Below are 144179 nucleotides of genomic sequence, written 5' to 3' on the forward strand. Positions count from 1 at the left end.
CTAAGATGTTAGCAATAGAAACTGGACAAAAATACGTACTAAGATTTTGTGTTTCTGCAGTGTAACATTATGTTAATATTTTATGTATTTTATGTACATAGTTTTTTTCACATTACCTTTAAAACAACAAAGAGCAGTGTTCATTTGTAACACAGCATTACTTTAATATGGAATCACGTGTGATTGTGTGAATATTTGTGTGTTTTAAGCAGCCAATAGGAGGAGGAGGCTAAAGCTGGCTCCACTTCCCCTGAAGGGAGATGGCTCCACAGAGGGGTTTATAAACTCCTGCGCATGTTTAAACCTGATCCACAATCGATTGTTGTGTTTCCAGAGCTGCAGTGAGGAAACAGCTGGCCTACATGTGCAGGGAATCTGGCTTGCTGTGAAATGTGTCTGCTGTGTTAAACCTGCAAGTTGCTGCAGTTTATCTTCCTACTTAGAGAAAGACTTTAACAGAACTCGACTGACAGCTCATTGTAATCTCAACTCTTGGACAGCCTTGTAACTTATCGACAGCGATGTACAGCAGCGGCTATTCCCAGGTCAACAAGTTCAGTCCAGAGGCTCAAAAGAAGATGCAGTACCGCTCGAAGGGCAAGAGTTGTGGCTACTACATGCGCATCATCTTCTTCTTCTCATCTCTCATCCAGTCTCTCATCATAGTCAGCCTTGTGCTGTTTCTGATCTATGGGAACATGCATGTCTCTGCCTCTTCGAATCCTGACCAGGACCTGGAAAAGAGGTTCAGCCAAATCTCCATTGAAAACGTTGCCCTGCAGAACCAGAGGAAGAACCTCACCAACCTCCTGAATGCCACCCTCACTGAGAAGGCTAAGAACGACTACGACCTGGCACAACTGAAGAGCTTAGTCAACAGGTCCATCGAGATTTTCAAGTTCCAGACCATGGAGATGGTAAGAAAAATAGAGAACACATTGTTAACTCAAACATTTGGTGTAAAAATGCTTTAAAGAAAATAACAACAACAACAACAACAATAATAATAATAATAAGAAGAATTGTTTAAGAAAACTGAGCTTATGTAGTGTTTCTACAAAAACCTAAACATACAGCAGAAAGCAATGCATTCTGGGTTATATTCAGAGTAAGACGTTCTACATAAACAGTTTGCAGCAGTATTTCTCAAAAGCTTGTGGAGGAAAATTGTTGAGGAATCGACATTTTCATCTTATTATTTATTTGTCTTACAATAAATATAAAATACCACTCATGCCTTTTATCAGCCAGCAGTATTCTGAGGGCTTTGGGAGATTTTGGCAAAAATACCATTTTTCTTTCCTGCATCAGGTTCTTTGAATAATCTATAGTATTTCATAAAATCAAAATATCCATTAAGGACTTTAGGATGTAGTAAATGCAGTAAATGTCCAATCATTTGTTTTATTGTCTGTATATTATTCTTGGTTTTATTTCTGCCTGTTGTCATGGCCAGGGCTCGCTTGTGAGATTTCTGATCTCAGTGGGACTTCTTGGTTAAATAGTAATAATAATAATATTTCATGTATACTTTTAATGCATTTGGCACACATAGGAATTTTGGGCTGAGGTAGGAAGACTGTGGGGTTTCCCACATGCCACGTCCAGCCCCAGTTTAAATGATTCCTACGTTCTGCTGTGAGCTGATTCCACATGTAGATTGTTCCCCCGTTTGTCAGTGTGACTACTGTAGTTTACTGGTTGATTTATTTTTTTGTCAGCTCCACTGAAAGCTGTTTTTACAGTGTGTTTAAATATACACACTGAGGAAACACAAGGTGCTTAAAAATTAGGAACGCGTGGAGCTGCATCCATACATCTATGCACAAACAACAGCATAAAAGTTAAAAATATATACATACACACACACACACCACTCCACGCACACACTCGCACACGCCCTCCCCACATGCACACACACACAATATCAAAGAAACTGGATTGATGTATGAATTGAACTTGCATTTGACCTGCACCTGCACTCTTCATCTTATGTTCAAGGTGGGGTGGTCAGTTAGAATTACATACAACATAAGAACATCTTATGTTCTTTGGCTTATGTTGAAGACGTTCAACATAAGCACATCTTACAAGTTCAACACCTTATGTTGAGCAGAAGATGTTCTTGTGTTGAACATCTCATATAAATATGAGACACAACATAAGAGCTGATGTTAAATTGTTCACAAAATCAAGCTACATTTTGTTTGGTTGTGTTACAAGAGATATTTTTATAATTCACTCCGTAAAAAAATATAAAGGAATGAACTGTTGACATAAAAGTTTAGAATTATTGACTTTTTTTTCCTTTCAGTATAATTAATTCAGAAGTAATAATTTCACATTTATATAATTACAATAATAAACTTTTGCTGTGTAAAAAAAATTTGTTACAACACTTGGTTTGTGGTAAAAAGAAAAAAGTGTGTAATACTGTTGATCGTCTTTTTGCATTGTGTAACAAAAATAGATGATAAAAAAATTTGTTGAATTGATAAACATCAGACTGTTTCATCATGCAAAATAGATTTTGGATTTAAAATGCAATTATTCTGCTTTATTTTGGGGCTTTTGTTAGGGCGGGCTATTTTTGACCAGTAGGACACACAGAAGGGGAATAAACAGAATGTTAGGATCGCACAAGGGTTAAAGAAAAATGTTCAACTTTGACTGCAACATTTTGAAAAACGTGCTGCAAAATATTTTGGGCCACAACAATCTCAATAAAAAAAAAAAGAAAAAGAAAAAAACATCTCAACATCCTGGAGTGACTGATTATATTTCAATGACAATCCTTCACAGACTGAGAGACTAATGGCTTTTTTTCTTGCTGTTTAAACAGAAAAATTGCGAAATAGAGCTGATGAAATGCAGGATGACATACATGACAACCCACACTCTGGGTAAGTATAATACTTATTCAAACTCAAAATGTTTTACTCAAACCCAAGACATAAAAATACTTGTATGTATTTGAAAGAGTAGCTGCCTTTATTCACTGCTATTTTGTGTTTAAAGCTGTCCAGCCTCGTGGGGACTGTAACTGTGGGCTGCTGACTGAGCAAATGAAAATTAGACTTCAGTCTTTGGATTCCAACTTTACTACAACATCGAGGTCAATGACTCTGGAAAGGGAGCAGATTGCTAAAGAGAGGGACAACCAGCTCCTGGAAGCTATCCGTCTCAGGAGAGAAAAATCCATCCTGGAAAAAGAATTGGACCTCTTCAAGCAAAACTCTAAGAACGAGTTTTCCCAGATGCTGGCTCCTGTCTCCGACGTTTCTAAGGCTTTCCTGGTGAAGATCGAATCTCTGTTCCCTAAGCACATCGCGTTCCAGCTGACCTGCGCAAAACAGAAGGAGCACCTGGAGCAGATCCACACCAACTGCACCAGCCTGTCCCATGAGGTGGAGAACAAGCTGCAGCAATACCTGAACAAGGTCGGAGAGCAGGTGTCAGACATGCAGATCGAGAACACTCGCCTAAAGGCAGAGAACTGGAGGCTGTCTGAGGACTATCGCGAGGTCGTCCAAAATCGCACGAGCATTTTGGAGCAGCACAAACGCAGCAGAGCAGAACTTCAGCAGAAACACGATCAGGAGAAGGAGAGACTCCTGATGGACAAGATGAAGCTGACTAGCGATAATAATCTCCAGCTTCAGAGACTGAAGTACAACGACTTAGTTATTGATGATCTAAAAGGCAAATTAAATCAACTCAACATGTCATGCATGGCGAGGGTAAGAATCACCACTGAGGAGTGGTTTAGGTTCCTTCTGACTTGACACAAAATACTGTGTAGAACATAAATCATTTCAAAATATAATCTCTACAACGGATTATTTTATTGACTACATTCAAAACCCAGAGCAGAGATTGATGGAAATAATTACAAGGAACATTTACACAATGTCCCTTTAGCTATATTCTATCTTCATCCAATTGTCATGCAAATTCTGAGTAAACTTTTGAAATGTAAAAGAATAAAAACAGAAAGAAAGAAAGAAGATGCAAATTAAGCTTGTTTCCATCAGCTGGTTTGGAGTGAATCAATCAGGCTACGCAAAGTTATTTCATCAGATGTCGATGCTGCGCATGGCAGTAGTGAACAGGAAGTAAAGTTTGGAAACTATTCTAAACGAGCACAAAAAAAATCAAAGTCATCGTTCACAACTCCTCTTTCTGTTCGCTGATTGGCTTGTTAGAAATTCTACTGGAGGAATCCAAGACAATGTATGAAGACAGTGACCAGGCTAGCTGAGTTTCTTCATTGTAAAATTGTCTTTTGAGATTTACTAAAACAATGACAAAAACACGGTCAGATTCTGGACCTGCTACCAACCTCAGATCCCGCGCTTTGATTACTGGATGATGAGGAAGAGGAGAGAGATCTATGAGGAAGCCTCAGGTGAAACCGTCCAATCACCCATGGTAAAATTTGGCAAGACCAACAGGCCCAATTCTGGTCAGCGCCATGGATGCAGACACACGAGTGGATGGGTTCATTCACTACGCCAGAACTTATTCTGGCAATGTGTTTCCATCTCCACTTTAGAGCACAAACTCCTTTTTTCAGACAAGCCAGAAGCCACCTCAGACAAGCATGAAAATGTTTTAGCGAAATAGAGGAAGCTATTTCAAATTTTGCAATCTTTTTTATTGCAATATTTTTTTTTAAAAAGTTGATAAAATCATGGCTTCTGTAGGATTTTCAGACCAGTGAATGATCATAGACATGAAGCAGCTGAAAATGATCCAGCTGCTTCATGGTGCAGCTGCTGCTCCCCCCAGCAGCTATTCAGCTGCTAAATGTTGTGTAAAAACAGCTGAAGACTCCATGTTTGATTAACTGGTTGCCATTATTGTTGTTCCTGCATTGTTTTGCTGGGAACTCACATGTTCATTTGCTGCTGTCTTTTTATTTCAGAATACATTTGGTGGATACCTAGGAGGGGGCCTGGGCTCAATGCCGAGCATGAACCATTTCGGGACTGGCTTGTCAGACGGTGGTGGTTCCAGCTATTCCCCTTCCAGTTCTTCCAGTTTAGGTCAAAGTAGAACAGGAACAGTTGGGTCAAGTCCAAGCCAGAGTAGTGCTGGGTCAGGACTCAATAGGACTGGATCCACAGGAGCAGGTTCAGCAAGTTCAACCCTCTCATCCTATGGGTCAAGGTCAAGCCCCGGTAACACTGGGTCAACATTTAATCAGGCAGGACCAGTTGGAGCAAGCTCAATAAGTTCAATCCTCCAGCAACCCAGGTCAAATCCAAGCCTGAGCGTAGGTTCAGGAATTAATAGACCCTCAAGCCCGGGAACGTTTGGGTCAACTCTTGGCTCAAGCGGGACACAACCAGACAAACTAGCAGAGAGTGGGAAAAGCCTGTCATCCTTTGGGTCGTCAGTTGGGTCTTTGGGATCCAGACTAAACCAAGGTTCAGCTGGAACAGGTTTAAACAGTCCGGCTTCATGGGGGAAAAGCTCACCAGGCTACGGGTTGGCGTCGTCATCTGTGTCGAGTCGGACTGGCAGCTCAGCCAGTAAAACCAGTTCATCACCATCTTTGTCTTGGCTTGATTTTGGTCTTGGAAGCAGCAACTCAGGGCAAAGTAAGACAGGAAGTGTGCCAGGGAAACCATCTACTGGAAGTGGGAATGTTGGAACCGGGCCTGTGTTTGGTGGAGGAAGAACAAGCGGACAGACGGGTGGTTCAGGTAAGACCAACCCCCCCCAAAATGTTATGTTTTAGTTTTATCTCTTTATTTTGTGATCCATTTTCAGGACTATTTTATATGTAAACATGTTAGATGTTGGAACAGTTCCTCTGATGGTCTCCATGGCAACAGTCTTCAGAGTCACATTCTGGTTTTTAACCCAAACTTCTCGGGTTCTTAAACTGGGTGTAATCAAAAATTCATCCCATTTTTTTCTCAGTAGTTTTAAACCCGGCTCTGATTTCCAGAGATAGAATCTACATTTAAATAAGGATGAACTCCCCTCTTTCCATAACCCTACCTCATATCATTTAAGCCTAAATTATAAATAATGCCATTGGTCCCTTCAAAAGCGTTACTATTTGGAATGCACAGATGATTTACAACATGTCCTATTCACACTTTAACATCACAATGCTCATAACAACCTGGAGCGTTTATGTTTCATGATAATCACACCTCATTTTTCCTTCTGTGTTTGACCATTAGTCGTCACCAAGCACATCCAGGACCTGCAGCGCTTCATTGATCCTCCTGCCCCACAGTGAGTATCAGCATTCTGTCACAAAGGGGGCAAATTAAACTGAGTTTTGCTGCTGAGTTTTTCATTATTTATTTAAGGGCTTTTCAAGAATATTGTGAGTGTAAAAAAAAAAAAGAAAGGAAAAAAAAATCACAAATGAAATATACAGTGTATTCTTTAAATAAACATGAGATGGTACAGTGTAACCTACTTTTGTGAAGATGGACCAGGCATGTTAATATGAGAGCTTGACCCTCTTCCTCCTCACATTATCAACAACAACAACCACTAATTCATTTTTTCTCTGTGTTTTCCTTTCAGGGAGAAGCAAGATCTATCCAGAATGTTGGGTTAAACCAATGGAAGTACATGTGGAGATGAAGTAAATATTTAGATGAGAAAGGAAGGAATTTACAGGGATTACACAAGTTTTTCATTCTGAACTCATGTACAATGACTATCAAAATTTATTTAATATTTCCCACATTTTTAGTTATGTAATAATCACAAACCTCCATGTATTTTATATTTTGTTGGAACATCATGTGATAGAGCAACACAAAGTTGAGATTGTTTTGGAGTGGAAGGAAAATGATGCATGGTTTTTAATTTGTTCTCCAAATAAAAATCTGAAAACATGAATTAATTTAGCATTCATCCCCTTTGGAGCGATGAACCATCTTTCTCTGCCATTACAGGCGTACATGTCTTTTTGGGTTTATCACTGTCAGTTTCCTCACATCTTGTCACTGAAATTACTGGCAGTTCCTCTTATTAAAACAAATTCTGTATGGTTGAACATCTGGATACAGTAGACACCTTGGTTTAAATTATAGCAAATGAGCAAAGAATGCTTAATTTTTCTTTCTTTGCTTTTGGAGTTTAAGTGCGTGGGTGCAGTGGCAGACAAGTTAAACAAAAATATATAGTTGCTTTCTTTTCTTTTTTTCTTTTGTTTTTTTGCAGATTTTCAACATTATAATGAAAAGCCTTTAAGTAAAGGGATAAAACCCCGTCATTTCAACTAGTATCCAGTCAAAGTCCCGATTCGCTGTATAAGAAAACAGCAACAAGCAGTTACATCATATAACTGTTTGTCTGATATGATACAATATATAAGCCTTTATCCCATTCTACTAGTTAAGGCGCTATTGAAAGCAATTGATTTCAGTTTATTTAAGCTCATTCTAGTAAAGGGGGCAGAATGCATTGCACACCACATTTCTCAGATTTCTATTTGGAATTGATTTCATTTTGAAAGCCATGTAACATTTCCCTTTATTTCATAGTTATCGTCTAATTTTTGTAGATATCTCGCATAGAACTGTGTTGAAAACCTCAAGACATATGAACGCTTTTGCAAGGCACTGTGTTGAATATAAAGAAATAGAATGTACAATACATACAGTATTTCACCAGTTATGTCTTCATTATGCATCTACTGAAATTTATTTGAAAGCTGCTTAGCTCTTTTACTGTGAAAACTGCGCCACACATTATATTCAACATGTCATTCCCAGCATTTTGTTTTTGTTTTTGTAAATATATGGAAATAAATAAAATACACTTATAAAATTTGTTGGCAGGGATGTGCACCCAGAGCACCTGTGGACAAAAACTGAAATGCTTTGTTTTTTAACAGTGTGCTCTGAACAAAGAAGCATTTCTGGATTTAAAAGCCTCGCTCACCACTGGCCAACATTTTTGTACTTTTACTCGACAAAATGTCAGCTCTTTTCCTGTTGTTTCCAATTATATTGTTAAAGAAACAAAATCAATCAAGTGTTGAACATTATTAAACTTCTGCTTCAGACCTCATGTGGCTATTAGTTTGAAATACTTATACATACATCCTGTTTAGGTCGTGTCTTTAACAACAAACCGGTGGCTGCCCTTTCCCCACTTGAGCACCTGAGCCTCCAGATGTCTGTCTGTCAGAACAAAAGCATGCCTTTGTAAACAAAGCTATTTAAACTGTTACCCCACTCAGACCTGGAAATCACTGTTTGTCCCTTTTTGCGTCACCTATTGTGTAGCTAATTGTCTGCAAAGTGACTCCGTGGCCCCTGCTGCCACGGTTACGTTCAGCAAGGTTTAATCCTTCCATGGTGTTTATGTTTACCTGCCAACCTGTCAGAAGACAGAGGCAGACGGATGAGGGGAACCTTTGCTCGCAGTGTCACGTACGTGCAGGTTCCAAAAACAGCTCCACAGTTCTTCTCTGCCTAAAGAGCTGGTTCCTGTTGTCTAGATGGAGGCACTAAACGTCTCTCAGGTTATTCAGAAATGAAAGGCAGCTGGCGTTACTCATATTTTACTCAGTAGATATTTGATTGTCATGTTTTGTGTGGTCTTGACATGAAATATGAGGGAGTTTTATTTTTGCTTTTTTTTTAATTATGAGGACATTATTCTATCAACCCTAATTAAGGTCACTACACAAGCCCATAACCTTTATTTATATATATATATATATATATATATATATATATATATATATATATATATATATATATATATATATATATATATATAAGGAGGTAGATGAACAGATAAATACCTTGTTGGTTGCACCACAGCCCATTTCTATTGTTGTCCGTTCGTATGAGGACAGCTCTGCCCTGTCCAAAGGATATCCTTTGTTTAGCAGAAACAGTTTTTCCCACTTTTGGGATGTGCAGCTCGTTGGAGGAGTAGCTGTTAGGATAATAAAGGTCATCTGGGTGGATGCTTTGGGGAGTCATCTTATTAAAGACTCTCAGATAAAAGATGCATTCAGATAATTTCCACTGTCACCATGATGCTCACCTGAGTAAGCATATTTCCTGTCGGCTTATCTCAGGATCCCAGACAGCTCCTCACATGTCAGCATTCCTGTGGATGAACAGGAATGCAGCAAGGATTATGAGTAATTATTGTTTTAATCCAGCAGGGAACAATAATAAGTGAAAGAAGTACATAAATGCTAACTTATCAGTTTGAGTCAAATTTTTTGTTGTGTTTACAAACTAGTAATGATGCAACCTATGAATCAAGAAAAAATGAGGAAAACATTAGGGCTGAAACGATTCATCGGATTAATCATGAGTTAATCGAGTATTGAAATAATCGTCAAGGAATTCAGTAATCAATTCATTGTTAGCTGGAGTAAACAGAAAACAAAAAGGCCATTTGCTGAAAGAACAACCCACTGAGAGCAGGAATCAAACCTAAACTGTACAAAAATGTGTACCTTTTACTTTTAACATAAAAAACCCCTTTATGGGCGTGCCGTGGTGGCGTAGGGGTTTGCGCGACCCACATTTGGAGGCCCCAAGTCCTCAAGGCGGCTGTCTCGGGTTCGACTCCCGGACCCGGCAACTCCCGGACCCGGCAACATTTACCGCATGTGAAGACATCTCCTTCCACCTTTCCTGTCAGCCTACTTCATAAAAAAGGGACTCTAGAGCCCACAAAAAGACCCCCTGGAGGGGTTAAAAAAAAAAACCTTTATCAATAAGTTCTACTTAGAGCTCATTAAGAGGCGTAATTTAACTTCATCAAATTCTGTTAAAAAAAAAACAAAACAAAACATAATCTTCAATTCAGCAGCTCCTGCTGTCCAATTATGAATAGGTAAAACCAAAACTGATGACCAGATCAGCCCTACTGCTATCAAGTCATTCAGAAAGAGCTGAGCTGTTCACATGTTGATGCTGGAAGAATTTATTTATTAATTTTTTTTAAAAAAGGAGGATTTGTAGCTGCAGATGCATTCTTTGGTACAAATGACCACTAAAGAAAAGCATTCACTAAAGATATTTTTAGGCAACAAAATGTTTATTTTCTTATTTAAGAAAGGAATTGTATTTGCATTATTTCTGATATTGCAAAGTTGTTAAATGAAGAATCTGCAGAATATGCCGATTTTCTTTATTCAATTAAATTGATTAATTGTCGGTAAATTAATTGATTACTAAAAAAAATGTTAGTTGCAGCCCCTAGAAAACAACTTCTGAGTATGATTGGTTTTAGAGTATAGATAATGGCACCAAATGGCCTGAATCACAATTATTCAGTATTAGGAATTAATTTTTCTTTGTCTCACGGTTAGTGCGATCTCTTTATGGGGGTAACCAGCAGAGGTGGGGACTCGAGTCACATGACTTGGACTCGAGTCAGACTCGAATCGTTAAAATCACGACTTGAGACTTGACTTGAAAAAATGCTCAAAGACTCGGACTTGACTTTGACTTTCATGCCATTGACTTGGGACTTGACTCGACTTGAAGCTGTTTACTTGAAAAGACTTGATATTTTTTACTCAAAGTCTTAAAATTTAAAACACATTATTTATAAAGTGGCGTCATTAATTAATGTCACTCATTCCGTATCAATATGCGCAGACCGTCACTATGGTTTTCCTCTCTCCTTATGTATGTATGTGTACGTAGCTGCAGCACAACCAATCAAATTAACAGAATTTGGACGTTTAAAAAAACGCGGCAAAGCTACAGAGCTCAGGGAACGAAATACGAAATAACCGCTTGAATATGCTTCCGCGAGTAATTTCTTTTGGCTACGTAGGTTATGAACTTTCGACTAAAAACCGAACTGCAACTTGTAAAACATGCAAGAAGAGAATATCGGATGGAAATGCCACGACGTCCAACTTTGTCCGGCATTTGAAGCTTCACAAAGATCGGTAGGTGGCACTTTTCTTTTGCTGTAAACTAGTTGACTTTAGCTAACTTCGTGTTAGCATGTGTACTCCGGGTTAAATTGGTGATGATTTACCATAAATCCGGTCCTTCAAATGCCTCCACAAATAATGTGCACCGTGTTAGCTCAGGAAGCCGGTGGATAGTGAGCGGGGCTCCGGAACAGAAAGCAGATTCTGGACCTGAACACAGGGAACAGAGTCTCTCTGTCCCATCATGATGATGAGCCGGGTCTAGTATCATCTAAGGATGGTCGGTGTATTTGAAGACATCTACGTTGGGAAATTATATTGACAATATATTGTTTTGACAGGTCAGAGAAAAGAGGAAAAAACTGCTGTGATGGTTCTTTGTATTGTGCTGTGGAAATGTCAGCATTTTCGTCTTTTTTTTATTGAATATCAAGTTTAACAGAACTGGGCAATAAAGTGGTCCAATTTAAAAATGTTTTTTATACTTTGTGTTCAGCTACACATGTTCTATTATTTGAGATAAATACATATTTTAAAACGAACAAATGATCTATTATTTGAATTTTATGTATAATTGCAAATTATAAAAAAAATAAAAAATAAAAACGACTCGAAATGACTTGAAATTAAAGGTTCCTGACTTGAGACTTGACTCGACTTTTGCCTGTCTTTACTTGAGACTTGACTCGACTTTTGCCTGTCTTTACTTGAGACTTCACTCGACTTTTGCCTGTCTTTACTTGAGACTTGACTCGACTTTTGCCTGTCTTTACTTGAGACTTCACTCGGACTTGAGGACAAAGACTTGAAACTTACTTGAGACTTGCAACACAGTGACTTGGTCACACCTCTGGTAAACACACATAATATACTTGGAAAATAAGATAAAAATGAGGTGGCAGCCATTGTCCGTTAGAATGTTTCACCCAAACCGCACATTTCAATCGGAATAACGTCCGATAAACGGCCCAATTAGCATAAGCTAAAGTTAACGTTAACCACAACGTTTGAGTAGAAAACTTACCTTTTTATCGCTGATTCCCCAACGAGGCGTACATCTTTAAAAACTTTATCCAGCTGATCTGTCCGGGCTTCAGATCGGCGCTGAGACCTTAGCCAAGCCCTTCAAAACTGCTTCCACAGGACGTGTCTTGTCCGCCGTCAGTTAGCTGATTGTTGCTGTTACTCACCACGGCTGCTGGCGCCAGACTCTAACAATTTCGCCATCTAACAATTTAAAATGTAATCAAGATCAAGCGAGCTTTTGCCCTTCTGCTCCACAGGAGATTTCTGTCCTCCCTGAGCTCGCCTTAGGACACCTGCGTTACCGTTTGACAGGTGTACTGCCCCAGTCAAACTCGTTTTTTTTTTTTTATATATTATTGTTGTTGTTATAATTTATGTGTTTATTATTTGTTTATTGATTTATTAACTTATTTATTTGTTAACTTATTGGTATTTAATAACGCTGCACAAGACGACTGCATACCAGAAAGGTTGTGCCACCTCACCAGAACTAGGGCCTTGCTAACTAGGCGGGCTTTAAAAAAAAAAAATGGTCACGTCACGAAGCCAACATGGGGTCAACAAAAGAGATAAACAGAACAGTAACATTAGATTGTGTGTGGATTGGACTGTGTGTGGCTAGGTGTAGAAAAGTGAGCTGAACAAACTGTAGTTTGGAAATTGTGTTTGTATTCAGGTGGGGCATGAGGTGGTTAGCTCTACCACTAAATGGTACACTCTATGTTGCGCGGGTATGTTTTTTGAATATTTTCAGGATGCTAGTGGTACCCCTGATAGCTGCTACGCTGAACAGCTTGGCCGTTTCTTTAGTCCTGGATCTGGGGAGACCCATCTCCCTCAGTACATTGGAATTGCCCTCATGCCACTTGCCTCTGGCTCCCAGCGGGAAACCAAAAGTCTTGATGTTGGTCAGGCCGAACATGTTGCAAACCAAAGGCGCAAACTTTTCATACTTGTGGACCTTGGCCTCGGCTCTACGCCTCAGGGTTGAGGGATTCATTTCAAAGCAGATTGTCACGTCAATCACCAGGCCTCTGCCGTTCTTGAACATGATCATATCAGGCACTGCGGTTCCCAGGTGGGGACAGGTGATCCGCTTCTCCCGCTTGACCTCCCAGCCAAGGGTCCAACCGATGACAGCCAGTATGCGGCAGATGTTGTTGTGGTTGGCCATTCTGTTTTTCTTGAAGGTCTTGCATTGGCTCACGATGTGGACGATGCCCTCCCACCCATCGCCGCAGGCCCTGCAGTTAGTGCTGCCGCGTCTCCAACGGCTGAGCGTGGTCAGAGTGCCAACCTTGCTGGAGCGAAGTTGAAGGGCCAGAATATAGTCCGACTCGTGCAATCCCTTGTGGCTGCCCAGCCAGCAGTTACTGACCGGGTCTTTGGCAAAGGTGGCAAGGCCACGCCCCTGGCACCTCAGGCCACACCATCGCTCGTATTCTCGGTCCCTCCATTTTTTGCCAACCACGACGGGGCTGGTCTGGGCAAGCCTTTCGAGGAGACTTCCCTCGCCCTCCCCCCCGGTGGCAGCTACCCATCTTTTCTCAATCTCTAGCTTGGGGAGCAGTGAGGGGGCTAGAGCTCTGCTATTAACATCACCGGATTGGAACATCTTGCACCACCTTTTGACCTGGCTGATTGCAATGATCTTTTCCAGTTTGGGCAACCCCAGCCCGCCGTCCCTCTTAGCACTGTAAAAGAGTCCATCAGCGGTCGACTGACTAAGGTGGAGCCAAGCTTTGACTCTGTTCCGTATTGCCAGATCCGTTTTTCTCAGGCCCAAAATTCCCGCTAGGCTCATGTCGGCCCCGTATACCACTCTAGGGATACCGTAGGTCACGAGCATATTGACCCTTTGGGAGGGTTTGAGGGGGGCATTGCTGATCCTACGGAGTATGGGCGTGATCTCCTTCGCCGGGTCGGAAGGCAGGATCCCCCTCTTTGGGTTGACTAGGACCCCCAGGTATTTGTATGCCCGGGTCTCGTCAATCATTGGGACCGGGCCAGCGTGAATGGTCCACTCTGCGCAGTTGTTTACTGCCACGCTCTGCTTGGAGGCACTCAGGTAGAAGCCGCCACACTTCTTGATTTTTACCTCTAGGCCGGTGTGGTCCAGGAACTTCTCCAGGATTAAGAGGTTCCTCGCCATCCCTGTCCAAGACCCGCTGAGGAGGACCAGGTCGTCAGCGTAGGCGAGTGCTGTGATCCTCTGGCCCGAGAGGGAGAAGCCGGAGCCTCTCTGGTCCAGAAACGTGAGCAGTGGGTCCAGGCAGAGGTTGAAGAGCAAAGGGGACATTGGGTCCCCTTGCTTCACTCCGACCTTCAGTGTGATTGGTCGGGTGCGCCCCCCGCTGGTGAGAACCCTGGAGCAGGCGTATTTATACGAGTGGCTGACCAGGTCGCAGATGCCAGCGTCGACTTTCCTCAGTTCCAGCACCTCACGAATGTGCTGGTGTGAGACTGAGTCGAATGCGCGCGCCAGATCGATGAACACCACGGCGAGGGTCTCCTTGTGCCGGACCGCCCTCCGCACCACACCGTCGAGCAGCATCAGGTTGGTGCTGCAACCCTCACCCCTGGTGAAGCCCTTCTGCGATGAGTGGGCGGGGCAGGCTTCGCTTAGTCTGTCGCAAAGGATTTTGGACAGGAGCCTCAGGATGGTGGAGCTGAGAGAGATGGGCCTCCAGTTCTCCACTCTACTCAGCTCCAACGGGTCCGGGCTCTTTGGGACCAGGGTCGTCCGGCTTCTCTTGAGGAGCCTGGGGAGCTTACCATTATATAAGATGGCATTGAAGATATGTGCCAGCTTCACACCATCCTTGTCCCACATCAGAAGGTGGGGCTTCCTGATGCCGTCGGGACCGGGCACACTCTTACCCCTTGAACCTCTGATGGCCGCCAGCACTTCGCTGGGGGTAATGGCCATCAGTAAGGGCTCATTGTTGGCTTCAGGTAAGGTGCCAAACACGCCCAGCCCCTTGTACCTGTCCTCTTTCTCCCACAGCTCGCTGTAAGCTCTCTCAATTTTTTTAATATGGATGTTACACCGGGTGGCTTCCTTCCCGTCTATAATTAGGGATGCGGCAGCAGCCGTGTCCCTCTTGTACAGGCTCTGTATGGCCCTATAGTCGTCCCTCCGGTTTGCTTTGGTCGCATGGAGCCCACGGGGTTTCCAAGGTTTACGCCCCCGTATTTTGTTGGAGCTCCTCATCAGCTTCACGTGGAGCAGGGGTGGGCAATTATTTTTTCCATGGGGCCACATGAGAAACAGAAAATATTGTGGAGGGCCGGCCAAAAGGCTGATCTCAATTCTGCATAATATGAACTGTACTTCTTTGTAAAAAGCAGTAAATAGCATTGTTTTGACAAGCTGGTAAGAGTACATGTTATAATTAAGCAATGAAAACATGAGGTTGCCTTCCAAAAAATGTAATTTATTCAAGCGAATTTCACAAAACAATGGGAAAGGCAATTAATCCCTAAAACGGCATCATAAAAACACGCTAAACATGCAAATAAAAATAACCACAATATAATTAAAATCATGCACAACTCAACCATTTAAAACTTTTTACATTTTTAAGTTATTTTTTCTTGTTCAGTGAGAGAAATCTAGTCTCTGCTGGGCTTTAACGAGTGCATCAAAATCAGGTTGAATGTCTGAGGTGGAGATGCGAAGCACAGCTGACAGATGATCGTCAGTGAGAGATGATCTGTAACTGGATTTCATGAACTTCATCATTGAAAATGTTTGTTCACATATGTAGGTAGAGCCAAAGAGAACCAACATCTTCTGAGCATGTCTCTTCATGTTTGGAAAGTTCTCCTCCTTGAGAGAAGAGTAGAAATCCAGCAGAGATCCTGATTTAAAGAGCTCTGCCAGTACTGCATCAGACTGCAGGTCAATGAGTTCCAGCTGAACATCACTGGGTGCATTATCCACACTGCAGGTAAAGGGAGAGGAAATCATGTGCATTTCATCCTCGATTGTCCTGAGATCTTCAAATCTCCTTGAAAACTCACAATGCAATGCTCCTAACATGGATGAGTACCTGCGGAGGTGATCGGCTGATGGTGTGACTTCTTTCAGGGTTTGCATGTGAGTGAGATTGTTGTTCTCCAGTTGGCTTGAAAGAAACAACATCTTTTTCATGAAAGCCTTCACCAGGGTGTGCATTTCATGAACAAAAAGGCCCCTGCCTTGCAGTTTGGTATTCAGGTCATTCATCAGTGCGGTCACATCAACAGCAAATGCAAAATCTGCCATCCAGTCCTCATCTGAGAGCTCTGGGATGTCTTTGCCTTTCATCTCACAAAACTCTCGAATCTCTGTTTTCAGATCCCAAACTCTTTTTAGCACTTTGCCCAGGCTGAGCCATCTGACAGGTGTGTGGTAACTGATGTCACTATGCTCAGACGCATGGTCCTCCAAAAGTGCGACAAACTGTCTGTGATTCAATGCCCGTGCCCTGATGAAGTTTACTATGTTACTAACAACATTAATAACATGGTTCATTTTTAGCACCGACTTGCACAACACATGTTGGTGTATAATACAATGCAAAAATATTAATTCCTGATCTGCGTCGATTTCAGCCACTTTATCTTGCATACGTTTTAAAAGTCCCACATTTTTCCCTGTAAAATTTGGACAACCGTCCGTTGTGACACCTGCCAGTCTGTCCCATTTCAGTCCCAGTGTGTCCATGCACGCATTCACCTCCATGAAGAGATCGCTCCCTGTAGTTGTTCCTTTCATCGACCGCATTGCTGCCAGCTCCTCCGTAATCTTGAAGTCCGGCGTTATCCCGCGGACAAATACAAGTAACTGGGCTGTGTCACGGACATCACAGCTCTCATCCAAAGCCAAGGAGAAAAAGTCAAAATTTGCCACTTCACGTTGCAGCTGAAGCTCCAGATTGCACGATATGTCCTCGACCCTTCTCGTCACGGTTCGCCTGGAGAGCGGGACTTTCTCAAATTCTTCTTTTTTTCCAGGGCATATTAAAGCTGCAGAGTCCACCAAGCACTCTTTGATAAACTCCCCCTCCGAGAATGGCTTACTGGTTTTAGCGATTTTGTGAGCTATCACAAAGCTGGTCTTGGTTGCTGCATCCCTGGATGTGTGAAGCTTGGTAAAAAAGCCTTGCTGCTTTTGCAGTTTAGCTAGCAAAGCTTCCGATGTCCGCGCCCTTTCAGCATTAGTCACGTTCTTGTATTTCTCCCCGTGTTTTGTCTCGTAATGCCGACTCAAATTGTAGTCCTTAAACACGGCGATCTGCTCCCCGCAAACTAAACACACGGCTTTACCTCTCACTTCAGTAAATAAATACTTAGCAGTCCAATTTTTGATGAAAACCCTGCATTCGGCATCTACCTTTCTTTTTTTAGCATGAGCAGACATTTCTGAGGGCTAAAGTCCTCTTGTGACTTGCTAGTGACAACGATCAAATCACGCACATGCCTCAATATACGTTTTGCGTCATCATGTACGTAAATAAAAAACAACTTCAAAATAAAAGCAATGCAGCTTCAGTCCATGCATCAGGTAAAATAAGAAAATATGTTTATTTTGTAATTTCCAATTAACGTTACACGGGCCGGTCAGAGTCAATCAAAGGGCCGTATGCGGCCCGGGGGCCGTACAATGCCCAGGTTTGGTATAGATAATGGCACCAAATGGCCTGAATCACAATTATTCAGTATTAGGAATTAATTTTTCTTTGTCTCACGGTTAGTGCGATCTCTTTATGGGGGTAACCAGTGTGGGTTTCTGTAAGAGTAAATGATCTTCTGAATTATTTGGGGATGTTGTGCCCAAGGCACTGATGAAGAGTCGGGTCCATTGTGCAGCAGTCCGCCTGGCCGCCACCCTCCTCTTCCTTTGGCAGGATATTTAACGGATGGTTATGATTACGACCTCCTTCCTAATCTGGGGTTGAAGGACTGCTGCCTCTTATTCAGAGGCTCCCAATGTTCACATGTGATTTGGACTTCTAATTGCATTTCCTCTCTGCTGGGACTCTCACAATCCGGTCCAATAGATGAGGGTGGAAGATAGTGCTGGAGACCACTAAGGATGGACAAGCTGTGGATGGGCGGGGCTGAGAGTAACTGTGACCTTCAGCATGACCCCTATGGACGGCGCTGTTCTCAAAGAACAAATTAGCTGCTACAATAGACATCTGAATTTCATAGTTTCAGCTTCTTTTAGCCAAGATGTTGAAACCTCAACTAACATCATTAGGCCATCATAACAAACTACAGCAACCCTTCCAGATGTTAATGATACACCAACAGGAGTTATTCACTGGAGGTTATGCACAGAAAAATGTTCTGAATGTTCAACAAATCACAGCATCAGTATAATCAGATTAATCAGGTCCTTGGAATTAAATGCATCAATGATTCTTCGTAGGTGTGATCACTTCTATAAATGCAAACACTTGGACAGTTTGCTGGTTTGTGACAATGAGAAAGCACATCAGGAAAGATGTTAGGGAAGCAGCTTTTGAGTTGCTTATGAATTGTTAAAGCAACATTTTAGGTTTATCATTCAAAAATACAAATGATGAATTGGAGGCATGAACCTCGACTTCCAGATGGAGAAGTACGTCTACAAGAGGAAAAGCGACAGTATTTATATCATTAACCTTAACCATTAACCTGATACTTCCACTCTATTTTACAGAGTGGACGTATCAGCTGCTTCACCCTGAGTTCAAACTGTGAAATATGGACACAAATGTTTTCATTCCCCTTATGTAAAGGTCATGGGTTTGAATTACTGAATTATATATATATTGAAAAATGTTGAAATGATTGCCCTTGTCCTCAAATCTCACATTTTTGTTGAGCAGCCGCACAAACAAATGTTATTCAATAACGACCCTCGACTTTGTGAAGCTCCAGGCTTGATAAATCTACTCAAAACAAATGATTTTCTTCTAATGAACACGATGTGTGGAAACTTTATTATGTTTGGAGTCATTGGCTTCGAAAAACTCAAGTCAAAACTAAATAAAACAAAGATGTCACAGCAGTTCTAACTGGAGTCAGAAGAATCATCAAGCAGCACCACGGAGACCTGTTACAGAGTAAACCTGGCAGAGATCTGAAGACCCTGGAAAGAAAACTAGAGAAAAAAGTGTCAAAAGGCCACAGAACAACTGCCAAGATGCTAATGAATGAGTTAGCCAGGTGGGGAATTGGAGCTCTGCAGGAATGAACTGCAAGGCTGCAGAAAAACAAGAAAAACTTTCCAACCAGACAGGAGTGTGAGGAAAGAAACCATCCATCCTGGAGGCAAGCCCTTTGGTCCGATAAGATTAGCATGAAAACATTGCTGATGTTCAGAAGATGAAGAGAGAGGCTGATGTAACGTCAATAAAAATAAAATAATAAAAAACAGACTTTAGATACCTATTCACAAAGAATCTTCTATTTCACAGACTGTTCTAGAATCCATCCAAAACACAATGTTTATTTTATATAAAACATATATCATTTGTTGTTGGTTATAAAACCAACATTAAGCATTTGTTTGTGACCCAAAGTAAACCTATAATAATTTCATATGAAGTGAGTGTTAAAGAACATGCAAATTGTTTATTCAATAAAAAATCTTGAAACTAAGGAACAAGATAAATTTAAAAATTCTATTTGTTATATTTGTAGCTAGAAAGATATTGTTGCCAATTAACTGACAAAAGCTATTTATCTTAAGATCAAGTGATAGGAATAACACAAGGAAGTTTGATTTCCCAAGTAAAATTATGTATATTACTTTAAAACTAATGTGCATTTCAGAAGTAAATCAGTGTGGATAAGAAGTTGAAAAAATGCTCTTCTACAAATAAATTCAAAACACTTTAAAAGACAAAAATTATGAGGTTTTATATACCAGTGTAAACAATTAGAATGATGTTTGCAATTTATATTAAAAAGTAATGTTCTATACACAGCAATAAAACATATTTTATATTCGTGGAGAAAGTCGGTTTTGTGCAAGATTTTTTCTTCTTGTTCTCCAGAAGAAGAAAAATATATATTTTAAAAAATCCCACAAAATGATAATGTCCTGTTGGAAAATTATATCTACAGCAGTTTCCTGTACAGATAATAAAATATTATTTGTCAGAGGTCGAGGCTCACTCGCCAGGTTTTTGGTTTGGAACTATTTCAAATCATCTATTTAACTTTTCCTTCTGATGAGTCTATTGTATGATGTGTCCCTTCTCTGACTTTTATTGTTTTCTTTGTACTTGTTTGTCTTTTTAGGAAGAATTGAAACTTGTCACCCACTTTGACCTCAGACGCACACTATTGTTTGTGCTTTGATGTATGTCTTTTTCTGAATCAGGGATCAGGGTTTCCAGTGCAATCAGATTTATCCAGCACCATAGCTCTGAGTTGGTTCTCTTGACTGCTTTGACAGGTTGCAGTTGCCTCATATATGGTAATTTTATGGAGGTAATTTTGCTGATGTGACGAGCTGCTTGACTTTAGCAGGAATGAAACCAGTCTGCCTTAATAATGTGCTTGAGACGCCGCCAAGCTTTCCTGAAAGAATTAAGAAATAAACCACTTACCCCTGCCATCTAGTGGCCACAGCTGTATATTGCAATAACACGGACTTTTCTACAACATCATGGAAATAATGTGGGGAAATGTTTCATGGTAGTTTACTTTCACATTTTAGATGCATGTGACATGTATGGGTATGTAGGGCATCTTTAATATGTACATGTGCCTTTACATGACCAGTTCACAGGACGCTGTGCATGATTAAAGTGCATTAATAGTGTGAATATGATTATAATTACAGACATTCTGTGCTGTCTTTAAAGGATCAGATGTTGAAGAGGCTTATGACATAGTCAGCTATGACTATAATGTTCAGATACACTGTAAAAGAAAAAAAGTCTCTAATTTACAGTATTTATTTTATTTATTGACCATATTTATTTATACGGTCAAATCTGGCAACCACAGCTGCTGGTATTTTACCATAAACTAGAGATGTTTTTTTGTTTGTTTATTTGTTTTTTACAGTGTAACTAAAACATTATTTCATTATCATTTACATTTCTGTTGAGGTTTGCTAAAGTGAAATGAATTCCATTGTGTACAGATGAATGAAAACGCTTTCTGTTCACAATCAACAATTTTGCAGAGGTTTTACCTTAACTGAGTCCTCAAGCAGCCAATAACAAGAAATGGAGGCCATGGATCTGCCATAAGGCTGAACATTTCAACGCTTAGTTGATTATTTAGCCATGTTGAAGTTTACGTTGAAAATGGCACACACATGTTTTTTGTGTGTACACAACCTCTGAACATTTCTTAATCAATCAGAAATACATTAGGTTTTTGATGCTCTTTAAGATCCACCCCAGCTTTTAATCTGTCCTGCTCCCATCTTTATCTATTCCCAATATTCTTCCCTGCCACACTCTCCTCATTGTTCATTCTTCCATGTGATTCATGAACAGTCTGTTACTTTTTCCTCATTTCTGGTCAACCAATCATCATCTGTCAACCAATCCATGCACAATCTTTTATCTTTGATCTTCTAGTCTGAGATTTTTAACTGTTTGACTTTGGATTAGCATTCATTGTTTGTGAGTGTTTACTTTTGCTTGATTGTTTAGATGCGTGTTTATTGGTGTTTTATGTAGGTCCTAGAATTTTTTAAAGTCCAACCTGCAGCTGGGTCTAGAAATTGTCAATTGATTAGAGCACCAATAGATAGAGCAAATGTTTCTATGTTTAATGTGTTGCACTGTGTAATGCTGTGTCACTGTTTACACAAACTAGTCCGAAAAACAGAAGCCAAAGGTAACCATTTATCTCTGAGTGTCCAATGCTAGATACAGCCTGAGAAGGTCCTCATGTTTCTCAATAAATGTACGAACCACTGAGTCCAGTTGTGAGCAGCACTACTGGAGGAATTACAGGTGAAACATTAGCCTCCTTGTTCAGCTTTCCTGTGTGAAGAAGTTCCTGCATAAAAATACACATTTAAAATAAATTGGAAACAACCATGATATCAACTTTTAAGAGGTCGCAAAAGTGGGTCTTATGAGAAGTTTTAAAAACATCCAATGTAAGTAATTTAGTAAGTAATTTCAAGTGTCTTTTATGAGTAATCAAAGGCAACAGAAGCCTACGCTAACAGGCCAGCGTCTCAAACCTCGAAAAAGAGATGTAATTTAGGCCTGAACACAGCAAAAGACCACACTGTAAAATGCAATAAGTGGACTTTACTTTAAAAAAAATAATGGAAATCTAGTTTTGAAAATGTAAAAATGTGCACAATGATTCATCATTGGTCGGTAATCAGATAACTTGTGAAATTCTATCTGTTTTTCATACTTTAATGATAAGCAGCTCTTTATTTTACAGCGACTTATGGTTTTAGTATGGGCATAATTGTGTGTTTATATGAAATGCATATTTCATGAAACAGTGAAAAGACATCTCTGGCAGAGTTTTTTGGAGGGGGTTTTTTTGACATCCACTTTCACTGTGACACTGATCATCTCTCCCAAGATGAAAGTCTCTGGGGAGAGTAGTTCTATGTAACGTGGTTCCCAGGGGTGTTGTATAGGGGGGGAAAGTTAGGACAACTCCAAGGGCCCCTGACCAACAGGGGGTCTGCCACATTGTATTTTATTTTATTTTTCATAGAAATCAAATAAAATGGGGCAATGCCAATTACAAAATTAATCATATTGTGTTTTCTAAAATTGTTTTTATCAGTAAAAATTAAATGTTACCACTCCCAAACCAAAAAGCACACATCCATATTTGCACTGAACCCTCTCCTGGATCTGCATGAAATGGTTCGTTCCTGCTTAGCGCGCTTGATGGTGACGGTGTTCAGCAGCAGTCAGTAGAATACAAGAACGACTGTGGTGGTTATTTTGCTACTAAAAAATGTCTGAAAATCAGGTTTTCAAAAAAATTGAGAGGTAAGAGAAAGAAAAAGACAAGAGTGTCAATTTGTAACCCAGTTTTTCTCTGAGAGGTGGGTAGACTGTGTGAGATTATCGACCATTCAGCATAGTTAGCTTAGCTACAGACTACTGTTTGCCTCCATTTCACTAGCATTTAATGAATTAAGGAAATAAATTACCAACATATTCATATATTAAACGTGTCCCTACCTTTTACCACACTTAACAAAAGATGAGTCGGTCAGCAGCAGCTCTAACCCACGTCCCTCCTGACCTGTCCTCTCCTAAGTGAAATTAAAACTGCAGTATGTAACTTTTTAAAAAATATTTTTTTTGCATATTTGTTAAAACTGTCATTATATTGTGACAGTACAGCATGAGAGATTATCTGTGGAAAATCTATTTCCTCTGCCTTCTTCCAGTGCTAGAAACAACCAATCAGTGACAGGAGAGTTTTAGCGCTGTCAATCACAATCTTATGTGGCTGCTCATCCTCCCTCCCCTTGCTCTGTGCTATGCTGTAGCTAGCGCAGCCTGTTGCAAATGCTCAGTCTGGTTAGCATAGTTACCAATGATGGCAGATAAACTGTTTTCCTGTAATAAGTTGTTTCTCCCCCATTAGCATATTTAACAGTGAGTGAATGAGGTTGATTGACAGCGCTAAGATCCTCCTACTGGTTCTGATTGGTTGTTTTGGCCAGAACATTGCATTACTTTACCTAGTTCAGGGAGGAGGTGGAGGAGATTGATTGTTTTCACAGATTATTTGTCTCATAACAAACTGGCACGACATGATGACAGCTTTAACAAATATAGAGAAAACATTTTTTTTATTAAAGTTGTATACTGCAGCTTGAATAAAATGGAACTACATAGCATTTTTTGAGAAGTCTGGATTGCTTTATGTGTATTTTGCAAGTTGCCTATGACTGTTGCTTGTGGGAAGAGCCATTTAAGTAATAGACAAAATGTAAGCAACCTACTTGCATACTGTATGTGAACTGTTGCATATAAAATTTATGGGCAGTAAATATTATCCTAGTATCAGTATTGGACCAAAAAAAGCAAGGCAGTTGCAAGCCTTTAAAATGGTGATGCTTTTTGTAGGTCAAATACACTCAAAAAATTATAACAGGTCTTTGTTAAAAATGGAATGACCATTATTGTGTTACACGGGGGGCCCAATCTAATTTTTTGTCATGGGCCCAAGATTCCTGGTGGTGCCCCTGGTAGTTCCTCTGTCTTAAAACATCAGGGTCTGATTAGTCTGGATAATATGGAAGATGACTAGAGCCACTGAAGAAGAAGAATTCTGACTTTCATCTCAGAATTCTCATGAAGGAGGAGGAAGAATGTTCCAGAACTCCAGCAAACTATTGAAAGAAGTTTATAGAAGCAATCCCAAGACCTTTGACCCACGTCATACATTTCAAAGGTAATGGTACCAAATGCTGAGGAAATGTAAAATTCTGATTTGGAAGACATCGATAAATAAATATCTGAGATTCTTTCTACCATTGTTGTGGTATTTAACAAACAGAAATAATGTTGGTAACTAACTGACCTGAAACAAAAGAAGCTTAGAAGATTTTACGTAAGACAGTGAGGGGAAAAAGGTATTTTTATTTGGTTTATGTAAACTTTTTTTTTCAGCTTTATATTTAAAGGTTTGGTGGATTATCACACACATTCAGAATATGCGTTTTAAATGAAAAACGGATAATGCAGAGATATAGCAAAGCGATATTCAGACTAGATTGATCTGAGCAATAAATACGCCTACCTAGAAGATATGTCCCATTTTCTGTATGAACCTGTAGCCCGAGCGCGGTGTCCCCCGGTCTGTGACGTCACGCAGTCACGACTGGTGCGCAGAACTTGCGGCTACATGACATGTTTATGTACCTCGCGCTCCTCCCTCTCCTGCCTGACTGCTACGCACACCAGGCTGTCATTCCTACAGTCAGCAGTCATGTATTAACAGCCTCCTGCGGGTTCTGACGGCCGTCTTCCTTCACGTAATGGAGCTTTTGGGCACCAACACGCAGACGACGGCTGATGCCGAGTCTGCGGCAGACGGTTGCAGCTGCGCCGCAGACGCCGACGGCAGAGACGGGGCAGGGGAGAGGATGGAGAGGACGGAGAGGACGGTGCCCAGCGAGCACCAGGACAGGACCAGCAACCAGCAGCAGCAAACCGCCGGGGTGTTCGGTGAGTTTCCCACCCCTGAGCTACGTATTTGTGTTTCGTGTGATTGACAATGAGCATTTACAAGCCACCGTGCCCGGGCTTTGTGAAGCATCACTGACGCCGCGACGACTTGGCTGAAGGGTTTTTGGTTTTGCGTGTTTCCCTGTGACGGGCCTGCTGGAACCACAGGTGAATTCAGGAAACATTAGGCATGTCCTGTTGCTACATTACAGGTTAACCAGTAAAGAAAGAAGAATATGTTGCAGCTCTCTTTGTCTGGAGAACCGTACAATGAGGATGCATTATGAAATCCTGCTCTGTTCTTATCTGATTAGTTAGAGTCACTGAAAATGCTTCTGGTTTTATAACCTATATGGGTAATACTTTATTTGACGAGTTGTGAATAAGCCTGTCATGACACCGTCATAAACATGACATAACACCTGTCATGAACATGAGTAAGTCTTCATGAATATTTATGACTGTTGTCATAAAGTGTCATTTGGTAAATCATGACACTTTTAATACAAAGTTGACATTATTCAAAACGTGTTTGTTATAACAACTTGACATTAACCAAGAAATCATGATCGGACATAAATTTGTTATAAAAGTATTACTGATTAGCAACAATAACTTCTTTAGCAGTAGCATGTATGTTGGATGGGAGCTCACAATTCCTTCCTGTTCCACTGATTGACAGTCACCACCTGGATGCTGCTGCCCATTTTTCCATCTTCCAACACATAGAGTTTGAAAATGAAATGTTCACTAACTGCCTAACACATCCCACCCACTAACTGGTGCCATGATAAGACAAGAAGGCATAAGATTCTGATGGATCCATTCTAACAAAGATGGTTCTGTGTCTAATGTATTCATATTTCAGTAGACAACAGTTCATATTTCATAATATTTATGAGCACTGATGCCACTTCTGAATTGATTTGAACTTCATAAGCAGTTGTTGTCACAGGTCCTAGACCTTTTCATATAGCTGTAAGTTTTTTAATGATAACTAAAGAGTTGTTCAGTAGGGTTGCACTGATTGCTGTTTTCTGACCGATCACCAATATTTAAAAAACCTGACTTGCTAATTCACCTGTTGGCAGATACCAATTTCTTTTGTCAAAAAAGTTGCTTAATATTGCACAAAAAAAGTTGATAAGATGGCAACGGAGAAGGGGGGAAAGGGGTAACTATTGGTTTTGATTGATTTTCAAACCTTTATGGAAGTATCAAAGATTGGTGGATAAGATCACCTTCACATGCAACTATCAGCCGATCACCAGTCTCCCAAAATAAAGGAAGTCAGGGCTGATTTTTGGGTTCCCCCCTTAACAGCTTAGCATTTTTTTCTCTCATTAAGCTGTATATTTACTGCTTATTTAAACAAGGGTTTGTGTTAGAGAAGCAAATTTCAAGTCAGAAATGTGACTTCCTTGATTTATTTATGTAAAAGCAGATTTACCTAACCTTTTTAGTTTAAATCTCATAAAGCGAAAATAGTTGTTTTTTAAATGAATATAGACATGACTAACACATGGATGGCTCAGGCTGGGAGGGATAGCACAGACTATGAGTAGATGGATTTGATCATAAAAAAATCCAAGCTCACGCAGACACTGAGAGAGTCACCCTATAATTCAGTGAACAATTAGGAGAGTGGTCAGTCACTGCAGCTACTGCCTCAGCAGGACGGAGTGTGAGCCACTGAGAGCCACCAGGCAGCGAAAATGGCTGCAGACCACGTTGACACACGTATTTTGGGATTTCAGCTTTTTTTTTTTTTTTTTACACATATTTCTGTGATACACTTCAAAACTAACTAACTATATCACATGGATCTAAGGTTTCTGTTTGCAAATACATCAAATATGTGTGAAGAGTTGATATTTAGAGTGTTAATCATTCTTTTTCACAACTTCTATAATTCTCTCTGACCTACATGTGATCATTACATGTCTTTTCATCCATGACAATCAATCCGCAGTTAACTGCACATGCATAGAAGCATTGGGAAACCTATGCAAGGTTCAGCTGACTGATAAGCTACAGACTATGTATTGCTTTTCTTCTAAAACCCACCACTATATCAGAGTAAAATCCATATGAGCAGTACGAGTGTGAGACAAACCAAAAATAACACCACTGATGTTTTTTTTTTTTTTTTTTTTGGAGTCAGACTTGAAAAGAGAGTTTGCTTGGGACTGTTTGCACGCCACTCAGTCTGCAAATTATTTGTCGGTACACAATATTTGCTCAGTCATTCAGCCACAGCAGCAGAGTCTTGCTTAACTGGGATATTTCTGCTATTTTGTCTTAGAGAAAATTGAAAAAAGGAAGGAGTATAAAAGATTTTTCAGAAGAAATAACATCAGTAGCTACATTTCCATTACAAATATATGCAAAATTTTGTCAGCATTCTGCAAATATCGTAAAAACACGCAATTGTGGTGTTTCCATTAAATATGAAATGCAATTAAAATGGGAATAAGTTTGTTCAAGCAATAAGGCATTAAAATGCATGCAGTGCTTCTATCGTCCAGCTACTTCCTGTCGTCGTCTTCGTGGTTTGTGCCAGCAGTAACATCTGGTTACTCGTGTGATGCGAAAAAAGTGCTTCCATTGCAGTTTTGTAAAATAAACCAATAAACCGCTCATCCCAGCGGAAAAAAACTTTTAAGCAAAAAACACGTCTTCAATGAAACACATGAAATGTCAGATTGGTCAATGGAAATGCAGCTAGTGGCGAGTGGCAGAACCAGCCAGTCATCTGTGTTCATCGTCACAATGATAAATGCCACCATCTGTCTGGTACATGTTGTCTTTCATCAGCACACACTCACGGTTTTAATGTGCTTTATCCCTTTATCCTTCCCTGTCAGACTCATATTTTTCTTTCTTTTTCTTAGATAAACTGTTTGGGAAACGACTTCTGCTGGCCAGACATTACATCAACTCTCGCAAGTCTTGGTTAAAGATGGTTCCCACACAAAACTGTGACATCCTGATGACTTTTCCAGGTAGACGCTCTACTCTGACATGTCCTCCATGTTTGTCCTGCGGTGAGGAGAGAAGGCGCTGGGAGCCAGTCAGAGATTTACAGTGAAGTGCTTTGGGGGATATTAAAAGCTGTCAACAACACTTGTTCTTTCTGCTGTTTCCTTTTAATGGAAGGGCCAGCAATGCGAACTTGAAGCATTTCATTAAGCAACCACACACACATGCAGTGTGAAGGAGCACATCCTGTTATATGTGTGGTGTTTAAACAGCATGCTGTTTACTTATGGGCAGATAAGTGGCTTAAGTCAACATTTATTATTTCTGTCTGAATACACAATTGCCACAGTTGTCTCAGGCACCGTTTTTAAAAGGACATTGTGTAAAATAGTTTCTTGTTTTTATTTTCTATGAAAGATGAGGAAATAATAGAACTCAGCTTGACTGACCTTTAACCTCCAGTACCACCTATCCCCAGTGAGCATATTATTGCTGTTAAAAATGGCTTCTAATCAACCTTACTGTGTATGCACTGATTAGAGATTACCACGGACTGTTTTCTTCACACACACATACAACCTGTAAATTTTATCTGCCATTATTTATCTATAATCTATTCCCTAACATTCTTATATATTCTGTATAATCTGTGCATATAGCTCCCATATTTATATTTATACACAATATCTATATCTCTTGCTATAACCCCTTATAGTCCATACATACATAGTCTTGTACATCTGTAAATAAATATTATATCTCGTAGAGCACTTCTGGATAGATGCAAACTACATCTCGTTGCTTGTACTTGTGACAGTGCAATGACAATAAAGTTGAATTCTATTCTATTCTATTCTATTTTTCTGGATCAATTGAACAGCATACTGTCTCAAAAATAAAATACTTATATCAAAATAAATCAATTACAGAAAGATCCCAAATTTACAGGACTATCAGGTTACAGTTGGAAATGTACATAAAAACCAAAATGAGTCACAGTATGTCTGATTTATTCCTTTATAAGAGAGATTCTAGCTCATTTTGTTCCTTTTTCACAAGTCTCTGTTATAAGTTTTTTTTTTGTTTCGTACCTGCCAGTCGTGTGCAACAGTGCCGGCCCCAGAAAACTTTCATAAGGGTGGCCAGAGTAGACCAGTAAAAATGTTAGAGTGGGACCAAGATTAAATGGCAATATATATATATATATATCACTATATAAAATTATTCAATAATGGTAATTTGAACTGGTGTAGATGTAATTCAGATCTCAGTCTATGTAGTATCATAGACTGATATTACAGTCTATGATTACAGGATTTCACTGACTGACATTCAGGGCACAACCAGTTCAAGCTGAACAGAAAGATAGAGGCAGTCCTAGTCTGTTTGGCGCCCTGGGCTCATGCCGCCTCCGCAAGATGGCACCCTGGACAACTGCCCAGGGCGCACATATCAGAAACCGCCAATGGCCACAACACATTGGCTACTTGAGTAATGACGTACACGGCAGACTCGTGCCCAGCAGTAGAAGGCTGTGCTAGGTGGTTGGCCTAGGTTACGCTAAGCTCCAATGCGGTAAGTTTTAGCCAAAAATGGAATGGCCATTTTTGTAATGCAAATGCGACTGAATGAGCTTCCGCAAGCAAAGAAAAAGCAGACAACATATTGATAAGAGAGGAAAGATTAATTTGGTGGTATAGACGTAGTTCAGATCTCTAAGATCTGATAAACTTCAGGTTTCAGCGTGCTGCACAATGTGCCGGAGAGTCGTGCCAACTAGCAGCAGGAAAACATCAATTTGTTCCACCATGTGAAGCATTTCCTGTTGATAGAATATTCTGAGTGTCAGAAGATGAACCACAATGACGTATAAGCCAACATGTCCCTAAAGCTTCACCCCAGACCCAGACATGTCAAAAGAAAAGCCCATGCTAAAGGCATGATGTTGTTTACTATGGTGGAAATAAGGGGCTTCAGGAAAATGATGTCAGTCATTGACCACAGATACAAAATCCCTGCTGGTAAGATTTTTCACACACAGCCATACCTGCACTTTATGGTGAAGTAAGAGAAAGGGTGGAGGAGCAACTGAAGTCAGTGTCAATGTTTGTGACCACAACTCAACAACCCAGGATCCTAACATAACTGACAGTTGACCATATCGTCCAGTCCATGTGTTATATCACAGTGTATTACCATGAGCAGGGTCAAATTTGTTAGTGCACACCTACCTGTACAGTGATGCTTCAGGAAGTTATTCTTTGGAAGAGAACTTTTACTCATTAAATGATTTCAAGAGTAAGAGATTTTTGAGTATTGCTAACGCTGTTGCTGAGTTTGCCACAGTAGGGATTCGATCAGAAATCATGCAGTGCACAAGTAGTATTTTATCTGTCTACTGCTATGCATTCTGGGTACAGAATAAATGTAATTTGAGACGAAATAAACTTCTGCATAAGTAGTCTTTCCCCCTCCCAGCCTCACAATAAGAGTATGTATAAACATCTGACTACTTGAAGAATTCTTAACAGTCGCTAATCAAAGCTTCAACACAAATTTTAAACTTTATTCAGCTAAATGTTTACAAAACCACAAATTAAATTAGCACTTTTGTATTTATCCGGAAAAATTAATTTACAGGAAGCATTTTACAAATTAGCAAAAACGCTAAAGGCAATAAATGACAAATTAGCTCTGCTATTAGCGCATTAGCAGATTAGCGTAAGTGGATCCACCACTGAGATTCCACGCAAGAAGAATTGGGCTAAAAACACAACTAGAGCTGAAATTATTAATTGGAATAATTGTCAGAAATTAATTATTGAAATAATTGTGAAGTTAATTCGTTAAATGGTTAATCTTTAACTTGAGTAAACAAACTCAAAAAAGGTAATTTGCTGACAGAAGAACACTCTCAGAGCAGTAAGTGAGTCAAAACTGTGTAAAAAAATACATTTTCCAATTAAGATGAAAAATCTTCGTTTTTAAATATTCTTTACCCAGAACTCTTCAAGTGGCATAGTTTTAGCTTCACCTGCATTCAGACTCTGTAAAACAAAATCCTATTAAGCACCATATACAAACCAATTATTAATTGGTTTATCCAAAAGATAATCTACAAATTACAAATGCACTGCAATAACTGATCACACAAAGGATGTGATTTTTAGTTTTAGATCAGCTGATCAACAACTGGTCTAGTCAAGCATCTCTAGAATAGACACAGAAACTTCTACTTTACCACATCTGCTTCTGTTTTTGGACAGTAGATAGTTGAAAATATGCTGATGAACTTCAAATGGATGTATTTCTAATTTCCCCAGATACAATAGATGACCACTCTCTGCTGTGGCTTCTGAATCAAATTCGTGTTGGAATCCCACAGGTCAGCATCCAGGTCCGGCAACATAAACACACCCAGACCCACGCCTTCTTCATCACAACAACATTTGAAAAGTAAGACTCAACCTCTTTCACAGGTACAAGAAACTATAGCCTTTTATTTCAGACAGAAATGAAATCTTGCTGTTTTTCACCCCCAACAGCCTGCTGCGAGGAGCCGAGCAGATGGGCATGTACAAGACTGTGAAGCCACAGTTTGGTGGTGGCATGCGCCGCTTCTCCTGTGAAGAGGACAACATATATGAGAACATAGAAAGCGAGCTTTGCTTTTTCACTTCGCAGGTTAGAAGTCTGAGATTCTCGTTTTCTGTGTCATCTGGTAGTGTTGGAATGTCACTCAGGTCTTTGTTAAAAAAAAACAAAAAACGGATGTACATGTTATTTTATTAAATTCAATAAAACCATGTGTGCCTGTTGTGCTTAGGAACGCCAGAGCATCATTAAGTATTGGCTGGATAACCTGCGTGCCAAACACGGGGAAATGCTCCACAACATCCACTTCTTGGAGGGGCAGCCAATAAGTGAGATGCTTTTTATCATCTACATTTCCCAGGCTGTTCTGCATCTTCTCATTTCTTTATTTAGTTTTTTTTTTCAATTAAAAAAGTAATTTTTTTACAACTGAAATTTTCTAAAAATGGAAATATCAAGCAGTTTTCAAAGAATTTTCAAAGCCCTTGTCTGTACTTTTAGTTCCAGAGCTAATCGCTCGGGGAGTGATCCATCAGATGTTTCCTCTTCATGAACAAAGAATACTCAACCAGCTGATGACTTCGTGGGTCCAGGCTGTGTGTGAAAGGCAGCCCCTCGGTAAGAAATACTAGAGGATGACACGCCAGAACAATGGAATGCATCATACTGAATAGATTTCTTGAAATCGTGGTCCACTTCTGCTAACACAAGGATGGAGCTGTTTAAAGCAAACTGAATATCCTCAGTAATGTCTAATAAATCATTTCCAGATGACATTTGTGACTACTTTGGAGTGAAGATCGGCATGTATTTTGCTTGGCTGGGTTTCTACACCAACTCCATGCTCTACCCTGCCGTCATTGGCTTTCTGCTGTGGATACTAGTAGAAGATGACCAGGTATCCCAAACCTTAAACAGAGAGCTTTTGTATTTCAATTCATGGTGTAAAACTATGGAACAAGTTAAATGAAAAGTCAAAACAAAGTAAAAATGTAATACAATTTAAAAAGAAAAATAAGGAGGTCATTTTAACTAGTTATAGAAATATGGATGAGACATAGCACAAATCTGTATATGTAAACTGATGCTAATGCATATGAGTTAGCGTCATAAGTTTATTTAAGAGAATAAATACTTAAATTTAAGGTCAAACTAACTGTTATCTGCAGTTAGTCTGACCTTATTGATCGATTTATGTGTTGGGAAAATAATAATAATCACTGCATTATTATTTTTGTTATACTTATCTTATATTTAGCTTTTATTCCTATGTGCTCATATATTTATTTTACTTATTCTATTCATCATATTGTATTAAATGCTATCATTTTTCATTTATTAATTATATTGTTTTTGATTTATAGTTATATTCTTGTTGTTTATTCCACCTTATGTCTCCCTTTGACCTTATACTTCCAGAATATTGTTTGGTAACATATTGATGGTTGAAGTGAAACATGTACATTGCAGCATTTATAGTATGTAGAAACATTAAGTTCATAAGTTAATTTCCTGTATTAGATGAGGAGCATCTGCAAAGATAAGGAACCGACAGTTCTAGGTGTTTTCTCAGGGTTGAAAACAGCCACCTTACATCTGTGCAAAGAGGGTAGACGAGTGAATAGCAAGGTCATTTCCTTTATTAACTAGAGGTCCAATCACCTACACTCTGTATCTTGTGTTTGCATGACCAAAGACTGGACATGCAAAGAACATTTTAGCCAGTTTTACTGTAATACATATACTTCTTAAAAAGGCAGCACAGTTTATGAACAGAAATCCATGTTTTTAGTATTTTCTCTTGTGTGCTGTAGAGTCATCCTCAGATTTTATATTTTCACAGAGAAAAGTTTCAAAAAGTACACATTGAACAAAGAAGGGGAACATCTTGGGTTGGAATATAACTACAAAGCAAAAGTACTAAAGAAAACTGATTGATCCTCCTCACAGCTTTACAATTAAGGTGGCGTCAAGTGACTGACTCAACCTTTTGTCCCCACACAGACCAGCCAGGATATCTGCTGTGTAGTTTTTGCTCTCTTCAATGTCATCTGGGCAACTTTGTTTCTGGAGCGCTGGAAGCGGCGAGAAGCGGAGCTGGCCTACAGGTGGGGCACCCTGGACACCCCCGTCGAGTCCTTGGAGGAGCCCAGGCCCCAGTTCAGGGTGAGAACTCTTCACAATAAAAGCACAGGCTTCCTGTAATAATGACCCTGAAAGCTTCTCATGTCTTGGTGATGCTTCCTCTGACAGTCTTCCTCCCAACACAAGGTTAGCCTACAATAGCAGGAAATGGGATTGGCGGGTCCATGTGCTCTGAGAGCAGCAGAAGAGGCGGGGTCAGTGTGTGCGTGTGTGTGTGTGTGTGTGGGGGGGGGGGGGGGGTTGTTGTTGTTAGGTTGCATGCCCCCACAGAAAGAAGTTGTGATGGGTAAAGAGGCACACTGGTTGCAGGGGGGCAGAGACTGGCTAGCTCAGTCAGTAGAGCATGAGACTCTTAATCTCAGGGTGGTGGGTTAGAGCCCCACTTTGGGTGCTTGCTTTTGTAAACATTCTCTCTGACACTGATTAATTATTGATTAATATTAATTCAATTCCAAAGTATTTTATTGCTCCCAAAGGGAAATTAAATGTTGGTGTAGATCAGTGGTTCTCAAATGGGGGTACGTGTACCCCTGGGGGTACGTGGAGGTACTGCAGGGGGTACGGGAAGCTTTTCAAAATATCTTTAAAAAATCAGTAGGCTCCTCATAATAAGTCTTGGGAAAAATTATTTTGTGAAAAGTTCAATAAAATATAAATGTGTGTTCATGCACTGAATTTTATATTCAGTATTTAGTTTCAATATCCTTTAAAATTAAACGGTTTGACTGGTTTTATACCTTCCTGGTGGTCACCGTCTTCTGTTTTCTTTTTTGTTTAACCATGCAATGTTTGCAATATGGATGTATTTGTCAGGTTCACTGATATAAGCTGTTTGGCTTTAATAAATCAGACAGTGATTTTACAGCACTGTACCCCTTTTTAATTCCAAAAATGTTTTGCCCGTGTCAGGGGGTACTTGACTAAAAATACATTTTTAAGGGGGTACATCACTGAAAAAAGTTTGAGAACCACTGCTCTAGAGCAACGCATGGAAGGAGCAGAGAGTAGAAACGGTAGAAAGGTACTCAACTTTTTCTACTACTTTTACACGACTTCACAGGCCCTCGCATACAGGTGCTGGTGCGAGGGCTTTCACAGGCCAGCAACAGTGGACACCTGGATGCGAAGGCACCGCCACCTGGATGCCTTCGCATCCAGGTGGCGGTGCGAGGGCCTTCACAGGCCAGGTCCTTGAAGGATCCCTGGCCTTCACAGGCCCTCGCGTCCACGAGGCCAGGTCCATGAAGGATCCCTTCACAGGCCAGGTCCATGAAGGATCCCTGGCCTTCACAGTCCCCTCGTGTCCACGTGGCGGTGCGAGGGCCTTCACAGGTCAGGTCATTCAAGGATCCCTGGCCTTCACAGGCCCTCGCGTCCACGTTCGGTGCGAGGGCCTTCACAGGTCAGGTCATTCAAGGATCCCTGGCCTTCACAGGCCCTCGCGTCCACGTTCGGTGCGAGGGCCTTCACAGGCCAGGTCATTCAAGGATCCCTGGCTTTCACAGGCCCTCGCGTCCACGTTCGGTGCGAGGGCCTTCACAGGTCAGGTCATTCAAGGATCCCTGGCCTTCACAGGCCCTCGCGTCCACGTTCGGTGCGAGGGCCTTCACAGGCCAGGTCATTCAAGGATCCCTGGCCTTCACAGGCCCTCGCGTCCACGTTCGGTGCGAGGGCCTTCACAGGCCAGGTCCATGAAGGATCCCTGGCCTTCACAGGCCCTCGCGTCCACGTTCGGTGCGAGGGCCTTCACAGGCCAGGTCCTTGAAGGATCCCAGGCCTTCACAGGCCCTCGCGTCCACGTTCGGTGCGAGGGCCTTCACAGGCCAGGTCCTTGAAGGATCCCAGGCCTTCACAGGCCCTCGCGTCCACGTTCGGTGCGAGGGCCTTCACAGGCCTTCACATTACCACGTGGTCGTCTTATTCAAGCACTTCTGAAGGAACAGCCTGCGATGTCATCGATGACATCACGTTCGTTTTGTCGGTCTGATGTCATCAGTGACAGTCAGGGACGGACGTGATGTCATCGATGACATCGCAGGCTGTTACCTCAGAAAAAATGTTTTTTATACCTCTGTTACATGTCTCAGCTGTATTGAAACAGTTGTAACAATTGATGTTTGTTTTGTTTTGTCTCTTCTTCTCCTTTCTTCCGAGTGGGAAGCCTGTAAACAAGAACAGCTTTAGCGAACGAAGAACGACCGCCGTTTTCTTCCCCAAACTCTGTCTGTTTTATTACAAATTGTCAAAATCATAAAATCATGCAATCATACATTGAACATTCCTTTGTGCATTCATGTCCATGTGTCCTTCCGTTGCTCCAAAACAACCATATTCCATCTACTTCAATAAACAACATCAGCCCACACCAGCTGTGACAGCATCCATGGGCCAAATCAAAACAATTCAACAATCGATTTAAATCTTACAGATTTACATAAAAAGAAAACTATTCCTCAAGTTCAGTGAAATTGTAAGGCTACTAATTTCTTTGAATTGTAATAACTCTGAAAAATGTAATCATATTATTAGTTCTATAATTTAATATGGGCATATTTAGAGGACTAGATCTAGCTAGTACAGTAGAATCAATTACAGGGTAGTAGGGGACAAGTGGTAACGTCTATAATAAATGTTTGAAACTGATGAGAACTGATTTCCGGTACATGTAACAGAGTAACTTTAACACTTCCTATCAAAAGATAACACAACCCGTCAGGATACCACCGAAATCTTAATAAGGTTGGGTCGGAGAGTGTATCGAAGTTTAGATACATGTAGCAAACTTCTATGACGGCTGTTTTACAACCGTTATAGCTACAAACCGTAATTATGAAACAAAATCACTCTTTTTCCCTTGAACGTCTAAACACGTCTAGCAAGTAATTACGAAATCAGCACCGAATGAACTTGTAAATTTACATTTTAGCGGGGACAGTTTCCACCAGCTTCACACTACTAACCTGTAAACAAGAACAGCTTTAGCGAACGAAGAACGACCGCCATCTTTTTCCCCAAACTCTGTCTGAGGCGCAAGGGGGAAAGGGGCGGGGCTCCTCACTCTAGGTCTCCTGGTGAATCGCTGTCTATAATTTGGCTCTAACAAAACTGGAAACATCAGTATGAGACCTGAAAGAGCGTAGGGACACCCTAGAGCAGTGGTTCTCAAATGGGGGTACGTGGAGGTACTGCAGGGGGTACGTGAAGCTTTTCAAAATATCTTTAAAAAATCAGTAGGCTCCTCATAATAAGTCTTGGGAAAAATTATTTTGTGAATCCATCCATCCATCCATCCATTATTTTGTGAAAAGTTCGATAAAATATAAATGTGTGTTCATGCACTGAATTTTATATTCAGTATTTAGTTTCAATATCCTTTAAAATTAAACGGTTTGACTGGTTTTATACCTTCCTGGTGGTCACCGTCTTCTGTTTTCTTTTTTGTTTAACCATGCAATGTTTGCAATATGGATGTATTTGTCAGGTTCACTGATATAAGCTGTTTGGCTTTAATAAATCAGACAGTGATTTTACAGCACTGTACCCCTTTTTAATTCCAAAAATGTTTTGCCCGTGTCAGGGGGTACTTGACTAAAAATATATTTTTAAGGGGGTACATCACTGAAAAAAGTTTGAGAACCACTGGTGTAGATAATGATGGCTGTTGGCAGGAAAGAGCTCCTGTAGTGGTCTATATTAAAGCAAATTTGAAAAAGCCTCTGACTAAAGACACTGTTTTTCTTAGACAGTCTCATGGTCAGGGTTGTTCATAATGTTTTTTTGTAAAATCCTGCTGAGCAGGATTTGCATCATCACGGCCAGAGGTTCCACAGTCTTTCCCAACAATCTCATTTCTAATGTGTGCCTGCAGGGTGTGAAGCGGTGCAGTCCCATAACGGGCTGTGAGGAGTTCTACTACCCCGCCTGGAAGAGAGCCATGTTCAGATGGCTGGTCAGCCTGCCGGTCTGCCTGCTCTGCCTCTGCTTCGTCTTTCTCGCCATGCTCCTCTGTCTTCAGCTGCAGGTCTCTGTAGGACAGCGCTGTCCACCATGCTAATCAAAACAGCTAATAATGACACAGCCAAACATAAAGAATCCAATATTGCAATAGTATTAAATTTTCAAACAGGTAAAATATACATATTTTATATATATAGTTCTAGTTTTATGACACACATAGCATCATCTAGCCCTTTGAGATCTCAAGATGTAACAGCCACTATAAATAAAATGTATTATCTGTCACATTTACACATGCATTTCATCAAGAAATGTATGAATATTTTGTCTTTCCTTTGTTCTTTTTACATTTCCTTGCCTCCTCGTTTTAATTTAAAACATTTCTGCCTCGTTATGCAAATGAGGAGGGCGATGTCTTAAAACTTCAACTCCTGTCTATTGGCTGGTCATGCATTTCTTGATGAAAATGCATGTGTAAGGAAAAGGAAAAACAAAATCTATTACTTTCTGCTTTTTATTTTTAATTATGTCAGTTTTGGTCCTCCATAGTTTTCATGTCATGACTGGTGAATAACAGCTATGAGACTGTTACTAGTTCTGATTCCATAATAATATTCTTCACTTTGCAGGAAGTGGTGATGGAGATTCAGGAGCTGCCTAGTATCACAAGATTCATCCCTAAGATACTTCTGGCCATCACTGTAACTGTATGTGACGAGGTGTATAAGAAGATTGCCTACTGGCTTAATGACATGGGTAAGAATCATTTTGTCAAATGACAGAAATCTGTTTGTGTGAATAATAGCCGAGTTCTTTAATAAGAAAGGGAAAGGATGGTGACTGACTCTCCATTTCTCCAGCAGAAATAGAAGTAGGAAACAGAATCTCTCTAATTCTTCATGCTTGTTTGTTCTTCCAGAGAACTACAGATTTCAGAGTGCCTACGAGAACAATTTGATCATCAAGATGGTTTTTGTAAGTTATCCTGTTTTGTTTTGTGGTTTGTTTTTCAGGATAGTTTGGTTTTCTATTTCTTCTTATGTCTTCTTGTTCTTCACAGTTTGAATTCATCAATTCTTACCTCAGTCTTTTCTACATTGGATTCTATCTCAAGGACATGGAGCGACTGAAGGAGGTAAGAACTTTGAAGAAAATTTGAAATTTGAAATCAGTCATACAAAAAAACAATTCAGTAGTTGCTATTTGTTTTGGAATATGAGTCAGTTTTGAGCTTTGGCAAAACTTTGCCAGCCCTGTAGACTTATTCAATTCAGTTCTGTTTATTTATATAGCGCCAGTTCACAACATATGTCCTCTCCAGGGACTTTACAAAATTAAAATTACAATTAAAAGCAGACTCTGCAACTTCCATCAGTGTCAAAACCCTCTGACTTCAACAGAACTGCTGCTGAGCATGTCTTTCTTCTCAGCTTTTTCAATGCTTTTGTTTTGAAAATCTGATGACAATTCTGGAATTTTGACATTAAAAATGTGTATGAACTCTGGTGGTAATATTAAATAACATATTAACAAAAACAGAATCTTATGACCCAGAGAGAATCCATGCATGCACAGGGAGAACATACAGAAAGATCACAGGTTGGGATTTGTTGGGATTTTGCTGCAAGTTAATAGTGCTGCCAACTGTGCAGCCCTGACATTAAATTGATTCTTGAAAAACATAATATTGTCACATTCCTAAAATAATGGCCTGAGTATTGTTTTTTTTTTTTTTTTTCCAATAGTAATTTTGGGGGGGGGGCGGGGGGGGGGAAGCAAAAAACAGCAACCACCTCTTTATTGCCAAAAGATGAATTAGGCACAAAAAAAAAAATACACTTTTGGCAAAAAATATGACTGAAGTCATTATTTTAGGAAGGTGATGATATTCAGACTGACAGAAGCAGGGCTGCCTTGTAGTCAGAGCCATGGTGCCATCTGACCACCAAACTCCTACCTTCAGAACCACCATAACACCAAGACTGATTCATATAATATTATTATATTTAAATAATAATAATAATAATAATAATAACTTATTTTGGATTATTTTGGCCAACAGTACTTTGTAGCTTTACAGCTTTGTGAACAATCACCATTTGGATAATAGCGTCTTTCAAATGTATGAACACAAACACATGAACAGATATGAACATTCTTCTAAATATAATAAAAACATGAAGTTGATGGTAAAACCAGGTTGTAACGTCTCCACACTTTGAATCTTTTACTTTCAATTTGTAAATTGCATCCTACCTCTGACCAAGTGTAAGAACAAAACATGCTACTCTATCTATAGCAGCTGTATCAAGGAAACCACGCAGCTTCCTGTGTGTCTGACTGCACAACCACACAACATCTAGATATTTCTGCACTGATAGCACACAACACAAAAACAGAAAAGTCTAGTTAAAGTTTCTGCTGTTGGTAGTCATGCAAATAAACAGTACAAAGACAAATGGTAAAATGGACTGAACTTATACCACTCAAAGCACTTTACACTTCAGACACATGCACCATGTCATTTTATGTCATTTCATTTTCATAATGATTCATTCCAGATGTTTATGTTCATCCACATTAACACTAGTATGAATTTGTGTGTCTATACGTACCCATATACTCATACATACATATACACACGGATGCACACACAATTCGAACATATAAAAAACTCCTTTAAAAATAAGTTTATGTCAATTGATACATTTACTTTAACTGAATACACACAAAATAAATCTGAAGAGTAAGTACATACTCAATGTGTACAGATCTATCCATATATCCATAACCTGTATCACACATGACAATACACATAAAACATAAATTCCATTTAATGTCTGAGAAGGTGTAGGAAGAAGTAACAATGTATTTAATCGTACCCCTTCTCCAATACTCCATAATAACAAACATATACGTACATGCACATATAAAAAAATATATCTTGTATGTAAAGTCTCTGTTTTCCTTTCAGATGCTTGCTACTCTGTTGATTTTCCGCCAATTCCTGCAAAACATCAAAGAAGTCCTTCAGCCATATCTCTACGAGCAAAGCAAGCTCGGCGTCTTCACCCCAAAGGTCTTATGGGAGCTCCTACAAGTCATCATTCTCAAGTATGGGCGCCTGGCTCTTGGGAAGGCACAAGCCTCAATGACGTCCTACTCTTTCTTGAGTCCCAGAGGAATCTCAAAGAGTCACGCTGCGAACTGTATCCAGGAACCGAAGAGAAGAGGAGATCTGAAAGCTGGCTTCAGGCTCTCAGAGGAGGAGTGGGACATGAACGACAGCATTATGAAGCATCGGAAAGTCAGCTTCACCGAGAAGGTGGACTACAAGAATGTCAAGACGGAGACCCAGGCTGTGGAGGACAGTTTCCTGGAGGACAGTCCGACGCTGATGGAAGACGGGATGGATCCATCCAGTATTTTTGACAGTTGTGATGAGGACAGTGACTGTGAATCGCTGTCTCAGGTAATGTGGTCAGCATTGTTTCTGTCTACTGGTCAGGGTTTCTCAACATCTTAAGGGCCCAGCATTGTTGGGCCAAAGTTGACAATGCCCAACTAAAGTGTTTGCTTTCACAAACACCCTTCAAGGTCCACAAGACACACTGATCTGAGCTCCTGTGAAGCCCCTCCTACTGCAGTATACGACATGGTGTTTCATCATATGTGTGGTTTACAACAGTGTAGTAAAACTGCAAACATGGCAAAGAGGAACCACTGTACTCCAAGTTCGATAGAATGATAGAGTACGAAATAATGATTGATGAGCTGCAACACCTTATTTTATTTTCCATGTTATTGAAAGCCCAAAAAACCAACAGAAAGTGTGGGTGGGATATTCACACGCTGCCTCAGGCCAGAACCAGGCAGGAGAAGTTTAGTGTTCACTGAACGTGCTACCTCATGGGCTTAGTCAACCTCAAACTACCCATCCTACCCGCTGGCTGAAAAAACTGTTTTTGGATGTTGTGTATTTGGGGCAAACACACCCACAAATTCTGACCAATCTTCATAGGTTTACATGAAGCGGGGGGCATAAGTTCTTTGGGGGGTTGTGACAGGAAGGGGTGGACGACATGAGGCTGAGAACTAAATGAAGTGATTCTCGTCACCCAACTGCGACAATGAGAACCAATTTCAACACGTTGGCTCGACCATGCTAGACCCTTAAGAAATGTGTGAATAAATACACATTAAAGATGTCTCAGTTATTAGCACAGAAGTATTATTTTTAATTTTTCCTTCAGCAGGAGACCAAGGAGAACGTTAGTATGTCCTCTTCAAAAGAGTCCAACTCCGTCTGCCAGAGAAGGAATGTAGGCGAGCGGAAAGATGACAAGAAATCTTGGATGGATCCACCAGAGGAACCAAAAACCGTTGCTTTGACTCAGGCTGAGATAGAGAGTTGTATGCAGACTTATGAGGTAGCATTCCTGATACATGTTTCTCCAAAATTATGCCTACTCACAGTTATGTGAACACATTTAAAAAATGTGACTAATATTTTTGTGCTGGGACATTTGATGTGAAAAGGGAACACTTCAAGACTACCAGGAGATGTTCATTCAGTTCGGCTACGTGGTGCTCTTCTCCTCGGCCTTTCCCCTGGCGGCCATGTGTGCTCTTATCAACAACATCATTGAGATACGAAGTGATGCCCTGAAGCTGTGCACCGGCCTCCGGAGACCATTCGGACAGAGAGTGGAGAACATCGGACAGTGGCAGGTTGGTTACTTCCAGCTTGGAATTGTCAATAATGTCTTTCGGGCTCCCACCTCAACAGCCTGTAAATTTGTCTGCTTGTTCTCAACAACAGACTGCAATGGAGGCCATGGGCTTGATAGCCATTATAGTTAACTGTTACCTGATTGGTCAGTGTGGCCAGCTTCAGCGTCTGTTCCCCTGGTTGAGCGCTGAGATGACCATCATCTCCATTGTCTTACTTGAGGTATTTCCTGCATACTCTCATTAAACCTGAAGATGTTCTGACTAGTGTAGGCTTTATGGTGCTTTATGGTGACTTATTTATCCATCAAAACACAGAATGTGAAAATGAATGTCTTGTACTCTGATGTGTTGTGCTCAGTTTGTCCCTTTGTGGTCTTGTGGGTTTTCAGCACTTTGCAATCCTCCTAAAGTACGTCATCCATGTCGCCATCCCTGATATCCCTGGCTGGGTAGCAGACGAGATGGCCAAGCTAGAGTACCGACGAAGGGAAGCTTTCAAGGTATATCGCTACGTCATAGCTTGAAAGACCATCTGCCAACATCAGACCTGCTGTTGGCTGCCGATTGGCCAGTTTGTGTTGCATTGTTGTATATCTGTGTGCACACGTCCCTTGGTTTCTTGTTGTGTGTTAACCTGAAATGCTCTGTGGTTAAGTCTGTTTTTGGATAGTGGCAGTGCGTGATGTTAGTCAACTCTCTGTATGGTGCTCCTTTTTCAGATACTTTCAGTTTTTTACTTGTCACACTTCAAAGGACAACAGTGTTAACATCATAGCAAAATAATCAGAGTAACAATTTAAAAAATGTTTTATATGTGATGATGTCACTTAGGGCTGCACAATATATCGCAAATATCTTGTCATCACAATATTATTGTGCCCATTATTCATATCCCAAATGATTGTTTGGAGTGCAATCATTTTTGGTTAGTATATTCAGTGTTCTGAACATGATTATGATAAGCACTGTTATTGTGATTATAAAATTTATCAATATTATTGTCATCACAGTATTTTCTAATATTGTGCAGCTCTAATTTAATTTATTAAGAAAAAAAGCTTGATTTGATTGAGGTTAATTACGGTGCAGTTTGAATACATATGTGAATGCCAAGCAGTCCAAATACCACTCCAAAAGCAGGAAGTTCATTACAACACAAGGCATTCTGGGTAAATACAACCAACACAAACATGTTCATCTAGCAGAAATGGAGAAATGACTCCGGGGTCTTTTACCGAGGACAAAAGAGAAATCCTCCAACCACTAAAATCTGACACCACTCCACTTTTGTTCACATTTTGTGAAGAAGGAAGATGCCCTCAGTGTCTTCTTCAGAGGTGTTTCCTTCAGTGTTTCTTAGGTGAGGGGTTGAACAGGTTTTCCAAAGGATTTGGTTGGTTTGACACAACGCTGTGTGTAAGAGAACACAACAGATGAAAATGGACCAAACGCTGCCTTTTTGGTCCCCTGTCAAACCGAGTCTACCAGACTATCGAGTGTGAAAACACCCTTAGTTTACTGTCGGAATGTAGAACACATTGTGGTTCTGTAGAATGTTTCTTTTCCATCACTTTGTCCTAAATGTTTCTCCTTTCAGAAACATGAGCTGCAGGCACAGCAGCACTTCCAGCAGCAACTCCGGCGCCGCCGCGAGGAGGAGGAGCTTCACCGCCAGGCCGACCTGCAGGCAGAAGCTCGCCATGAGAGCGACAATAAGGCGGACATGCAGCACCAGCACCACCACGACAAATCACAGGGCAGCAAGCCTGGCGACAAGCCCAAGAGGCCCAGCTCCCTGCTTGGGAATAATAACGTGATGAAGCTCAAACAGATCATTCCTCTCCAAGGGAAGTTCTCCTCTGGGACATCCCGGTCACCAGCTCAGTCCCCGACGGGAGGCGAAGCAAAGCTGCCTGGATTTCTGAAGTTCCTAAAGTCACCTGAAGTGAAAAAAGAGCCAGCGGCGGCGGCATCTGGAGGAACACCAGGCTCAGCAGTGACGTCTTCTGCTCCCCCTGGTGGACAAGAGAGACCACAATCCCCAAACAGAACATTTAGTCCAGGGAAGCTGTTCAGTTTTAGCAAATCAGAGGGTACCGTGGTGTGTGCTAATGGCACACAGCAGCAGAACCAGGCTACTAACTCTCAACCTAACACAACCACAGAGGAATTACCCTCAAACGAGTCAGATAAAGGAGAATCAAGACTACAGACTGATTTAGAAAACCCAAAGACCTAACAAATGATCACCCACAGCAACGTCATATTAGGAAGGGAAAAAACTGTATAAATGATCATGCAAAATGTAGAGGCACTGATGCACCCTGGTGTTAAACCACAAGGATCACATGCAGCAAGTGTTCACCTTTCACTCTTGATGCAACTCCATAAAGCGTGCCACTGTCTCTGCTTACACTTAATTACCTAACTTCCATGTATAAACTGTACAGTAAGTGTCACTGATTCTATTGGGGTTCAGTAACAGTGCAGCCTGATCTGAGACAGTACCAGAGACAGAAATGGTCCAGAACCAAGACAGTAGAAAGGCAGTTTGTTGGTCAAACTTCCAAGTTGGTGCTGGTACTGGATGCATGTTTCCATGTGCATGCGTGACATGTTCACTGTCTTTTCAGTTGCAATGCACGTTCAAAGCCATTGGGATTCTTCTGCACTAGGTCAGATATAGTCACTGTGACCATAAAAAAATCTATTTTTACAAACTTTGATTTTCTATGAATTTATTTTACTACATAATTTAGTGACTGTAACTATATGAGGCAAATAAATGTCACTCAGTTCAATGTCCATTGGAGAGAAACAGGATAGGAGCTGGTGTTGCTTTATGAGAGACCATGCTGCTGCTGGGTTCTGATGCCTCCAGGCAGTGGCAACCACAAGGGGGCGAGGGGCGAACTCTGACCTATTGGTTCAGCCACCACTGTTTCAACTTACAGTGAGGATGAAAACACCCTGTTTGTTCTTGGGTTTAATATATATTAGGACACAATCAAATTTCTCACACTGTTTTGAACAAAAAGTAAACCATGATGGAAACACTGGTAAAAAAAACTAAGTGAGCCTGTGGTCCTTTCATGGGACCTTTAGAGGGGCTGCAGCAGCAGTTCATTAACTGATTATTATTAACATCGGCACCATCATGCAATTGTTAGTCATGACAGCTCAGTATTTGTTTTTATTCATTTTAAAAAGTTAAACACACAGTGAGAGATATTTCAAGTCTTAATTTCTTCTAGTTTTGATGATTATGCCTCACAGATCCTGGAAATCCAACATTCAGTGTCTCAGAAAATCAGAATATTGCTAAACAGACATGTCAGGCTTCTGAGAACAATGCTGATTTCTATTCCCTTAATACTTGTTCGGGGCTCCTTTTGCATGAATTACTGCATGAATGCAGGGTGGCATGGAGGAGGTCAGCCTGTGACCCAGGTAGCTTTGACAGCGGCCTTCAGGTCATCTGCTTGGGTTTTCCACTTAACGGGAAAGCCCAGATATTCTTTACAGGGTTAAAGGTCAAATTCACACATTTTTAAATGTATTCTTCTTGACAATCATCTCAAAAACTTCAATTATGTTGCTGGCTCACCTTGTTCTAACTCACATTTTCCTTCCATTCAACTTTCTATGAATATGCCCCAGATACAGCCCTCTGTGAACCAGCAGCTTCTTCAGCAATCACCTCTTGTAGCCTCGCCTCCTAGTGGATGGTGTCTGTCACTGTCTTACGCTCCAGTCAGAATGTTGTGTCTTAATGACCGAGAGGCTCAGGAAACCTCTGCAGGTGTTTTCAGTCAATTAGCTGATTAAGGTGTGAACTGTAATATCGCCACGATTTTCTTATATTGTGAGACACTAAATTGGAGGTTGTCATTATCTTTAGGACATAATCATCAAAAATAGTAGAAATAGAGGCTTGAAAAATGCCAGTGTGTGATGTAGCTATACATGAGTCACTTTCTGAAACAAGTGACAAAAACTATAAAACATTTTAAAACAAAAATGTTTTAAGTGTAAACTGTAATCATGAGAGGAAAACATTTAGAAGAGAAAAGTTGTCTATCTTCACATTAATCACCTTCACAGCATTACAAAAACACAACTGTTAGACCATAGCACACAATGCAATGTTTCTCAACACTGTTTTACTACAAGGCCTGCTGAATCATGACGGTGTGAATGAAGGTACATGGTTTTGTACATTCAAATAGAATTCTAATTGAAATGATTTTTTTAAAAGAACAGATGATTTTTATTGTACCCTGATACATAAAACCCAAGAGCTGAAACAGAGTATACTTTCTTTCTGTCACGACAGTAGAGGTAAGTAGGAAGAAAGGGTTTTTTTTCCTTGAAAGTTTCTCCAAAGCTTTCTGGTTTTTGTCAGTTACTGTGTGTCACCATGTACCTTTATACAAACGCTGACAGTGGATATATGCAATAAACTCAGACACATTCCAAACTCGTCATGTGAGAGCTGCAACTGTTCTACTGAGAGGTTGAAAGAACTGTCCAAGTTAAATATGCTAAATGTCGGTACTCATCATGCCTGAGCGGGTAAACACTCCAGTCCAAACCTCTGAGCAGCAGTCAACAAATAAACAAACACCACAAATAATTCTGACAGAAAGATGCATTTTACTGTTCAGAACATGTTCTTGTTACATTGTGACCAAAGTCTGCCTTTAAATGCAACAGCATAAACAAAGCTAAACAAAGAAGATATTACTTCAAGAAACAAGATACAATACAAAACCATTTGTTGCATTAAAAGGACAAACATAATTTACTGGGATTCTGAAGAGAACCAAAGCAAATCTGTTGACAGGAATCCACATCACTCTGAAACACAGTACTGTGTGCATCATGCTGTGGGAACAGGGAAGAAGAATGGAGCTAAATATATGAGAATCAGGGAAGAAAACCTGCATTACATTTGAGACTGAGGAGGCGCTTCGTCTTCTAGCAGGACCCAAAACATGGAACGGGTTATGAAAATGGCCCAGTCAAAGTCCAGACCTGGATGTTCAGACTTTATGGTAAGACTTGAAAACTGATGTTCACAGATCAGTTCTCCATCTAGAACAGATCTGTTATAGAGTTGGAGCCATTATGCAACACAGGAAAAGCTAGCAGATGTAATGCTTTCTGCTGTCATTACAGCGAAGGCTGCAATTACAAATGCACATCACACTTTTCAGATTTATTTCAAAAATACTTATCTATTTCCTTAGATGTCACATTACATTGTGTGCACTATAATGTTTTTCTCTTTAATGAAAAATGCCAATAAAAAGAAAAATTAATTTGTGGTGACAGCGTGCCAAATTTAAAGGAGTATGAATAATTTTTCAAAGGACTGTTACTCCAACATGCACACTGCAAATATCCAAACGCTTGTCAGGAAGTAAGCATTCCAGTCTGAACTTGTTTCTCAATGCACTGAACTCTTTAAAGAGGACTCTTTCCTACCGGTACCTGCTCGGCCCAACTCAGCCCGGTTTTCAGGATTCTTCTTTAGTGTGTCTGGCACATTTCTAGCATGGACTCACAGGAAGCCTCGCTATTAATATGGATACAAGTTAACTTAAACACAGCTGTAGGTATTAACAACATATTGAAGTATTGTTTTAATCTTATTGTTAAAAAATGTACACCATTGGCTGTGAAGCCTCACACAACAGAGCGCTTGAAAGCTACAAAATCTACTTCTGGTAACGGATCTGAATCCCCCAATGTGAGTATGAAATCTGCTTCACTAGACACTGACTCATATTTCTTCAATGCGGATTATCATTTAAGGCAATAAATCACTAGTTTCTCTGAGGAAACAACTCATTTACTTCATACTGAAGTAAATGAGTTGCAGAAAGCTTTTAATGCAGAAAGCCCAGAATTAATAAATTATTATAAACCACTGAGAACATTAAAGATGAAACTAGAACGTATTTGAAATGCCTCCTTTCATTACCAATTATGAAAGTGGAAAATACCTGACTGAGCACAAACCAGAATGATAGCAACATAATCATATGCGTGAATTATTGCATACATAAGCTCTGCAACAATTAGAACTTCACATGCTGTGTACAAACGAGACTGTTTAGGAGGAGGAGAAGAAGAACAAAACAAGACTGAGGGCAGAGGAGGTAGAAGTATGGTCATGTTAAGACTCCCACTCCACAGCAGAGACATGGAGACTCGGTAAGTAAAAGAGCTGCTGGAGTAAACCTGGAGTCACACTGTGGGGGGCCGTCGGGACAGCTGCGTTCCGAAACCATCAGCACTGTTTACCGCACCGCCACGTCTGCAAATGCGCCGCATGTCTGCGTGGATTCTGTTGAAGCAGTCGAGTCTCTGGGAGAACGGAGGAAGCAGTGCGGCTCTTTATGAATCCTCGGTGGGCTCTTCGCTGTCCGTTCGCGCCATCTTCCGCGGAGGCGCCACGCTGTCCTCTTCTGTCTGCTCCTGCTCTCGCTTCTTCCCCGAATTCTGGCAAATTTAGAAGAAAATCCAAATCGTTGGCTCACGACATTCAGCGTGGGCAGTCAAAGATGAAACAATGATGGCTCAGACATTTACATACAAATTTGAATGTAGTGCTTCACATAGTCTCTTTCCCTGAATGGAAAATTAATATAATGTACAGCAAAAGAGTTTGAAATGTGTATAGGTCAGGTTGGCATTTATTGTGGTTTTCTTTTACCCAGACAATGTCGGATCTTTCAAATATATGCATGTATTTATAAGCTTGTTGCAATAAGCAATTAATCAATTAATCCCATGATATATTTCCATTCTGACAATTATTTTTTGAAGTACAGTTCATTTCATTCATGGTTTCGGGTGAGTGTGTTTTTTATTTGCGTTTTATTTAATTGTTTTTGTTTGTCATATTTTATTTTGGATATATAAAATATCTTCCAGTTCTAGCATTAAAATGAAAGGTTATTGGTTTTTGAGAGGGCAAAATTGTATTATTACGCCATTATCTAGCTGTTTCTGAAACCCTGCAGGTTTCCAGATTGTCACATCATTCCACTGTTACAATATTTACCTTTTTATCCCACTGCTGATGTAGATACCGCAGTAGGATGTTTGTCTTCTCTGTCACAATGACTGAGTGAAATAACACAGACATGAACAGGAAACATTAAAAGATGCACAGGATGTTCATCTTCAGGAATAAGTCTTGGAACTTACTCTGATCTGATGGATATTCTCGTGTAGGAAGATACACAGACGGCCGACGGTTCTGAAGCACAGGATTGACAATAAGTTTAAGTCAGAAATTAGCAGTAATCATGTCGGCAAAACAGGAACATTTGTTTATCCAAACAGTGAGAATGGAGAACTTACTGATGCTTTACATACAGAGTCTGCATGGAACCTGGTGAAGCTGTTTTTGTTGTAGACAGGCAGCCCCTTCAGGAAGTTTCTCTGACAAAGGTTCAGGACAGATAAAGCATAAGCAGTAACTCCCAGGTGGTAAAAATAATTCCTGACATTCGTGGTACAAACTACGAATTATTTCACAAGTTCACACTGTTGCTAATGGGCCAGAAGCCAGAAACCCAATAGAACAAAGGATTTATTCTTCTATAATTTATCTAAAAGCCGACATAAAGCAACAGTAAACAAACCTTCTCCATTTTTGTCTTCGCGTGTCCACTAGCTTAGCACGCTGAGTGAAAACGAGCTAGCAACAAAGCTTTGTTGTTGAGTCGTTTCCTAGAAACCGACTTGTTTACCTGTTAGACAGCTTCTCAGGATGACTAACAGTCATAAACTACATCTAATATTACTGTACTACGTCAGCTTTATTATTTAGACGCTTAAAAGTCTGTAAGAAAAAAACCACAAACATTTACTAGAGGTGTCTGCGTAGCTCTCAGTTCACAACTCCATCTTTGTTGTTGATCCATTTTGAGGGCGGTGACTCTTTAACCTCCACGTCATCTCATTGGTTTCACTGTGAACGAGCTCTGAAGACCGATACGATGATTGGCCAAAACGGTGATTACGTAATTTTGCCTTTGAGCCTGTGCGAGTTTCCAGCACTACGTTATATTATGGCAATGCAAACCATAGACATATTAAAGAATGTATTACTTTTATTTGTATTTCTTTATTTTGGCAATAATGAATACAGTTAAAAGTTGCTATTGCTCTGAAAATACTGTATTTTCCCCATTTTAATCTTTCCGATTTTGGTAATCCAAAGTATCTTGAAATAATACAATTAATACCAAGATTCCATAATTGAAATGTAAAACAAATTAAAATGTCGATTTATGAATTTGACGTGTATTTATCAGTTTCTTAAATTATCAACACATTCCAAAACACCCTCTTAGTGAATGAATATCATTTTTGACATTTATTCTGAAGGCAATAATATTGTCACAGTAGGAAGAAGTAGAATGGCATATTTTAAGTGTTTATTTCTGCTCATTTTGATTCTAACAGCTCACAACTGAGAGCTATTAGAATCAAATAGCTCTCTCAATAGCTCTCCCATTTTTTTCATGGGATACATAAAAAAAAAATCATGTATCCCATATGTACCTCTAGATGTGGTTCCATATGCACAAATTACTGCATCAATGCTATTCAAGCAAAAGCTGAGTCGTGTTGCTTTGACACCAGTTCTTCCTTCCAGTCAACTTTTCATTATTATGATTGGATAAACCACTGTAAAAAGCCAGCTTTTTTTTTTTACTGTGACCTTCGAGCAGCAGCATGTAACTTTGTAAAAAAAAAAAAAAAAAAAAAAAAAAGAAGTCAATGTACTAATGGCAGAGAAACAACTTGCCTTTATAGAAAAATGGTTTATCCGCCGTCATTGGAGGCCATGCTAACTAGCCTTCGTACTGACAGCCAGGGTAGCTACCAGAAAGAAGTTGCCTCACCCCAGACAACCAGGGCAGGAGGACATGAGCAGAGCCACGTGAGACTTTGATTGACAGCGCTAAGACCCGCCTCCTGACTCTGATTGATTGTTTCTAGTTAGCGCTGGGAAAAGGCAGAGCTCAATTATTTTTCAGATTATCAGTCTCATATCATACTGTCACAAGTTGACAGTTTGAACAAATATGTGATAAAAATGTTTTATAAAACCGACATATTGCAGCCTTAAGTACATTCTTTTCATTGTAGAGGGTGACAGTAACTGTCATGAAGACTTGGGGTTTTCATTAGTTTTAAGGTACAAAACATAAAACTAGCTTTAAGAAATGCTTTTAATACATCACTGTAAAACATGCAACTATTGCTTTATGAATTGAATGAAATAAGTAAGCTTTTTGATGGAATTTGTACTCATTGAGATGAACTTGTACTTCCAGACAGAATGCCAAACAAATTCTACTAAAACTTTACAGAGAAAAGAGTTCCTCCTGGTGTCTTCTGGCAAATAAACAAAGTTCTAACAGCTGGAGGGCAGAGCACTGAGAAGGTGTTGCACATAACTCCAAACATCACTGGGTTTCACAATAACAAACCTTATTTTGCTAACTCATTTTATTTTGATACATTTCATAATTGAAACACATTTCACATGTTGTAATTTAGAACAGGACATTTTGACCGGTTGGTGAAACTATACGATAGCAGTTCTTGGTTCTGATCAGAGGTCAGAACAGTCATTTTCAAAGTATAACCATTTTATCCAACTACAGACATTTCCAGTGGCATCCTGAGCACCTCCCAAGACTCCCGGTCCTTCAGATCCTCCATCAAGACCTTCAGTGAGAGAGGGATTTCCGTCTCTTCAACATACGCCGCAGGATCACCTCTATGCCGCCCCGCGTGCTCATCCTCTTGACCCAACCGTGTGTATTTATCCGTTTTATGTTGTTCGGCTGGTACTCTGTGCCTCTTTTGCGGGTTCGCACCTGCTGGTGCAGCCAGGGGAGCTGCTGGACCGCATCGCCGCTCTCCACTTGCCAAGGGAGAGGCCCCAGAAGTCGGAAAACCCGAGGTCTCGCAGCTGCGCCGGACGCAAACCAGCTGCTGAAGAACCTGAGGTGAGACGTGGCATTTGCTGAGAGATCCGACGTAGGGACGCTGCTGCAGAAGAAGCACAAGTCAAAGTTTAATGAGCCTGAATATGAAAACACAATTCAATGTAATGAATTTATCACATCTCATAGGTAGGCTGAGGCCTGTCACGATAACAAATTTAGCTATAAACCAAAAATTATTGCGATAAACAATAATATCGTCATTTTGAGACCACTTTCAACTAATATGTTGAATTCCCTGTCAGTCCCTTCAGTTGATCCAAAATGCTGAAGCAAGAGTTTTGATGAAAATTAAAAACAAAAATCATATGTCCCCGTTTTAGCTTCCCTTCCCTGTTAAATCCAGAATAGAATTAAATATTGTCCCTCTCACATCTAAATCCTTTAATAGTTAAGCTTCATCGTGCATCAGAGACCTGATTGCTCCCTCTGCTCCTGGGAATTTGCGGTGTATAAATAAACTGAACTGAATCATTGACACTTCTACATTAAATAAGAAAACATTAGCAGAGAAAATGGAGCAGCGAAAGCAAACTACAAAACCAAAAGGAGGCACTGAAAAGTTGACAGGTCCCTGCCAGCTAGTAGTAACAATCACTATTCAGTGTCACTTGGTTGTAGTCTGTGACCATGAGTCAGTGTGAAGCTCGCAGAAGCAGCCTCCCACTCCGAGTTAGCATAAATATGGATTGTAGTGAACAGGACCCTCTAGCCGTTAGCATGTGCGATTAGCGTGGCGTACAAACACTACGGCCTTCCTCCTGTCTGTCATAGCGAACTGACTCACCTACGTAGGTGGGTTAATCCACGCAGTCGGGAAATAGACGACAAAACGGTGTTCATTCTGAGATTCTTTTCAAACTAACAGGTTAACTACGTGTGAACGCTGGAAGTCACAGATAGAATGGTACCTCGCAAGAAGGAGCAAGCTGATTGGCTCAGACTTTGACCAAAGGAAATGCTTCTTGCTGCACTAGGCAGTGGAGTAGAGAGCGAGTGTATGTTTAAAAAAAAAAGTCGGAGGGTGCGCATGCGCACTATTTGTTTGTGCTGTTCATTCGTGGTGCAGATCAATTCTTCTTATTGTTAAAATTAGACTCCAGAAAAGTATTTGACACACACATAACTACAGAACCTACAGGTTTAAGTCACCCACGTAAATCAAACTGGTTTTAGGTTTGGCACCAGTGTGAAAGAATAGTTTGTCTATTTTTGGACACAAATTGACATAAATTAAATAGATGGCAGCAGCAACTAAAGTTCAAGATCATTTAACCTTTTCACAATTGTGATGTTAAAACTTCCACTTTCAACTGTGTCTTGTTAGGCAAAATTACAAAAATGTTGGGCACAATCTGAAGGGGCAAAATGGTAGCCTGGTAAAAACCAGCCCCTTGTTCTATGCTATTTGCTATTTGCTTCGTACAGAGGGTCTAAAATGATTCTAAAATAGCACAGAACATCAACGGCGTCGTTCACAACTTCTCATTATGTTTGCTGATTGATCCAGTATAAATTCTAACTCAAATAAATGGGAGAAAGCCCAGACTGTCTGTGAGGCAAGATTATAATCAAGCAGAATTGTGCAGGAAGGCAATGACCAGGCTGGCAAAATAGGCTTTTAAATCCAGAAATGCTATCTTGGACCAAAACAAAAAGCAGGATCCATAAGGGCACATTGTTTTGTCAAGAGGAAAAAGGGTCTTACTGTGCACTTCCCTGTTCCCACAGCATAATGCTACCATCACCATGTTGCACTGTGGATGGGTGGTGTTCAGTGTCAGTTTTCTTCTTGCATACAGTCACATTTCACCTATAAGCCATGAGGTTCAGCTTTGGTCTTATCTGACCTTCTTTGATGATTGCTGCCCGCTCTATGGCTTTGGTCATAGGCCAGATAAGTTTACAATTAATATTGTCCCATCATGTGAGCTCTTGAGAAAGCCTGTTTGCTGCCTCTCTTAATAATGTTCTAACACAAGTTGCCATTTTAGGTGGGCATCCATAGAATTGGTAGAATTGCAGGTGTACCATATTCCCACAGTAGACTGAGCGGTGTTCTTTCAGATCTTAAAAACTGGATGCATTGTTTTTTAACCTAACTCTGTTTTGAACTTCTCTGCAGCTTTCTCCCTGACCTGCTCGCTGGGTACTCATTCTCTAATAAACCCATCGGGCCCTCACAGAAAAGCTGTGTGAAATGCATGCACATGCATCCATTTCTATTTACAAACTCAATCCTGGAGGTATCTGGTTGCACTGGATTTTATTTCACGGTGTCAGAATAAAGGAGGCTGCAGGCTAATATACATTACACCTCTGTGATGCAGCAGCTGCAGTGACTCTTTCATGTACAACATAATGACATGTTTATGGGGGTTTGATAGCGGTTGCAGATTTTAACAGAGACTCACGCATGTCATGTTATGTATGATCATGCATCCCACTGCTCAGATGATAAAATGGGACCATCTCAGCAGGTTCTGCCTCTGACTACAAGCATTCTGTTATTATTAAACCAGCCTTAGCAACAAGGAAAGCAGCCTTCTCCTATTGGCTTTTTCCCAGCGATCAGCTGTCCTCTATTAGCCCTCCCCGCTGCCACTCAGCAACAAAAATGCGCGAAGATTGTCCGTGGTGCTGCGGATCCAAGGGCAGCAGGGCTGGGTAGGGTTTGGCCCTCATAACGCAGTGGATGCTGAGGGGTGGAGGGGGTGCTGAAAAACACTGCCGTTCCTTCTCGCTATGGAAATCTTATTTGAATGCAACTGGCACAGTTTGATGGAGGCATGCTTTACTTCCACTTCGAATCCATTTGTGTCGAGTGACGGCCGCCTGATGAGGCTGGAAAGCGCCCACAGTTCTGCAGCATCTCCCGTGTAGACGGCCCTTCAGAGCCGGTTACGCACCAGATCGTCAATAATTCTGCAGGTAAGAAATCAGTTTCTTTTTTTTTTGCGAGGCAGATTTTCACTTTGCATGTACATCTTTTCATCTTTGGTCGGCCGACTGCATCTGTTAATATGGATGCGCAAAATTACGCACATCTGTCATATAAACGCACATTCCGCACAGGACTGCAACATATTGTTGATGCGCAAAAAAGAAAAAAGAAACATAATTTTTTTTAAAACAACAACAACAACAACAACAATAATAATAATAATAATAATAATAATAATAATAATAATTAAAAAAAATGTTCTCGCTGTTATTTCATGTGTAACAGATTAACAGCCACATTGTTTTCCTGCAGAACAGCCTGTGATGCTGTGGTATGACTCAATGTTTTGAATTCATTGTGATTCCGCTGCGCCACTTCGGATCGCTTAGTAAACAGAAAGTAGGTTAAAATGGTCTCCTCTTACAAAATAGGCCATGCACGTGCATCACTCAGCCCACGCACAGCAGCAGCGATGGCTGAACGCGCACAATGCGCCAAATTTGTGTAAGTGTTGCGAAAATGGCGGTACGGTTCGAGGGGCAGCCTGCACTGTTCAGAGGTCCGTTAAAAACTGCAGACACATGCAGATCTGGGTCTGGTTATCGATCAGTAGGTCAGTAGGAGAATCCCTGATTTACATTTCAGCGCAGCTGCTGTGTTTTTCTCCACCATGAGGGAAAATGCAGCAGCAAGATAGATAGATAGATAGATAGATAGATAGATAGATAGATAGATAGATAGATAGATAGATAGATAGATAGATAGATAGATAGATAGATAGATAGATAGATAGATAGATAGATTTTTGAATAATTGCATAATTCTGACTGCATATAAGAACTAAGAACACTCTTGATAGGTTTATTTTGTCATAACCTGCAAAGAATCAGCCAGAGACAGAGATTAGGTTTCTTTTAATTTCTTTTCTGCAGAATAGGAGAATTGAGAACAGACGCGACGAATCGCTGTCAAACACTGTCTGAAATCAATTCTGCCAGTTCTTTCTTTGCATTTCTCTTTATTGTATAGAAAAAGGAGGTTGGGCTTCTTCACACAGAGAATTGACCAACCGTCTTCACATTCTGGAACCTCCTATGGACATACCCTTACAAGGGCATGTGACTGACCACAACTAATCAGTTACATATGGAACTAATAACACATGAATGTTTAACGTTATCAGCTTCCAGGCAAACATCCTAAACAAAGTTAATAATATACTACAAAAGAAAGAGAAGTTAAGTACATATAAAAAGAAGAATAATATGAGAGTAATAATATAAAAAGAATAATATGAAAACATAACAAGAGAAGTTAAGTAAATATAAAAAGAAGAATAATATGAGAGTAATAATATGAAAAGAATAATATGAAAACATAACTTGTAAAATAAACTCATAAGTAAATGAACAGGAGGATAATTTTTCTAACAACTCTTCTTATAGAACTTGTTCAAACTGTTTGGTTTCTTATCTCTGATCCAGCTTTCAGGCACCATCCATAACATCTCACAAGGTTTGATTTTGGACCAATTCCATTAACTTATTATAAACCTGATTCCAAAACCAGATTTAATGTATTTGTGTTTTGGAACTTTACATTATGTCCAATTTACTGCAATCTGATCCAAACTGTCACCATGAAATTATATTGGTTAGGGAGTTCAAGAACAGAGGAACATTCAAAGGTCAAGCAAATATCAGTGTCTCTATCCACAGTGAAGCAAATTCAGTATAAGCATGAGGGTAGTGACCAAGGTTCAAAGAGCCTAAAGTTCTATTCAGCCTGTCTCCCACAGAGTAATACTACCCTGCCCATGCTTCACTGCAGGGATGGTTCAGGCTGACATGCTGTGCTAGATTCTTTACAGTCACACATTTTTACAATGGTCAAGGCCATTTCAGAATTTTAATGTCAGCCTGCTTATCCATTCTAACTTTTTCACTTTCATTATGATACCAATATTGCAGCTTTGAGTATCGGCCAATATCAATATTGACCCAATACAATATCAGCACAAATTATACATATTTTCATAACTTGCATTGCCATGTGGAATGTTAGAAAAGGCTTGACCAAGTGGTATTACTCAAGCAGAGAACAATAGTCAACAATAATAAGTGTCAGAACAACTGACTCATTTATAATTAACCAGTGGGTTTCTATCCCTCTGTGTGAGGGATAGAAATTCTGGGGCAGACTAAATGCTATCAGAGTGTTTATATTTGTGATTTCAGATGTAATCTGATATAATTCAATGCTAATTTTTTGGCTGATATCAAACCAATTTTGATATAAATATCGGATCAGGACACCCCAAATTCTAAAACCTGTTTTTATGAGTGTTTGGGATCCTTGTCCTGGTGGAGCACCCCACTGTCTCAGTTTTAACCATCTAAACCATAAACCATCTAAACCATCTAACACTTTGATTTAAAAAAGTTAGTTTAGACCAAAGTTCAACCCTACCATACATGGGATGATTGTACACCAGTGTGATTGTCAACAGTGTGAGTCAAACATCGTTGCCTGGGTGCTGACCAAGAAACTGGCATCAGGTCAAAATGAAGTACGTCAGTAGAAATTAGCATGTGGCTGAGCTACATGTCTTCTGGAGAAATGTGTGATAGCCCATGTAGTCATTTTAGCATAATTACTGTGCAGTTATTAAAAATAGTGCAGTCCTATCCAAAGTAAAGAAATCCGTAGGTTAATTAAACCCATAGTATTAACAGACTATTTAAAATAAGGAACAATAAAAATGCCAGATATCAGCAGAAATATGACTTAAAATGAGTATATTGTGCAAATACCAGCAGGTATATAAACACTTATTGAGTTTGCACAGGGAAGTGGATCCTGTCAGATTCTTTACCAGCCTCTTCCTGTTCTCATTCCCAGATCGTTTTGGTTCAAATGTTAGCAACAAAGATGCTTAATTTGAACTCCCTTCAAATTCTTTAAATGCATCAAAGAGTCGAATACTACTATTTTTCTAGTCTGGACTAGAAACAGAAATAGTTGGAAAACCGTTCTCATTCTCTTATGAGACATGTTGCTCACAGACAAATACACAGTCATGACCCATGACTAGTGTTTGCTATTTATTTTTGGATTCTGGCTGCGTTAAAAAAGGAGTTATAAATAGAAAACATCCTGGTTCGATTGTCAACAGTCAGGCCTGACTGACACTGAAACTCCAAGACAGCAGAAGTATTTTTTATGGTTTTTGATTAATGTGGATGTTGGAATGCTGCTTTATCATAGAGGTGAGTGCATAACAACACTTGATCTGATCTTCATTGGCTCAGCGTTTTGACTCTTTTGGGATGATTAAATTTCATCATGGAGCAGAAGTTGACATTTGGAATCTCCAGTGACGGCTTGTTGAACAGACAATGTTGAAATCAAAAACAAAATGAAAGCTGACGTTTTTGTCTATATTAATGATGAGATTTGATTAAAATTCTTAATCGAGTTTATTGGAGGGCCTGTAATTAAATAATTGCAATTAATCAAAAACAATACATTGGCAAAAATAAGCAACATTTTTAATTAAAAAATCCTTTTTGAGCTACATTATTGAATAAATAGACATATGAGCTCAACAACAAAGATATTTATTGTTTTAATCTGTTATTTAGGTTCTTCAACCATCAGATTGGAGCAAAGTGCTGTTCTATCCATTCAGTTTTCCAGTTTCAGAAAGTCCTGGCTAAATGTCTGACAGGAGAAGGAGGAACAGTTGATTCTGCTCCCTCTTCTCCTTATTGATAACTTTGCATGTTGAAGTTATTTTATATACCCAGCTTTTATAGTTACACTTACAATGCCAAGCTCATAATTGGATCATCATCATCATCATCATCATCATCATCATTCCAGACACAAAAAAGGTCCATAGTAAAAGGGTAAAACAAGCAAAATAAGAGAAAAATGAAAATAAACATGACTTTTTATTCACTGAGTCACAAATATATGATGACTCCAATGATTCCACAATCTTGAAGAAAATCTCACTATACTAAAAGCAGGGTTTACTAAAACTGCAATTATATTATTGCATGACACAGATGATCACATGCATTTGTACATAAGATTTCTGAGCACAGCTGCACATGTGGGTACAGCATTATGTACAAACATATGGCTAGCACTAGCACTACTCTACTCGCTTATTTTTTGTATCGTCGGCATAGATGGGCAGTGTATAGTGGAGTACAAAAAGCTTTAAAAAGAGCTATCTTCACAAAGGATGAACACATACTAAACGTTCTGATCAGAATATTAGCTTGTGCATACATCATATGATACTGCCTATGGATTACTTTATTTTATCTACAACATGACTAGTGCTAAGCTGAACTAGAGCTGAATTAGATTTCAATTTCAAAGTGTCAAATTACAAAGTAAAAAAAAGCATTAAGTCGTATTTGATATATACAGCATTTTTGCAATAAATGAAAGTAACATAGTTACTTGACAAAATGCCTCTATATGGCTGGAAAATACATACAAGTTTTACAATTCAGTCACATATCAATAAAAGTAAATTTACCTGACTTTACTTTTCACCTGAATATTTAACTCCTTAAAAACAGGCTCCCATGTAAACAGGTAAGATTTCATCCTCTGATTCCCATTCCTGACACTTAACTGTAACTTTGCGTATGTGTTGTCTTGTGAAAGCAGAAAGGCACCATGCTGACCAGCATCACTGACGGGATCCTGTGTTGCCTGACGGGGAAGACCACCAGCCTGGTCCTGCCTGTGGAGTCTTCAGAGCCCTCCGATGGGTTTGAGTTTGTGGAGGTGAAACCAGGGAGGGTTCTGCGAGTGCGGCACATCAAACCAGATCGTCAGCGCATGGACACGGAAAAACAAGATGCCGGGAAGAACAAGACAACTGCTGACTGTGATAGCAATAACGATGCCTCTGTTCGGGACTCCATTAATGATGATATTGGCACCAGCGTCCACTGCAAGAGGAAGATCACGGTCTATCGCAATGGCCAGCTGGTGATTGAGAACCTCGGCGATGTTTTGCATTCTGAGATCCTGCAGTGTCAGGATGGAGATGTGGAGCCCTGCAGCACCGTGGAGGTGGAGCTCGCTGACTACAAAGAGATGCCCTCATCTCCTGACCCCAACCCCGTTCCCCCAGATCCATTGCCTTCTGGAGAGCAGAAGCCTGCTCCGCCTCCCCGCCGCCGTCGTCGCAAGCCTAAACGCACCGTGCTGATTGACTCAACACGGGTCATCTCTAGCTGCAAAGGAACGCATTCGGACGTGGCGCTGTTTTTTGTGCATGGTGTGGGGGGCTCTCTGGACATTTGGAGCAGCCAGCTGGAGTTCTTCTCCCGTCTGGGCTATGAGGTGATCGCACCTGACCTGGCTGGGCACGGGGCCAGCACTGCTCCGCAGATCGCAGCGGCTTACACATTTTACGCACTGGCAGAGGACCTTCGGGCCATCTTCAAGAGATATGCTCGGAAACGGAACATTCTCATAGGCCACTCATATGGGTGAGTCTGATTCATCAATCATTGGGTCCAGGAGGACTCTGTACTTGCAAAAATAATTAAAATCAAGGTTTCCCCCAGAAAACTTGCTAACCCCAGTGGTAGGGCCACTCGGCAGTCATTCATCCAGCGGCCCGCTGTGTTTTTGTGTTAAAATCTGTTTACAGTTGACAGGAAATTTGATAATATCACTTGATAATTATGTGTTATTGGAAGATTTATATCTGAACACCAAAAACGTCTTAAAAAAATGCAAACATTAAAAAATCAACTTAAATAAATGCTAAGCCTGCAATGCTAAGACTGGTGGGGGCACAAGTAAAGCCTGGTGGCCCTCCAGGCTTATAATACACTGGGGGAAACTTTAAAATTATGATGGCCTATAAGGACTGTTGTCAATAAAAAAAAGGAGTTAATTTTCACCAAAACGCTCATTTATTTTGAGAATAACCTCAAAGATTTCCTAGAAAAAACAAGAACATTTCTGAGCCCAAGATCTGTGAATTTCTGAAAAAGAAATTGAGCAATTCTGTGATTAATCTCTGTAATTTTCTAGAAAAACATAAATTTTTTTCCAGCAAATTTTCAGCTCAAAAATTTCTATGTTTTCTATAGAAAGATTATGACATTTTTACTTGACAAAAATTATTTGTCAAGCAAATATTTGGCTTTTCAAACTGAAAAATTGAAACTATAAATGTTTGGGTTTTTTCTAGCAAATGTTCAACATTTCAGGCTCAGAAATTTCTTTGTTCTTTTTTCTAGAAAATTTAAATTTAATAGAAATTAATCTAAAAATGTCTGAGTTTAAATGTACTCTTTTTTTCTGTCTACAATGACCTTTTTACACAGCTGTGCAAAACTGCTTTTCCAACTGCAATGTACATTTTACTGCCATTCTTCAATTAGTCTTTATGTCTCTTCCAGAGTATCATTTTGCACATTCCTTGCCCATGAATATCCTGATCTGGTCCATAAGGTAGTGATGATCAATGGAGGGGGCCCTACAGCTCTGGAACCCAGTCTCTGCTCCATCTTCCAGCTTCCATCATGTGTCCTTCACTGCCTTTCACCTTGCCTGGCCTGGAGCTTTTTGAAGTAAGATCTTTATATGGTTTTGTGTTGTAGAACAACACCCATTGAAGCAAAAAATATAAAAATTAAAAATAAAAAAATCTAATAATATTAAGAAATGGTACAAAAAAAGCATGTTTTGACTACTTTTTAATCTTTATAAGATCTTCAAATGTGCAGATTTTTGGTAACATTTCTCCAACTTCCAGAGCTGGATTTGCTCGCCAAGGTGCAAAAGAGAAGCAGTTGTTGAAGCAGGGCAACGCATTCAATGTGTCTCCATTTGTCCTGCGGGCAATGATGAGCGGTCAGTACTGGCCCGAGGGCGATGAGGTCTACCATGCCGAGCTCACTGTGCCCATTCTGCTGGTTCACGGCATGTGTGACAAGTTTGTGCCCATGGAGGAGGACCAGCGCATGGCAGAGGTACAGTAAAGCTACAGGAAACATATGCCTGTGCAGATATGAGGCTTCCACATTATGACACATTATGAGTGGACGTATCGTAGTCTCATGGTATTAGACTACTCACAAAATCATATAATTGATTTATATAATTAAATTTTTGTTATAATACAAAAATGTAATTTAAAATTATTTTAAATTGGACACTCCTGTGTGTCTGTAATTTTTTTTTTTTGCATAAATATATTAAAAAATTCCAAAGTGAGAGTGAGACAAATGTGCAGGAGCCATGTTTAAGCCAGCTAGCAGACAGTACACAACAACATGTGGGAGAAGCAGCACTGAATTATTGCACACCTTGGTAATAGACTGTTAGAACTTAACTGCAAAATTGAAAAAAAATTATTTGGTTAGATTTTAGTTTATATTTCTTTGCACAAATGTATTAAGTTTTGTACATAAAATAATAGTTAAATTCCAATCCCATTTTGAGTTGTACTTAACTAAATTAGGTAAATTCTAACAAATGTATTTGTACACTACTTAAATTCATCAATAAATTAAATGAATTAGGCTCTTATTGTAGTGCGTGCTACATAAATGGGAATATAGCTATATATTTTATTGATCTTGAGTGTAAAATCAGCAAGATCTATTTGAAATTTCTCGGTCCAGATTAATATTCATTAATATAAGCAGTGATAAATGTTCATAAAACAGTGTTATGGATGTGAAGGATCCCCTTGTCAGGAGCAGACACCTCCGCTGGGTCGTCTTTGGCAGATGACCCAGCGGAGGTGTCTGCTCAGGTCTGCTCAAGAGACAGGTGCGAAACCTGTCTCTTCTTGAGGAAATTGTCAGGTCTGTCCTCCATGTCAAAATAAAACAAAATGATGAATGGCAATAAAATGCTACGGCGAATAGAAATAGAATGCGGCATAATGCTGGTTATAAAATAAGTGTGGGCAACAGGTGGTGGCAGGATTGGTGCAAAAGATTTTAATAATGAATTCCAGAAATTACTTATAAAACTCCTGATTAAGGTGAAAATTAACAAAGAAACATGGAGAAAAGACTGACAGAGAGCAACATTTTCTCTCTGTAACATTCACATTAAACTCAATGTGACCAGAAAGCTTAAATGTACTCAGGAGGGAGTGGAAATGGTAGAGGAACCGGAATAGCTAATTACAGGCAAGTGGATGCAGCTGCGAAAAATAGCCGGTTTTGGCAAATGAGGAAATGATTAACAGCTGGGATGGGGAGCAGAACGGTAGACTGAGGTGAAGTAAACAGAAGGAAAGAGAATGAAAGAATGAACAGTAAGCAGATAAATACAAATCTAAGTAAATAAATCCAAAACACAAACAATAAGAGTAACTGAACTAATGCAATGAACTAAAATGACATAAGAAAAACAAACAATGAAAAATGGTCTAAACACAAAATAACTGAAGCTAAAATTCCAAACACTTTTGCATCATAAGAGTGAAGCTAATAATTTGTACTTATATATATATATTAATACATTATATATAGATTAATACTACTAATAATAATACTAATAATATTTTGGACAGTATCAAGAAATAATAATAATCAGAATAACAGTAAACTTAACCAACATATTCAATTAAATTCTGATCAAAATGTTAGAATTTGCCCATTATTCATCATTCAATAAATGCAAACAGACTTACTAGCTAATATTTAATACCTTCAACAAAAATCTTCCTATAGAGAAAAGAAATGACAGCTGGATTTGTGTCTGATCCATTCCAGTTGTAGATATTGACAGGTTTGCATTCCTTCCAACTCTGCTTCCAGATCCTCCTGTTTGCCTTCCTGAAGGTCATTGAGGAGGGAAGTCACATGGTTATGATGGAGTGTCCTGACACCGTCAACACGCTCCTCCACGAGTTCTTCCTCTGGGAGCCGGACATGTCCAGAAAGGGAGAGGCCAACCACACCGTTTCTGTCTGTGACACTATCAACACGCTGAAGATCAAAAAGCCTGTGGACAAATAACGCTCACAGAAGGCTCCCTCTGTCACATCACCAAGCGGAAGGCCGTTGTTTTGCATCTATGTGTTAATAAGGCCCCGTGGCTGAGAGCGATTCCAAGGAGGACCATGTCTTCAGGATGTGGGTGAACCCTTGTGCTCCGAGATAGAGCAGCGAGGAACATTGGATGAGAGGAAGAGACACAAACACACAGTTTCTTTTCCACTTCTGCACCGGTTTGTGCTCCGCTTGCAAAATGACTTCCTCGGTGCTCAAAAGAACTGCCATTCGTGATCTGTGTGTGAAATGTTTGTGAGGAAAAGTGGACAGCTACTCAACACAAAAGATTAAACATCTCTGTAATGATGTCTGGAGTTCCTCATGTGGACTCTGTTTTACCTATGAGAAGGATTACGTAATGGTTGAATCCATTTAAGGTTGACTGTAAAAGGGAAACTGGCTTTAATAGAGCTGTTGGAGGGAAAGTCTATGGCAAGAATTGGTAGTATTAATGTGTCATCACATCCAATGATAAGTATGATAATACTAATAACATACTAAAATAAATCATAATGGACATCTGTATAAATTAACTGGAAATATAAAATGACAAAGACACAAAAATGTTCCTCAGTTCTATAAAATGTTCTGTTTTCCCTATCTCAAACATAATTAACAGATACACACTTTACGGCCAACATAAATATTTCTGTTTTTCTTTGAGGTCTGACCCACTATTCTTATTTTCTCGTTCATTTTCTATAAGGACGACAAAAACAATGTATTGCAGGTTCCAAATGATCTCCATTTATGTTGGGGATCATAAATGATCCCCAGACTGACTTAATAAACTCATAAAGTTAAATCAGTCAAATCAGCATGCATTTAGAAACTGAAAATTGGAGGACTGATTCGAAAACATATTAATCCGACCTTCAGATCCCCGATCAGAGCCGATCAAGGGAGAATCGACCAATTCTGTCCTCTGGTCAATTCTAGGTGTGACCTAATGACTAAAACAACTCAAATGCTATTGCATCATTCTTGAATATAAACAACAGGAGACAATTAATAATTAGTACACTACATTTGGATAGAATGAGTATTGTTTTTCTTTTTCTGAAACAATGCCAATCTCCAGTACAAGCTGTGGTTGCTTTTTTGACCTGCTTATGTTTAAACAGTGATGAGTGCAAAAATAAGAGTACTTTGCTCTCTATGCCATAATCTTTTTTTTCTTCCTTTTGCTGTGTGTCAGACAAAACAAAATGTTTCTAAGTGGAAGTTATTCATTCATGGATGTTGTTTGTCTCATAGTGGGACAGGACAGTGCGGGCTAAGCGTTCTCTAACATACTCCCTGACGATACGTATCTGTTGGTTGGATAGTTTACTGTTTTGTGTCGCGGAGGGTGTAAATAGATGAGAAGAAAAAATGGGCCGCCATGATTAAATTTATATAAATCCCCCAAAGGAGGACATGCTAGAGGTTAAATATGCATTTTGAGAGAATGCGGATGCAACTTACCTTGTGTTTTATGCAATTTAAGGAACCAGAGAGGAAATAGACTGGGGACTGATGTCTCTATAACATTCTATACTATATTCTTTATGGACATTTTTCAAAAACCCCACAAATGCTGCTTGTGTCTCCTTTGGTGTAAAAGGTGAGTAAAAGTGTATGGACTACAGGGTGCACATATACTTCCTATTATGCTAAAACTGCATATAGAAATTGTTATACGTGCTGATTTTTTTTTGTGTGTGTGTGATTAACAAGTTTAGTGTTATTGTTACCTTTATTAATGGGAAGGATAACGCTGTATATGCACTGCCTAAATGTAGATGCATATAACATAATATAACCAATCAAAAACAGTGGGATTCAATGTATGAATGTGCCTTTTATGGCATGAAATAAAACAGATGTTCAGCATCAACATGGGTTTCTGCATGTTTGTTTGTTTGTTTGGTTTTTTTTTTTTTGAAAGAGTTGGAAATATCTGACATCCATCCATATGTAATGGATGTCCAAAATGTGGCCCAGAGGCCATTTTATGGCCCCTTCACTGATTCTGTGTGACCCACCAGAACGGGGATTGATGCAAATAGAGACATTTTTTTTTTCTTTAACAATTTTTAAAGAATTTTTTTCTTTAGCAAATAAACTTTCTTTAACTAGTGACAAATAAAAGATTTTCTACAACAAAAAATATGAAACACAAAGTATTTGTCTTTTAACAACCATGTTTTTAAATTTTTAAAAATTTTTAAAACATGTTATCAGCTGACTTCTACTTAGACTTTAGAGCACTCAAATCTGCTTTTAATTTGGTAAACCTGGCTTAATATAGCAAGCTTTTATGAAGAGAGAGAGAGGCAATGGGTGAAACTCGACCGAATATTTTTTAATCTGAGCCAAAGCGAATTTATAGCCAGGATATTTTTTTTTTAATAAAGTGGAAAAACTCTAAGCTTTGGATCTACAATGATTTAAACTTCCCTTTCAGACAAAAAACAACACGACAAAACAAAAACTGACTTGTTTGATTAGAATCATTGTGTGCTTAGTTTATTGTTGAACAGTAAAAGAAAAACTACTTTTTTATGGTTTAAACATTATTTTTTGGGCTGTGAGTCCTTTTGACTTGACAATTTTGACAAATAGTTTGGACACCACTGCTGTAAAAGATAAAAAATAATTTACATGTAGCCTCCAAAGTGTGAGATAACTTTCAGAAAATGTCACCATGTTCATTGTGCTCCACGTTGACAGGAGATATGTATAAACCCTTCAAATAAATTAATTGTTTGTCATACTGATAAATAAAGAAAAATCCGACCTTTAATTTATGCACATAAGATTCCATTAAAAAAATTATTTTTTAAAATCACCAGGGCACCAATAGGACAACTTTTTGCCTTCCCGCTTTTATATTTTCCCAAGCTGCAGCCGACAGACAAGGAATCTTTGACCATTCCTAAGCGCACAATCCCTCTAGATCGAGGTGGCCAAATCTAGTCCGACAGAGCTACCATGCTGCAACTTTTAGGTGCCTCCCTTCTCCAACACACCTGAATTTAATGGCTCATCAGCATCTCTGAGCTCTGCCGGTCATCCTGCATCTAAAAGTTGGAGAATGCTAAATCTCAAGGACTGGACTTTGGCACCTCTGTTCTGGATCACCTAGAGTCCTGGCTCGTCTCTCATGCTCTCTTCTTCAACAGCTTTCATAGAGAATTTGGTGGGTGCCAGGTGGGTGCTGGGTAACCTGGCACCCAGTTACCAGGTGGAGATTTTGGTACCTGGGGAACTATTTTTGTGTTGATTTGGTGTCCCAAACTTGTCAGGCAGGGACTGACAATCTACAGTTCCCAGGGATTGGAAGAAGCAAGGAGGAGGAGGGAATCAAGTCATGGAGCAGGGCCCCCACCAGAGCACAACTCAGTACCACAGCCGGCCCAAAATAGCCCCATAAACAATATGCTACCCTGGACCAGAACATACACTGCTGAGGCACGGCCCAAGTCCCCAACACAAACACACCAGCTTGTTTAATTTTTTTTACATTTTGAAGTTCAACTGAACATGAAAATGTTTCCATTGTCTTGAGATTTTATGATGCTTGTAGGTAATGAAGAAACGGAGAGAGATGGAGCCAAGAGGTGATCTTAGCAACCACACTCTAAAATGACTTTATTAATTGACCAATGTAAAAACATCAGGGCCCATGTCCATGATGGACAGACTATGTGTAATTCTCAGCAAACTCTCATTAGGCAGTTAAACATTTTAATATTTAATTTGCAGCAGTTATTTGACTTATTGTAAGCAATAGTAAAATGTTTATCTTTTGCATTTATCGGTCTAATAATCTGTCTATTATCAATACTTTTATAAATACAATTAAAAATAATCCACAGGCTGATTTTTCTATTGCAAAATTTATTTATGTTTTAATGAATCTTTGTTGGTACACATAATCTCACTTAAATACAGAATCAATACAAAGAAATTAGTATTTAAAGTGTAACTAACCCCTAACTCAGCTTTTTTTTCTGCTGTTAAACTATCTAAGTAGGTTATTTAGTGCATGTCTTTACCTTTTTGTGCATTTCTTGACATTTTTGTGTAAATTTCTTTGGTTCTGCATTATTTCCGCCTTCGGTTGAGCAGCTGGTTTATCCTATTTGTTTAAATAAGAGTACTCTGCTATTACTACACAAATATGTTGATGTTGTTAGTGGCACTGGCGGAGATTTAATAGGTCACTCAAAATGTTTGGAATATAGTAATGAACAAAAAGAAAGAAATGTTAGTGAAATGGGGATTATTTGCAATAGATAGCCATTGCAATATACAGTGATTACACTATAATTACACAATTTTGTGGTATTTTGCAGCCTTATTTTCAACAAAATTTACCAAAATACAATAATATTCAAAACTGTGATTTAATTTACACTTTAGAATCATGACATTAAATTTTCATATTACATTCCATTTCCATGAAACTTGTCATGGCTACGTATAAACGGGAAACCATATACTTAGTCTATGTGGCGAAAAAAAAACAACCCATAAAACTGTAAGGTAATTTCTTTCTTTTTTAATTTTTATATAGCTAGTTAATTAGTACTTATGCTATAAAAAAATAAAAATTCTAGTTCAGGAGTTTAAAGTAAAACTTGCTAGTGGGATCGTTCTTTTCCTAAATAATGACTAATACACTTTTTCAAAGTATATAATTTGGCTTCTGTTATGACTATGTTGGTGTCATAGATCCTTTACCTAACAAAAAATGCTCCTCTTTTTGTTTAAAGTGCATCAAATGAACTTATAACTTAATTCGTGAGTAAACTTCTACATAAAGCTGCTGTAAACCTAAGCCATGAAACTCGCCATCTGATTGGCTGAGCGTGTCCCGTGCGTCTTGTGGTAAACAACTTACGAGATGCGTGTTCATGCGTAGAGGTGGTAATGGAGGACTGTGATGTTCTGTTAGCAGGCTATCTTCTCTGTGGTATGCTATTCGTCCTTTTGATTAACTATAATATATTTGCTCCATAAAGGACAGAGTTCGGTCATATCTAGAGCAGGAGGTATGTATCTACACGTCGACGTCGCTTGGATGCAGATCGTGAACTACTGAACTCAAAATGCTAATCCGGTGGATATAGTCTGTTAGCCAGAGGAGCTGCTGTGAAGCTAATGGTGTTGCTATTGGTCGGGGTGCAGGCCATGCCCTGGTATAGATACAGAATTTGCATGCCAGTTGCAATATTTCGGCTCAGACATTCGTTCAAACGGAAGGTTAATATAAGTTCATTTTTAAACTACCAAGAGAATGCTAAAGCTAAGTCTGCCCAAGATGCATGCAAATGTTTCTATGGGATGTAACATCTGATACTTAGCGTAGCCACATCCCATTTCGGGCTTAATGGGGTTAGAGTTCTTAGTACACGCTGCCTTTCCCAGCCTGTTTATTGTTGTTTGCAAAGTTAACGCTTTAGTTGACATTGCCATATTTCCAGTATCCGCTGAATAAGACTTGCTATCATTTCTAACTTTATATTCTGCTTTGCCACACAGTCGTTAACTGATATAGCTTGTTTCATTAGCACGGTAGCTAGCCACATTTCGGGGAGATTTAAAGAGACCAGTTTTTAACCAATCAGGAGCGATTATTTCTGTGCGCGGCAGCATACAGGCTGAATTCATACTAGCTTCAAAGTAACGTGGAACATGAAATGCTGGTATGTCAACCGGCTACATGTTAGATCCTAAAAAATAGTTTATGTCAGAGAATAATTGATTAAGGAGAGATGGGTCTATCGACATTTGAACGCCTGTTCAGAATATGTATATTTTTAAAAATGCTATTAATGGGTTAGAGTTGGGGTTGTTTGAAAATGTAAATATTAAAAATCAGATAATTTTTGTATAAAAAAAATTTTTTTTTAAGATGTTACTAGAAACTTGTCAGTTGTTTTCAAATAGATCACAATTGTCTGACAATTTTAAATAGTCTTTTTTTCTTAAATAAAAAGAGAATGTCTTGCTTGTCTTTTCATGACAACAGAATTATATATCACTCAGGTCTTTAATATATGATTTCTAGTCCTTTGTTTTCTCAGACAAACAATATTATTAAATAGTAAATCAGATTCCTGTACTAGCTTGGTGCCTTGTCATGGTCATCTCCCTTCTGTTAACCATATCAGTATTTCAAATCAATCGTGCTTTTATAATAGACAGAGGCTGAAAGGTCAAATGATCAAACAGGGCAACTCTGTTTGATCATTTGATCATTTTATCTGTTTGCAGCCTCTGTTCAGGCTTTATGGTACTTGCTTTAAGTTTTGCTCTCTTGCTCAGCATCCTGAGTTAACCACATACAAGCCTCAAAATTGTTAAAAGTATTTTAGTTTAATTTTAAAGAACTTCTTACATCTTTATTCTTGAAAATGTCTATGTTTAAGGCTCAATAAAGAGTGTAGTTGTTACTGGGATCATGATCAGAGAAAGATCAGATTTATGAGTTTTTGACTGGCCAGTGGAGCTAAAAATCTTCTCATTACAGTCAGTAACTGATGATACGTCTTATAAAATATTCAACAGAATATTAACTGAACCACACAGCATTCTGGGAGATGTAGACAGAGGAAAGGCTTTAGCCGCTCAATCTCTCAGTGCCAGCAAAGCTGGGTTGGCAGCATCAACTAATTCAATCGCTCTTTGGTTGCCTAGCGACAACCTGTTGAGTAACTTGTGCAGCAGCAGTTTCAGGTTTTGCCACTGTGCCTCATAACTGCACAACATGCAGTTAAGAGGCAAATAAAAAACAACAGTGTGAAGAAAACTGCTGATAGAACAGGAACGCTACCAGTTTGGCAGTATATTGGATATTTTAAATTAAAAAAACAAATCAATAATTATTAATATTGACTGTTATGAAAACCTTGTATCGTGATAAGCTTTCCAGCCATTTCGTCCAGTCATACTTGTAAGATATTTCTTTCCCATTTCAGGTGTATTTAGGTATTTACACTAGAAACTAAACAAAAATGCATTGTAAGATTTTCTTTGCAGTGTTTACATTGTATCAAAGTGTCAGATCTTCAATGTTGTCCAATGAAAAGATAGAATAGAATATTTACAAAATTATATGAGGTGTAATAACTTTTACAAGACACTTTAAATTGCTACTTGTGCTAAAAGAAAAAGAAATCTCTCTTTTTGATGTGCAGGAGCCGCACCAGAGATAAAAGATGGCATCAGAGGCACTCTCTCAAAATCATGGTTCCAAAGTTATCATGACGTTTTATCCCACTGCTGAAGAATTCAAGAATTTCAGCCGCTATATTGCATATATAGAGTCCAAGGGAGCACACAGAGCAGGATTAGCAAAGGTAACTAATGTCTGATGTTGGGATGTAGAAAAATAAGATTCTGATTCTGCCACAGATCTGTTCTATGTTGCTAGCTGAGATAACACCGTCTCCTGACCCTTCTTTCAGATTGTTCCACCAAAGGAATGGAGGCCTCGAGGTTCTTATGAGGACATAGACGATTTGGTGATTCCTGCACCCATTCAGCAGGTGGTGACTGGACAGTCAGGCCTTTTCACTCAGTACAACATTCAGAAGAGAGCCATGACTGTTAAAGAGTTTCGCAAGATTGCCAACAGTGACAAGTAGGATTCATGTGCTTGTAATGCTGGTTGTTTAAAGCTAAAAAAGAAAAAGAAAAAAAGTTTGGTCTTAACTGCCCTGAATGCCTTTTTCAGGTTCTGCAGTCCACATTATGATGATTTTGAGGAGCTGGAAAGGAAATACTGGAAGAATTTAACATTTAACCCTCCTCTGTATGGAGCAGATGTTAACGGAAGCCTGTATGACCCTGTGAGTCGATACTCATTAGATGTTGTTGATGTGGAAGTACACATCAGTACACATTTCTGGTTGTGATGTAGTGTTTATGTGATTGGTCAAACTGATGTTGGAACATCATTATTCATATTTGCCCATTGTGACTGCTGTGACCTAACCTGGGACTGTATTCTCGCAGGATATTGAGGAATGGAATATTTGCCACTTGGGAACCATTTTGGACACTGTGGAGCGTGACAGTGGAATAACTATTGAGGGTGTTAACACCCCCTACTTGTATTTTGGAATGTGGAAGACCACCTTTGCATGGCACACTGAGGACATGGACCTTTACAGCATCAACTACTTGCACTTTGGAGAGCCCAAGTCGTGGTAAGGCCTTCCCCAGATTTTCTTCGAAAGTTGCAGGAAATGTGAAGGTGTTTTAAAATCTATTGGGAGTTATTACACAAGCATGGTAGGGTGATTAAAAAAACGGCAGCTTAGGTTTAACACAGATATACATAAGATACAGAAGACTCCAGCCAATTTGGAGCCCTGTTTTGACCATTTTGTCCCTTCCTACTTCCACTTAAACCTTTTGTACTCTTGTTGTTAAGTTACTGCATATTATTTATTCCTTGAAGTCAACTCTCATGAATTAGAGATAGTCATGAAAAGTCTTGCATAATTTAATATTATTGTACATTATTTACTGATGACTGTATAACGTGCAGTCAAGAAACTGAACAACTATCTGCTGATAGATGTTTTTATTGAAACCATAAAACCTAATTTTCTCATAATAGAATTAGGGGTGCATCAATAAATCGGTCCCCATTTCCTTAATTTTTTAATATAGGCCGATACTTGCATGTCAAACCGATCTTGTCTGCTTCTGTGAAGGTCTAAAAATCAGCCACTGTCCCCTTTTGCACTGCAGTGAGAGAGGACCAACTGAGACATGCCCACCAGGTGCTATATTTGTTGCTATATTTAGCGACTTTTCAGAATTTAAAATTTGTATAGGCCAAAATTGGAGTTGGCAAGTCAGTGATTGGCCAGAAAACTTTGTCTGATATGTTGCTAAATATAGCAAGAAAGTTGCTGAGTTGGTAACAGTGAGGAGACTATTGTTAATTTCAAATGTGCAGACATGAACTGTTAGGCTGGTCTATCAGTCAATCCATATTTCAGCAAAAAAATAAATAAATAAAATTAACATTATCACAAATGTTTATGGACTTAATTTCTTACACAAGAGTCCTTGCCTTTGTGCATTTAACTTCAAGAAATTTTTTTCTTCCGAGAGGCTTAACAACAGTTGATACAACTAAATGCTTGTAGAATCTAAACTTTGTTCTCTTTTGGTTGTTTGTAGGTACTGTGTTTCCCCAGAGCATGGGAAGAGACTGGAGCGTCTGGCTAAAGGTAAGGCAGCACAGAGCAGAGTTCTATAGAGATGAATGGTTTGTCTGTTGATCACATAAGTTATGGGAGAATGAAGCTCAGTTTTGGGGATTTTTCTCACTGTTCAGAGTCAATTCTCACTGATTTGACACTGAACAATACTGTTCAGAGTCAGATTATACCGAGATTCAGTTCTGATTAAAACACTGAAGGCAAAGAAACACCAACAACACCTTATTGGATCTTCATCACAAGTCATCAGCAAGCCCTAAAGCAGCTTACAGTCCACCTTCGTACTAAAAGATCTGTTGAAAAGAATATCATCTGATTAACCAGGCCACTTTAGAGATTGTTCTTTAATCTATTTATTCTTCTCCTTTAGGATTTTTTCCTGGTAGTTCTCAAAATTGTGAAGCCTTTTTAAGGCATAAAATGACTCTTATCTCTCCTTCAATACTGAAGAAATACGGCATTCCATTTGAAAAGGTAAGTGTTTGTTTAGCATTTTCAATAGTGATTTGTACCTGTGAAACAAGCTAAAGGCTTAATGTGTAGTTGCTAATTAGTGTATTCCTGTTTCTGTAGATCACTCAGGAAGCTGGTGAGTTTATGATTACTTTCCCCTATGCCTATCACGCTGGTTTCAACCACGGTTTCAATTGTGCCGAATCCACCAACTTTGCTACGGAGAGATGGATCGAGTATGGCAAGCAAGCAGTTTTGGTGAGGACCAGATAAAGCATGTATGCTTTTAATAGTTGATTTAATTTAGTTGTTTTAACGCCTGTCTTGCTTTCTCTTTCTCCCTCAGTGCTCATGCCGTAAAGACATGGTGAAGATTTCAATGGATGTTTTTGTCAGGAAGTACCAGCCAGACCGCTATGAACAGTGGCTGGCAGGGCGAGATACGGTGCCCATCGACCACTCAAAGCCCACCCCAGAGGCTAGGGAATTTCTGGGCGACTCTTTCAGCAGCAACAGTGACAGCAGCTTCAACGAGAGTGGCTATGAGGATGGAGAAAGGAAAAGGTATTGTAGTGACTGCTAAAATAATGAGGTGGCGGGGGGGAAATGTTCTAAATAAATGCAAGAGGTAACAATAGAAACAGTATTGATCTGTTAAGACATCTGATTCAAGCTAGACACCAGCATCCACTTTAGCTTTACCACTAATGCCAGCAGTCAAACCCAGCAGTTCACTAGAGGGCACTTTTATAATAATGTTTCATGAAATTTTTAAGAAAGAATTGTTTAAATTGGCACACTTAAACATGCAAAACTTTACAAGCAAACTAAAATAGCCTCAAAATTATTCAGCAAACAATGGAAATTTGAACGTATGTGGGTAACCTTTGTCCTGTCTGTTTCTGGTGATTCTTCAGCACGCAACGAATAGAGGCCAAAAGACACCGTGTTTGTTTGGAGGTGCCTGACGAGGTTGTCCCCAAAGATGAGGACGATGACGAGAAGTATGGAAAGAGGCCCAGGCTGAGCCTCATCCCTCACCGAGCAGTGGCACACGATGGCAGAAGAAATAAAGGTGATAAATTCATCGCAAGGGCTTCCTGTTTGGTCAGCTTAGTTACTCTGTCTTAGTTACTCTGTGGGGAAAGAAAATATATGGCCTTTTCTCATTTTATTTCCAGGGCCGCCAAAGTTGGTTGTCACGCCAACAAAGCTTACGCTGATGGACCCATTTCATAGGAGCATGTCGCAGAGCAACGGTGACGGAGGCCGTCCTCCTCATTACACCAAGACTCGAGCACCTGCAATCTCTTCTCAGACGAGGCCCAGAAATGGGCATCTGTCGGTTTCAGCAGCGCCGATGTGGACAGAAGCCCCCGCTCAACACGTGCGTAAAATGGGTGTGGCCAGTCTGCTCTTCCACAGGACTCTGAGTTCAAAAGACACTCTCCTGGTGCAAAGCTACACGTCAGAAAAGCAGCAGGATCATCACAAGCAGCTCCAAATCCACAGCTACGCTAAGGAGCAGCAGCCACGTCGCCTTCAGAGCAAAGCTTGCACGCTGACACAGGTCCAGGCTTTACCCATGGCGCTGGGCCAAGAACTAGCACAGCTTCAGCCTGGAACCTCAGTTCTTCAGATACAAGAGAAACTTAATGAATCACAAGCACACCAGAACCAAAACAATGACAAGCCTGAAAAAATACAGTTCATTCAAGACCCAGTTAGAATGGAGAAAGCCAAAGCTGAGGCCAGGTCGGCCCCCCCACAGAGCCAGACACAGCTCCATGACCTCAGCAAAGTCAAGATGGAGGCTTCCAGAGCCAAAAAACGAAAGGTCTGTGTCTCTTGACTTAAAACAATACTTATTGCCAAATGTGAGGGGGAACTATACTGCTTTCTAAAAGTCCTTCGAAATATCTAAATATATGTTCACCTCTAACATGTCAGGATAAGCAGAGCAAAGTTATCAGATGCTGAAGGGGCAGTATCATCATTTGAGCTTTACATCATGTTTTTATGTTATTCCCTCATCAAAAACATACCTCGAGTGTTGCCTTGACTCTTTCATGCATTTTTGAGAAATCCTTTAATCTCCATGGCAACCATTCAGCTGTACAAAATGCCTGGGTTGATCTAGCTCTGGCTTCAAGTTTTCAAGTCACAGAGCAGCCCTCCCCCCCAAGACTCCTTTCTCAGCTCCTTAAGACTAGCAAACACCTGGTGGATCTTTGAATCGTCTGAGCTCCTATAATGAGCTCAGACGATTCAAAGATACTTGTTACTTGTCAACGCTGATAAAAACGTCGTTAAAAGGGTTAGTACTGGAGTCATGTGATGACTACCTGAAAGAGACAGAGGCCCAATTTTAAGGCATTTATATACAATGTCAAATTTCTTTTAAGTCACGTTTGACATCTGTAGAATTTTAAAAACTGAAGTTAAAATAGTTACTCGTTTGTGCTATAACATGATTCAGTGTTGCTGGAGAATCATAATACTGCCCCTTTAAGATTGTGACTAGGGCCTTGTTACATGGCTAGTGTTCAGGCCCTTTTTGTTCTCTGTGCTCTTGCTAACTTTACTTTACTAACTTTACTCTCTGCACAACTCGCCTAACTTGCTTAATGTGATGCAGTAAAAATACCAATTCTACCTTTTCTCTTGGCATTAAACTGACAGTGATTAATACCTACTGTCCTGGTCAAAAGTTTATATACACACAAGGATAACATTGATTTCTGGCCTTTAATGTTAAATTTGATTTTTTGATTCTTTTTTTTATAAGAGTATATTATAACATTTAATTTTACTTATAAGATAAAACTTTGTCCAAAAAAGACCTTGGCACGGTCTTTTTTTTTTTTTTTCTTTTAGATTTGTCTAGATTTTCTCTAGCCTACAGAGGTTTAAACGTGTTTATGCTTGCAATATTATATGGATGCATCCTCACAAATGTTCCATATCAAATTCCAAAGAAGTCACATGTAGCAAAGCCATTGCTTGGTTTCTTGGCAGAAACACAGCTTTGAGCCCAGTTAGTAGTTTGGGATAATTGTCCTGTTGAACTGTGTCAAGCACATTTGAAGAAAGTGAAAGACATTCTCTTTTGTTATTCCCTCCATCTTGTGCAATGTCTCATTAAAACCAGGTCTGGACCAGGAAACCAACAATACAGGATAAAGTGTTTATATTCAGATGGCTACAAAAGCACTTTTTCTTCTTAGCAACCTGCTGAAGATTAACATAGGTTTATGTAAATAGTTGGTCTTGGATATATTAGATTAGAAAAAAATCTGTAGGAAATTCAAATTTGTGCACCTAGTTGTTGTTTTTACGATTTGCTGAGGTTGTTGTCATCATTCCGCCTTGAGAAAAGAACAGTTCAAAAGCTACTTTAGTGACATTTATTTTGAATGATAGTAAACGTAATCATTGGGTATCAAATTGTGATTTTAATCTATTGCTGAACTGAAACATCGTTTAGTGTCTCTGTACTGGTGTGTTTTCACTGCATGACTTTATTATGACACTCTTCCTCTAACTAACTATACTAACAAAAAAAAGTCTTAACTAAGTCGTTCTCATGGCAGAAACCGCTTTTTTCAACCGTTTTACCCCGAATTTGCTCTCTGCCTTTATTGATCTTCTGGATCCACTGTTTAAACTACAGAGTTACGAGTGTCCACTACTGGACAGTGGCATTATCGTCCTGAAAGACACCATTCCTGCAGAGCAACACAAGCAGGATGAGGTCCAGGTGATTCCTCACACTTATGTAAGTAGTTCAAGGGAGCAGAGTTTGATGACATGGTTAGGCTGAATTTGATTAGGATTTGACACACATGAGTACAGAGGCCTCAGTGGGCCCCAATGTTTCAAGCAGATTAAAATCTCCAGATTTTAAGGTGCCCACAGCGGCGATGTGATGCTTATTTTAAAGATATGCTGTTCCCCTTTTTCTCCAGCAGGTATTAGAAGAGCAGTCTTACTGCAAGCTTGAGTCAAAGAAACAGGAGCAGGAAGAAGAGCTTTGTCGACTGCCTCGCCATCACCCTCTTCTGATCAGAGAGACGTGCGGTGATGAAGGTATGAAACTGTGTAGTTCTCACTGTAAGGTGGCACTTTGACTCTGTTTTTTTTTTTTTATCACAGTTTGGTTTAAAAATCATTGCTATTTATTATTAAAACATTTCTCCCTCTTGTCTCCAGATCAGGATGTCAGCATAGAGGTCGAACAAGAAGAGAAGGAGGAGTGGGCAAAGCCACTGACCCAACTGTGGCAGAGTCAGCCTTACAACCCCCAGGCAGAGTGGGACTACAACAAAATGATGGGCCAACAGCCTCCTTACTGCTCCATCTGTCTGCTCTTCTACACTTACCACCAGGTACCAGCTACAGGACTGCTGCTACTACTATATATGTAAACAACTACTATATATGTAAACAACTACTATATATGTGTCTTTTCAGGCATGTTCCCAGCGATGTTATCCATACTTTAATCAATTAGATCTTTAATCATAGATCCTGTGCTTTGTGCTCTGAGTGATTTCATGCTTTATGATTTATTTTCCATTATATTTAGAAATCCTAATTGCATTTCCGGGGTTTACTCCAGAAAACTTGCTAACCCTGGTGGTCGGGGTTCCAGGCGGTCAACCATGTTTTTGTATTAAATGTTACTCTGACAGGAAATGTAAAAATGTTACAGGGTTATTGTGTTACTGGATGACATTGTTGACAGTACTTAAAACACACAGGTATAGTCTTGATAACCACAAACAAAAAATACAATTAAAATAAATATAATTTTTTTTGCACTTTTATTAAATACCAGTTAACTAATCAGCCGGTGGACCTTAAGACACGATGTAATGCTGCCCATGCTACGAGCCAATGTAAGCCATAAATGAACTAAGCGGCTGCTTATGGCCCCATAAATGCTAACATTTTAACAGCTGGCGATACCAACAAAAATATTAATATCGCCCACATCAAGCTGTGCAAAGATCAGTGATTGTCCAGAAAACAGTCAGATACTGACATATGAAGTCTGGTAGGTCAGTTAATGTAACGTTGTAAGGTTTAAGTAGCTGCACATCAGTTCACTGAGATTGAAATGCCAAAGGTTTGGGGTGAAATAAACTCTGTGTTCCTCTCCCCTTAAAGTCTGAGTCTGGCAATGAGAGCTCCAGCTTGATGCTGGTGAATCGCCCAGGAGGTCGTCAGTGGTCCAGGCCGCTCATCCCTGAAATGTGCTTCAACACTCATACGGCCAGAACAAATGATGGCGTACAGGGTCAGCTGTCCAATCCTCACGTCGCTGAGGATGGAACAAGCCGCCTCATCAGCTGTGCTCAGTGCTGCGTTCGAGTGCATACAAGTAAGCCCACCCCTCTGGATAGATAGACTGGAAAACAATCCAGTGTCTGCACAGGCACTCAGATATTACTGTAAATTTACAGTAAACTTAAAATAGTTGAGACACAATAAGCCTTTGCTGCCTAAAGCATTGTCAGATTTTTTAAACTGTTTTTCAGATTTAAGTTTTATTTTGAGTAGTGTTGCTTTTTACATCAAAGTGTTTTTAATGAAGAATGAAAAATACTTGACATTTTACTTCAGTACACCTCAGGAATGTATGACTTATTTTTTTCTGCTCATGCTTAGGTTGCTACGGCATTTCTGGAGAAGAGGCAGAGTTAGACAACTGGCTATGTGCTCGCTGTGAGGCGAATGCCATCACTGAGGTTAGTTTCTTGGCTTCCCTCATGTTTCCATTAGCAGTTAGCTGGTTGGAGCATTTTTTTTGCTCCTTCAGATATTGTCATGGGGGACAGTTCTCCGCGCTTTAGTCTTCAAAGTGGCTTCCTGACTCTCAGCAGTCCTGTGTGCTTCATATGGTTGAATGTTGTCTTCCACTAGGGGGCAGTGCTGAGGTGGTAAAGACATCTGAGATGCAATTTATTTACAGTAGCTTTACTTGTGAATATCTTTTTTTGCTTTACATTGTTGTTCAGTTAGCTAAATTATTTTATATTTCTTAACTTGGATTAGTTTTTGGTAACTTCCGTCTCCCACCTCCACCCAAGTAATTTTTTTACATAGTAATTGTTTTTATGTAGAATCTAAAATTGTTATTGCTGGTCAGAACCTTTGAAAATGCCTCTGATCTCAGTTTCCTTGTTACTTTCATCGCTCTAGATTAAAATGAGTCATGATTAATTATCTAACCCAGTCGGGCGTTCCTCGAGGTGCAGTTATGACTATTTTATTGTTCCCTCCTTCAGGACTGCTGCCTGTGTTCACTGAGAGGTGGAGCCCTGCAGAGAGCCAACAATGACAAGTAAGTAGTAGAGGCAGGGAAAATATGACTTAATATTTTTTCATTCGTAAAAAACACCAGAGATGGTTGAGTTTTTCTGGAGGTTCCGAAATGAACTCTGGTGGTTTTGGTGTCTGACTCAAAATGTAACACCTGGTTAGTGACGGTTTGTTCAACCTGATGCTGATTAGAGCCACACAACAAAAACATAGAGCTTACACCGCATGTTTTGAGAAGTTTTGATAGAACCGTCACCGCTTAATTATTCAGCGTGGGGTAAGTGACTGAAAGCAACAAAAAATGTTATAGGAAATTAAAAACAAAACAACAGTGTGTCTGACTGTTATGGATAAAAAAATCATTGATTTTTCTTTTACTCTAAAGTATGCTTGGGCAATAAAATGATTTTATCAATTTAATAGAATTTTCTGTTTATGAAGATTTAATTTTTCCACCAACACACACGGTGTGTTTCTGTAATTCAGTGATGTCAGCCTGCCTGCCAGGGCTTCCCTTCTTGGTTTACAAGCAGACATTTTACAGCCTGTATTTGTTCGAATTCAGGTCAAGAAGAGATAATTGAAATAAAAGCAAGTTTTAGAAAATATTTTCTGTCATTTGTAAACTCTTCTTAAGAAAAGTAAAAGAGAGGAAAATAATTGATTTAAAATCAGATTTTCTATGAAAAAATCTAAGCTTTAATATTTAAGCCACATTACCCAGCCCTACTCTAAAGTCCTACTGATTTACCATTCAGCCTGCATGTAAATAAGTGTAAATGGCACAAAAATCTGAAATTTGCATTGAAAAGGACCTGCACCTGATCAGTGCATCTCTATTTTAACTGAAGGTGTGCTAAAGTAGGAAGTCAGTAGGTGAAAGGGCACATTGAGCCACAGTCTAATACTAACTTCGTAATTTTTTCCAGAGTCAAACTAGAAATTTTTTTCGATAGGGATTTGTATTCTATCTTTAGTGTCCTCATCATGTTTAGCTGCTTTTACCTTGAAGAGTTATTTGTTTGATTAATCCAGACTTTATGGTTTCTGTTTACCTTTCCCTCAGATGGGTCCATGTTCTGTGTGCCATCACCATCCTGGAAGCGCGTTTTGTCAACATCACCAACCGCAGCCCCATCGACCTCTCTACCATCCCGCTGCCTCGCTTCAGACTGGTAAGAGCCCAGAGGCGCTTTCTTCCTTTGTGTTTGCTCTTGTTTTAAAACGGATGAAGGGAATTCCTGCTGATCCGAATTTACATCCTGTTCTCTCACATCCTTCTGTCACTACTCTCAGGGCTCCTGCACAATCTGAAAATGTGGAATTTGATTCAATTAATTTGGAAAATCTGAAAATTAAGCAGAAATTAACATGGGGAAAAATAGTTTCCAGACTTAATCAAATATTTCGATTTTTATCAATTAGATATTAGAATAAGAAATAAAGGACTTTTACATCTATTTATATTGAGATGACAACTTGTGTCTTAAGTTTTTAATTCAGCTAATTAAGATTTATATTTCTAAGTTCCTCATTTAATACTTAAAAATGGCACTTTCACCACTTTTTTACCCTCTAATTAAATCAGGTGATGTGATTTAAAAATAAAATTTTCAATTCATAAAAATAATTGGAAATTTAATTTCCAATATAAATAAATTTTTTTCCTTAAAAAATAACAAATGACAGAAAATACCTTAAAAATAACTTATAAACTGGCTGTTATTTCAGTCAGTCCTTCTGTGAGTTGACAAAGCTGGTAAAATCAAAATAAGTAAAGTACACTGGTCAGTTTGTTAAGGATTTTGACCTCTGTTGCTGGATTTTCTTAACTGACCACTTCAGGGCTTCGGTCAGAAAGCACGTTGGTCATCAGGTGTTTAAATAGGTTTACTGAAGAATTATGTCAACGATGCAAATAAATTGAAGCAGTTTCTGAAAATACAGTAATGATGAATAAAGGTTCAAAATTACTATTGCAAGAAAATCTAAATATAACAATTCACAAGCAAGTAAAAAACAGCGTTAATTCCTTCTGTGATAAGGGCTGTTTAAATTTAAATGATGCAAAACTTGGAATCAATCTAGCTCTAACTGGTCAAAGCTCAAAAACTAACGGTTAAATGCTAGATAGTTTTAATAAAAATCTACCACATTAAGAATAAAACAGACATTAACAAACTATAGAAATATACCAGCAGCTAAACAACTCTGTCAGTAGTGATAATTAGCATCTATCTATTCATGTCACATGACTAATACCACTACTCGCATCATCAATGACTGCGGCACCGGTCTCAACAGTAAACAGAAAACAGATCAGCTGACGAACATCAAGAAGAAGAAAATAAACAGAACAAACCACCTTCAGAATAAAAGGAAGCACTTCAAAATAAAAGCATATATATAAGACATTAAACTACTTGAAGAATTAATATTACAGTTATTGGGTGCACTGATATCACTCTGAACTGTGAAAACATTGGTGAAATAAAACAACTTGATTTTCCAAAAATTAAGTCTTCAAAAAATAAAATTGATTGATAATCATTTTTGACGTAGATTTCAAATAAATAGTTCGGCCGGCCCTTATTTCACTGCCAGCTCAGACGCTAGTTTCATTGTCAGTGTTACAATATTTGTGGTTGGAACCATTTCTGATAAAACACAATAGAAGGGAAAGTTTGGTACTTAAGTTGATGATTCAGTTTTCACTTTGTGCAGAGCTTCCCCTTTCAGGCTTGGTGACGTTCTGTCTGCATTATGTCATGTTGTGAGAGTGTTGGTTATGCCACAAGTTGTTAAACACAATAGCTGACCTTCTGTTCATTGATGTAGGTCACATGAATGAATGAAATGAAATGAGAAAAGCCCCATGATGTCATGATGGCACTAAAGTATCAAAGGGAAATTGGTGTAATTTCTCTTTCTAATATCTTGGCTCCGGCATGTGTCCCAGTCTCTCTGCTGCCCTTGATAGTGGACATCCTCCCCTTGTCCTTTTCCCCTTGCAAAGTCATTCTGTTTTTCCCTTTTTCTGACTGGTCTCTGTGCTCCTCCTGGGTTGTGTGAGCAGAAGTGTGCGTGCTGCAGGAAGCGGATGAAGAGGGAGGTGAAGGGCTGCTGTGTCCAGTGCTCCCATGGCCGCTGCTCCACAGCGTTTCATCCCTCCTGTGCTCAGGCAGCTGGCATCCTCATGCACCCAGATGACTGGCCATTCGTCGTCTTCATCACCTGCCACCGACACAAAGCGCCCGTCATACCTGAGGTAACCTAGCAGGGCCACAGCTGGGCTGACGGTTAGAGGTCCACTTTAGGCGACGATTATATTACATAAGTTAGTTTATTTTTGGTGTTTTTTAACTTTTTCCTACCCAAGTCAGAGAAAAGAAAAAAAATACACCATACTGAAAAACTCAACAAAAAACAAGATGACAGTAGTACAGAAATAAACAATATTTAAATTCCTATCAATGGAAAAAACACAGTGTTATGTTTGTGTGCATTGTCAAGAAAACCCAAGATCATCCCACTTCCCCATGCTGGAGATTTTAGTTTAACAGTAACAATAAATCAAGTTATTTTTAAAATTAATCACACAAGTGACATCTAGGCCCAACAGTAGACTTAAACATCAATAAAATAAATCTGGTTGTGTTGTTTTTGTCTCCTGCGAACTTTGCTTTAATTCTACTTCTTTTTTCTATCTAATTATAAGAAATCATAGTCAGGAAGAGAGATTCATGAAACGGGAAGAGCAGGTTTCCTGGAAAAAGAGGAAGTAAGTTTCCAGCCTGCAGATTTATAAAAATAGTTGAGATTATTCCTTATTTCAAAGCATACAAGTTTTAAAGAATGAAGTCTAAACATTTTGAGTAATTGGATAAGATTAAAAGTAAAATACTTACCGTATATTAATATTGGTTTATTGTAAAAATACTTGCACTTGCACTTACACTTGTGGGTACACTTACAAGTAACTAACTTTGGTGTCAAATAATTAGAATCATGGATTATTCTTGGTTTCTTTTCAGAAAACATCTGTAATAACTCATATTAAGATTATAATAAGAGTAATAAGTTATGGTTATCATAAAATTATAAATGAATGCTAAATCAGAGAAGCTAAAGAAGTTATAAATGTGATTTTGACATTGAACTTGAGATGGTGTAAAATTTGTAACTGCAATTAAAGATCACTGATATGTTGGAGGTAGATGGTAGGTGGAAGGTTAGGGGAAAAAGGGGAACTGACAGGAGAGCAGTGATGGTCAATGCCTTATTTGGAAGCAGATGAAACTTTTCAGAGAAAAGGTTGTGCAGGCAATGGACATAGGAGGGCCGTTGAGCAACCCTGAGACACTAGCACAGTCATCAGGACATATTGTGTCTAAGACTTGGATATGAGATCATCTGTCCAAGCAGACAGCCAATGAAACAAGCACAGCATCAGTGCTAGCCAATGCAAACACACCAAAAGGCTGGATAAACCCTATAAAAGGTGGTTCAAAAGAGGAACTTTTGGTTGGATCCTCCAGGCATCTTTGAGCCAAGATCAAGATGGACAAAGAACTCTGCAGCTCTGCAAAAGGTTTTTTAACCTCTGAGCGATAAGTTCAGCTGGTCTGGTTTATTTACAAATATTATATATTTTTTCACCAATATGTGCTGTTTCTGATTTAAAGAATAAATCTGAACTCCTTTTAGATTGATCTCCCTCCCAGTATTTCCTGTCTAAGCTGGATTTTAGTTCTGTATCGATTCATGTGTCGGTACATAAAACATTCAGTACAGTCCTATCGGTTTAACAAAAAACACATGCAGTGATTTGATTTATTTTAAATATGGACACATGCAAAACATTTATATATTGAAACTGAATTACACAACTAAACCAAAATTAAGCCAAGCTCTTAAATATTCCAGTTTGGAGCATAAATGTTTGTGTTTCATCTATAGTAAGCTTATAGAAAGGTGGACTGAGCCAAAGACTTAAAGCGGTGTTTTTTAACAACAACTCGCTCTACACTGAACTAACTTACCTAGACTGTAGAAAAGCAGAGTGTTAAATCTCACTGGTACAAAGAAATTGAGACTAAAGTCCAAATCCAGCAGCCTGTATAGCATTCAACCAATCATAAATGCTGCAGTAAGTTATACAACAAGCAGACATGGGACCATAAAAGGCAGAGTTTATGTTCAGCTCCTCTCAACCAACAGCGCTGCTATGTTATATTCACTTGAATTTTACATTTTAATTAAATTTTCCCCTTTTAATAAACTTGATAAATAAGAATAGTAAAGAAGGCTGGACTGTGGAGATTATCATACAAAAAAATCCTCATTAAATGAAAAACAGCAAACAATCCTGAGCATCCTCTTCATGAGACTGTTGTAGAGCAACCGTTTCTTCAGTCAGAAGCTTCTTCAGATCGCTGTCACACAGACAGGAGCCATCTTGCCTTGGTGTCGTGTCAAGTCAGCCAACAAACCCGTCTTCATAGTGCTGCAGTGGTGCTCCATGAAGCTACTTCTGGGCACGTTCTAGAACCTGTTCGTTACCCAATCTGGATCTGTCTAGAAGCAGAGAAACGTGGAGCATTTCTCTCCAAGTCCTAATCCATTAGTGGAGCGTCGCCTTCATACCTCTGGCTCGTTGTTTGATTCACTGCCGCTCTAGTTGATGTAACACTCAGTTTCTGTTCCGTAGCGCAACAAGGCCTCTCTGAGAGATCTGTCAGTGGGCCACAAGGTGATCTGTAAGCACAAGAACTGCCGCTACTACTACAGTGAGGTGGTGGAGCTGACCACCGCCACCTTCTACGAGGTGGTGTTTGACGACGGCTCGTACAGCGACAACCTCTTACCAGAGGACATCGAGGTCAGTACTGGTACAGTCCAATCAACAAACCATAACAGTTATCCTTTCTCATGATTCCATTCAAAAGGAAGGGCTGTGGTGTTTTTTTAAATAATTTTCTTTTCACTCAGCAATGCAGAGTTACAACTTAAAGAGCAGAAATATCATCTGATCATTTGAAGTTCTTTTTTCTTCTTATTGATATGAATAAAGTAAATTGCAACTAAGAACAGTATGGAAGAGAAACAAGAAAAACGACACAAAAAACCACCAATATATGCATGTTTTATTTATTTGTTTAGAGAAAAACAAAACAGGACACACACACATACACACATATAACACAAATAGGCTGATTAATACAACACCTCTAGAAAATCCTACAGCTGAATGATGCATTTTATTCACAGTTGAAGAAAACCCCACATTCTCTGATAATTGCTTAATAACAATAAAAAGGTAGGATTTTCAATCCAGACCAGGAGACGGTTCTTAGTTGAGGCTCCATTTGTTTTACTGATCAGCCTGTGTTTTTGCTGAGGTGTTCAGGAAACCTTCATGTCTTCTACATTCTTTGTTCTTGTGTCTCATCTTCTTCTTGATAAGACTCCATTGATTCTGTATGACATTTCCATGTCGCATCACACCAGGATCATGAATGTCCTGAAAGGGTCGTGGCAGAACAGATAGACAAAACGACCTATTTTTAAACTGTTAAATACCACATCTTTCTCTGCATTTGACTTGCATTTAAGATTAAATCACATGTCGCATCTTTTCACATTGATGTAATTTGGCTTTAAATAAAATAAAAACTGAATTCATTCAACTGAAAATGATAAGCACACAACTGTTATCTTTTACTTCTGTTTGTGGCCCTCGGAGGCCTGGAGGGCCACAGAAATGGCTATGGAGGGCCAGATTTGGCCTGCAGGCCCCGAGTTTGACCCATGTGCTCTCCGGGGTCATGTGAGGTCAGTCGGCCACAGTAACATTTCAGCTTTACGCAATCTGCTCTGCACTTCCTTTTAACATGCCTTGACACAGCCAGCTTCCTTAGCAACGGCCTTCTGCAGCTCAGCCTCCCAAGTCTCAACATGACTGGAGGACATAACATGAATATTTCTGCATGGAACATAACTGTTGTTGATATTTTTAGTATTATTTTGGGTTTTCATTAGCTGGCACTCTAATAATCTAAATTAGAGGAAGTGAGACAAAGTTCACACAGCAGGTGAATGCGACCCAAATTATATATATTTTTTCATCCAAATGCAACCCAGATTCACTGTTTCACTGCAGTCTGAACAGTCCACTTCCAGTCTTTTCACCCCAAAATATCCGGTTTGAACCACTTTCCTTAAGTGGACCTGAATCACGTCTGATAGTTTTCTGAACCTGCTCTGAAAACAGAGCAGGTTTTTTTTAAGTTTCTTTGTGTGAAACGTTAAAAAACTCATCTACCTGTCTGCCATCAGAATTCGCTCACGTTCTGATCTGGTGTTATAGAAAGGCTGATAAAATCAATAATATTAACTGCGAACACGTACAATTACTATACGTTGTAATCTTCTGTGGAATTGAAACGCTGCTCTAAAGTATGTGGCTCTGTGTAGAGTGTTTATCATCTCTGTATTGTTTCTGCACATATAGAAATGTGTGTAACTGTTTCTGCAAAAGTCTACACACAGAGCTAAAGTTGACACTTTGCTCTGCGTGTTTCCAGAACTGGGATTGTGTCCGGCTCGGCCCACCCTCCGCAGGTCAGCCTGTCCAAGTGCGATGGACAGACGGCCTTCTGTACGGAGCCAAGTTTGTAGCGTCCCACTCCGTCCCCATGTATATGGTAACTGCTGCTGGTCCCTCACACTGTCCTGCACATCATATCTGTGTCAAGTTTTTAATGTGTGTGTGTGTGTGTGCGCCCCCCTACAGGTGGAGTTTGAAGATGGATCACAACTCACGGTGAAGAGAGAAGACATTTACACGCCTGAAGAGGATTTGCCCAAACGAGTCAAGTCTCGAATGGTAGGCTGGGTTTCTTCTTTCTGTTCTGTCATGAATGAGTGTGAGTGGTGACCTGTGGTGACCCGCGGCGGCCTCTCTCCCTCCTCCACCCTCACCCTCATTGTTCTGTCTCCAGTCGGTGGCGTCGGACATGCGCTTTGAGCTATTCACACAGAGCAACGTCAAACAGAACTCCAAACGACAGCGAGTCATCAACTCCCGATACAGAGAGGACTACATAGAGCCTGTTGTCTACCGAGCCATTATGGAGTGACTGCTGCCATGTTTTACCAAAATAAATCACTATGGAAATGTGAAAGTCTTCATTTCTTTAGTTTTCTTGCTCATAAGTTGCCGTTCCCCTCCTTTCTTTGCTTTTCTCTTTCTTTTCTTTTCTTTTCTTTTCGTTTTGTTTTCTTTTGCTTTCTTTCCCTTTCTCCAGAAGCCTCCATATTTCTAAACTACGGCTGGGATTTAAAATGACTCGTGCTTTAAAACATCCTGTTAGACCTCTGTTCTCCGTTCTTCAGGAAGAAGCCATTAATCAGTGAAGTGTAAGCATTAGGACTGAACGGGACAGTAAGTTTAGCTTTTCTCTACTATCACTGCTTCATCAAGCTTTCCTGATCAGGTTGCAGCTATTTATTTCCAACTTTCTGTTTATTTTACAATATTGGCTTCTAAAGGAATTTTTTTTATTATTTAACTAATGCAGTTAAAATGTACGCTTTCTTCTTTTTGTCATGAACTGTTTCAACTTTGACCCCAAAGAGTTGTAGCTCCCGAATATGTTTTTTTTTTTAATCAAGTTTTTCAGACTGTAATTTCCCTCTACTCGTAGAATCGTAGAATCATTTTAATGAACTGAATAGGACTTGATTAAGTAAGTGTGTAGTTAAATCACAGCTCGTTACGGTGCATCTACTGTGAAGATGGAAGGAAGTCTAGACATGTTCTCTAAGCCTTACATTTTAAAGGGCCAAGCTGACTTTTTGTTTTTCTTTTTTTTGTCCCGTGGATTATTATAAATATTGTAAATAATAGTGTGACTTTATTTATGCAAAATGCATCCAGATTGAGAAGAAAGCTATTTTTGTCACATGCTTTTCACCAATCTAAAGACAACTTGAGATGTATTTATATTTATTATGCTGACGGGTTTTACATTTTTAGAGCGTTTTTTTGTTGTCGTTTCCTGTGCAGGAAATGGAAGGTGACAACTTCCTGTGGTTCTTGAGTTTTTCTTAAAGCTAAAGCACTTACTGTTTCTTTCAGGAAGTTTTAACCTTTGATACATCTGTGTATCCTTGACAACCACCCTGAAAATTGGATTTTATTTCCCGTTGTGTTTGTGTTTTTATTTCAACTAACTGTAGAGTATTAAATTTCAGATACTTTGAAGCCTGGTAGTTATGTGCTCTGAAGGTTTTACTCCCACTTTCAGCCCCTTATTCCTCCTCTAAGCTAGAATTGTGATAAGGAAAGTAAAAGTAGCTGGCCTTTCTGTAGGATAGTGTGGCCAGATGCTTATCTTCGTCCTGCTGTCGTCTTTAGATCTCTGTCCATAAGGCTGCTTTAAAACTTTGTAAGCATAAACTATTTGAGTAAAGTTTGGGGTAAAAAAAAAAAAAAAAGAGTGCTTTGTATCATTTATTTCTCCTTGACTATTCAAAAGCCAATCTGAGCAGAGTGTGAGGCATTTTGTTTTTTAATTCTACAGCTTTAAATCCTTACACTTTCCATTCACTCAAATTTAGCCTGTTTATTAAACTAGTTTGAATCACATTTTGTTCCTTCCCTTTTGCCTCTGTTGCTTCCGATCTGCTTAGCATGTTCTCAGAGTTGATGGCTAATCTGAATAAGCACAGGAAATCTATTTAAAGAAATATTGCACGTACACAAAACCTCAAACGCCTTTTAATAGACCTTGATGAGAAATGGTTGAGAACATTGCCGAGTTTCGAGTTGCAGACTGAACTTTGCAGAGTGCTTAATCTGCAGCTTGAACCTTTTCACCTTTTGTCACATTAGAATCACAAACCTCAGGGGATTTTTGAATAGTAGATAAAAATCATATTTGTGAAGTAGTAAAGATTAGTGGTTCTCAAAAATGCATCAAAAAAGGGTGGAATGCAGAAGTATTCAGCTCTAATATTTTGTAGGGCGAGTATAGCTACAAGGTGCAGGGTTTGTATCCCTGATGCAGGTGGATATTATTGTCCATATTCCTACCAGGATTACGTGGAATTTGGCTCCTTTTATTTTCTGGCAGTTCTGGCCTGTGTCATTGCATGGATGTTTCGTGTTGGAATTCTGTGTTCACTTGTTTGTTATTGCTTAGTTTTGATCTCATCTGACCAGAGCTGCTCCTTCCACATGTTTGTCCCACAGGACCTCTTCTGGTCTTCTTTCAACAATGGTTTTATTTTTGCAGCTATAGAGACCAGGGACATGCAAGGCACCATGTGCAGCACAGGGAACCACTGGCGGCCTTAGCACTGTGATATTTATTGAAAGCACATCTTAAACGTCATGTCTATGTAGTTACTTAATAATGATCATCACTCTACTGGCTAGTTTTTCTAACAGTCAAATGGGCAACAACAGAATAAAGTACAGCAATGACACATTAATGTCATTGCTGCACTTTAGTTGGTAATTGTTAGTAATCAATTCAAATTCAAACATTTATAAACCAGCTTGAAAAAAAAACATAGTTCAAAGATAAAATTGTAAAATGTGGGGCACAGGTAATATAGGTTTTTAAGTCCTGGAATGCTACATTTAGGCACACTACACTTAAAAAACAACATAAAAATAAAATTGGCAGCTTTGTGCAAAATCCACTGTTTGAGCTTTACATTTTATGTTTTGTTATGTTGTTCTCTCGTCAAAGATATAACTGGAGTGTTGCCTTGATTCTTTCATGCATGTTTGAGAAGTCCTTTAATCACCATGGCAACCATTCAGCTGTGCAATACGAATGGGTGGACGTAGCACCGCCTTTGAGACGCAGCTCCTCCACTGAGCTTCCACATTACAGAGCAGCCATCCCCCAGGATTCCCCCACTCAGCTCCTTCAGACTAGCCAGCAGCTATTAGCAAACACCTGGTGGAACTGTGCATCTGCTGAACTCATTGCAGGAGCTACAACTCAGTGCAATGCTGGTTTAAAAAAAAACGTTAAAGGGTTAATAGAGGAGTTGGTATGACTTCCTGGAGGAGGAGTTTCTAAAGAGACAGAGGCCCAATTTGTATTCTTTGATATATGCAGCATTTATACGATAAGTGAAGGTAACATAGTTACTTGATTGTGCTATAAAATGGCACTATGTGCCTGGAAAACACATAATACTGGCCCTTTCAAAAAATAAAATAATTTCAGAAAGGCACTTTATTTTTTTGTAAAGAGGAAAAAGGATGGATTCTCTAGCCCGTCCTACCATCTATCCGTCCACAGCACTGTTCACAACTAATAGTTGTCCCGTCCACAGATTCTTCCACCTGAGCCGTGGAGGTCTGCAAGCTCCTCCTGAGTTCCCCTGGAACTTTCCACATTCAAATGGTTGACCAGGACGCTGTAGATCTGTTTTCTATCCTTCTCCCTGCTGTGTTCCTCAGTCTTCATGATGCAGTTTGTTCACCGATGTTCTCCAACGAACATCTGAGGCTTTCAGTATGGAGCAGATGCTTCAGCTTAAAACTGGAGGAATATGGCGAAGATCCTTAAATCGCAGCTGAGCAGACACATTTAACAGCCTGAAGGTACAGGTTGCCTCTGAAGAGCAAAGGTAGTCATCAGTGAATTTATGGAGCTAGTCCACACGTCTCCACAAGAGGGGGAAGTTCTTACTGAGGGGAGAAGCTTGTTTGTCTTTTGATAGTGTGTCAACAGCACTTTGTGTTTTAAAGAGAAAGAGGCCCAATTTCTAGGAGATAAGTCAGTGCAGATATTTGAAACCAATCTGTTTGTCTCCTCAAATTAATCAGAATGTCAAAAGGCATTGGCAGCAATCCCAGAAAAAAAATGTACTCCTTAATCTGGAAAATATTCTAAAGCCATTTCCTAACAATCTGGCTTTCTGGACAGAGAGAAAAGTGGTTACCAGGAAGAAAACATAGAGCAGCTCCCAGGTGTGGACATCCCACCAGATTCACCTCAGGGTCAGACCATGCAGTGCTCACAACAAACTTATAAAGCTGCAGAATTTGCAGTGACTTTCAGGGATTACACTGACAGTTTTTTTCTAATGTAATTCGCTATTCTAATACGCTCACATTCTCCAACCACCAGCCATTGTCAAGAGGATTCAGCATCATGTTGTTCTGTTATAAACTTTTAGAATCTGTTTGAATCCATGAATAAAAGGAAGGACAGCAGCAGATACACATGTGACTTCCTGCCCAAAGGGGCGGGGCTAAGGTGACCGTGAGAATCTGGCTTGTTTTTACACACACAAGATAAGATAAGATAAGATAAATCTTTATTGTCATTGTCACAAGAACAACGAAATTTAAAAAGTGCCATCAGTCAGTGCATATGCTTAAAAACAAAAAATAACTGTCCCACAATTCACATACAATGTAAGAAATAAATAACAAATATCTGATTAAAAAAACCCTAATAAATAAGAATAGCCACATTCTCACATACATCATTCATGAAGATTAATGGTTGTTTTTGATTGCATTTAGTTTTGTTATTGCATTTAGTATTGTTATTGTAAAAACTGTCTCTGAGACGGTTGGTTCTCGTTCTGGTTGCTCTGTATCTTCTGCCTGAAGGCAGCAGTGTAAACAGAGAATGTCCGGGGTGAGAAGTGTCCTTTGTGATGTGTTGTGCTTTTTTTAGACAGCGGTCGCTGTGCAGGTCCTCCAGTGAGGGGAGAGAAGTCTGATACAATTTATTTAGATTGAACATTAAATTTCTGGCTCAGTTTCAATCTGGAAGATCAATCAATTTGACAAGCTGTTCATATCTAGTCGTGTATATTTATATATATGTACGTGATGTTTTTCACCATGTTATCTAATTTAAAAAGTAATTTAATCAACTTGAGTGGCTGTAAAGGTGTTCTATAAATAGAGTTGGTTTATTGACCATTACAGATTTGATAAGAAGCTTTTCTTAAATAATTAACAGTATGACAACTGGACGACATGGAGGACTTTCATTTTCTTTCCCTAAAGGTCAGTCTAAATGTGATTGACAGCTGGAGAGGAAATTCAGCAGTTTCACGTACTTTCACGTATTTGGAGACAAGTGCAACTCTGTCAGCTGAACCAAATGTAGGAAACCATGTTGTTAATATCTCACAAACACTTCCTGTCGTCGATGTTTTAACACCTACAGAGCCTGGGGAGAGGAAGCGCGAGGAAACACAGTATGCACGTCTTTATTTGGTGCCAATGGGAAGATCACACTCTGTACACCAAACTGTGTCCTCAGGGCAGAATCTGATCTGGTTCAGGATTTCTGACCTGTCCCTGCATGGTTTTGTTTACAGTACAAATAATAACTGCAATCTGAGGATCTGCTCTGTTAAGCTGCAGGTTTGAGTTTCTGAATGTTTCAGTGCATTGTGAAGGTTGTCAAAGGTATCCCACAATGCTGCTGTATGTTTCACAGTGTCATGTCCAACCTCATAAGATTCCTTGTATCTGATATATTATATTATATTATATTATATTATATTATATTATATGTCTCGTGTTTTGTATTTGGCTCCGCAGAGAAGTTGAAGCTGTCAGGATGCCACTCAGGTTTTACATGTGTGAAAGCAGATGAGCGAATACTTTGGTCCAAACTGTCTGTGGTTTTTCTTAAATGAGTTTTTTGTGACATTAAAAAGGAAAGACTCATCCGCATGTTCTCTTGTCCTCCCTCATTCAGGAGGGAGAAAATAAATAGAGGACTCTTTTTTTATAAGAATATTTTGAATGTCAAAGCAATTAATCAACTTTATTTAGATGTGGTCACAGGGAGGCGGGTCAGCATTTTCGTGTCAAACAAGATATTTAACATAGACAACACCATAAATATAAATAGAACATGATTTAAAATGTCTAAGTGCTGAATACTTTAAAATATTGAAAACTATAGAAGCAGCAGAAACCAAACTGGTTTTATAATCCTTAGTTTTACATCTGGGGATCAGATATTCAAAGTCCAAATGAGAGATATGTTATCTTAAATGTTAGAAAACAGTGCACCTGTAATCATAGCTTTGTGGATTGTATTTGTTAGCTGTTCTTCAGTTTACTGTAAATACATGTACAGTAGACATGATAAAAATGTTGAAGCCTCGAAAGAATCTACAGAAAAACGTGAGTCTGTGCTAACAAAGAACAGAGGATTAAAAAATTCCCCCTGGGGAGTTTTTGGATCTTTATGCTACAATTTGCATAAAGTTCTGATTAATTCTCAGTAATTATTATTGAAAACAATGTATGCTGATATATTATGTACAACTTTAAGTCTAACAACAACAACAACAAAAACACTTGGAATAGAGCTTCTTTGCCTATATTTTACAAAGTCGATGTTTTCTCTGCGCATTGTTATTGATCAAATAAGATTTCCTCAAAAGTGTGTAGCAGTTTCTACAGATGGAGAATGAATGAGAGAAAAAAAATACCCACATGTCTCCAGTTTTCGCTTTCCTGCGTACTTTTGGCCGGAACTGTAAGTTCCTTTGAGTGGCCCGGGAAGAGAAACACGTCAGAGGTTTTCCCCTCCTCTGATGGCTGGCATGTTGTGGTTTCATGATACTGATCTGTTTCGCTTCAGTCACAGACATGAGTTCAGGCATTTTACTTATAACACTGAGGTCTCAGTTTCTAGAGTTGTAGAATTTCTAAGCAGCTGCTTTCAAGGAAGGATCTACCACGTCACTTTCTGGGTTTGTTCTGACCTCAGACATTATTTCTAAGCTTCACCAGACGGACAAAATCTTTGCGTGTGGTCACAGGTTTCATTTTACAAATCTATCAGTTAAAGATCAGAGCAACAGTAGATAACAGATACACTTTAGATTGGTTGAAAGAACAGATAACTTGATGTATTTACAGATTCTTCTGTTTTGCTTTTTCCTTCCTCTGACATGTTTCCCATCAAGCAAATTTTGAAATAATAAAACAGCTTTAGTAAACACAGCAAGTAGTTTTAATAACTACTTACTTTGACTTCAGACTAAATTAAGATTTAGTCTGTTTAATTCTTCTTAATTACTTACATTATTAATTTCAAAGAGAAATTATTGTCTGAAATAATAAAAACTGGATCCAGTGATGCAAAATAGTCCTAATTCGGTTGAAAAAACATAGACAACTTCCAAAAAATATTTTTTTCTAAGCCAGTGTCAGCCAAAAGTGGAGCTTTTGAGTGGATGTTGCATAAAACAAACCGAGCCTTTTAGATTAACAACAAGAGTGGGTGGAGTTTTGTTCGCCAAGTGACTCCAGATTTATATCAAAACACCCCAAATAGTAAGGTGAAGAAAAAAAACATGACTTTAAATTGGCTGCTCATGTAGAAACCTTCCAGTGTGTCTGAATTATAATAATTGTGTAAAACAGAGTGGGCCTGGCAGTGCTCTAGCAGACTTTACCACTTATAACAAACACTTGATGACTGCTATTGCTGCCATGGAGGAACAAGCAGTTAAATATTAGGATCTAGAATTTTATACTTGTTTGCCATTAATGTAATGACATTCAATTCTGGATTGAATGTAATCCAAGTAAAGCCTTTAAGTGTTACTTCTCATGTCTCACACAGGTTAATGGCTTCATTTGTTTTCATAAAGTCACCTCTCAGCCTGAGTGAAACATGTGGCTCACTGCTGACATGGTTAATCAGCCACCTTTCATTTGCTGTTATCCTCCTGAGCTGAGGCTGGCTGCAGTGCATCTGTGAACAAAGTGACTGTATAACGGGACATTGTGAAGGATGTGCTGTGGTCATGTGAATTCAGCTGAGAGGTGTGCCAGTTTCCTCAGAAATGCTGCTGGATTCGACCCAACTCAGACCACATTACTCTGATTTAACCTTCTGAAATAAACCACACTGACGCCGGAGGACAGGATTCAACAGAGTCTGCTTTAGCAATAAACGTCTGAAGTTAAAGGTATATTCACTTAAATATCCAGCATGTCCCATTCAGTAGGATCTCAGTGATTTTTTTTTTTTAGATAAATAAACCCTAATCCAATCATCCTGAGAGATGATTCTATTGACATGTTTTGAAGATCTTACTTGCTGTAGTGTCCTCACTTTACTCACCTAGAGATTAGTTTATCATCTAACGGCTGGTCTGTGTAAGACTGGAAGCAAAGATAATGTCTTCTGCATTTATAACAACTATTCATCTAAATGAAGTTTCATTATCCTTATAAGGTTAATGAAACCTTATAAGGAAACCATATACAGTCTATGGTTACAGTATTCACAATGAAGACTTTGGTATATCATGGTTTAGCAGCAATGGCCTTCCCATGTGAAACACCAAGAATAACCCCGAGTAACTATTTATTACAAATATAAGGAGACGTACAAAACCAAATATTTTCAGATTTTTCCAGTTAACCCCATGCCAGTCATCTTCACCCTGGACGCCCTCCTCTTAGATGCTTACTTTGACTTCAGACCTTTAAAGTTTTCTATTTTCACAGAACAAGTTTGACAGACGCAGATTTCAGGAAGCGTTCAGTAACAGCAGAGCACTGCAAAAACACAAAGTCTTTCAAAGTATTTCAGTCTAGTTTCTAGTGCAGATATCTTAGTTAATTTGAAATAAAACTTAAAAGTAACTTTTAGCAATAGGAGCTTTTTTACAGTCAACAATTCCTTAGTCTTGCTGAAGAAGTATTAGTTCCACTGGCAAATTATTTTACTTATAACAAGACATTTTTCTTAGTAAAATATTTTGCCAGTTGATCTAGTACTTTTTCATCAATGAATTATTGACTTTAAACAAGCTCCCATATTTTCCTGTAAAGTTACTTATGGGTCATTTTTGTCATATTTCAAGTCTATGAAGATATTGGCACCAAAACATAGACCAAAATACTTAGTAAGATGTTGTGTTTTTGCAGTGCAGTTCAGTTTTCATGAGTAGAGGCAAAAAACCCTCTTCGCCTCAAAGACACTCTACCTCATTCTGCAGTGGTTCAATAGTCCTGCTGTCTGTGGACCGAAACAGATCTAAGACATTTTTAGGACCTCAGAAAATCCCTGTTACAGCTCTGGTCAGAGCAGACTTATAAAATAAAACACTAAATAAAAAGTTATGATCAATAATAGTCTGCCTGCTACTAATTTTGTGTTTGTGTCTCATAAAGTCAGTCCCTCACTTTCTCCCCAGTTCGTCTTGGAAGTAAAGATAGACAGTTATTCACTGTTATTGACTTACTGTGCTATTCTGGTTTATGAGAAAATCAATTTACAGATGAAACCTGATTCACCAGGATCTGATCTCTGAGTTCTGGCTCCTCCTAAACGGAGCAAAGGACGAAAGCAAATAGGACAAACTGTTTGCTTTCCGGCAGAAATGCAAACAGTTCATCCTATTGGAGCAAATCCACAAAACACACAATGAAGTTGAGACACACACTGACACTGTTTTAATCAGAAACACTTTGGACCAAGATTTTTCTAGATTTAACATAATTTTTTATTCAGCCAGGACAAGGAGAAAGGCATTTCTGAAAAGATATGCATCTGTTTAAATTTGATCAAAAACAAAAACATGTCAAACATTATGTTACTTATTTATTCTCAATAATCTATTGAAAAAATCTTTACTGGCATTACAGCAATCAAACACAAGTGGTTTGATTGCTTTATACATTTAGGGTTAATACTCCTGATAAAAACCAGACCCTCATATGTATCCTTTGGTTTTTACTGCTTTTTATTTTGCCAGATTTTTTTGTTGTTGTTTATTTTGTCTTGTTTTGTCTTAAACCTTTGTTCATACAATAAACTAATAAAACACTACCTGTGTTTCACCTTGCCTGTCTATGTGAGCCCCGGCCATCAGCACAGGGCGGCAGTGGCAGGAGTGTGTCCAGTAACCAAACCTCTGCTCTGTCCATCTCTCCAGCCGGCCTGCCTGCTGGTGGTCAGACGGCGCCGGTGCATGGCAGCCTCTGTCTGTCTGCCCGCTGCAGGGCAGCTGTGGCTAAAGCACTGTACAAGTTCAGGCATTTACCATCAGTACCCACTGCAGGCCAGCTGACACTCCAAGCTGGATGCTAATGTGTTGCAGAGACGTCACATGCTGGTCCAATGATTGAGCTCATGTTACTTTGAGCTCTGGTGTCTGATTTACAAAACACCCTGTCTTCAGTAAGAAGGCAACAGCTTTGGTTCCTGTGCAAACAGAATCTCTCACACAAGCACACACACACACACACACACACACACACACACACACACACACACACACACAAACTGTGATAGTATGACAAGAAAATGTGGAAAAATACATATTTTTTCACATTTGCTTGTCATACTATCACAGTTTGTGATAGTATGACACAACTATCACAATATATTATGTATATATTCCATACATAATATCTTATATATGGAAGTTATGTATAAGGCAATTTATAATTACATGGGGATTTTATAAAAGTATTTAATCAATAACTGAACTAGATGAAGGTCAGACACATGGGGCTCATATCACATTAATCCCCAAGCAGGCAACATGTCTGACCTGCAGCAACAGTTGCTGTTTGTTCTGTTCCACATATTTACACAGATCATAGCATGAGCTAAATAAGTTGGATTATTGTTTCTGACTGATGGATGAATTAGGGTTAGGTCTAGATTTAGATTTTACAGTTTGTAGCTTTAGAAACTAACATACACATAAAGAATGTGGAAAGTTCTAATAATAATTAAAATTTTAAAAAAATCACACTGGACTAGAACAGTACCTTGAAAAATAATCCAGACCCCTTAAATGTTTCGCATTCTCATTCTTACAGCCTAAAGAGCATTTTCAGGGGTTCTCCTCAGAAAACCTGCTCAGCCTGCTAGTAGGGGTGCATGGCAGTCCACCACTGCCCAGCATGTTTTGGTGTTAAAAATTTGTAAAAATTATGAAAATTTAGAAGTGCAGAAGCAAGCATCATAATTTGGAAATAACAGGGTGAGACCAATGCAAAGCTGCAGGAATATCACATTTGGTGTGCAACATCCCCCTCCCCCCCATTTCCCCATGAAACCTAGCTTAATACATCTTTACTGTCCCCATTACCGGTGTGCAAAATGCCTATATAAAATGTACAAATGATGTTTAGCCTGGTGGGTTAAGCATCATTACATATTTCATGATATGTTAGTCATGTTACGCTATGTTCTTATGCTTATGTGCTCTCACCAACTGAACCTCTCGGAAACACACCCAAGGTTAGATATTGTTTTCTGCAGCTGCTCAGGACACAGACTGTCTCTGGTGCTTGGCAATTGTTTTTCTTTCCCACAACAAGGTTAAACCAACACAACAGTGTATAACTGCAAACTGCAAATAATTTGTGCATGTTTTTCCAAATTGCGTGTCATGGATTTGAATCCAACCCTCTTAACTCTGATACGTCCACATAAAATCCAGTGAAGGTGGAGAAAGGAAACTTCTGCAAACCCACCAGGACACATTTCTCTACCTACACTCACCGGCCAGGCAAGGAGGGTATTAAATCAGAGAAGTAGTTACAAAGTCTGTGGTAACTCTGAAGGAACTACAGAGATCTGCAGCTCAGGTGGAGTAATTTGTTGACAGATTATCTATTAGTCACACAATCCACAAATCTGGCATTCATTCCTGCCATTTAAGAAACCTAATAATGAAAGAAGTTTGTCACAGATTGTGTGACAAACTGCAAACATCTGAACACAAGACCAAGTTTTCTAGTTTTTTTTGGCACAATTAAGTCTCCAGTTTTTCCACCCAAATCCCAAGTAAAGGCATGAGGGTCTCAACCTGAGCCAAAACTGTTTATTTTGAGTCTTAAACAAAAAAATTGACCAATTATGTAATCTCATCTGAGCAATACGGAGGTTTTGAACATCAATCCAAACACAGTTTAGATTTGAATTTGCAGAAATGATTTTGAAAGCCACTTCACAACCATGTACAACTTTGTGTTGGTCTATAGCACAAAATCACAATTAATTACATTGAGGTTTCTGGGTATAATGTGACAAAATGTGAATAAAGTGATATGAATACTTTTATCCATGGACACAAGAAGTCGTTAAAAACATCCATCTGAAACACCTTCAATTAACCACTCAGAGAACAGAGACTGAGATTAAGGAAAGGACTTTACTTTTATTCTTAGACGCCTCCAAAGGCCTTTCAGTTTAACTCCATAACTCAATTTATGCCTCTGCTCTTTTTCCAAGGGTCTATAAAAAGTCGGGCATGGAATATATGAAAAATGCACTTCCTGAATACAAGCACTGATGCTGTCTCTGATCGTAATCCATCTGGAAAAAAAAAAAAAATCCAAACTGAGGTCAGGGTAGCAAAAAGTGCAGTGACACAGCAACGTCTTCTACATATGGACTCATATAGACTTTGATGCAGTTTGACTGATGCACTATCAGAGGGATTGTTACTGTGCTTTATGCAACTAGTCCGCTTCCACTATCCGGCTTTTGTATCTGCAGGAGACGTGGATACTTTTGAGAAACATTTACCTGAGGCAATGAGGAATTACATATAATTATTCATTAAATACCTCCTATTAAAAAATTAAGATTGGTGAATGGTTACTAACTCCTGGATGGAAATTGCGGGAGGAGCTTGTCTGCAGCAAATTGTGGCGCTAGGTCCATGTCAGTTTACAGAGGATAGTGGTATACCAAAGTGGAAGAGGTTGCCTGTATGAAAGTTGTGTGCAAATTCATCATCATCATTCGTCATTCACCCCCTATTGTCACAAGCCTTTCAAGCCCCCTTCTCCATGCATAACTATTGTGTGACTGGTCCAAAGTTCGTGGGTGTGTTTGCCCCAACTACTCAACTTCCAGAAGCAGATCCTTCAGCCAGAGGATGGATGATTTTAGGGAGCAGACGGCTGTGAGAAATTACGTACTTTTGGACAAAAACCTCTGTTAATATGGAAAATAAAATTAGATATCTCAGCTCTCCAGTCATTATTTCCTCCCTCGAATGAACTTGTGAACTCATTCTAGTCTTTCCTCTCTGGTCTGATTGTGTGTTTACTAATCTATAATTACTCTCCTGCAGCTGTTCAGCTTGGTGTGTTTTGTGGGTCTTGATTCTTTGGGTCGTGCTAAGCTCTTCCTGTCCTCTAAACAGTACAAGTGGAAGCAGCATTCTTGACTTTACTTAGTTAAGCTCTTAGTTTGTAGCAGATGTGTGGTAAACTGACAGCAGAGCCACTCAGCCTTCTAATGGTTCACTTCTTACAGTTCACATCACATTTACACCAAACAGATTAACCAGATTTCCTCTGCTGCACACCATTCAGTAAGCAGTAGCATGGTGAACTGCACAGGACACACGAGTGCAAACCAAGTAAAAACTAATGAAGACTTAAGACTAAAACCATGTGAAGGGAAGCTTTTGATGTAGAATTTCAGTTCAACATGACATCCTCGTAAAATACTGCAACAAAAACGACATTCATCCTGTTTGTTTAGATGAATTTATGTTGTTCCAAATGTCTCATTAGCTTCAGTCATTTCTGTTTTGTGTCACTGTCCCCTCTCTCTCTGTCACCCTTGCTCTCTGTCCCCTCTCTCTCTCTGTCCTCTCTCTCTCTGTCCCTCTCTCTGTCCACTCTCTCTCTGTCCTCTCTCTCTCTCTGTCCCTCTCCCTGTCCTCTCTCTGTCCTCTCTCTCTCTCTCTGTCCCTCTCTCTGTCCTCTCTCTCTGTCCCCTCTCGCTCTCTGCTACGATATAGGTTCTCCTGTCAGGAGATTCTGTCATAAATGTTAAGGCTAGTCAGCATGGCCACCCATGACAGTTACTGTAACGGTGAGTTTTTTTTCTCAGTACATTCACAAGGTTGATTGACAGGGCTAAGCCCCTCCTCCTGCCTCTGATTGGTTGTTTTTGGGGCATTTTTGCAGCTCGCACTAGCAACACAGGGAGGAGGTGGAGGAAATCGATCTTTTCACAAATTATCTGTCTCATATCATACGCTCATGACATGGTATGATATGATATGATATTTTTAACAAATACTGTATGTAGAAACATATTTTTGTAAAAGTTACATACAATTCTATACTAATTTCATACTAGTTGGTGTGAGGCTGTAGGTATTCAGACGAGGAAGCAGAAGACCTCCAACTAGACAAACTTTGCCTGTCGACTGCAAATAAGGGGCTTTGAATGGCTTATTTTTTCTAGTTCAAAACTCATGTGTTCAGTGTTTGTAAGTGCGCAAACTTACACAATCAGAATTCAAACAAGCACCTGGTGTTTCCCAAGCTATCTTTACACACCACATGATCAAGAGGAAAACACTCGATTTCAGCAGAGTTCTTAGGCAAGTATTTACATGTACAGCACGACTGTTTGAGGACAGCACTTGTTGCCACAATAGTGTGCAACCTTACATGCTTTTCTCAAGCATTTTTTTCAGCTTTATTTAACCGGTTAAGTTGATTGAGAATAAGTTCTCATTTTCATCAAGGGCCTGTTCACAAAACATCAAATAATAGAATATCATGCAGCAAAAGACAGAAGAATATCATAAAATAGGGAAAAAACTCCATGAAAATACAACCAATATAGTGCATTACTGACTAAATGCACTATAATACAGGTGATAAGTCAACAGTTTTACAAGCAGGTACATTGACCATGAATTATGGACTTTATTTCGCTGATAAATGTTGATATTTAAATAAGCGGGTGCAGCAACATGAAATGAGGATTAATGATGACAAACTAAGCATGATGCAGCCATGGAAGTTTGCAACTGCACATCGTGAATCAGACTGAAGGTCAGATGCTGTGCAAAGAAAAACAGCAAGAAAATGTGACTTTCATGAAGGTCAAATAACAGTGACCTTCATGAGACATTCTAATTCAAATTCAATTCAAAAATACATCATATGTAAAAAATAAATACTTTTTTTTAGATGATTACTTTGGAGAGAATTGCATCTGTCAGCCTGTGTGGGTGTGATTCATTTCTCACAATGAGATAATCAGCTCACCATCTGTGGGTTTTGATGCATTGCTCACACTTGAACCTGCAGCACCACAGCTGACCTTTGACAAATATTCACCGCTACCTGCCATACTCTCGCACAGTCAAAATCACAGCCATGCTCACGCTGACATGTGATCAGATACAGCCCTTAGTGGTACAAGTAGAGATTACCTCAGTAGAGGTGGTAGCATTATTTTTGTGTCTGTTACTTTCCTGCACAGGAAGCATCGCCCTTCCTCTGTGAAACGAAAGATGAGCTGTGAATGAGTTTTCACAGCTTGGTTCAACTAAACTAAGTTTTTGGCCTCTGTGTGATTGACAACTAAAATTCTTCTAAAAGCTGAGCCCTAAAGTTTCACTATGGTTTTTCCCAGTTTCATTGGGTATGTTTTTGTTTGTGTTTGAACTTTCTACAGTGAATATTATAGAATTCATTTTCTACCTGCCACTAACTTGTGTTCTGGGTGTGTTATAACCAGAAACGTTTTCTCGAAGGTTCCTGTGAAGACAAAGGTAGAACATCTGTGAGTGTTTGTTGCTGAGCTGGACTCAGAGCTGTGTGACTTATAGCTGTCATACAGTAAGTGGGCTCACATGCACTAAAACCCAGTCAGAAAACAGAGTCTCGCTGAACAGATAATGGTTGCTCCTTGGATGAAGTTACAATCAATTTATATTACTGTGGATTTTATTGCTTCTACGATGAAGCACTTTGGAAATTCTATTTTAAGAGGACCATAAAAAAGCCTCGCTTCCTTATAAAATGTAGCCTACTGGAGTTCTGAGTAAGTGAAAAGGTTTGTAGAAGACTCCTGGAAACAGACTTTTCAGTCTGGGAGTATTTATTCAGGAGAATCACAAACTTAGTTTCTTTCTGTAAAAGAGAGTATGCTAATCTGGGCTGAGCTACTGGGTGTTTTGGCTAACTCCACATTTTCCACCATGCCAAAGAAAACACTGAAGTCCCCATTCATAAAATAGGCTTAACACCAACTGTTAGCAGCTAGCACTCACCACTTTCTAGCTAGTTTTTGTGCTACAATTTATATTTCCGAGTATTTTTCAAAATTTTATTTATGTAAATACAATAGCAGCATGTTGGCTAGCAAATCTTTAACAGTTTTGGAGTTTGATTGATTTACTAGGATCCAAACCATTAGCAGGGCAGACTCCAAGTGCTTAAAGACAAAGGAATTGTTACAAAGGAGTACATTTTAATTACTGTAGCAATGTCTAGCCGCCCCCTCAAAAGGAAAAGGAATGGCATATTCCAGCCAATAGTCTGTCAAGCAGCACTAGGCATTTCCACTTCCCAAGATGCGTTTCTTTCAAATATTTTAGAAAAAAGGATATCTGCAAATACAACTCTGGAAAAAATGAAGAGTCCACTGCACTGAACCCCACTGAAAACCTCACGCTTATTCCACCAAACACTGATTTCTGAATTCTTCCTGAGTTACAAAAAAATTTGCATTGTTTCCAAATGAATGTGAACTTGTTGTCTTTGCATTATTTGAGGTCTGAAAGCACTGCATCTTTTGTGTTACTTTGACCATTTCTCATTTTCTTCAAATAAATAAAAATATTTGCTTGGAATTTCAGAGACATGTTGTCAGTAGTTCATAAAATGAAAGAACAACGCTCATATTATTCAAACACATACCTATCAGAGAAAATCAGAGAAACTGATCATTTAAAGTGGTCGCTTAATATTTTCCAGAATAATAAGTGTAATTTGGATAAGGCTGTACTTTTTTGAAACAGAAAATAGTTCTCCACAAGTTCAACACAGAAATCATATATTATGCATCAGACAGCATTTTTGGTACATTTTGCTCATGATTTGACATAATGAGACTTTTCAGGAAGTGCTACTCTGAATTTCTTTTATGCAGATCAGGCATCAAGCACTGTAAAGGAAATAATAAACACAAGCACACACTCATGAGTCACGACGCTGCAGAAGTGCATGTGTGTTTCCATCAGGGCTGGAGACAAAGAGTCTAGAGGTTTGAGGATGTGAAAGTTCAGCCTGATTAACGATTAAGGCTTTCGAGTGACAGAAAGCAATTAGTGATTTAGCTGACAACTTTTAACTAATGTTTCACTGTATTTTAACTTCACTGGCCCACATTTTCCTTCTCTCTATATTTAACTCTGCTTAAATACCGAGAAGCACTCTGTAATCATTTGCCTGCATTGTTTTCCCACATTAACTATTCTGAAAGCTGTTATGTTCCGGGGTTCTGGCTGCATGGTGGGAGTTCCTGTGCACCCTTATTACCTCTTACCACCAGATGGCGACAGGTTCCGGTTGGAGTGCGGTGCATTATTATCCGCAGCTGTTCGTGATCATCTTCATCAGCGGCGCAGACTTAAGGAGTTGGCCGCCAGTCCAGCGTCGCCTGAGTGTTAGCCAGTCACGGTACCTCTGAGCCCCCTGAGCCCGTCTCTGTGTTTCTAGTTGTCTTGAACATTCTAGTAATTATCTTTGTTTACTCCGTTGCCTTTTAGGTGATCCTTTGATGAGATCCCGGTTGAATTCCTGGTTTATGAACCACCCTCGTGACGCCGTGGAAAGTATCCACAGGTTGCCCGAGTTCCCAGACTCACCTCTCCGTTGTTTTGCAAATTATCTCCTGGACCCCCACGGCTGGCGGCCGTACCACTCCTCCGTCTCTCCGCTGCACCCGAGCCTACCTGTCCGCTGCCCGCCGCACTCCTCCGTTGTTCTTGGACCCACCAAGAACCGAGACCCCGGACATACTTTGTTTCCCCTCCAAGACTCCGTTCATCTGCAACAAGTAAGATCAGCCTGTTTTTCCCAGAAAGATTTCCTTTCTTCCCACGACCCCTGAACTCACCACTCTGCTCTTTCCTCGTAGTGAACCATTGTTGCCGTCACTGTCTTTGCCCCTGGACCAGACCATCCTGATTCTCGCTGATAATTGTGTGATCATTATTAAATCATTTAACACTGATCCTACCTCTCCTGTCTTGTGTTCTGCATGTGGGCTTGTTAAAAACTACCATCATGACAGAACACTCAGGCCAACAAATCAGCCCAGCAGACGCAATCCGGAGAGCCTTAGCCGAACAACAATCTACATTGCAAACTCATGAAAACGCATTAAGAGAGTTAAGTAGAATCCAAACTGAAACGAACCAACAACTGTCTGAATTAACCCGTTTCCTTCGAGGTTCAGCCCCTCAAACTTCTCCTCCAGATCCCGCTCCAGCTTCTGACTCAGCTCTAGCTTCAAACCCAGCTCCGGAGATCCAATCCACGTTTTCTGAGGTCCGTCCACCTACACCCGAAAGATTCACAGGTGACCGGAGAAAATGTAATGGTTTTCTCCTTCAATGCTCGATAATGTTCAATCACTCCCCGAGAAGCTTCCCTTACGACAGCTCCAAGATTGCATACGTCCTGTCCTCGTTGTCGGGACAAGCTTTGTTATGGGCCGAAGCTCGTTTCCCAGATCCAGCACGCTATGGCTGTTCATTTGATGAATTCATAAAAGAGTTCAGACAGGTGTTTTGTCAAGATGCTGACCAGTCATTTAATTCCAGAGAGTTGTGGAATATTAAACAAGGAAATAGAACTGTGGCGGAATTTTCCGTTGATTTCCGCATCAAGGCTGCAGCGACAGGCTGGAACCCAGCCGCGCTTAAGAGCGCATATTATAACGCGTTAAATGAAAACATTAAGGATGAGCTGGCTACTTTTGAAGAACCTAGGACCCTAGAGGAATTAATTAGCCAGACCATCCGACTGGATCACAGAATCCGGTCCCGAAGGAGAGATTGGGGTCGTAGGAGCCAACCATTTAGACACCTCGGTGGCTCCGCTTCCCCCTCGGCAGTTTCTCCGCCCCGAGCCTTTCAGGAACCCGAGCCCATGCAGTTAGGTCGGACTCGCCTGACTCCTGAGGAGCGCCAGCGGCGCATTTCAGCCCGCCTTTGTATTTATTGTGGTTCCCCGGGTCATTTTCTGGCCAACTGTCCGGTTCGTTTAAACCTCCCGGTCCGCCCGTAGCAGCGAGGAGGTTGGCGGACCATCCCAGCGAAAGAGACTCTCCTCGCTTACTGTTGCCCGCAACCATTTTGATTCAGACCCAGTCATTTTCTTTATCCGCCCTAGTCGACTCTGGTTGCGAACAAGATTTGATCGACGACTCCCTGGTGAAACAGATGAAAATAGAGACCGAACCACTACCTGTTCCACTGCGAGTCACAGCATTAGATGGAAAAACGCTGCCACACATCACACATAAAACCAAACCACTCCACCTCATCATTTCTGGTAACCACAGTGAGTTTATTTCATTTTTTGTATTTTCATCAGCCAATTCCCCCATAATTTTAGGTTTCCACTGGTTACAACTTCACAACCCACAAATAAACTGGACCGAAAAACACCTAGAATCCTGGTCCACTTCTTGTCACTCATCTTGTCTCCGCTCAGCTGTTCCCCCAGGTCCTCCGCCGGCTGAGCCTCAGGAGGCGGACCCGGTCGATCTCTCCACAATCCCCTCTGAATACCACGACCTCGCTCCTGTGTTCAGTAAGTCCAAGGCTCTTTCTCTCCCTCCTCACCGTCCATATGATTGTTCCATAGATCTCCTGCCGGGGGCTCCGTTACCCACCAGTCGCTTATACAATATTTCTCGACCTGAAAGAGACACTATGGAAAAATATATAAAGGAGTCTTTGGCAGCCGGTATAATCCACACCTCATCTTCCCCTCTGGGAGCTGGATTTTTTTTTGTAGGGAAGAAAGATGGATCCCTGAGATCCTGCATAGACTATAGAGGGTTAAACAATATTACAGTAAAGAATAAGTATCCCCTGCCATTATTATCATCTGCCTTCGAACCGGTGCACGGTGCTACAGTTTTTTCCAAACTCGACCTGAGAAACGCTTACCATCTTCTGCGCATACGCAAGGGTGACGAGTGGAAGACTGCATTTAAGACACCTACTGGCCATTTTGAGTACTGCGTGATGCCTTTTGGCTTATCCAATGCGCCTGCTTTTTTTCAAGCCCTAGTAAACGATGTTTTAAGAGACTTTCTGAACATCTTTGTTTTCGTATACCTGGATGACATTCTCATTTATTCACAGACTCTAGAGACACACAGACGCCACGTTCGCATGGTTCTCCAAAGACTGCTCGAGAACAAACTATTTGTCAAAGCTGAGAAGTGTGAGTTCCACAAGCCGTCAATTTCCTTCTTGGGTTTCATATTAGGGGGCGGACAGGTACGGCCAACGGAGGAAAAGATCCAGGCAGTACTGCAGTGGCCCACACCCGAAACCCGCAAGCAGCTCCAACGCTTCCTCGGATTTGCAAACTTTTACCGCCGTTTTATCAGAAACTACAGTCAGACAGCTTTACCACTAACTGCACTAACCTCTTCCAAGATCCCTTTTAGTTGGACTCCGGAGGCTGAAGCGGCGTTCTCACGCCTCAAGACCCTCTTCGCCAACGCACCCATCCTGATTCAGCCAGACCCGTCCCGACAGTTCATTGTCGAGGTCGACGCCTCAGACACCGGAGTTGGTGCGGTTTTATCCCAGATCTCTCCTCGCGACAATAAAACTCACCCATGTGCCTTTTTTTTCCGCAGATTATCACCTCCAGAGAGAAACTATGATGTGGGAGATCGGGAGCTACTAGCTATAAAATTAGCCCTGGAAGAATGGAGACATTGGCTGGAGGGAGCAGAGCATCCGGTGCTGGTCTGGACCGATCACAAGAACTTGTCCTACCTTCAGTCTGCCCGGAGGCTCAACCCACGTCAGTCACGCTGGTCACTATTTTTCTCTCGATTCAATCTCTCCATCTCATATCGCCCTGGTTCCCGTAACATCAAACCTGACGCACTTTCCCGCCTGTATTCATCTGATGATTCCGAGAAGGCCCCTGCCACTATTCTTCCTCCCAGTTGTACAGTCGCCACCGTTACCTGGGAGATCGAAGACATCATTACACAAGCTCAGTTGACAGAACCTGCACCCGACACCTGTCCACCCAACAAGCTCTACGTTCCTGTCTCAGTCCGAGCCCGTTTTCTCCACTGGATCCATGCCTCAAAATTCTCTGCACATCCCGGAATAAGCCGTACCATTGCACTCGTCAACCGCAAGTTTTGGTGGCCTTCTGTCCATAAAGATGTCAGTGAGTATGTCCAAGCCTGCACCACCTGTTCCAGAAATAAAACCTCTCACCAACCACCATCTGGTCTCCTGCAACCTCTCCCCATCCCCAAACGGCCATGGTCTCACATATCTATAGATTTTGTTACCGGCCTACCTCCTTCCAAGGGCATGACCACCATCCTCTCCATCGTCGACCGTTTCTCCAAGACCTGCCACTTCGTTCCTCTCCATAAGTTACCCTCAGCTTTTCAAACCGCTCAACTTCTGATCAAACACGTTTTCCGACTCCATGGCATCCCACAAGACATCCTCTCTGACCGAGGTCCTCAGTTCATCTCTCAGGTTTGGAAAAGTTTCTGTTCGGCTCTCAACGCATCTGTCTCACTCTCTTCCGGCTTTCACCCCCAGACCAACGGTCAAACTGAACGGCTCAACCAGGACCTGGAAACCACCCTCCGCTGCTTCACCTCCACCAACCCCTCTGACTGGTCCCAATTCCTCCCTTGGGTGGAGTACGCTCACAACAGCCACATCTCAGCAGCTACCGGTATGTCCCCGTTCGAGGCTTCCATTGGTTATCAACCCCCTCTTCTTTCCTCAGAGGAAAAGGATATTTCAGTCACCTCAGTCCGTCATCACATCCGCCGTTGTCAGAAAGTCTGGAACACCATTATCCGTAACCTCAACCACACTGCAGATAGAAATAAGCGCCTGGCTGACCAGAAGAGAAGACCTGCACCCATATACATCCCAGGTCAACAGGTTTGGCTTTCTTCACGTGACATTCCGCTCAAATCCATTTCCAAGAAGCTCTCTCCCCGATACATTGGTCCCTTCCCCATTGAAACCATAATCAGTCCGTCTGCTGTCCGTCTCCGTCTGCCCGCCTCCCTCCGCGTCCACCCCACCTTCCATGTGTCCCAGATCAAACCTGTCCAGACCAGCACGCTCTGCCCTCCAGCCGAACCCCCTCCACCCCCCCGTGACATTGATGGTCATCCTGCATACACCGTCCGCCGGATCGTGGACTCCCGTCGGCGAGGTCGCGGCTGGCAGTACCTCGTCGATTGGGAGGGCTACGGTCCGGAGGAAAGATCCTGGATCTCTGGTTCTTCCATCCTAGACCCTTCCCTTATCTCCCACTATCGTTCCTCGTTGCCTTCCAGTTCGTCTAGGCCGCCAGGTGGCGACCGTTGAGGGGGGGGTACTGTTATGTTCTGGGGTTCTGGCTGCATGGTGGGAGTTCCTGTGCACCCTTATTACCTCTTACCACCAGATGGCGACAGGTTCCGGTTGGAGTGCGGTGCATTATTATCCGCAGCTGTTCGTGATCATCTTCATCAGCGGCGCAGACTTAAGGAGTTGGCCGCCAGTCCAGCGTCGCCTGAGTGTTAGCCAGTCACGGTACCTCTGAGCCCCCTGAGCCCGTCTCTGTGTTTCTAGTTGTCTTGAACATTCTAGTAATTATCTTTGTTTACTCCGTTGCCTTTTAGGTGATCCTTTGATGAGATCCCGGTTGAATTCCTGGTTTATGAACCACCCTCGTGACGCCGTGGAAAGTATCCACAGGTTGCCCGAGTTCCCAGACTCACCTCTCCGTTGTTTTGCAAATTATCTCCTGGACCCCCACGGCTGGCGGCCGTACCACTCCTCCGTCTCTCCGCTGCACCCGAGCCTACCTGTCCGCTGCCCGCCGCACTCCTCCGTTGTTCTTGGACCCACCAAGAACCGAGACCCCGGACATACTTTGTTTCCCCTCCAAGACTCCGTTCATCTGCAACAAGTAAGATCAGCCTGTTTTTCCCAGAAAGATTTCCTTTCTTCCCACGACCCCTGAACTCACCACTCTGCTCTTTCCTCGTAGTGAACCATTGTTGCTGTCACTGTCTTTGCCCCTGGACCAGACCATCCTGATTCTCGCTGATAATTGTGTGATCATTATTAAATCATTTAACACTGATCCTACCTCTCCTGTCTTGTGTTCTGCATGTGGGCTTGTTAAAAACTACCATCATGACAAAAGCGTTTGCTGCTGCTGGGAAGACTAAGTTTAGCGTTCATTCCGACGTGTTTCAGGCTGTTCCCACTTCATCAGGCAGACTGCAGCTCTACTCAAGTCCTCACATGATGGACTGAGCCCATAATCGTCTCAATAATCTCAGGGTGTTTTCCTGGCCCACAACCACCAGCTCTCGCCTTCTGCAGATAAGACAGAAACATTTCAAAATGACGACAGCGTGGTAGTGAGACAAATCATTTTTCATAAAATGACCTACATATTTAAATCTAAGTAGATGCACGTTAATGTACAGTGCGTTGCAGAAGTACTCATAAGTCTAAGTTTGTAATTTTGCATTTTTCACAAACTTTGATATGTTTTGTTGGAATTTTACTGGTGGGTAAATCAATCAAGGGAGGCAAATACACATCACTGTACATCTGAGTGAACACTGAATCATTTTCCTTCCACTCCACACACTCTCAAAGCTGTGTTGGTCTGTCTCATAATATCACAGTAAACACACTGGGGTTTGTCAGGGAGTGAAGAGACTTGTAAAGGTTTCATATTTAGAAATGTCACGTGATTATGAGAACATTTTAAGAAACCTTTGTATGTTTTGGATAGTTTTTAGCAGACTTATAGAAAGTGAAACAAAGTGTTTGTAGTTTATTTGTGTGTTTTGCGCATGTTAATGAACAACATGATGTAAAAGTTCATTATCAAAAACAGCATAAAAAGCTATTCTTGCGAATATCATATTTGTCATGATGGAGGATAATCTTCTGACCGGCAGAATGTTTTGAGGACATGGGTAATGAAGATCAGAAGATTTCTTTACAGTGTACTCACACTGTAAAGCATGTGGGTACACTGCTGACTATGTCTGTATGTTGTCAAGAAAACTGGTATGAGGTTTGAGATCTATCCAGGTACACACAGAAAAAGGTGCATGAAGGCCTGAAGGAAATAAAGCAATCTTGTGTTTTGATTTATAATGATTGAGTGTTTTGATAATGATTAAGTTGAACATGGATGAATACAATAGGTAAAATGACTGTATGTAAGTAATCACTGAATGATTCTGAAGTGTACGAATCATGATCTGTAATAACATGACAACAATGAAATGATTAAGGTTTGATGATTTATAATAAGTGAAAGAGGTGATTAATGCTTATGATTAATGCTTAATGGAAATCAGCACATAGTTTTTAATATTTGACTGTGTTTAAAAGTTAATCAGAGAAAAGCACATAGTTTTTAATGTTAAAAGGAAAAGGGGAAAAAGGAGAAGGGGAACTTGTGAGTTCCTGCTGTCGCAAGCAGTTCTGAACAGATGGCCAGACGCACAGGATGGGTGGGGCGGTATGGTTGGCTAAGAACAACACGCTGAGGAAAGGACGGTACTTTCCATCCCAGCCAGCAGACAGGAGGGGCCGACGGGGGTTTCCGTGAAATCAGCAGATGTTCAGGAAACCACGTAAACTAACACTCCCCATATACATACATGGCAGAGAACTGTATATAAGCAGACGGAAAAGGAGAAGTTCTTGTTCTTTGTCTGCGGCACCGAAGTAGAGCTAACAGAAGAAGCAGATCGAGGAAACAGCAGCAGACCACACCCTGGAGCCACGGGAAAAGCTGAAGCTTCTTGCCGCCAAAGGGAGACAAGTTCCAATCGTCCAACCCGGGTTCCTGATTCGATCGTCGGTCTTGCCTCAACCCAAACATTGCAACAGACTTGGAGAAAAGACAAAGGTTCCGGAGGGATAAGGAGTTGGGTTTTCAAAACAATTGAACCCTCTCTACTTTGCTTCTATTCTAAAGAGGATTTTCCACACAAAGGACAAAGATTCAGACCAAGGTTTTCGGACGTTCCTGTTGCTAAAGATCCACCACCAACTGGGTATGAGTCGAACTTGCTTCCTAAAAAGCTATCTCAGAATCTGCGACATAGGTTAGGGAAAAGAGACAGTAGGGTATGATTGTACATGTTGATCTTATTACACTGCTCTTGAATTATATACAATTGATTATTGATTTGTATGTCACATATCCCTGCTTAAGCTTGCTAAATAAATTCATACTCTAAAATTCTAATGAGGTTGGTGGACATTGGAATTAATTGAGTCATTTACTCATTTTTCAGTTCTTTTAATAAAGGTAAAACTAATGTACATGGTTCTAGTAAAGAGGAGGCCTCATAATTTCCTTTGGTGAGAGTAAAATAATGACCCAGGGACTTACATCCAAGTCACTAAATCTAGTCTAGTCGGTTCCAAGAGCTAGTTATATTTTAGAAAGCGAGCTACCGTTAACAGAAGTGGTTATTGGAATTATGCAGCTGTGAGGGCTACTCAGCTGATTGTTTCTTAACTGAAAAGGGTCGTAACTTCTGGATTGGAGGTAGTTAAAGCTAGACGAATCGCTTTCGACACCAGTTTAAATAGATTATCTCTTATAGATCTCTTTTAGGGTAATACCCAGGTCTTAGAGATTTTCCGGACCTGTTAGACAGAGAACTGGTCAGTAGTCAGCCCCGGAGGGTTGTGACGAAGTGGGCGGGGCTAGCTATTGCAGGATAACGGACAATGTATGAAATCATTTTTTTAAATAGACTGGAGCCTGCCGTAGAGACCGGCGTCATGTGTTCATGTTCATCTCCTCCTACTTTGATTACATTGCCTTTTCCTTTATTTTGGATTCCAGCTCTATCTGTAACTGACAAATTGGTTAATTATTAGTGGCATAGTACTGAAAGGTCACTGAGCAAATAAACAGTATCTTGTTAGTTTTTTTTTGTTTGTTTTTGGCCATCCAGCCTGGTGAGAGTTCAGTCATTCAGCAATGCTCTTTGGGTTTGAATGAGGACTCTGGAAGAGGCATTGAGCTGCAGCTGAAAAGGTAATATTCCAAAATATTTCAACTTAAATTATAATGGCTTGCAGCTGAAAAACTGCAGATTGAAAATGAGGGAGGAGTCGTTGCTCCTTTTCAGGAAGAGAAATAAAGGCTGCAGCAACAAGGCGTGTGTTTCAGCGGATGATGTGTTCTTTTGTAAGACGAGGCGTGAGAACATCCAGTAAAGTCCTGATAATGGATGTTATTGAAATACTGTTTTACAGGAGGAGATTGTTTCTCTGGTCTGTGTGGTCATTCTTCTGTGTTGCCTCTGAAATAGAAAGAGAACGGAAACAAAAAAAAGTAGCTTTTATCATGGCTTATGGAGAACAAATTCACAACGCTAGCCTGGTTAGCCTTGGAATAATCTTGCTGCTGAAATAAGGAATTCCTTTATGAGATTAAACTATTTGTTTGAATCTTGTCTCTGCTGAAGTTCACATGCTTTTTAAGCTCTGGAGAAAATGGTTCCCAGATCAGTGAGAGGCTTTACTGATGGTGGATGTTCAGACGTTCCAGTTTTGAGCTCAGATTCAATTTTTTCATCATTTGGCAGGAAAAGCACTGTGGTGATTACAGAAAATATCAGTTTTAAAAATTAACAGAAAATTCTTCCATGATAAATAAACTAATCATATACATGAATATTTATAGAAATGACTTTTTGCGCTAAGCCCTTCCTCCTGGCTCTGATTGGTTGTTTTTGGCCAAGACAGCAGACAGTTGTAATAGCTCAGGGAGGAAGTGGAAGAGCTTCTTTTCAGAGATGATCTAACATGTTGTCACAACATGGTGACAGTTTTAACAAATATAGAAAAAACATATTTTTTAATTACAAAAAATATGCCGCGTAAACAGGAAGAATATGGGTAATATCAACCAATACCAATGCTAATGCTGATTTATTGTGCATCTCTAAAAAAAAATTATATATTTAGTAACAAAAGAACTGGTAAAGTTAGAACATTATCTTTTATAGGGAAGAAGTTGAAGAATTGTGGTGGACTGTGGAGTGGTTGTAAAGGCGGTCCTAGTCTCTTTGGCACCCTGGGCAAACCACCCTACTGGTGCCCCCTGGGAATTGCTGAAGTTCAGGTTGGTTGGAGTCTGACTTGGTTGTTGTGGCTTCTGCTCCAGGACAGTCTGCTGATTTCCAAGTAGTTCGAAGCCAGAGATCAGACAGGAAGATAGGTGGAGGTAAACGGTGTGTTCAACTAAGGGACAGCAGCGGATTCTTGAGTTGGCTGAAAGGCGCTCCAGGTTATCAGTATGGAGGCGGAGCTGACGAAGAATTAAGTAAAGGAGTGAAGTGAAATTATGAGGTGAGTACGTGTAACGGATACTAGAGCTCAGAAGGAGCAGAACAAAAAGGTTTTTTACAGGAACCGCTGACGACAATCTGGTAGCTGTTGACTGACCAACAGGTTCCTGTTGGTCCTCTTTACAGATTAGCAGCAGGTGTGAGGAGCAGCCCCACCCTTTAAGAGCTGGGGAGAGGAGAGACAGACACGACTTATCCCCAAGCTGCAGTCTGATCCGTTCAATCCATTAAAAAGAGGGAAGAACATTTTTATTGACATTCCTTGCCAGGTGAGCCAGAGATCTGTTTTAAGATGTTATAAATGAAAAGCCAATGCAAATATTTGGAGAGTTGCTTCTAAAAAATATGCCTCGGTTCAGTTTGATATTAGAGGTAATAAAGCTGTAAAAAAAAAAAAAAGTGTTGCTCGAAAACACATAGCTAGGAAAGAAGCTAACATTGAGGGAAACTGGCAACATGGTCGAGATGCGCTACAACTAGTTAAACTACTAGTACTTTAGACAGTAGTAAGTTCAGAGCAGAAGAGAGTTTATGAACAAATACTCCTACATCCAAGTGAATTTTCTATGTGGTAAAGTCTCCTTTTCTTTTTTCTCATTATAGAAAAATTTGCACATTTTCTGGGGTGAGTTTAGTTTCTAGAATTTGTTATGTCACTATAACACATAAGGAAACTGAAAATACATCTTATCTCTCCAGTAGGGGAAGGTTAGTCGAGCAATCTTGTAGATATTTCTGATCTGTGGTTTAAAGGTGGTGAGGCAGTTCTCCATGTTTTGGTGTCTTCTTTTAATGGAAGCTTGATCAATGATTATCATAAATTCTAACTGCATGCGCAAATATTACTTAGAATGCACAGGATCAAAACTATACATACAGGCTCACTTACGAGATCTACATGAGCCAGGAATGATGTATTCAGACAAATGGTGCCGAGGATGTTTCAAAGAAACCACATCCTGGTAAGCTGTTAACAAGTCTGCAGCACATTTGACAGATATTGTTGAACTCATTTAATGTTGGTTGGCTTCCATAAAGTTTTAATAGTGTTGAGACGGAGGCACGTTTAATGTTTTAAAGTCAAAATCAAGTTTTAATGTTGGTGATCATCCTGATCCCATTGGAATACCCAACTATGTATTCCAATGGGAATACAGTTTCCCACTGGAACTATAGCAACTGATTTGAAATAAATTTATTTTACAAAAGTAAGGTATTTAAGTAAGGTGGTCCTGAAATGTATACAAAGCTATATCTACAAACATTTGGTTTGTTCATGCAAGCAGCTCCACATTTTCATTGAGCTGTAAGTGATAATTGTAGCATCTAGGTGCTTCTTTCTTGCTCATCAGCATCACAGTCTCTTTTTGAAGTTTTGAATAATCGATCCAGTTTGACCGTAACGGCGTGGGTCAGTTAAAATCTGGACATAAGTGAGACTTCCAACCGGACAATGACCATAAACACACATTAAGAGTTGTTTTGGAGTGGATGACGCCAGCTAACAACTTACACCTTTGTGGTGACTTACACCTCCAACTTTGTGGTGAAATTTTTATGGATTACATCTCTGGAATGTGATTAAAGACATTTATTGTAGAGCCACAGGATTTGCCTGTTTGCTGATTTTTCTGTGGATCATAACTCCAAAGTCTTTGAGAAAACAGCGGGTCTTCACAGATTTATTTCGTAGAACATATGAAAAATATTCAAAAGAAAATACTTTCAACCTTGAAAGCTGAAATACCTTGCACAATGTTGCTTGACATTGGCTGGCTCTTGGAATCAGCCAATCCAAGAACCACTTTTATTGGAATTCAAACTCTGTACATAGACAATTTCCCTGAAAACATTAATGGGAGATGTGGAATTGAATCAGTGAATACTTTTGCAAAGCACTGCATACTGTTGAAAGTTGTGAAAAATGCACATTAATTGGTGCACAAACCAACACAAAGTCCATCAGTATTGTTACACTATGCTCCACTTTATCCCACTCTGCTCCACTGTCCACATATTCCTGTATGTTGAATAAGGGACATGTGCAGGATCCTTTTATTTACTTCCTAGGTGGGCATTTTCCTCATCTATCATTTACAGCAATTAATGATTCTTTTAGCCACAGTTAAGCTGTAGTGGTGCAGAAACATTAATTAGACGTGATGAACATTGGAACAATGAAGACAGGGAGAAAAGGTGTCAAGGGATTAGAACCTTTAGAACTTGTGGTAAAGGCAAAATGTCAGATTCCAGAGAGATTTTCAGAGAACTTGTTCCTCAGTCTCTGTGTTTATTAAAGGGTTGCTGGTCAGGAGGAGATTTTACTGAGTTGCTTCCAACCTCCGGTGATCCTCCTTCCTGATGCTGAGCTTTTGAATAGCTGTTATTTACTATCTCAGACTGAAATAAAGCTGTGCAAAGTTATATAAGCCTGTAGGCCAGTAGTCACTATCAGCCTGGATTCCAATTGACTTAAGCGTGACTATGAATGGGTCTATAATTATATGAGCTACAATAACAACTTCTGAAGCATTTATTTACTGTTTCCATCATCCTCTGATCTCTGGTGAGCTTCTGGAGCGGTATTTAAGGGAAACCCATGCTCCATTCAAACTGTAGGTGCTGTCACTGAAGGAAATCATCAGTTTTATTCATTCAATTTAGTCAACTGTTTTTATTCAGCGGATGGGGAGGATTATCTGGGCTTGTTTAGTAGCTACTGCACTCCTGTGTACAAAAGTATTCTGAAGTCAAATGTGACACCATTAGCTAAAGTGTGCACTCAGCCATGAGGACAATGACTCCAAACACAGCAGAAGATATGCAACAGATGAGAGAAAGAAAAATAAGATCTGTGAGAAACTTTGTTAGCATTCCTCTGCAGAAACTTAAACTAGTCGATGGTGTAGTTGGACCATTTGAATCAGCTGTGTTAGAGCAGAGACACATCTAAAAAGAAACACTCTGTGGTACCGCGGTACATTTCATCCAGTGCAACACATTACTGTGATGGTTTATTTGGTATGGTATTGCATATACTATGCTACTGTACGTATGTCTCGTCTTACTTATGCAAATTACAAATTGTATGTTTTAGCATTGCACACGGTGTGCTTTAACTGTTCCAGTCCAGTCACTATATGAAATTCCTGCCGTAGTCAGAGACTTTATATGTCCCACACTCCATGGTAGTGCAGGTTCAGATGTTACATGTCCCATAGCGCTGTTACGATCCACCTCATGTGGTAATATGAGTGATAATTGTCTGTGGTGATAGTAGGTTTTCACCAGTTATCAGGCAAATCTGAATCTAGAATGATCCAACATGGAGCAAACTTTTCAGCATGATGGATTGTCAGGCATTTACATGCTTGTCTTGGTTATGTAATGTTATCTTAAGAGGGAAACAATCCCATAATTTATTTATCTATTTTCCCAAATCTAAACACCATGCTACATCTGACAGTAAAGTGTAAAAACACAAAATCTTACCATGTAGTTTTTGTCTAGTTTCTAGTGCAAAAATCTTAGCACAATTGAAATAAGACAAAACTAACTTACAAGTAACTCTACAACTTGTTTTAAGTTAATAATTCCTGAAAATCGATGAGGTCAGCAGAGATTTTGGATGTGGAATTCTTGAATATATGCCATTATGGTCTCTTTGTTTAATTGTTAAATAATTAACTCTGACCTTAGCTGCAGTAAGTGAGGTGTGTGGTGCTTCAGATGTTTTGGAGGTCTCTTTGTGACCTACTGGTGTGTTATTGGAGAAGAGTTGGTGTTCCCCTGTTGGTGTTCCATTGTTTTCTTCATTTGAGAATAATGACTCTCACTTTAGTTCAATGTGGTTCACATGTACTACAGTCTGGTACATACTGGTGAAAAATTCTTCACCAGACTGACAGATGTATCTGGGATCTGTTCTCGAAAGTCCTAACATTGGAACATGGTGTGATGTTTCTTGACATCTTTTGACCTACCACATATTGTGGGCATGCTTCTAATTTTCTGATTGTACAGGTCAAGCAGCAATCAAGTCTTGGTGAAACTCAAGCAAGAATGTGACAAAGCATTAAATCTGCAATATGTAACTTTTATATATATATATATATATATATATATATATATATATATATATATATATTGTTGTTGCGCAACACCCCCCCCCCTCCTTTCTGTCTCTACTCTCTCACTCTCGTACTTCCTCTTCTGAGAGGGGAGATGTGCTACCAGCTCTCCTTCTAACGGGTTAATTGAGTTTCCTAAATCTGCTGGGATTTACCCTGTCCAGAACTGAAGTAAACTCTGTTTAAGCTGGTTTCGAGAAACGATTCGCCTGGTTATCTGACGGCCTACATCCAGGTGTCCCACCCTTCTTCCCCCTGTGAATTAGCCAGACTGAGCAGCCTACAGCCAACTAGTTTCACAGAGCACACCTGTTAACGGTCGCTCGTTCTCTATTTTACAACTTGCATTTGTTATTGAACCAGGTAGGTTTTAGTGACTCGGGCGAGTCCCAAGGATGATGTTTTACATATGGGCTACCAGCAACCTAAAAACATTTTCCACCTCTTCCTCTCCAGAATCAAACATCACAGCTATTTTACAACCATCAAAGAACTTTAAGGTGACTCATTAACTGAATGTCCACAACATCTTTAGATTTTCTTTATGCTAAATATTTTATTAGTAAGGCATTTTTGCAAGGGTCAGTACAGCTTAATTCAGTAGCAGAAATAATCAAATAAGTAAAATCTAGTCTATCTTTCCCTACTGCTGATACTGAGAACTAAAAAAGGGAACCTTTGAGAGAGACGGACGGAGTTTGGCGTTTCGAACCCCAGACCTGGCTTGATGATGAAGAAGGTGCTGCAGCAGGAGGAGGAAGACGATCGACGAAGGCAGGGATCTCTGTAGGTCTGATGAGCTTCTTCTCCGCATGGATGCTGAGGTCACACAGGACTTGGTGCTGGCAGGAAAAAAGGCACCAGTTCTTCTTCCTTGTCTTTGTCTTTGCCTTTGTCTTCATCTTTGTCTTTGGGGTCAGAACCCAGCCGATGAGAGAAGTGCGATTTGAAGCCACAGATTGTGGGCCTGACGGGTTGGTCTCCATGAGCAGGACAGTCTTCGTCTCTGTGGCCCCGGCTCTTCTTCAGCTGCAGAGTTCTTTGTCCATCTCGATCTTGGCTCGAAGCTGCCCGGAGGATCCAACGAAAGGTTCCTCTTTTGCACCCACCTTATATAGGGTTTATCCACCTTTTGGTGCGTTTTCATTGGCTAGCACTGTTGCTGTGCTTGTTTAATTGGCTGACTGCTTAGACAGATGATCTCATATCCATCACTGTCTTACAGACATTATGTCCTGATGTCTGTGCTAATGTCTCAGGGTTGCTCAACCTCCTATGTCCCTTGCCTGCACAACCTTTCACCTACTGTCTACCTCCAACATATCAGTGATGTTTAATTGCAGTTACACCTTTTTACACCATTTCAAGTTCAATGTCAAAATCACATTTATATCACATTTATTTTCTTTAGCTTCTCTGATTTAGCATTCATTTATAATTTTATAACCATAACTTATATCACATTTATTTTCTTCAGCTTTTCTGATCTATCATTCATTTATAATTTTATAACCATAACTTATTAATTATTCTTATTATAATCTTAATGTGAGTTATTACAGATGTTTTCTGAAAAGAAACCAAGAATAATCCATGATTCTAATTATTTAATACCAAAGTTACAGTTACTTGTTTTTCTTGTAAGTGTTCTCACAAATATAAGTGTAAGTATTATTACAAGTAAACCAATATTAATATAAGTATTTTACTTTGAATCTTATCCAATTACTAATAATGTTTAGATTTCATTCTTTAAAACTTTCATGCTTTAAACTAAGGAATAGTCTCAGCTATTTTTATAAATCTGCAGGCTGGAAACTTCCTCTTTTTCCAGGAAACCTGCTTTTCTTGTTTAATGACTCTTTCTGACTGACTATGATTTCTTATGATTAGATAGAAAAAAGTAGAATTAAAGCAAAGTTTGCATGAGACAAAAACAACACACACAACCAGATTTATTTTATTGACACTTAAGTCTACTGTTGGGCCTTGATGTCACTTGAGTGATTCATTTTAAAGATAACTTTATTTATTATTACTGTTAAACTAACTTCTCCAGCATGGGGAAGTGGGATGAGCTCGGATTTTCTTGACAATATATATATATATATATATATATATATATTTTACATATTTGTCACTATGTTGTGACAGATAATCTGTGAAACAATTGAGTTCCTCAAACCACCACTAACTAGAAACACTTAGCCAGAAGGAGGATCTTGGAGTTGCCAATCAGGCTTGGATATCAGCTGCTCACAAATTTTCACTCCTCCCTCTTGTTGTTTGTTATGCAACAGCATCTTCCCGATAGCAGAATCTGCCAAGAATGGTAAGGCTAGTTAGCATGGCCACTGATGAAAGTGGAAAAACTATTTTCCTGGAACGGTGAGTTGCTTCTCCACCATGAGCACATGTAGCAGCACATACACGAGGTTAATTGACAGCACTAAGACCCTCCTTCTGGCTCTTGTTGGCCATTTTTGACCTGGAACGGTCAATAGTAGCTCAGGAGGAGGTAAAGGAGATCGATCTTTTCACATTTTATCTGTCATTGTATTGTCACAACATGGTGACAGTTTTAGCAAATATGTGAAAAACATATATATATCTTTTATAAAAATTTCATGCTACAGCTTCAAGATGATCCTGGTGATATAGATGTCAAGTTTAAATACAGAAACCCAGAGCAAATACTTTTATTGTATGGTTCCCAGAAATAGAAGGTAGAGGACTGTGTTTCCACCATGTCATATGATCATGAGTAAATATCGACCGGGATCCATCCAATGAGGTGTCTGTCAACAGGCAGCCCAACACTGGCAACTTCTTTAAACACAAATAATAAAACTTAATGATCATCCTTGTACAAATATTCAAGATGACATGACATAGTTTGATTTTACTAATGTCTGCTTACCCTAGTTGAGGTTAGGTTATTTAACTAACGAGGAAGACCGACAAGCTAGTGATGATTCCTGGGTTGTCAGTAAGAGGTTTGATGAGCCAATTGAGTGAAATAGAATCAATTTCATTGACAAAGAACCATATTTCTTTTCAGAGTTGAGCCTTTTTCCCACAATAAGCTTTTTACAACAGATGCAGTGAATGGGTAAAACTTGGACGAGATTTGACAGGAAACAATACCACCTGAACAGCGAGAGCAAATGAATGTGGCTCCTCACTTTGAAGATGCATTGTACCTCATTGGACAACATACCCTAAAAGTGGATGAGCTGTATAACTCACCATGCTGATCGACTAACACCCATGTAGAGCAAATGCTGCTATTTTTTTTTTATCCTGTGACAATTCAGTCAAAGAAGTCTATTTGTGTTTGAGTGCATCTCAGGTTTTGCCTCGTGTGTCATTCTCCTTCCTGCTCCTAATCTCCTGAGCTCATCTGGAGAACAGCGGGTGAGCAGATTCTATTTCCTGCTTGATTCAATATTAATAGATCGGGGTGCTACTCTGAGACGCTCTTCGCAGGGTAAAAACGGAAAACTGACGCCTCGCTGTTTCGTCATCTTTTAGTACGACAGCTGCTTGTGCAGAATACAAAGGCTTTGTGAATGTCAGGAAATGATCAAGAAACAAGATATGTAAAGGAAAACCCAAAAATAAGAGTAACAGGAGCAAGAGAGTGAGGGGACAGGATTATGGGCACAGCAGTCTGCTGTTACCTGGGGTTGTGATGTACTAAAAAGCCAACTGGAATGAAGGTTGTCAGAAACAGTGGGCTGTTGCATTAAGACACCTGACAGTGGCTGCTTTTCCAGTGCGCAAAAATAATAATAATAAAAAAACACAATTTTGCAATTGCATTGTTTCCATTAAATATGAAACACAATTAACATTACATATGAATAAGTTTGCTCACGCGATAAGTCATTAAAAAACATGCTGCACCATCACCCACCTATCACTTATTGTCTTCTTCATCTTTTCCACCAATAGTAACATCCAGCTGTTTATCACATGATTTGTGTGATGCAAAAAGTGTTTTCATTGCAGTTTTACGCAATACACTAATTTTGATAAGCCCATCTCATCCTACTGCAAAATCTTTTTTTTTTTAGTAAAAACTGGCGTGTCTCCACAAAGCAAATTTATTTTTGTGATTCCAATTTGCACAACTTTAAGATCAATGGAAATGCAGTGATTTGAGCAGAGGTCCTTCAAACTGTGGTCTCTAGACTGAGTCTGTAACAGAATATGAAGCTCACTATACATGGACAAATCAGTCTGCCACAATATGCTGATATAATTTTTGCAAACATGTTTTGCTACTCCATAATTCAGTTTTGATTGTGTACAGTTGCCCACAAAATAATTTAGTCAGGACAGTTTAAACAATTAAATAATCTAGTATTAACCCCAAATTCAACACTAAATCCTATTTTTAATGACAACTGTTATCTCGAAATGTTCACATGGTTCGAACCACCTTTCTGCTCCCCGCACATTCCCCTTCACCCACTGTTCTCCATGAAGTTGTTGGGTACTGTTGATATTCAGAGCCTCAGGTTGTAAGAGAGTGGGAAGGGGGGATTTGGGGAATGATGACCCATTTCACCCCCCACAAAATGCCACCCTGGATAGTTGCCCATGTTGCCTATATCAAGAACCACCACTGACTGTCAGGTTTGTAGAACTCCTTGTTTTCAGTTCTATCTGCCAAATTTCTATGGAACTGAGATCAGGTCTTTGTGATGGTCACTCCAAGGCATTTTGCTACTAATTTGGCAGTATGCTTAGGGTCATTGTGCATTTGGAAGACCGATTTGTGGTTATGTGTTTGATGTCTTGAGAGGTAGCTTCAGGATTTTCATATTATCTTTGTTGTTTATGACATCATTTATTTTGCTGTCCCTTCAACAACAAAAGAATCATATGCATCTTCCCCACAAACTTCACAGCTGTCATGTTGTTAGGCTGGCAAACATCCTCATTTTTCTCTAACAGAAGTCATTATTGAAAAACATCTCAATTTTACTTTCCTCAGACCACAGGACACATCTCCCAAAAAAAAAAAAAAAAAAACATTTCATGCTTCCTTCGGCTGACGAGCTTCATAGAGATCCTGATTTTATTTTACATCTCACCAGAACCACAGGCGGCTCTCCTCCATGCCACAATGCATTGATGCAGTTATTCATATAATAGGAGCCCAAACCAAGTACTGGCTGCATATTCAGTGGAGTTTTATTTCACTAAGCTGATCTTGCTTACCATAGTGGGTTACCACAGTTACAGATGGTGACAGACTTCTGTAACTGTGGTATGTGTTAGAATCAGGACTGTTTTTCTTACAAGAATTATAATTTAACATATTTTAGATAAATTTAATCATAAAGGGTTCTGTGTGTAATCTGTCCTTGTATAACATTTTAATTGTTATCGTGAGAAATGTCTGGCTGTGTTTAATTTTACAACTGTTAACTTTTCATTGGGAACCAGTTTGCTTGGGGTTATTTATTGTATTTTATTTAATGTATAGCGGCAGAAACAGCTGGACTAATGTTGACCACCAACTTTATTTTGTCTCTTGTTAAGTATGTTTTAAGTTTTGATACAATGTAATGTTTCAGTTAACAATTGTGGGTTTTTGAATTTTGTGATTTTATTTTCTGTACTATATTGTAATATATTGTGTTAAACATGAGCTGACTTGTGTAAATTTATGTTAAATACTATAATACAATCACAGTGACTGTGGGGTAGAAGAACTACCAACTTGATTTTCTCTGTTAGAATAAATAAAGTGAATGTGTCTGTTGTGAAATCAACCTATTGGACCTGAGACGAACAAAGAAGTGCTACTTATGTAAATGACCACACTTTTCAGAAATCTGACATGTCTGTTTAAAACATCTTTTAAGTGATCTTATGCGATATTCTAATTTTCCGAGGCTGAATTTTGTGGTTATTCTGTAAGCCTTAATAAGCATCAAACTTACAAGAAATAAATGTTTTAGATAGTTTATGTATGGTTTAGTTACCACAATAAAGAGCCACTTTTACAACGTTAATAAACAGCTCCTTAAAACAAAACATGCCAGGTCCCACCCGCCCTAACTCAATGAAAAAGAAAGAAAGAAAAAAAAAACAATAACAAAACTTTGCTGGCCAGCACATACTATCGTAGCGTGGGAGAAGTAGACCAATAAGCGCTATAGGTCTGAGGATCTGTTTCCCTGCTGCTGAGCCAGGACTATTATAGCTGGAAGGGGGCTGAGCCATGGGCTGGATATAAATGCTTTCAAACTGAGCGAAGAGCAGTGCAACGTTGATGTGAGTAATACCTTTCGTGAAGAAACGGATGGTCTGGTGCGATGATCTAAACCCCAGTAAAACAGGGAGCGGAGGGGCGCATCTTAAGTCAGTCACAGACGAACTTCCTTATGTGACTCCAGTGGCTGTTTATGGACTTTAGTAAGCTGCTGCGCCTGGGAATCTCTGAAGGTGCCAGCCGCCAATAAAAAACAAAAGAAGAAGAAGAAGAAGAATCTCTGAAGGCTCTTCTCGCAGAGCTGTTGAGACTGGCTGAAACGGCGCAGTCATGCTGGCCCTGTTCTGCTTAATGGACTAAGGACCTCCACAGATGTTACCAAAATGTGTCGGAGAGGAAGGGAAGCATGGTTGCTTCAATCTGTACATAATTTTATTTGAGGAATCATCTGTTTCACACCCTGGGACTCAAATAAAAAGAAAGGTAACGTTCGCGGACTGTCACTAATTTACAATGAATTGTGGTGTTGAGGACAAGACGTCGTTACGTTCAGTTCGCAGCTGAGGTTGTAGTTTAATTTAAAGGACTGGTTACCTGTTGTCCGATGCGCTACATGTTTTATGTTGCGGACTTCGGTATAGGCCATACGTGTGGACTTTTTTCAAGGAAATTCTGAAACATTTTTATGTCAGCTGAGAAAATATCTCCACCAACGTTGTGTTACGTAGAAGGCCTGCCCGGTGGTTCAGGCTTATGCTGTGCCAACGTAGCGTCGTTAGCATAGTGGTTAGCTCACGCACAACGGTCGCCTCGTATTTTCCTCCTTTTTATTATTCCAAACTAATATTTGTATATCACACATGCATAGTAACAATGGACAGAGCGAGGCACGATACTTAAAACAAGTGTCTTTGTTATGACTTAAAAATAACTGCTTCGTTTTGTTAGACCGTAAAGCAAGTTACCGTTATGTTTGCTTTTGCTAACGGACTCGGAATGTTTTTGTCAGGTAAATGGCTGAGACTTCGTTATGACCTGAACTGTAAAGTTTCAGAAGACCCAAACATTGTGTGGGAACTGTCACTGAGGTTAAACTGAACAACGATGTGGCTGTTTTTTGATAAATCCTTTTATTTTTTCCTTCGTTCCTTCGGACATCCCCTTATAAACGGGACATTTAAGTGTTCTTTACAAGAAAAAGGTACGTTTAAAAAACGTACCTTTTTTATACATAATATATATATATATATATATATATAATGTGTGTATATATATATATATATAATATACATTATCATATTAAATAATGTGATTAGAATTTTGACATTGCCTATAAAAAAGCAGCAAAATGCTTTTTCTTTTATTACTGACCCAAGAGTTGATAACTATATTTTCAGTTTCTGTGGATCTCATTTTTGTATTAGTGTTGTTTGAACAGCTGATGAGCATAGAACCTAAATGTTACCTCCCCTGAACATGGAGTACAAAGGTCTCTGACCCCAATGTTTTAGATCAGAGGTTCCCAAACTTTTCAGATTTTCTGTATTTACGAAAGATTTAAAACCAAAATGTTTTAACACTTAGCTAAACATGAGTTATGACGTTTAGTTAAGTCATAAAATTTCCGGTTGATGCTATAATATAATAGTGATGGGTAAATGAGGCGTCATGAACGTTTCAACCCATAGCAAAACTGTATTGATACTGTGTCGGTACTGTGTCACTGAATACTGACACCTGCTGGACATTAAAAACAGGCAACATAGATTACAGACTGATTTGATGACCTATAATATACAATAACATTTAAGTCATTGCATTTTATTGTGTATTATATATTGTACTATTTCATATCTTAAGTAAAATTTAAAATATTTGATATTCTTAGATACAGTCAATAAATAATATGAACATGTACCATAAAGTGAAAATTTAAGTGAACGTGTTTTGGAATGAGGATGCTTGTGGACTTGGGTTTTTTTTCCACAAATTTTTATTCAAAAAAATAAGTTTTTCCAATGTTTTGAAATTTAGCCTGTTACGCTTTTTTGAGATAACTTCTCCTGCTGTAGAAAACACCCTCTCACATGGCACAGATTAGGCTGGAGTGCAAAGGTATTGCAATGACAACTGGAAGAGGTTTGGATAAATTGTCTTTTGGTTCTGCCAGTATGTCATTAGCAAATCTGAAAATATTGCCGTCTGTAAGGTATCTCTGCACCTCCTGGATGGCATCAGCTGTGGCACTTTTGGTCTGCCTGCCTACTTCAGTGTCAAGATGGTGCCAAAGGTTATCTAAAAACATTTTAGTACATCATGTCCAAATAAACAGCAAATAATGCTGAATGAACCGGATGAAACAACGAAATGAAAACAAATATCTTATTTTCCGATGCAAGATCAAAATGGTCCCACACTGAGGAAAACTTTTGCTTACCTTGAGGTTGCTCCATAGTTGATGCCGTACAGTAAAAGATAAAGAATCTTTTTGGCAAATGCATCCCGTTGACGGATTCGCTTCCTTATAAACACAGTTTCGCATCGGTGTTGCTGGACCCATCACTGTAATATAAAATTAGGGTTACAATTATGTTTATAGTTTTTTCTTTATTGAATCAGGAAATTTGCTCTTATGAGGAATAACATTTCATTCAATAGGTAACTATGTAAACTGGTTGGTAGAGCTTTATTCAGCTCCCTAATAGACACATTTTTTGCTTCTTGGTGAATGTTCTGCCTTTTAGTGTGTAGAGTAAGTTACTTTCCTTTGTAATATTCGTTTTAAGTCATGTTTGCGACTTTAGAATACATCCTTACCCCTATGACAACTTAAAAGAATATTGAGCTTGCATTATTTTCAAATAAAACAAGTGGAATCCTGAATAAGCTATAAACAAATAAATTATGTGAACTTGACTGTCAGATTAAGCGTGCTTGCAAATCAGATCAGTTATTTCTTGTTCTATAGGTACATTCAAGAAACGTTAGTAGACTATTTGGGTAATGCAAAAATTTTTACATCTCTGTAGGTAAATTAAGCATGACATCGTTGGATTAAAACATTTTCAATAGATACCAACTATGGGGAAAAACTAGCTGAACCCTGATATTCAGGGTATGTATTTGACGTTAACCTGGGAAAATCTTGAAAGTTTTACCAAAGAGAGCAGGTTGTTGCATAATCACTAATCATCAAACTGGAGCCAAAGACTCACTGATCATTTAAAGCTATGGTAATAGAGGTCAGAGTTATCGTTTTTCAGTTCAGCACTCATTTTTCTGATGGCTAATCCTGAAAAAGTAATTATGTCTTCTTTCCTCCTGCTCATAGCCTGAGCAGGAGGAGCTGGTTGCAAGTCTTAGAGCAGCAGGTGTTTATCAGTCCTAGTGAATATTCTTCGATTTGATCTTCATGTGAGAGAATGCAGACTCTTACAAATGAGTGCATCCAAAAAAGAAAAAAAGTTGCAAAGTTTAAAGCCCAATTTCTGAGTGTATTTTTCTAACGGCTTGCGGAGGTGTCGGCTCAGACCAGATGTGGTACTGGATTTGATTTAGTCATTTGTGAGTGTTGGCATCTTATTTTCAACAGCAGACCTGTCCGGGTTGAGAGGTGTCGTTATTTTGGAGCTGATCTTATCAACATCAATATTGTTACTCTGCTGTTCAATGACAATAAATCTATTCTTTTTTTTAAAGTTTCTTTGTCAGTCTGCTGCTTATTTTTTTTTTAATTATTTAATAAAATTTCAGATTTTTGTTTAATTTTTGTCCAGGTTGAAATAAAAAAAATGCTTTTTTTGTTACAGGTTAATTTTCTAAGCTACATAAAAGTAATTATTAGAAATGCACAGATTTGAAAAATTGGGTCAATATTTATACTGCTACAATGTCAGAATTTAACAATATTTTATATTTTTATTATTTACTTGATTTAATCGTATAAATAGATTTTTTTTTTGATTACTAAAATAATTATTCACAGCAACCCTACAGGCCTTTAGGTCTAGCTCCATATCTAAACCTACATTTCTGCCATGGACTACAGCTGCTGGTCTCATTGAGTGAATTGTTGATCTCGTTTTTCTGTCTCCCGTCTTTTCTGCATGAAGCTTCACTAAACGACTAAGGGCCTGTGGTCATATGGTGGGACGGGTTTGCAGGTGATGTCTATGGTGATCACTATCTGAGTTCTGTTCATTTTTAATTCGATTTGGTGTAGAACTCCATCTGAAGCAAAGTCTGATGGAGGGGAAAAAAAATGTATGGTATTCTAGAATGCTGTGTAGGATATAAAAGTTTTTGCATGTCTTTCATTTTCATTATGAAAGACATGCAAAAACCAGAAGTCCATTAAAATGCTGTCTACATCGTTTTAAACTGTGATTGTGAGCGTGAGTGCGAATAAAAATAGCAATAGGTATTTTGTTCCATATAACACAGTAAGAGTGTAACCGGTAAACCTTCTATGGATGCAAACTCGACTAAAAACCCACCTGTTTAGGATTGTATTTGAAACGTAATCAATTACAAATTTATTGATGGAACCTGACTTAATGTCGTGTTTTGATTGTTGATTCTATGTTGCGTTGTGTTTCTGTGTTTGATATGATGTAAAGCACTTTGAAATGCCTTGCTGCTGAAATGTGCTATACAAATAAAATTTGATTGATTGATTATCTTTGGTTACACTTAGATAAATGTTGCATGTACTGTAGTTATTGCTGTTTTAATTCTCCACACATGCAAGGGCTGGCTTTGAAGAGTCAACAGTTTGATAGTCAGGTGACCTTTAGCCTATCAACAGTTTGCCACCATTTAATTTACCTGAATAAATATTGGTGTTCTACATTTTATCAAGAGGTTTAACAATTCCATGACCTAAATTTTTATATGACTTATGAAATTTCATCTTTTAGCATTCCTTTTTAAGTTTGAGAAATTAGTTGTGCTTTGGTGTGAATTGAATTCAACAGTTTTTGTGTTTGTGGCTTTATGGAAACTGATGTATACATTTTATTGAGGTTGCATTAAAGAAGTGCCATGCCTCCTGTTGGACCTGGTTTGTTGTTCGCCCATAGAGTCAGCTGGTGGTTTATTTTATTTGAGAAAGGGTTTTTTTTTTTAAACCATGTCTTGGTCAACTTTCTATTATTCCTATCCTGATTTGATACAGAAAGGACTCTTGTATTCACCATATCTGTGATCTCTGTCATGTTCACTTTTTTTCCACTAATGACCTGTTTATCTAAGCTGGCTTTAAATGCAACATAAGATGTTTGCACCAGTGTTACACCTGTGTGGCAGACAGAGACTTGCAGCTGTGCATTACAAGCCAGAGCTGCTGCTGGTGTGTGTGTGCTAGTCATGGCAGCAAAAGGCAAAGAACTTTGCACAACATTTTCCAAACAAACCAAGTACAGTAAGTTGAGTAATGCTGCAGCTAATGTTGGCTAAATCACTAGTTAATCCATGCCAAGATGGCATGGTTATAATTTCTCCTTAACTTTTCTCAGTTAAGGAGAAATTATTACCTGCTGAGAAAAAATGTATCTGCTGCAGGGAGAAATCAGGCAGGAATTGGGACAGGGTTTTAAGAGATTTCAGAATCACTCTCATTTATACTCCAAATTGTTTCCCTTGCATATACTTTATTTTTTACACATCACTGTCTGATTTTTGAATTTATAGAAACAGACTTCAGAGATTGGAAACATTATATTCTTAGGGATGGGAAATATGCTTGATTGAAAATTGTATGTCACTAGACTGTTTTGTTGTGCGTCATTTTGACTGATGGCCTCAAAAATATAGCATCATATTTTATTTTAACCGGGCAGGATTTAAATAATATTGGCATTTGCTATTCAGTTGCACTTAATTTTTATGTGGTTTACTTAATATTTAGCAAGTTGCACAGAGAATCCAGATCCCATCACACAGATGAACGTATGAACTTTTTCTCTGTTGTGATTAAAAACCACTGACAGAACAATGACAGGGTCTCTCCCAGAAAACCTGCTGAGCCCCATGGTTGGTACGTTAGGGTAGTCCAGCAGCGGACCACATATACATTTTTGGTGTTGAATGTTTAAAAGTTACAGAAATTCAGACATAAAAAAATCCAACCGGATCCAGACAGAGTCCATAGACATCATGTCTGAGCCTGATCCGGCCCGACTAATTGATTTTAATTAGAGGTCCCAGGCCGAATTAATCCCAGCATATTATTTTAATATTTTACTGCTTTTGTTTTTACTTACATCACAATTTCAGTACGTTGTGCAATTTCCATTTCCTGCTCCATTTTGTCACTTGTTACTGCAGGGTATGTCAAGCGCAAATCTTCCATTATATGTGGTTGAAAAGATCCTAGCTCACTTTTTACTTTCTGTAACAAGATAGGCGGTCTGCTTCTCCATTTAAACAATAACAGGATTAGCACAACATATCTTTCTCTTTAGTTTTCTCTCTTCTGTATCTACTGTTGGCTTGTTAAACACGCCACTTCAGCCAAAGTTTTAAATCCGCTTTTGAACCAGGCGTGCTCCAAAGCATCCTACCCATAACTCAACCCGCTGTCAGCTCCTAGTCAGCAAGATGCATTTAGTTAAGTGTCCATGTCAGAGTTGATATTTTATGTTGATTGATTTAGTTACCTCTGTGATGTATAGACAAATTACCATTCACGTATGTATGTAAGTAATCCTCTCCCACCATTTCCACTGTTTCAGGAAGCAGTGATATTGTAGGTATTCTTACATAATAAAATTATAATAATATCCTCACCTTCCTAAAATAGAAATTTTTTACAAGAAAAGGACTTTGATCATAATTTTAGGAAGGTGATGGTATATTTCCTTACCTTGATAGTATCTGAAATAACTCAGCAGTTTTTTGTTTTCACTTTTTCTCCAGATCTGCCCTGCAGTCGTTGTCATTGTGCGTGTTTTTGCCTTCCCTTTGCTGATGTCTGCCATTAAAACTCGCCTCTTCTCTGCTTGTATAGGTGATGACCTTGATGGTGCCATGTGAATGACCTTAGACCATGAAGCCCACACGCAAGCTGCTGTTTGTCCTGTGTGCCTTGCTGGTGCTGGGCTTTATTTACTACTCTTCTTGGAAGCTACATCTATACGTATGGGGACAGAATCCTCGTAAGTTGCTCCTTCAGTCTAACATTGAACGTTATTACTCACAAATTCACCCATCTTTCTTTGTAATCTCTTTGTAAAACCTTGCATCGTCTGTTTGAGTGTGAATGTCTATCTTGATGTTCTGTTTCACAAAAGCTCGGGGTGTCTGTTAATGTCTCAAACACGGTGTAGGTTTTCTTTCAGCTGGTCAGAGCTGTGGATGTTGCTGGGAGAGGATTGTAATCAGATTTACCCAGAAGGCCTGTGTTAAAGCTACCTGCATGTTGCTCACTTCCTGCACTGGCAGATACTAACATTCACTCCTTCTGAAAGAAGGTGTAGATGACATTTGTAGATTTTCACTCTGACATAGACACCGTTATTAATGTAACTGTCGTTAAACTGCAAGGAAAGACTTCTTCTTCTTGATGAAACACCACAGATTGTTACTTTTTGAGACGGGCTCTCACATTTTCAGTACGCTGTGCACCGTGCCCCATTTCCTGCTCCATTTTGTCACTTGTTGTTACTGCAGGGTGTGTCAAGCGCAAATCTTCTATAATATGTGGTTGAAAAGATCCTAGCTCACTTATTACTTTCTGTAACAAGATAGACGGTCTGCTCCTCCATTTAAACAATAACAGGATTAGCACAACATATCTTTCTCTTTAGTTTTCTCTCTTCTGTTAGAGAAGAGAGAAACTCAAAAAAGAGTTTTTTGAGACGGACTCAAAAAAGAGTTTTTTGAGTCCGTCTCAAAAAGCAAGTTTTATGACACGTTAACAATGAAATAAATAGAAACTGGATTTAGCTAAAATCACACTATGGACATTTTTATCCCCTCCTGCCATCTAACTTCTCCCTTCTTCTAATGTTTTTTTTTATTTTTTTGGAGGCTTTACCTATTGTGGTAATCAGGTGGTATTACCACAGCCACCTGCTATGAAATGTGGTTTAGCTTTTGAGTTGCAGCTCAGGAGGAAAATCTAGCAGATAGTGGTATCAGACTGGAGTACATCCTGCCTTTAGAAGTAACTAACGCTGGTATCCGGCCCGTTGCCAATATCGGTATTGAGAGAACACTCTCAAGAGTATATTGGGGGAAAATAGAACAAGTCAACTGTTTGTATTTTGTTTCACATTTAGAGCAATGAAAAATGTTCTTGATTTTTCACTACTAAACTCCTGTTTTATGAAGCTGGTTTACCTCAGGTTCCTTCAGCGGGACGCTGTCCTATTAGTGAACAATTGACAGTAGACAAGCTTGTTCTATTGCTATATTACAAAATAAATTAGTAATTGAACGTAACAGATTTTCAGATTGGTTTGCCTATGTTTTACAGCTCAGCACAGCAGCAGCTTTAGGATTGTGAAGCTTTCACAAATTCTAACTAAATGATGCACTAAACTTCAGTATGGTGAAATATTCACTATCAACAAAAGAGTAGTTTCTAAATATTTAATCAGATGAGGTTTGGTCAGTTTGGCTGATTTCCCAGTGCATTTAGAATCTTTAGATGCATCATGTCCAGACTAAATATGTACCGCCACTGTTGGCTTTATTGTAGAGGAAAAGCATGTTGAAATATGAAGCACAACTTCAGAAAACGACATTCTTCCTAAAAAAAAAAAGAAAAATTAGCCAGACAACATATGGAACAATGAAATGGTTGCTGCATTTTTTTTTTTTATGCAGTTAAAGTTTGGATTTGACAAATGGGAAACAGTAGTGAGGTTTTGTTTTTATCCCACATGGCCAAACTTAAGTCGATAGACCAGGCTTGCTGTAGGTAATAGCAAACCTATGTACTGTTTTCTGGCCTTCTCGTTGAATTGTTATGAACGTTTTAGAAATTGTTGAGGTTTCTTTGCTCTTTGGTCCCAAAAACTCCCCGATCTAACCACTGTAGATGTTTTGGTCAAATTTACATGTAGGTTCTCTGTGCTCTAATTATTCCCAGTCATGCAGCCTCATGTTCTATTCCAGTGGAAACTTCTGTAGTCAGGCAGCTTCCAGAAGCCTTTGGTGTCTTTTAATTTGATTAGTTTTGAAAGGTTTTATTTTTTTACTTTTTTACAAACCTTGGTGGTGTTCCTTCTTGGGTCCACCAGAGGGAGCTAGAATACTGCTCTTTAACTCTATTGGCTTGGCCTGCTGCAGACATAATTACGTGGAGAAACATTGTAGTCAGAAACAAAGTAGATCATATTTTGATACATCCTTCCATGTAGAAGGCCATCCTGTATGTGTTTCTGGGTGAATTTTGAATTTAACAATTGAGTTATTCTAAAAAACTAAAGTCATTAATTTTTTAATGTTTTGGTGGGACAGTTTTTTTTCTATCCATTTTAAATAACATATGACTTCTTTTCTATTATTTATTTTTCCACCTATCTATTATTTTACAACCATAGTGGGGTTGCCAAGGATGCTGGTGCCTATCCCAGCAGTCAACGGGTGAGAGGCGGGGTCACCCTGGACAGATCGCCTATCCATCAAAATCATGTAAACAATCATGCATGCACACACTCACACCAAAGGAGAATTTGGAGAGATCAATCAACCTGACAGTCATGTTTTTGGACTGTGGGAGGAATCTGGAGTACCCAGAGAAAACTCACACATGCACAGGGAGAACATGCACAAAAAAAGCCCAGGCCGGGATTCAAACCCAGGACCTTCTTACTGCTAGGCAACAGTGTGCAGCCCTTATTTATTTTTATTTCTGTTTTTTATGTAACTTTTTCTATAGATTACATCCCAACCATTTCATTTTAATGTATATGTGCTAGATAGCTGCTGAAAGCAAAACTAAAAAGTTCAATTGCTTGCAAAATAAGTTTAGAGCTCCCAAAATAATGGAGTAAACGACAACAAAAAAGCTGGAATTTATCTGTTGAGGTTGCAGCAGCTTATTAGCTGGTAAAGGGCACCATAAAATGGGCATCTGTACCCACTTTTTTGTTTTTCTTTTGTAATAGTTCCAAGGAGTCCACCTTTGTTGCAGATTAAACACTGGATCAACACAAGACTTTAATTTGAACCTCATACCAGCTCTATTCTGAATAAGGCATTTCTATTAAAAGAAAATGCAATTAAATTTAGTCTCCAGTCTTTAAGTTACATTTAAGAACAAACTGGGAGGGTAGAGAATTTTTTATTTTTTTTAACCTCTTTTTCATTGATAATGGAAGTGTAAACCTTACCCTGACACTTAAAATTCTGGAAATCCCACATTTGTTCATGTAAGCCCACAAGTTACCCAAATCTTTTGATATTTGTGTCCAATAATATCCCTTGATTAAGTCTGCTTTCTCCTTGTTCTAATGAATTTCCTGCTCTACTCTGCAATCTGGCAATGGCTGTACTCTACCTTTTCACTTTTTCATATTAATGTTCATGGTTTGCACGGACATTAGTCTAAAGTTCTACACTTAAACAGTGGACATATTTTTCATCAGTAACCTATTTCTTAAAAATGAATTAGTATTTACATTTATGCATTTCATTATTTTATGGTTAAATATGAGATTACATTTTTTACAAGGAGCGAACGCTTTTCACAAAGAGTTCTCTTAAAACTCATCAGGGAGCCATTGTAATTTACTTCTCTACTTCAAAATATTTAGTTTTCATAAAATGTCAGAGCACAGACTGTCCATGTCTGTTCAAATTCACTTCTGAGGGGATTTATATGTATATTTAAAATGATGGGTAATATATCTCAATAGAAGTTTTGTTTAGAGGTCAGAGATGGAAAATATCTTAAGAGAATTCTGGGACAGAGAGGAATTTTGAGAATATTATATTTCATCTTTGTTCTGTTGAATGAGCACATGCTTTTCTTATCAGTCATTTGATTAAAGAGGAGGTATTATGCATTTTCCAGGCACATAGTTTTGTTTTATAGCACAATCAAATGTTAAATAAATGCTATATATATCAAATATGACTGAAGATAAATTTGACTTCATAATTTAGCACTTTGAAATTGGGCCTTCAGGAGGCAACATGGCTCCTCTACTAACCCTTTAACAGATTTTTACCAGCATTACACTGAGAAGTGGCAACAGGTGTTTGCTAATTGCTGCTCGCTAGTCTGAAGGAGCTGTGTGGAGGAGGAGCGCTTTGTGAGAAGCTCAGAAACTTGGAAACTGCACCTCCGAGGAGGAACTGTATCCTGTAGGCGGTGCTAGATCCACCCGGGCATTTTACACAGTCAAATATGCATGAAAGAATCGAGGCAGCGCTCCAGGTATGTTTTTGACGAGGAAATAACATTATAACATCATGTAAACCTCAGGGGTTTATGTACTACTGCCCCTTTAATAGTAAATGCATATTTGTGCATTTTGTTGGTAGAGCTGTGTTAAAACATTACCAAACTGTTTATTGTCCTAATGCAGGGGTGCTCAAAGTCGGCCCTCGAGAGCCGGCATCCTGCACATTTTAGTTCTCTCCCTGGTTTAACGCACCTGAATCTAATGATGGCTCGTTAGAAAGCCTAAGAAGAACACTGGCATGACGAAAAGGTTGTTGGTACTATCAGGGAGAGAACTAAAACCTCGAGGGCCAACTTTGGCCATCCCTTTAGGCAGATAAAAAACTAAGTTCAGAGAGCTGGTGGACCACTTTTGTGAGGGTGTGATCGTCTCATCTGTAGTGTGAACAAAACAAAGGAGATGACTGAACTTTTCCTGTTTGTCTTGAAATCCATAAACACTGTTTCCATCGTGGGAGAAGATGTGGAAGTGGTGGAGTACTAATACCTCCATAAACACCTGGACAGCACAACAGACTTTCATAACAGCAAAGTTGTCAGAGCGGACTTTACATCTTGAGAAGCCTTAGTCCGACAGTGTTTTCAGTAAGGTGCTGCAGATCTTCTCCAAGTCTGTTGTGGAAAGTGTAATGTCTTCTGCCATCATCTGCAGCATCAGAGCCAGGAACCTAAGAAAACTCAACAATCTGGAAAAAGAAGGCCGGTTCTGTCGACTGTTCTGGTGATGAATGATGATCCTCTTCACAACACAGCAACAACACCAGTGTCTTCAGTCAGAGGCGTCTTTAAAGTCGCTGTAAGACAGAATGCTACAGGAGACCCCTCCTATCTCCAGTCTCTGGCTTCTACAGCAACTCATTGAAGAAACTTTGATAGTTTGAATTACATCGCCATTTAATTTCCCTTTTGAAAGTGATGAAGTACTTTAGATTTTTTGTAGAATTTTGTGTGCCTTGAGGCGTGATGCAGAATCAGCATCTCATGTGGTGATGGAGGCGTCTGGCTCAGTGGATTTTTTTTTGACTGATGGCTACAGCTTCCCAGTTATGTCCTTTTTGTGACAGATGCTAAACAGCATAAAATAAGTACCTTTTCTAGATTAGCACAGTGATGCTCATACGTGTAAGACCAGGTGCCACATGCACCCTCTATAGCAGGGGTGGTCAATCCTGGTCCTCGAGGGCCGGTGTCCTGCAACTCTTAGTTGTCTCCCTGGTCCAACACACTTGAATCCAACAGCTGAATCACCTCCTAAGTTCTCCAGAGTCCTGCTAATGACCTCATTATTTGACTCAGGTGTGTTGAAGTAGAGACACATCTAAAAGTTGCAGGAGACCGGCCCCCGAGGCCCGGAGTTGCCCACCCCTGCTCTATAGCTTTTTATGTGGCCCTCTAGACTCCAGAGGCACACAGAAATAGAACCTCCACTTTTTGTGAAATTTCCACAAAACAACGAACGCAAAAAGTCCCCGCAATTTTTCACGCTAGTGCATAATTGTGAGTTCATTTCACATTTTTCGCCGGAATGGGTCAAAAATATTGAGTTTAAGTGACTAACTCCCACCTGCAGGTGGCAGTATTTCATACTCAGCATTACTTGAGTATAATATACTCAAGTACTCGCTGTATCAATCATGTAACCCATGATTGATACAGCGAGTAACAAGAAGTCACATTTACTATAATACATGATGTAAGATAAATATAGCAAATTTTTTTGCAAATATTTATAAATTAGCTCTACGAAATCAGTGATTTTGATTACAAAAAAAAAACAACAATTGTGAAATCTTGGTGGGACCGATCAGTGAAAAGTTGGTCCATATTTAATTTTTAAAAGTACTTATCAAATGAAGATACGTTTAATTATTAATATTTTAACAGTTTTTAATGGGTTTTATGTTTGTTGTACATTCTGGCATAACCTGCCTTTTGAGAACATTCAAAATGGCCCAAAATTAAAATGAGCTTGACATCCCAGCCTTAAACAATCTGTTTATTGATATGGATGTTACAGCTGTTTTACCACAACAATTTATTTAAAATTTTGTTTTTATTGTTTTTAAAAAAATATTTAGGAATTTTTCTGATTAAATGTAAACAAGTTAAAAAAAAAACTGAGAAAAGCTTCCACAGCTGTGTCACTTAGAGGCAGCCTTTCTTGTGTGATTTATTGTATTTAAACCTGAGACACAGTACAGTGGGGAAAAATATAAATGCCTGTTCCCATTAATCAGAAAAACATAACCTTTTGAAAAAGTTTATTTCAAGTCTAGACCAGTTGTTGAGGCAATCTGTTGTAGGTCACGCTAATATTGCTCTAACGTTAGTACGTGTTTTCCAGCCCTCTGCTCTGAATCTCATTAACATTGAGCTCAGCAGCTGCACAAGGAGCCAGCCATAAATATTCTTGACCCCAGCTCGGTTTTCAACATCAGGGATCGCCTTTTCTCGTCTCCAAGGTGTAGTGATCCACCTATAGGGTTTCAGCCAGACCCGTTGAAGTTTACTAATTGGGGGAATTGGATCTTCCTGGGCTCTCACGGGGAATAGGTCACGTGGTGGTCATAATTTGTTATAAAAGAATACATGTTTATATTTTACAAAAATCTGTGCTGATTATTTTTTTCCCCCTCAGATTTTATGTTGCCAGACTAATCATTGACATGTGGATGAAATGACATTCCAGCTGTTCTTTGGTTATTTTGACTGAAGTGGGATGTTTATATTTGTCTTTTTTTGTGGGGATGCTAGCTCATTAGCAGTTTAGCTTTTCCCCTTTCAAGTGAAGCTAATGAAGTTATATGAACTGAAACTAAATTGAAGTATTTACTTCTTGCCAAATTCTTAAAAGCATAAATGGTTCTTTCACACATGATGGTCATGTTGCCAACATAAAAATGAGCAGGATCTTGGTGAGGCCTTCTGGAGTGCATTAAGAATGCAGTGGGCTGTCCATGAAGCATGATGCTCCACCAGAGTCTGATGGATTTCAGCATTCCCAAAGCTTCCAAAGTACAATCATTGTGGTTTATTATTGTTGTGTTAGATTATTGGAGAAGTTGGGTGGAGTGTTGGGTAGTATTGGTGGTTTGTTGGCCCTGTATGCATTGGTTCATTCCTGTCCTCACCACCTTGATTGGACCATGAATGCTCTGCTCACATCAGCAGCTGTGTAATAAATACTGCAATATGCATACACCCCTTTATACATGTATAACGGCGTGCGATTGCTGCTGAGGTTGGATTCAGATAAGAAGCCAACGCATCTTGATATGGCGCTGTGGCCAGGCTGTGCTAGTGCTGAAGCTGCACCTGTTACCTGCAGGTTTACCACCAAGGGGGCGAATATCGGCGCAGGGGCTTAATGTTGGATTTCTCTGATGTGTTCCTAAACAATGGTTTCCAAGTTTAATATAGCACGAATTAGCACGAAATTGCAAATTCATATTCATTATTCCTTCAAAAATGGACAAGTGCATCCTTCAGAGCCTTGTTGACAGCACTGGTTCTATCGCCAGTGTGTTGGTCAACCCGGGCCCCATCCACATGGTACATTTTTGTTGATGATTAAGAAATTATGTACATACGCAGGACAGGATGCAGCACAATTGAAAATGCTGTAATAGGTATGCCAGGCCATGCAGTGGCGCTGCAACTTTACTACATGACTACGCAACACACACCGGAACAACATTTGACGGCGCCAGGTTTATTTGTGAGAGTGAGGCGCATGCAGGATAGAGACATGGAGGTACGCCGTCATCGGTTTCTAAAAAGACCTGGCCTGTATTACCACAGGGAAACATTATTTTGAAAGCTGAACCTGCAAAATAAAAGCTAAACAGTAACGTCTTTTTTTTTCATAAACCATTTTGTGCTGTAGGATTTGCCTATTTTGTGTAAAGTCATGAGTGTAACTAACGCAAGGTATGCTTGGGACATGTCCCCTGCTTTTTCTTTAGCTGTTCCTTTATCTGTGGCATGCAGATAATGTTAGCTAAATGATTGGTTCATCTATACCAGTATATCTTATTAAGTTTAAGAATATGGAGGTTGTTGATTCCTGTTTTATATCCCTTGCTAGTTAGTTAATGCCAGGAATAAACCCACTCTATCCTCTTTAATTTATTTACAGAAGTTCTGCTCAGTGTTGCTTTCCACATATTTAAAAGAAATCTTTATTGTCAGAAATAACAGAGTCAGGGAGGATTCAGACCAGAGGCCAGGATCAGGACAAGTGTCAACTCAGGTAAGGAGGGATTAGAACTTGATGAGGAAAAGAGAAGGAAAGGGAAGGTTATGTGTAAGCAGTTTCAGCGGTTTTAAAAGACCATGTTACGTCAATAGTAAACCTCACGAAAATGTGCGACTTTGACAGCAACTTTTTGAAAAAGTTTAGGCCACAACAACCACAAAAAATTGCAACATCCTAGTGGGTCTGTTTGCTTTATTATCTACCAGTTAAGAGATGAGAACAACTTAATTTAATGTGGTACACAATTTACCAGTACAGTCGCCTTAATAATAACCAGCTGTACTTGGTCTGCCTCTATGGTCAAAACAGTTTTGTTGTTTTCTGGAAAGAAAAGTTAGATCTCTTCCCAGAGATCACCTGTTTGCTGTTTAAAGAAAGTTTGTCCCAGCTTTGTTAACATTTGGAAGAAAATGTCTTAAACTCATGCGAGTAAAACTCAGTCTTTCTCCTTCCTCCTGTACCTAGTTTGCATTGACCACACACCTTCAGACAACTTGACTGCACACATTGACTTTAAAAACCCAGCCACATTTGAAAACGACAACAATAAAAGTTTACAAGCTTACCACATGAAAATGGGCTGTGGTGACATTGCTATGACTGTCAGTGTTGTCTATGGTGTTAGCAATGTTGTAGTGCAACATGATCTTCTAGTGCAGAGGTGTCTTAACTCCATTTTGAGGGCTTCACATTGACCTGTTTGGTGAGCAACATAGTATTGCCTTTGCACTGACGGGTTTGTTCTAACTCCCAGGGTCCCAGGCTCATTCTAATTTGTGGTGTAGGGGAGCTATTTGTTTCTAATTCTGTCTGAAGAGGTCTTAAGACTGCACCAAAACCTAGAAAACTCCTATTATATCTGTTTGTTACTGTCTCTTCTTTCCTTGTCTGCATTTGTTGTTATGAACCTACTGTCTGTGTTTTTGCTAAAGTTGTCCATTTGAAGTCCTTTGCATTACTGTGGTGTTGGTTAATGGTTGTTGAGATGATGTTGCTGTCCAGTCCCAATGGTTTTACTCTAGTGTTAACCCCTTTTGTTCACAGAGAAAGATGCAGAGGAGACGTCTGTAGCGCTGACTAAAGGTGCTGAAGTGAAAAGAATTGCAGGTAGAGGAACTGGGAGCATTTATTCTGCGTGACTATTTTCAATCAAGTGACTTGACTAATAAGATCCCCTAATATTTGTTTTTATGTTGTCTGAACTTCAAATGCAACAGTTTGTCTAAAATGTCTCATTCTCTCATTTGTCCATTTATGGTGCATCTTAATTTACCATTATAGCAATCACATAGGCACTAATAGGGTTTCTTGGAGTTAATTTTCCACCTCAATGGAGCTTTTAAGACTTTGCATAAGTTTGACACTCTGAAATCTAATTCACTCTTCTGGGACTGAAGCTACTAACCTTTTATCCTCCTCCACCTTTTGGTTCTGTAATATGGAATAATTGCAGTTTGCCTCATTTTTACAAGTCCAATTTTGCCTTTTCTTACTGAACTCAAATGCTGCTCAATGACCCTTTTCTGTTTCAGAGCTGGAAAATGATATCAACGTTGGACGAATAGTAAGCTCAGGTACATGTGCAGCCACGCAAGCCAAAGCCTCCACCTCCTCGCTCTCTGTGCTCTGCTAGAAAGGAAATGACAAACTCCTACAAAACTCTGGAATAGTAACGCAGCCCCATTTGTGGTCAGAAACTAGTTTGCTTTTTATTAGAAATTAGGAAGCTTTGTCAGTGAAAGCTTTGTATTGAAATAGTTTCACAGTTGGTGATGAATCAGACAGACAACACTGCCCTCTGTTTCCGTTTGATAACAATTGCCAGCAGGAGTTTTTCTCCAAAACATTTTTTCTTGTCTGATTTAATATCTTCCATGTTGCCTCGTCTTTCACCACGGCTGTGTGATGCTTCTCAGTGTAAATTTCCAACATAAATGCCCTCACCTTGCTTGTCAGCGACCACTCTCCCTCGGCAGTGCTTTGATTCTTCCTCAAATACTTGTCAAGCATTCCCATTGTCCTTTTCTTCATCTCTGTTTGCCAGCTTCTCTTTGAAGGCAAGACTCACACACACACCCTCAGGAGTAA

General features: G+C 39.5%; 8 protein-coding genes across 26 annotated transcripts in view; 5 read left to right on the forward strand and 3 right to left on the reverse strand.

Annotated features, from left to right (window-relative positions):
• Positions 1-298: 298 nt before the first annotated feature.
• Positions 299-8052, forward strand: plvapa (plasmalemma vesicle associated protein a). The gene is made up of 6 exons (XM_028020874.1): positions 299-917; positions 2843-2903; positions 3019-3740; positions 4928-5711; positions 6201-6255; positions 6556-8052. Exons 1-6 carry the CDS (start codon positions 522-524, stop codon positions 6587-6589), a joined length of 2052 nt encoding a protein of 683 aa, XP_027876675.1. The 5' UTR covers positions 299-521; the 3' UTR covers positions 6590-8052.
• Positions 8053-15165: 7113 nt separating this feature from the next.
• LOC114146512 (general transcription factor II-I repeat domain-containing protein 2-like) lies at positions 15166-17131 on the reverse strand. Its single transcript, XM_028020631.1, has one exon. It carries the CDS (start codon positions 16701-16703, stop codon positions 15534-15536), a length of 1170 nt encoding a protein of 389 aa, XP_027876432.1. The 5' UTR covers positions 16704-17131; the 3' UTR covers positions 15166-15533.
• Positions 17132-24763: 7632 nt separating this feature from the next.
• ano8a (anoctamin 8a) lies at positions 24764-47002 on the forward strand. Of its 3 annotated transcripts, none has more exons than XM_028020628.1 (18): positions 24764-25107; positions 28002-28112; positions 31413-31545; positions 31635-31773; positions 31916-32012; positions 32185-32301; positions 32454-32581; positions 33688-33849; positions 37697-37849; positions 38415-38541; positions 38705-38760; positions 38846-38920; positions 40760-41257; positions 42039-42215; positions 42325-42516; positions 42608-42739; positions 42909-43019; positions 44117-47002. In XM_028020628.1, exons 1-18 carry the CDS (start codon positions 24918-24920, stop codon positions 44756-44758), a joined length of 3240 nt encoding a protein of 1079 aa, XP_027876429.1. In that variant the 5' UTR covers positions 24764-24917; the 3' UTR covers positions 44759-47002. The 3 variants fall into 3 exon arrangements, with proteins under 3 accessions (XP_027876429.1, XP_027876430.1, XP_027876431.1); XM_028020629.1 differs by having other exon boundaries at positions 42042-42215; XM_028020630.1 differs by lacking the exon at positions 24764-25107 and having other exon boundaries at positions 28016-28112; positions 31475-31545.
• A 153-nt stretch (positions 47003-47155) lies between these two features.
• Positions 47156-50531, reverse strand: LOC114146513 (DET1- and DDB1-associated protein 1-like). Of its 6 annotated transcripts, none has more exons than XM_028020635.1 (5): positions 50409-50531; positions 49912-49977; positions 49741-49792; positions 49595-49656; positions 47156-49029 (listed from the first exon to the last, which is right to left on the reverse strand). In XM_028020635.1, exons 1-5 carry the CDS (start codon positions 50460-50462, stop codon positions 48925-48927), a joined length of 339 nt encoding a protein of 112 aa, XP_027876436.1. In that variant the 5' UTR covers positions 50463-50531; the 3' UTR covers positions 47156-48924. The 6 variants fall into 6 exon arrangements, with proteins under 6 accessions (XP_027876436.1, XP_027876434.1, XP_027876435.1 ...); XM_028020633.1 differs by having other exon boundaries at positions 49897-49977; XM_028020634.1 differs by having other exon boundaries at positions 50403-50529.
• Positions 50532-51764: 1233 nt separating this feature from the next.
• On the reverse strand, positions 51765-53573 carry mrpl34 (mitochondrial ribosomal protein L34). 2 transcript variants are annotated; one of them, XM_028021304.1, is made up of 2 exons: positions 53350-53573; positions 51765-52608 (listed from the first exon to the last, which is right to left on the reverse strand). In XM_028021304.1, exons 1-2 carry the CDS (start codon positions 53403-53405, stop codon positions 52284-52286), a joined length of 381 nt encoding a protein of 126 aa, XP_027877105.1. In that variant the 5' UTR covers positions 53406-53573; the 3' UTR covers positions 51765-52283. The 2 variants fall into 2 exon arrangements, with proteins under 2 accessions (XP_027877105.1, XP_027877106.1); XM_028021305.1 differs by having other exon boundaries at positions 51765-52605; positions 53350-53534.
• A 1500-nt stretch (positions 53574-55073) lies between these two features.
• Positions 55074-66455, forward strand: abhd8a (abhydrolase domain containing 8a). Of its 2 annotated transcripts, none has more exons than XM_028021303.1 (5): positions 55074-55493; positions 60199-61031; positions 61956-62126; positions 62312-62528; positions 64335-66455. In XM_028021303.1, the coding sequence occupies exons 2-5, from the start codon at positions 60208-60210 to the stop codon at positions 64533-64535; spliced, it is 1413 nt and encodes a 470-aa protein (XP_027877104.1). In that variant the 5' UTR covers positions 55074-55493; positions 60199-60207; the 3' UTR covers positions 64536-66455. The 2 variants fall into 2 exon arrangements, with proteins under 2 accessions (XP_027877104.1, XP_027877103.1); XM_028021302.1 differs by lacking the exon at positions 55074-55493 and adding an exon at positions 58519-58775.
• A 3001-nt stretch (positions 66456-69456) lies between these two features.
• On the forward strand, positions 69457-90067 carry LOC114146733 (lysine-specific demethylase 4A-like). Of its 3 annotated transcripts, none has more exons than XM_028021042.1 (23): positions 69457-69613; positions 71762-71923; positions 72032-72207; positions 72301-72415; positions 72582-72775; positions 73764-73813; positions 74175-74278; positions 74378-74515; positions 74604-74821; positions 75175-75332; positions 75439-76094; positions 77931-78035; positions 78226-78346; positions 78470-78645; positions 79430-79643; positions 79931-80010; positions 80551-80606; positions 81651-81759; positions 83661-83852; positions 86295-86465; positions 88171-88290; positions 88380-88472; positions 88588-90067. In XM_028021042.1, the coding sequence occupies exons 2-23, from the start codon at positions 71783-71785 to the stop codon at positions 88723-88725; spliced, it is 3525 nt and encodes a 1174-aa protein (XP_027876843.1). In that variant the 5' UTR covers positions 69457-69613; positions 71762-71782; the 3' UTR covers positions 88726-90067. The 3 variants fall into 3 exon arrangements, with proteins under 3 accessions (XP_027876843.1, XP_027876844.1, XP_027876845.1); XM_028021043.1 differs by having other exon boundaries at positions 78229-78346; XM_028021044.1 differs by lacking the exon at positions 77931-78035 and having other exon boundaries at positions 78229-78346.
• Positions 90068-114629: 24562 nt separating this feature from the next.
• st3gal3b (ST3 beta-galactoside alpha-2,3-sialyltransferase 3b) overlaps positions 114630-144179 on the forward strand; it is a 74227-nt gene continuing 44677 nt past the window's right edge. The window contains exons 1-5 of one of the 8 annotated variants that reach the window (XR_003595898.1): positions 126390-126647; positions 126701-126897; positions 133424-133571; positions 143136-143198; positions 143624-143665. Coding sequence is in view for 7 of the 8 variants with exons in the window: in XM_028020451.1 (XP_027876252.1) it covers positions 133463-133571; positions 143136-143198; positions 143624-143665 (214 nt within the window). In the remaining variant the exon portion in view is untranslated. Of the gene's footprint in view, positions 114735-126389; positions 126648-126700; positions 126898-133423; positions 133572-143135; positions 143199-143623; positions 143666-144179 lie in introns of those variants that run through there. The other 7 variants (XM_028020450.1, XM_028020454.1, XM_028020451.1 and 4 more) reach the window with 7 other exon arrangements.

Source organism: Xiphophorus couchianus, chromosome 6 (assembly GCF_001444195.1).
Source record: "Xiphophorus couchianus chromosome 6, X_couchianus-1.0, whole genome shotgun sequence".
Taxonomy (NCBI): Eukaryota; Metazoa; Chordata; class Actinopteri; order Cyprinodontiformes; family Poeciliidae; genus Xiphophorus; species Xiphophorus couchianus.

Coding starts and splice junctions, on each gene's coding strand:
- LOC114146513 (XM_028020632.1), bottom strand. CDS start 50,462: ATGGATCAACAACAAAGATGGAGTTGTGAACTGAGAGCTACGCAGACA. Junction 49,978..50,402: donor CGCAGACACCTCTAGTAAAT/GTTTGTGGTTTT, acceptor AACCTTTGTCAG/AGAAACTTCCTGAAGGGGCT. Junction 49,657..49,740: donor AGAATATCCATCAGATCAGA/GTAAGTTCCAAG, acceptor TATTTCACTCAG/TCATTGTGACAGAGAAGACA.
- LOC114146733 (XM_028021042.1), top strand. CDS start 71,783: ATGGCATCAGAGGCACTCTCTCAAAATCATGGTTCCAAAGTTATCATG. Junction 72,208..72,300: donor AAGATTGCCAACAGTGACAA/GTAGGATTCATG, acceptor TGCCTTTTTCAG/GTTCTGCAGTCCACATTATG. Junction 76,095..77,930: donor CCAGAGCCAAAAAACGAAAG/GTCTGTGTCTCT, acceptor TTTAAACTACAG/AGTTACGAGTGTCCACTACT.
- mrpl34 (XM_028021304.1), bottom strand. CDS start 53,405: ATGAACACCGTTTTGTCGTCTATTTCCCGACTGCGTGGATTAACCCAC. Junction 52,609..53,349: donor GGATTAACCCACCTACGTAG/GTGAGTCAGTTC, acceptor CTTCTTCTGCAG/CAGCGTCCCTACGTCGGATC.
- ano8a (XM_028020628.1), top strand. CDS start 24,918: ATGGAGCTTTTGGGCACCAACACGCAGACGACGGCTGATGCCGAGTCT. Junction 25,108..28,001: donor GCAAACCGCCGGGGTGTTCG/GTGAGTTTCCCA, acceptor TCTTTTTCTTAG/ATAAACTGTTTGGGAAACGA. Junction 38,542..38,704: donor CTACTGGCTTAATGACATGG/GTAAGAATCATT, acceptor TTGTTCTTCCAG/AGAACTACAGATTTCAGAGT.
- plvapa (XM_028020874.1), top strand. CDS start 522: ATGTACAGCAGCGGCTATTCCCAGGTCAACAAGTTCAGTCCAGAGGCT. Junction 918..2,842: donor AGTTCCAGACCATGGAGATG/GTAAGAAAAATA, acceptor CTGTTTAAACAG/AAAAATTGCGAAATAGAGCT. Junction 5,712..6,200: donor CGGACAGACGGGTGGTTCAG/GTAAGACCAACC, acceptor TTTGACCATTAG/TCGTCACCAAGCACATCCAG.
- LOC114146512 (XM_028020631.1), bottom strand. CDS start 16,703: ATGCGGTCGATGAAAGGAACAACTACAGGGAGCGATCTCTTCATGGAG.
- abhd8a (XM_028021302.1), top strand. CDS start 58,743: ATGTGGATGTTGGAATGCTGCTTTATCATAGAG. Junction 58,776..60,198: donor AATGCTGCTTTATCATAGAG/GTGAGTGCATAA, acceptor TTGTGAAAGCAG/AAAGGCACCATGCTGACCAG. Junction 61,032..61,955: donor CTCATAGGCCACTCATATGG/GTGAGTCTGATT, acceptor TGTCTCTTCCAG/AGTATCATTTTGCACATTCC.